The sequence below is a fragment of the Salvelinus alpinus genome, chromosome 7 (assembly GCF_045679555.1).
Source record: "Salvelinus alpinus chromosome 7, SLU_Salpinus.1, whole genome shotgun sequence".
NCBI classification, from domain to species: Eukaryota; Metazoa; Chordata; class Actinopteri; order Salmoniformes; family Salmonidae; genus Salvelinus; species Salvelinus alpinus.
In genome coordinates, this window is record NC_092092.1 from 42,794,919 (window position 1) to 42,939,097 (window position 144,179).

The 144,179-nt window shown below is 42.1% G+C and overlaps 1 protein-coding gene across 2 annotated transcripts; it reads left to right on the forward strand.

The window, feature by feature from the left end:
* The first annotated feature begins 7,076 nt into the window (after positions 1–7,076).
* Positions 7,077–73,839, forward strand: LOC139580171 (BTB/POZ domain-containing protein KCTD8-like). Of its 2 annotated transcripts, none has more exons than XM_071408728.1 (2): positions 7,077–8,276; positions 71,568–73,839. In XM_071408728.1, the coding sequence occupies exons 1-2, from the start codon at positions 7,454–7,456 to the stop codon at positions 72,065–72,067; spliced, it is 1,323 nt and encodes a 440-aa protein (XP_071264829.1). In that variant the 5' UTR covers positions 7,077–7,453; the 3' UTR covers positions 72,068–73,839. The 2 variants fall into 2 exon arrangements, with proteins under 2 accessions (XP_071264829.1, XP_071264830.1); XM_071408729.1 differs by lacking the exon at positions 71,568–73,839 and adding an exon at positions 9,364–11,335.
* The last annotated feature ends 70,340 nt before the right edge of the window (positions 73,840–144,179 follow it).

The following is a 144,179-nucleotide window of genomic DNA, read 5'->3' on the forward strand; positions in this document are numbered from 1 at the left end:
ATGGGAGGACGTATAGAATCATACGTCTTACCCGGTCGTACAATAGTATACGAATTGGATGAACTAATTTATCGTACATCTCGGAGGACGTATAGTATTTCATGATTTTATGTGAGACCAGGTTGCTTATTGCGCCATAACAACAATTAGAATCAAGGGAAGAATTTATGTTGGCGGTTAGAGGAACTAATGACAAAGGTTAGAAGTAAAACAACAAAGGCTAGGTGAATAATGTTAATGGCGCCGGAGGAGATGACTGCCATTTTACGGGCTCCTAACCAATTGTGCTATTGTGTGTTATTTTTCGCATTTTTTGTAACTTATTTTGTACATAATGTTTCTGCCACCGTCTCTTATGACCGAAAAGAGCTTCTGGATATCAGGACAACTATTACTCACCTCCTACTGGACGGAGATTCTTTAACAAATCGGACGCAAAGAATTTACTTCAGACACGGGACAAGGCCCAAATCCCTGTCATTTGCATGAAGATGAGATGGAGATATCGGGGGCGTAGGCCAGGTTTCCTTGTAAGGGTCCTAAGGGGAGTGCGTATTCCACCTCTACCATCAGTCCTATTAGCCAACGCGCAATCATTGGATAATAAAATGAATGAGCTCCGATCAAGACTATCCAACCAACGGGACATTAAAAATTGTAATATCTTGTTTCATCGAGTCGTGGCTGAACGACGACATGGATAACATACAGCTGGCTGTGTTTTCGGTGATTCAGCAAGATAGAACAACTGCCTCTGGTAAGACAAGGGGTGGAGGTCTGCGTCTATTTGTAAATAACAGTTGGTGCACAAAATCGAATATTAAGGAAGTCTCTAGGTTTTGCTCGCCTGAGGTAGAGTATCTCCTGATAAGCTGTAGACCACACTATTTACCAAGACAGTTTTCGTCTACAGTTTTCGAAGCTGTCTATTTACCACCACAAAACGATTCTGGCACTAATACCGCACTCAATGAGCTGTATAAGGCCATAAGCAAACAAAAAAATGCTCATCCAGAGGAAACGCTCCTAGTAGCTTTAATGCACGGAAACTTAAATCCATTTTACCTAATTTCTACCAGCATGTTACATGTGCAACCAGAGGAAAAAATAAATCTAGACCACCTTTACTTCACACACAGAGACGCGTACAAAGCTCTCCCTTGCCCTCCATTTGGCAAATCTGACCGTAACTCTATCCTCATAATTCCTGCTTACAGCAGGAAGTCCCAGCAACTCGCTAAATATGGAAGTGGTCAGATGACGCAGATGCTAAGCTACAGGACTGTTTTTCTAGCCCAGACTGGAATATGTTCTGGGATTATTCCGATGGCAATGAGAAGTACACCACAGTCATCACTGGCTTCATCAATAAGTGCATCCCTGACGTCTTCCCCACAATGTCGGTACGTACATACCCCAACCAGAAGCCATGGATTACAGGTAACATCCACATTGAGCTAAAGGCTAGAGATGCTGCTTTCAAGGAGCGGGACTCGAACCCGGACGCCTATAAGAAATCCCGCTATGCCCTCCGATGAACCATCAAACAGGCAAAGCGTCAATACAGGACTAAGATTGAATCGTACTACACCGACTCCGACGCTCATTGGATGTGGCAGGGCTTGCAAACTATTACGGACTACAAAGGGAAGCAAAGCCGCGAGCTTCCCAGTGACACGAGTCTACCAGACGACCCTCTCCACACATCAACAACAGTCACCCACGAAGCATCGTTACCCATCGCTCCACAAAAGCCGCGGCCCTTGCAGAGCAAGGGGAACCACTACTTCAAAGTCTCAAAGCGAGTGACGTAACCGATTGAAACGCTATTAGCGCACACCACTGCTAACTAGCTAGCCATTTCACATCCGTTACACTCACCCCCCTTTCAACCTCCTCCTTTTCCGCAGCAACCAGTGATCCGGGTCAACAGCATCAATGTAACAGTATAACTTTACAGCGTCCCCTCACCCCGGGCGCGAACCAGTGACCCTCTGCGCACATCAACAATGGTCGCCCACGAAGCATCGTTACCCATCGCTCCACAAAGCCTGCGGCCCTTGCAGAGCAAGGGGAACCACTACTTCAAGGTCTCAAAGCGAGTGACGTAACCGATTGAAACGCTATTAGCGCGCACCACCGCTAACTAGCTAGCCATTCACATCCGTTACACCAGGATAACAAGTGTCTTCACTGACATTTACTATTATCATGACACAAGGCGAGACCCAGATGCAGACACAGGAGGCAGATGGTTGGAGTCTTACAATGTTTATTAATCCAAAATGAGTAGGCAAGAGAATCGTCGTGGACAAGCAAAAGGTCAAAACCAGATCAGAGTCCAGGAGGTACAGGGTAGCAGACAGGCTCGTGGTCAAGGCAGGCAGAAAGGTCAGGCAGGCGGGTACAGAGTCCAGAAACAGGCAAGGGTCAAAACCGGGAGGACGAGAAAAAGGAGAAAATCAGGAGAACAGGAAAACCACTGGGTGACTTGGAAAAACATACAAGACGAGCTGGCACAGAGAGACAGGAAACACAGGGATAAATACACTGGGGAAAATAAGCGACACCTGGAGGGGGTGGAGACAATCAGCGTGACAGGTGAAACAGATCAGAGCGTGACAACTATAGCAGTTGTGCACAGATCAATAAGCTGTGTGCCACCAGTATTTCGAATGATAGCTACTGACCATTGCCGCGGGAAGTAGGGGTGCTGGAACACCATCTGAAAAATCAGAGTAAAAAATGTAATGATTTATAAAAACACTAATAATAATAAAAAATTCAAAAAATCACAAAAGTCGAGCACTGGGCCTTTAATAGTTCTGTATTAGTGGACGAATATAGCCATCTGTAGCGTGGGTCATTTTTTGTATTCCTGTAGCTGCAGCTCTCACTGTCTGACAGGTGATATTATTCCGCACATTGCCTACAAGGCCCTGTAGCATATATGGGCACATGTGATAAAATAATACAAATACACATGCATTAATTTAATTCCACAAAATTATGCAAATTAACTTATAGAACAATAAGCATGACTGATCAAATGTATTTTCGGCTGCTAACAAATTAACGGTTAGCATTAACATCCCTAATACAAACCTTTAAAACCACAACAAATTAAAGATACACCATGCATAAATCGCTCTGCCATTTTCTGGTTGCTAAAATTCTGATAGTTCACCTAATTCTAGTTTATGAGAGAAAACAAACAAACAAAAAGTATGTTGTAGAGAATCACTGTACCATCTCAACCGCTGTGAAATATATTTTCCATAACAAAATATACTGTATTTTCAGGTGTTTAAAGATGGTGTACAAAACTGAATGTAAAATATGCAAAAACCAGACCTATGAACTGGAAGCATAGAAATAGCTCACATAGAACATATCTACCGCTTCTTAGACTTGCTTTCAATGAGAATGACATATCTATAACACACAGTTTTTGGGTTGGGTCGCCCAAAAAGTTACATATTGCAGCTTTAAGAGACATAAATACTGTAGCATGTGGTGTCTCCCATAGACACCAATGCAATAGCAGCTGGGTCTGGTCTACATAGTTCATTGACTTTCATAACTGCATTTGGAGACCTATGTTGACCCCATGTTAAACAGCCAAAGAGAGGAGATATACAGTGGGGAGAACAAGTATTTGATACACTGCCGATTTTGCAGGTTTTCCTACTTACAAAGCATGTAGAGGTCTGTAATTTTTATCATAGGTACACTTCAACTATGAGAGACGGAATCTAAAACAAAAATCCAGAAAATCACATTGTATGATTTTTAAGTAATTAATTTGCATTTTATTGCATGACATAAGTATTTGATACATCAGAAAAGCAGAACTTAATATTTGGTACAGAAACCTTTGTTTGCAATTACAGAGATCATACGTTTCCTGTAGTTCTTGACTAGGTTTGCACACACTGCAGCAGGGATTTTGGCCCACTCCTCCCTACAGATCTTCTCCAGATCCTTCAGGTTTCGGGGCTGTCGCTGGGCAATACGGACTTTCAGCTCCCTCCAAAGATTTTCTATTGGGTTCAGGTCTGGAGACTGGCTAGGCCACTCCAGGACCTTGAGATGCTTCTTACGGAGCCACTCCTTAGTTGCCATGGCTGTGTGCTTCGTGTCGTTGTCATGCTAGAAGACCCAGCCACGACCCATCTTCAATGCTCTTACTGAGGGAAGGAGGTTGTTGGCCAAGATCTCGCGATACATGGCCCCATCCATCCTCCCCTCAATACGGTGCAGTCGTCCTGTCCCCTTTGCAGAAAAGCATCCCCAAAGAATGATGTTTCCACCTCCATGCTTCACGGTTGGGATGGTGTTCTTGGGGTTGTACTCATACTTCTTCTTCCTCCAAACACGGCGAGTGGAGTTAGACCAAAAAGCTCTATTTTTGTCTCATCAGACCACATGACCTTCTCCCATTCCTCCTCTGGATCATCCAGATGGTCATTGGCAAACTTCAGACAGGCCTGGACATGCACTGGCTTAAGCAGGGGGACCTTGCGTGCGCTGCAGGATTTTAATCCATGACGGCGTAGTGTGTTACTAATGGTTTTCTTTGAGACTGTGGTCCCAGCTCTCTTCAGGTCATTGACCAGGTCCTGCCGTGTAGTTCTGGGCTGATCCCTCACCTTCCTCATGATCATTGATGCCCCACGAGGTGAAATCTTGCATGGAGCCCCAGACCGAGGGTGATTGACCGTCATCTTGAACTTCTTCCATTTTCTAATAATTGCGCCAACAGTTGTTTCCTTCTCACCAAGCTGCTTGCCTATTGTCCTGTAGCCCATCCCAGCCTTGTGCAGGTCTACAATTTTATCCCTGATGTCCTTACACAGCTCTCTGGTCTTGGCCATTGTGGAGAGGTTGGAATCTGTTTGATTGTGTGTGGACAGGTGTCTTTTATACAGGTAACGAGTTCAAACAGGTGCAGTTAATACAGGTAATGAGTGGAGAACAGGAGGGCTTCTTAAAGAAAAACTAACAGGTCTGTGAGAGCCGGAATTCTTACTGGTTGGTAGGTGATCAAATACTTATGTCATGCAATAAAATGCAAATTAATTATTTAAAAATCATACAATGTGATTTTCTGGATTTTTGTTTTAGATTCCGTCTCTCACAGTTGAAGTGTACCTATGATAAAAATTACAGACCTCTACATGCTTTGTAAGTAGGAAAACCTGCAAAATCGGCAGTGTATCAAATACTTGTTCTCCCCACTGTAGCTCAGTAGTAGAGTATTTGACTGTAGCTCAAGAGGTCTGAAGTTTGAATCCTGGTGCCCCCTTTAAATCAATAGTTCTTAACTATAGTTTGAGATAGGGAGTGTCCTTAATGTGTGCTTTTTTGCTCCATCTAAAATGTTCTTTATTAGACCATATGTCTCTCCTTTCAATATATTTCTAAGAGGGGGCATAGCTCAGTGGTAGAGCATTTGGCTCTGGATCTTGAGAGCCCATGTTAAAGTCCCTGTGCCCCCTTTAAAACAAACAGTTTAAACTCATCATTTCTGGAAAGTGTTGAGATCTCATGAGGCCAGCTGTGTTTCTCTTATATAATATCAGCTCTCTGATATTCTTGCCTTTGTGTATGGTTTAGAGAAACACTTAAATATTATTTTTGTCCACATATTTGAAATGTATGTAGAGTTTCTTATATAAAAACAAATGACTAGTAGCGAGAGGTTAAAGTTCACAGAACTTGTCATAGGGAACTTCCTCTGACCAGGCGTTGCTAACTCATGCCAGATCTTTCAATGCCTGGAAAGGTATTTTAAGTATCAGCTAACCACATCATATGTTATTGCAATCGATCAGTCGATGACACAGTCCATTTTGCCTAACAAATAACATGTTGAAATGTTTAACAAAATGGGTCAATTCTAATTTATATTGTTGAGGGGACGATCTCAATACGAACGATTAGGCCTATGTAAAACACCTAAATCACTAGGAAATGTTTCTGCCTCTCTGTAAAGATATTCTGTAGTTATGAACATGTCTGTTCAAAGATGATCCAATTATTCCCCAAGCATATACTGATCCAACTCATTAGCTCAACCGAAAATACAATACCTTTTCTATATGATTATATCTGACACCAATGTAACAAAACGATACCACAGTTCAGCAAAGGTCATTGAACACAATGAAACGTTACAAGGCCATTAATCAAAGTCAGACTTTCCTCAATCTAATTGAACAGAGAGCATCATCGAATATGCTTACTACTTGAAAATGTCTTAATTAATCTCCTCTTATGACCCACGATGCTTTGCACCCACAGCTCTGGGTCACAGCCAACATGCTGCCTCAGCAGAAACGATGGTTGCTTTCCAATGCTCAGACGTTGCATGCATCAACCAATGATTGCATGCCACGTCCAAAAACAAGACCTCAACCATGTTCGAGTTTATTGGATATTGAACATGTTAAGATCCTGTTTAAATGTTTTGCAGCATTCCAACAGATGGCACTGTGGGCTTCTGATTTGAACCCAAATGTTGAAATATAGAAATGTCTTGGATATTTGCCACTGCTACAGTATTGTTGCATTTCCACAAAAACAAGACCTCAACCATGTTTGAGTTTATTGGATATTGAACATGTTAAGATCCTGTTTAAATGTTTTGCAGCATTCCAACAGATGGCACTGTGGGCTTCTGATTTGAACCCAAATGTTGAAATATAGAAATGTGTTGGATTTTTGCCACTGCTACAGTATTGTTGCATTTCCAATCAACCAAAAATACATATTATGTAGGAAATATGGTTGTGTAATATATTATAGCATTTGTTAAAAAGACATGTGAAATATATAAACAGATTGTGACATATGTCACATTTTTATTGTCGACATTCCCGGAAGCAACATTCAAAAATGCTGGGATTTGTTAACGTCTGAAAATATGTATCTGTTTATCATGTTGTTTATGTCATTTTTATTACCAGGTCATCTTCAGACTTTAAAAGGAGATGAAGTTGGGTAATATTGGAGCACTATTGCCTCTTTAAAAGGCTGTAACTGCAGCACCTCCCCTTTTATTCAGAGGATGATGTCATCCGGGAGTCGCTCAGAGTGTTTTTTTTCTTCTCCTGCTCTATCGCTCTCTCTTCGCATTTGCGCTCTCCATTAGTGAGGTGACAGGATACTTCTCTGTCTCTCCATATTTTCTCTCTTTCTCGCTCTCCCTCTCTCTCTTCCTCATTAGCTTCCTCTAACAGCAGGGATGTAGTCCTCTGCCTCTTTCAAACTTCAGCACCTGCTATGCTGTGAACTCCTTGGTGACCTCTATTGATTCTATTGAGACCTTTTTTGTCTCTCGCTCCTTACTGAGATATTTTGCTCCACTTGTTTGAGAGGATCTAAGAGGACCTTATTGGGTTTGGAAGGTGTTTGATTTCTCTCTATACCCTGGTGGAACTACAGGACCATGGCCATGAAGGAGACCATTCTGCCCATCAGCGAGGTGTCTGGCCCGGCCCCGTTGCCCTACCCGGAGGTAGTGGAGCTCAACGTGGGTGGCCAGGTGTATGTCACGAAGCGCTCCACCCTGGTCAGCGTGCCCGACACCACCCTGCACGCCATGTTCACCCGGTGCCCGCCACGGGAGCTGCCAAGGGACAGCCGCGGGCGCTTCTTTATCGACCGCGATGGATTCCTGTTCCGCTACGTGCTGGACTTCCTGCGAGACCGCCAGCTGGTGCTGCCCGACCACTTCCCTGAACGTGAGCGCCTGCAGAGGGAAGCCGAGCACTTCCAGCTGGGCGAACTGCTGCGCCTCCTGGGGCCCCGGGTGGGTTCCAAGCAGGGCTCCATGAATGATGAAGGCTGCCACAGCGATATTGAGGAGAGCTCACAAAGCAGTGAGTACCCCACAGGTCGTACCTTGACTTCCTCGGACAAGAGGTCAGGGTTCATCACCATCGGCTACAGGGGATCCTACACCACGGTGCGGGACAACCAAGCCGATGCCAAGTTCCGACGCGTGGCCAGGATCATGGTGTGTGGACGCATCGCTCTGGCCAAAGAGGTGTTTGGGGAAACACTGAACGAGAGCCGGGACCCAGACCGGCCACCGGAGAAGTACACGTCAAGGTTTTACCTCAAGTTTACCTACTTGGAGCAGGCATTTGACCGGCTTTCTGAGGCGGGCTTTACAATGGTGGCTTGTAATTCCACGGGAACAGCCGCTTTTGTCAACCAGTACAGGGACGACAAAATCTGGAGCAGCTATACGGAGTACATCTTCTTCAGTAAGTGCAATATGACTTCTCACGCATTCACTAGCATACATTTTGGAAAAGTGGGTCCAACATGTTTTGTCAGGTTTTAGTATTGTGTCAAATTTCGCTTCACAAGTGAAATGATTGAATGGATTATTTGCCTACCTATTTTGACTTGGATTGAATACATTTTCCTCTACGGGGTTCAAAGTAATCATTACCAGCTTCTTCACTTTCCTTTAGAACATCCTCCCTGTTCCTCTAATCAGATTTTGACATGTTTTCCAAATCACAATAGATGGGTAAAAGTGAGAATGGATTAGAGAGAAAGGTGTGTAGGACAGTAACATATAGGGCTCTATTTTGACAAAGTCTTAGCACTGGCGGTAGGCTATACGTTCGGGCGAGTATCAGAAATATTTTTGCTAATTTCACAACCAGAATTATGGGTGCAATAGCTGACGGTGGCGTGAAAGGCCTGGGTTTTGATTAATAAACAAGTTTTGGGTGTTTCAAGGCTTGACACCTCACTGGCCAATCAGAACATGCACCATGGCTAAAAATGTGGTTGCTTCAAGTCGTGTATTTACGGTCTTTTATGTATTGCATTGTCATCAACTCCAATACGAATATTAGTCTGTTAAAGCCTAGTTCGTTGAATTGCCTGCCCCATATTTGCTAAATATGTTGAACATATTTGCAGTCACATTATTGTAATTGCATTGCTCGATATGGAAATACATGAATAAACATAGGCTATAGCATTCACACTCATATAGAGGGTATGCCAGAGGAGGCTGGTGGGAGGAGCTATAGGAGGACATGCTCATTGTAAAGGCTGGATTGGAATAAATGAAATGGTATGAAACAAATCAAACATATGTAAGCCATGTTTACATTAAACATTAATTCCATTCCAGCCATTACAATGAGCCTGTCCCCCTATAGCTCCTTCCACCAGCCTCATCTGGGCTAAGCCCACTGTAAATTGCAGTTTGGACATGCCAAACATAGTCAATAAGCAATATTAAATTCACTAGAGAGGAGGTCAAGAGGAGTGGCCCTGGGAGTGTGGTGCCAGGAAAATAACCTCTCACCCAATGTCAACAAAACTAAGGAGCTGATCGTGGACTTAAGGAAACGGCAGAGGGAGCACCCCCCTATCCACATCAACGGTACAGCAGTGGAGAAGGTGGAGAGCTTCAAGTTCCTTGGCGTACACATCACTGACAAACTGAAATGGTCCACCCACACAGACAGTGTGGTGAAGAAGGTGCAGCAGTGACTCTTCAAACTCAGGAGGCTGAAGAAATTTGGTTTGGCACCTAAAACCCTCACAAAGATCATCAAGGACAACAACCACCCGAGCCACTGCCTGTTCACCTCGCTATCATCCAGAAGGCGAGGTCAGTACAGGTGCATCAAAGCTGGGACAGAGAGACTGAAAAACAGCAATCACTAGCACATTAGAGGCTGCTGCCTATATACATACACTTGAAATCACTGGCCACTTTAATAATGGAACACTAGTTACTTTAATAATGTTTACATATTTTGCATTACTCTTCTCATATGTATATACTGTATTCTATCCTATTCTACTGGTATCTTAGTCTATGCCACTGACATTGCTCATCCAAATATATATATATATATTCTTAATTCCATTCCTTTACTTCAGATTGTGTGTATTGTTAGGTATTACTTGTTAGATATTACTGCACTGTTGGAGCTAGAAACACATGTATTTCGCTACACCCGCAATAACATCTGCTAAACACGTGTATGTGACAAATAAAATTTGATTTGATTTTGAATATCGATAAGGCCTAAAAAAGACAGTGTATGATAATAAACAAATTCAGAAAAAAACTAAACAACTTGTTTTAAATAGGTTGTTTGAATACGGTTACAGATATCCTAATTGCTCCCCCGCACATAATACAGACAAGGCAACATAGACTATGGAGGGTTTTACGCACATCCAACAATTCACAGGAGCTGGACAAAGATGCAATATAAAGACAAAGGGGGAATGTCCACTCACTGTTATACTGCTCATAAATGTAATGTTTTATAAACATCATGGAACCATCCTATAGGTCATATTTGCACTTCTCCAGAAATAGCAGATGAAATTGCATTGCATTCAAGCCATGTATGTTCTCAACATAAACCCACTGACGGTGAATCTTTCTAATAAGTTTTAAGTCAAATTAAACGAAAAACAATCAATCAGTTTTTTAAAACATCAACTATATTTTTAAACAGGATCAGGTCAGAAGCATGATATCATAAATCACATCTCTCGTTCCATGAGCATAAGGTAATGTATGCACACGTAGGCCTAAGGGCTCATTGGTAGGAGGCATGAATGTTTGTCCTACACATTTACGATCAAAGTTTATTAAATAGTATACAGTAACCATAGAATAGGCCTAGTTATAACAAACTTGTAGCCTATCAAGTTTTTTGTATTGGCTTCAACATGGAAATATTAGTCCACACACGTTGCATTCGTATTTCAAAAGTGTACTGCATGTTCAAGCCATGGACAATTGGACATTGCCCAAATGTTATAATAAGATTAGTCTACCATTAGCCTGCCATCCCATTATTTGACAGGTCTAATAGGCTAGTGGAAGATGCAATTGTTTTTACCAAATTAAAAAGGAAAAGCAATAAGAAGTCTATTGTAATAACTTGATGACGCCGTTGTACGGGCTCCTAACCAACTGTGCTATTTTGTTTGTTTTTTCACATTGTTTGTAACTCATGTTGTACATAATGTTGCTGCTACCGTCTCTTATGACCGAAAAGAGCTTCTGGACATCAGAACAGCGATTACTTACCTCGAACTGGACAAAGATTGTTTCTTTAATGAGTTTGATGCAAAGGATATACTGCTTTGTCAAGACAAGGCCCAAATCCCTGTCATCAGCGTGAAGAAAAGACAGAGAAAAGGGGGAGGAGTACCTTGTAAGAAAACCACCACTACCCTCCGTATTATTGGCCAACGTGCAATCATTGGAAAACAAACTGGATGATTAAGACTATCCTACCAACAGGGCATTAAAGACTGTAATATCTTATGTTTCACCGAGACGTGGCTGAACGACGACACGGAATATATTGAGCTGGCTGGCTTCTTCGTGCATCGGCAGGACAGAGCAGCTACGTCTGGTGGTAAGACGAGAGACGGGTGTGTGTGTCTATTTGTCAACTACTGCTGGCGCGCGATATCTAATTGTAACGGTGTTCCTCCTCCTCTTCATACGAAGAGGAGGAGTAGTGATTCGACCAAGGCGCAGCGTTGTGATATGACATGATGATATTTATTTAAACAAGACAAAACGAACTATACTTGACAACTAAACAAAATAACAAACCGAATGTAGACAGACTTGGACCACGAACTTACATGAAACACGAAGAACGAACGAACAAGTACTTACTACAAACAAAACGACGAACGAACGAAACAGTCCCGTATGGTGCAACATCGACACAGACACAGGAGACAACAACCCACAAACAAACAGTGTGAAAACACCTACCTTAATATGGCTCTCAATCAGAGGAAATGAAAACCACCTGCCTCTAATTGAGAGCCATATCAGGTCACCCTTTAAACCAACATAGAAACAGAAAACATAGACTGCCCACCCAAACTCACGTCCTGACCAACTAACACATACAAAACTAACAGAAAACAGGTCAGGAACGTGACACTAATATTAAAGAAGTCTCGAGGTATTGCTCGCCTGAGAATACATCATAATAAGCTGTAGACCACACTATCTACCAAGAGAATTCTCATTTATATTATTCGTAGCCGTCTATTTACCACCACAAACCGATGCTGGCACTAAGACTGCACTCAATGAGCTGTATAAGGCCATAAGCAAACAACAAAATGCTCATCCAGAAGAGGCGCTCCTAGTTGCCGCCGACTTTAATGCAGGCAAACTAAATCCATTATAACAAATTTCTACCAGCATGTCACATGTGCAACCAGAGGAAAAAAACTCTAGACCACCTTTACTCCACACACAGGGATGCACACAAAACTCCCCCTCAACCTCCATTTGGCAAATCTGACCATAATTCTATGCTCCTGATTCCTGCTTACAAGCAAAAACTAAAGCAGGAAGTACCAGTGACTTGCTCAATACGGAAGTGGTCAGATGATGCGGATGCTACGCTACAGGACTGTTTTGCTAGCACAGACTGGAATATGTTCTGGGATTCATCCAATGGCATTGAGGAGTATACCACCTCAGTCACCGGCTTCATCGACGACGTCGTCCCCACAGTGACCATACGTACATTTCCTAACGAGAAACCATGGATTACAGGCAACATCAGCATTGAGCTAAAGGCTAGAGCTGCCGATTTCAAGGAGCGGGACATTAATCCGGACACTTAAAAGAAATCCTGTTATGCCCTCAGACGAACCATCAAACAGGCAAAGCATCAATACAGGACAAAGATTGAATCCTCAGCTCTGACGCTCGTCGGATGTGGCAGGGCTTGAAAACTAGAGCTGCCCAGTGACGCAAGCCTACTAGACTAGCTAAATGCCTTTATGCTCGCTTCGAGGCAAGCAACACTGAAGCATGCATAAGAGCACCAGCTGTTTCAGACGACTGTGTGATTACACTCTCTGTAGCCGATGTGAGTAAGACCTTTAAACAGGTCAACATGCGCAAAGCCGCATGGCCAGACAGATTATCAGGACGTGTACGCAAAGCTTGTCTACTGTACACTGACATTTTCAACCTCTCCCTGACCGAGTCTGTAATACCTACTGTACATGTTTCAAACAGACCACCATAATCCATGTGCCATGAAAGCGAAGGTAACCTGCCTAAATGATTACCGCCCCATAGCACTCACGTCGGTAGCCATGAAGTGCTTTGAAAGGATGGTCATGGCTCACATCAACACTATCATTCCGGAAACCCTAGGCCCTCTCCAATTTGCATACCGCCCCAGCAGATCCACAGATGATGCAATCTCAATCGCACTACACACTGCCCTTTCCCACCTGGACAAAAGGAACACCTACGTGAGAATGCTATTCATTGACTACAGCTCAGCGTCCAACACCATAGTGCCCACAAAACCCATCACTAAGCTAAGGACCCTGGTACTAAACCTCCCTCTGCAACTGGATCCTGGACTTCCTGACGGGCCGCCCCAGGTGGTATGGGTAAGCAACAGCACATCTGCCTCAACACTGGGGCCCCTCAGGGGTGCGTGCTTAGTCCCCTCCTGTACTCCCTGTTCACCCATGACTGTGTGGCCAAGCACGACTCCAACACCATCATTAAGTTTGCTGACGACACAACAGTGACAATGACAACGATGAGACAGCCTATAGGGAGGAGGTCAGAGACCTGGCAGTGTGGTGCCAGGACAACAACCTTTCCCTCATTGTGAGCAAGGCAACGGAGCTGATCGGGGACTATAGGAAAAGGAGGGCCCAACAGGCCCCCATTAACCTCGACGGGGCTGAAGTGGAGCGGTCGAGAGCTTCAAGATCCTTGGTGTCCACATCACCAACAAACTATTATGGTCCAAACACACCAAGACAGTTGTGAAGAGGGCACGACAACACATTTCCCCCCTCAGGAGACTGAAAAGATTTGGCATGGGTCCCCAGATCCTCAAACAGTTTACAGGTTCCCGGGTGGCGCAGTGGTCTAGGGCACTTAATCGCAGTGCTAGCTGCGCCACCAGAGTCTCTGGGTTCGCGCCCAGGCTCTGTCGCAGCCGGCCGCGTCCGGGAGGTCCGTGGGGCGACGCACAATTGGCATAGCGTCGTCTGGGTTAGGGAGGGTTTGGCCGGTAGGGATATCCTTGTCTCATTGCGCTTCAGCGACTCCTGTGGCGGGCCGGGTGCAGTGCGCGCTAACCAAGGGGGCCAGGTACACGGTGTTTCCTCTGACACATTGGTGTGGCTGGCTTCCGGGTTGGAGGCGCGCTGTGTTGAGAAGCAGTGCGGCTTGGTTGGGTTGTGCTTCGGAGGACGCATGGCTTTCGACCTTTGTCTCTCCTGAGCCTGTACGGGAGTTGTAGCGATGAGACAAGATAGTAATTACTAGCGATTGGATACTATGAAGAAAAAAAAATTGGGGAGAAAATTGGATAAAAGTAAAAAAAGAATTTAAAAAAAGTTTACAGGTGCACCATGGAGAGAATCTCGACCGGTTGCATCACCGCTTGGTATGGCAACAGCTCTGCATCATTTTCTAAACTATTTCTTGAACTGCGTTGTTGGTTAATTAAGGGCTTGTAAAGTAAGCATTTCACGGTAAGGTCTACACCTGTTGTATTCGGTGCATGTGACAAATAAAATTTGTGTCGATTTGACAAATGAGGCCCAAAATAATGATAATAATTGAAATTCAGCTTCAGGAACAGGTAATGGAATGAGTTACCGACATCTCCATGGCCAGTTGGAACATTGTTAGCTGCTGAGAGATGAGATTAAATTTGTTTGTTATAGAGGCATAGTAAAAACAATACAAGACAATCACACACAACATACAATTGTAAAACGCACGCTCATTTGCAATTTTGAACTGTTAAACCCGGTGCTTTTCTTCTATTTTGAAACCCTAGCGCCAGGATTGGTCATTTACCTGTCTTATATGAGCTCGCTTGCACTGAGATGGGAGCGGTGGCAATATCTGAGGTGTGTCCTTAAAACCATGAACCAAAGTGTCAATTTCAATATGAGATGGTGGGGATATTTAGACCAACCGAAAGCTGGTCTTAGCTGTAATGTGGTTGGTTATGGGATGGATTTTGACAATGAAAGCACAGCCTATCCGGCCGTGACGCACATTGCTCAAATGAACATGGAACAGGAAAAATGCTATGTTTGTGCCTGTGAGCCTTGTATTCGTGAACATAAAAAAACATCCAGTGTATATGCTCAATATGTTTGGAGTGTTGACAGTCAACATTGTTGTAATTGGCTTCTATGAGTATAGTCCTTTATGCATCACACTTCTCCTCAAACTAAAAATACTAGGCTCCTGTAAATTGTATGTGTGAGGCGCGTTCTCAAAAACCAAGGTATAGCCTACCGTTGATACTATATTATATAATGAAAACGAAATAGTTAGAAAAACTACAAACATTTATTTTATGGAAAAGAGATGTGTGTTTCTGGAGGATGCACGATGCTGCCTTGTTGCCAAAATGACCAAGCGGGGCGTAGATTACTATTCGATTTGAGAAGGGCGCTCCTCCCTCTCCGCTTTCGGCGATGACACGAGGGGCCTTTGCCAGGTTCAACCCAAGCCGGCATAAAATAACTCCCTCATTTAAGTATGTTTAAATGCACAGTAATAATTCGATATTAAACTGATTATGTCAGTAGGCAGATAATGCAATAGTCATTGAGCACGGTTACATGCACACAATAATGCGATTATTGTGGCTAGTCAGGTTAATATAATAGTTATTTTAAAACCTTTACATGCTTTGCAAGAAAACCAGGTGTTTTAAATTGGCATATGCTTACTTCGATTATGACCTCATGCAGATTTAAGATAAGCAAAGTAAGGTGTTTACATGACCATAATCAGTTTAATATCAAATTATTACTGTGCATGTAAACATACTAATTTAAACCCCTTACTATTAATCGACCTAAGGTCAATCGAAGTAAGCATACGCCGATTAAAACACCTGTTTTCTGAGCAATCTTCCAGCTGCGTAGTTGATCTACACATGTGCTAGCACCAGCTGAGCGTGCCTCCCTCTTTAGTGCAAGTGAAGTGAGTTCGGAACAACTGAATGTATCCCTTTTAGAAGTAGTTTTCACATACAAACGTTCTATGTCCGAATTCAGAATCACATATGCTTCCCAAAAAAAACATGGTCGCTGTGGTAGAACATTTATTTGATTGCCGATTTTCTGCATTTATCAGAGTGCCATCAGGTAGCCTGATTTCAGATGTGTCCATGTTAACAGGATTGTCAGGGAAATCTTTCTTCTTACAAAGCATGTAAACATTTTAATTGAACTATTATATTAATCTGGCTATCCACAATAATCACATAATTGGGTACATGTAACCATACTCTGTGAGTCTGGATCTGAGTACCTCCTGACCCTTCACCGAATGCAAACAAATTTGGGGCGTCTGATTGGTCCAAAAACCAATGGGTTGAGCTAGAACACATGCGGGTGAAGCGACAGTTTGAAAATGTGTCATTGGCTTTGATACTCTGATTGGTTGGAGACAATCCAATCGCTGATGACTCTGTTTTATACAATGCCTCACAAACGACTTCAATGCTGGCAGTCCTCAGGCTAAATTCGCACCCCTTCTTGCCTGCGCACTCGTTCACACAACCCTCAAAGATTTACAAGCAGTGGATTGGTGTAACTGTATTGGTAGACATTTAATCTACACCTTTACAATCCTTTTACATCTTTGAGGGGCGTGAAGGCGAGTAGCAGGGCGTAGCATGGAATGGGATGCGGCTCAAAAAGGACAAAAAATTACCTAAACTGCCACTCGCTTTCAACAAGTTTACCATAGGATATCGATTGCTTGCTACCAAAAATCAAAAAATCTGAACTGCTGAAATTACTGCAAGAGTGTTAATATAAACAATTTGGCAAAGTAATTATTAACCACCATCAAGGCACGCAAATTACATAGGCAATAAAATGTGAACCTCGTTATGAATGGACAAAACGTTAGCTCCATTACAATCGCTGATTGTAAATGACAGCTTTATAGTACTGCGTTACTAGCTAGCTAACTAATCATTTTGTGTGTAAACCAGCCTGATTTAATTGATCTGTAGAATGTTATCTTGAGTGGGCCAACAAATGGAAGTTCCATATTGCATTGGGCATGCTAGCTAGCTAACATGTAAATAAAAAAAAATAAAAAAATGGAAATGAACATCAGTATTTGCCTTCAGTAATCATATATGTTTACATTACAATAAACTAAAGGGTTTTCCAAACTTAAGGAAGATGAGTAGTGGTGGAGAGTAGACTTAAAAAAACATTTTTTAAATATAAAATATTTAACCAGGTAGGCCAGTTGAGAACAAGTTCTCATTTACAACTGCGACCTGGCCAAGATAAAGCAAAGCAGTGCGACAAAAACAACAACACAGAGTTACACATGGGATAAACAAAGGTACAGTCAATAACACAATAGAAGAATGTACAGGCAATAAATAAGCCATAGTTACTCCAGGTGTCGACTCCCATTTCTGAGTGTCAACATTTGATTTGTCTTGGAATCGACTTAGAAGATTTAGTATTTTTTTAATGGAGGAGATTAGTTGCCGTACTTCTGAGAACACAAACACTTGCATCCTTCATATCGAGCAAGGTATGGAGAGAGAGTGGGGCAGGTCGGCAGGTCGGCCTCAGGCAGACAGTCAGAACAGTGCACTACAGTGGTTCTTCATTTAAAAGTTGTGGCGCACTGCAGCACAGCTTGTGGGGTGCTGCAGAATTCTATGCCATGTTATTTAAGTGTCAGCTATTGTTGCCAGAATTACGCAATTTACCACAATCTGACACCATCTAACACAAACGGTCAGGTCATAAACTCAAAACCTTTAAAGGAAGAACCACTGTAGGCCTATCAAAAGCTGTGACTTGCAATGGAATGCTGTATCTTGCCATTTCTTGGCTTGCAATGTCTCGCAAATTCAGTAAAGCAGGGCCTGTCATCAATGAATCGGCTAGGATATTCTGCACGCAAAAGACCGAAGACTGAACACACACTAGCATCATTAGCAAAGCGGAGGCGAGCCAGATCGAGGGAGAGAGAGGAGGGGGCAGGCAGAAAACATTTCTTGGTAATCTGTATCTCGTAATTTCTTGACATGCACGCCTCACAAATGCATGCCTCTCTGGTTTTATCACATTTTACAATATTCCCCAGGCCGTTAGCCTAATATCTAGTTAGTCTATAGGCCTAACACGGAAACTAATGTTTTGTGATAACTGCACTGTGATTTTAATTTTGTGGGGGAAAAACAAAGAAAACAGTTTTCGGGTAGGGATTTTTCTTAATGTTATGGATCCCAACTTCACACCCCTAATCAAATCCCCAATTCAAATAACTTCAAATGTTATTTGTCACATACACGTGTTTGGCAGATGTTATTGCGGGTGTAGCGAAATGCTTGTGTTTCTAGCTCCGACAGTGCTGTAAGATCTAACAAGTAATATCTAACAATTGCATAACATATAGCTAATGCACACAAATGTAAGTAAAGGAATGGAATTAACAATATATAAATATATGGACGAGCAATGTCAGAGCAGCATAGACAACAATAGAATAGCATAGAATACAGTATAAACATATGAGATGAGTAATGCAAGATATGTAAACATTACTAAAGTGACTAGCGTTCCATTTATTAAAGTGGGCAGTGATTTCAAGACAACGTATAAAGAAAGCAGCCTCTAATGTGCTAGTTGTAGCTTTTTAACAGTCTGATTTCCTTGAAATAGAAGCTGTATTTCAGTCTCTCGGTCCCAGCTTTGATACACCTGTACTGACCTCGTGTTTTGGATGATAGCGGGGTGAACAGGCAGTGGCTCGGGTGGTTGTTGTCCTTGATGATCTTTTTGGCCTTCCTGTGACATTTCCAACAATGAACGGCGCCGATATCTGAATTCTTATTGTGGGCCACATCACGTTTATTAGTGCTCACATTCTAGGGCAATGGACAACATTCAATATCCTTGAAGTAGCAGAGTTTGCTTTGTCAATTTTGGTAGTCTTATGTTGGATGATTTAAAAAAAATTCAATCATAATTATACACTTAATTTTTTCAAAAAGCAATGGCTGATAATCACACCTCACAAAAAAAAAAACTTTTCTTCAATGGAGTTGCCACTGACAAGCAGAAATATATAATCTTCCACCTTCCCAGGCCCCTTGAACGTGTTCTTCAACCTGACAAAAGATAACTAGGCAGCCAGCTCCCACGGGGCAGCAACACATCACACTAAAGCCGGCCGACAGGCCCTGTCGACCCCGCTGCCCCCTGCCCCTGTGTGCCTGCTCTCCCCCCGTCAAGCCTCCCCTTTCCGTCAAAGCCTTCACGTCCAATGGGACCAAGCCAAGAGTTCTTCATTAGCAGCAGGGAAACGTGACTGGGGGAGGTGAGACAGGGGTCTGGCAACAAGTCAGGGAGCAAAATGTCTGGAACTGTAGACAGTCATAATATAGACTGGGCATTTTGTCTTCATGAACACCTTTCAGTCCCCTGAAGTCTTTGCAGGCATACAAACACACATTCAGACACACATACACAATGATACACAAGCACACGTAGCCTACATCCACACAGGCACACCACGTACGCACAAACACGCACACACACTCCCCTCTTTCTCAGTATTTATTTCTATCGATTAGAATGCTCCAATCTGTTTAGATTGGAGCAGTCCCCCCCCTCCACAAATCATTCCCTATTCCCCAGACATACCTCACCCCTAGATACACCCCACCAAAACCCCATCTATCTGCCCTCAGGCAGTTTTCGATCCTTCAATCATTCCTCTTCCAATGAAACCAGGGGCTCTATTTTCGGCTGCCGTTAAGGCGGCACTAATGTCAAACGCTCGCTCTTTGGCAAAGCCAGCTCTCTGCTATTTGGGTTGGATATCAGCTCGCTTGAACTAAGGTGGGAGGGGTGGAAATATTTGAGGTGTGTCCTTAAAAATGCCAATTTGCTCACCAAAATCTGGTCTTAGCAGTAATGTAATTAGTTATGGCATCGATTTGGCCAGCAGAAGCAGCAAAACAGTCAACAGACATTCTTTACATTGGACAGTATTATTGTCCATGAAGCTTCTGTGAAAACTTTGGACTCATTAGGCCTATGTACATTTACATTTAAGTCATTTAGCAGACGCTCTTATCCAGAGCGACTTACAAATTGGAAAGTTCATACATATTCATCCTGGTCCCCCCGTGGGGAATGAACCCACAACCCTGGCGTTGCAAGCGCCATGCTCTACCAACTGAGCCACACGGGAATGTGCGATGCCAGGGAACTGAAAGGGGGCAGCAGGTAGCCCAGTGTTTAGAGCGTTGGGCCGTAACCGGAAGGTTGCTGGATTGAATCCCTGAGCTGACAAGGTAAAATATGTCGTTCTGCCCCTGAGCAAGGCAGTTAACCCACTGTTCCCCAGGCACCGTAGATGTCGATTAAGGCAGGGGTTGGGTTAAATGCGGAAGACACATTTCAGTTGGGTACATTCAGTTGGACAACGGACTAGGTTCCCCCCTTTCCCCTAACGAATGAAAGGTGTCTGAAATCTTTTTAGGACATCAAATCACCATTTATTTGTCACATGCTCCGAATTCAATGCTCCGAATACCGTGAAATGCTTACTTACAAGCCCTTAACCAACAATGCAGCTCAAGAAAATATTTACTAAATTAACTAAAGTAAAAAATATAAAAACGTTTTTTTTTAAAGTAACACAAGAAAATTACATAACAATAACAAGGCTATATACAGGGGGTACCGGTACTGAGTCAATGTGCAGGGGTACAGGTTAGTCGAGGTAATATGTAAAGTGACAATGCATAGATAATAAACAGCGAGTAGCAGCAGTGTAAAAACAAATGGGGGGAGGGTGTCAATGTAAATAGTCCGGGTGGCCAGTTGATTAATTGTAGAGCAGTCTTATAGCTTGGGGCGACACAACAGTGTCGGAGCCTTTTGGTCCTAGATTTGGCGCTCTGGTACCGCTTGCCGTGCGGTAGCTGACACTGCCTAGTATATAGGTCCTGGATGTCATGAAGCTTGGCCCAAGTGATATACTGGGCCGTAGGCAATACCATCTGTAGCGCCTTACGGTTGGATGCCAAGCAGTTGCCATACCAGGCAGTGATGCAACCGGTCAGGATGCTCTTGATGGTGCAGCTGTATAACCTTTTGAGGATCTGGGGACCCATGCCAAATCTTTTCAGTCTCCTGAGGGGGAATTGGTGTTGTCGTGTCCTCTTCACAACTGTCTTGGTGTGTTTGGACCATGATAGTTTGTTGGTGATATGGACACCAAGGAACTTGAAACTCTCGACTGCTCCACTTCAGCCCCGTCGATGTTAATGGAGGCCTGTTTGGCCCTCTTTTTCCTGTAGTCCATGATCAGCTCCTTTGTCTTGATCACATTAAGGGAGAGGTTGTTGTCCTGGCACCACACTGCCAGATCTCTGACCTCCTCCCTTTAGGCTGTCTAATCATTGTCGGTGATCAGGCCTACCACTGTTGTGTCGCCAGCAAACTTAATGATGGTGTTGGAGTTGTGCTTGGCCACGCAGTCATGGGTGAACAGGGAGTACAGGAGGGGACTAAGCACGCGTGGCAGATGTGTTGTTGCCTACCCTTACGACCTGGGGCGGCCCGTCAGGAAGTCCAGGATCCAGTTGCAGAGGGAGGTGTTTAGTCCTAGGGTCCATCACTTAATGATGATCTATGTGGGCACTATGGTGTTAAACGCTGAGTTGTAGTCAATGAACAGCATTCTCACAAAGGCGTTCTTTTGGTCCAGGTGGGAAAATGTGGAGTGCGATTGAGATTGCGTCATCTGTGGATCTGTTGGGGCGGTATCCAAATTGGAGTGGGTCTAGGGTTTCCGGGATGATTGTGTTTATGTGAGCCATGACCAACCTTTCAAAGCACTTCATTGCTACCGACACGAGTGCTACAGGGCTGTAATCATTTAGGCAGGTTACCTCTGCTTTCTTGGTTACAGAGACTATGGTGGTCTTTTTAAAACATATACAGTTGACGTCGGAAGTTTACATACACTTAGGTTGGAGTCATTAAAACTCATTTTTCAACCACTCCACAAATTTATTGTTAACAAACTATAGTTTTGGCAAGTCGGTTAGGACATCTACTTTGTGGATGACACAAGCCATTTTTCCAACAATTGTTTACAGACAGATTATTTAACTTATAATTCACTGTATCACAATTCCAGTGAGTTAGAAGTTTACATACACTAAGTTGACTGTGCCTTTAAACAGCTTGGAAATTTCCAGAAAATAATGTCATGGCTTTAGAAGCTTCTGATAGGCTAATTGACATAATTTGAGTCAATTGGAGGTGTACCTGTGGATGTATTTCAAGGCCTACCTTCAAACTCTTAGGAAAATGGGAAAATAAAAAGAAATCAGCCAAGACCTCAGAAAAAAAATTGTGGCCATCACAAGTTTGGTTCAGCCTTGGGAGCAATTTCCAAACACCTGAAGGTACCACGTTCATCTGTACAAACAATAGTATGCAAGTATAAACACCATGGGGCCACGCAGCCGTCATACAGCTCAGGAAGGAGATGGGTTCTGTCTCTTAGAGATGAATGTACTTTAGTGCGAAAAGTGCAAATCAATCCCAGAACAACAGCAATGGACCTTGTGAAGATGCTGGAAGAAACAGGTACAAAAGTATCTATATCCACAGTAAAAATAGTCCTACATAGACATAACCTGATAGGCCGCTCAGCAAGTAGGAATACACTGTTCCAAAACCTCCATAAAAAAGCCAGACTACGGTTTGCAACTGCACATGGGGACAAAGATCATACTTTTTGGAGAAATGTCCTCTGGTCTGATGAAACAAATATAGAACTGTTTGGCCATAATGACCATCGTTATGTTTGGAGGAAAAAGGGGGAGGCTTGTAAGCCGAAGAACACCATCCCAACCGTGAAGCACGGCGGTGGCAGCCTCATGTTGTGGGGGTGCTTTGCTGCAGGAGGGACTGGTGCACTTCACAAAACAGATGGCTTCAGGAGGATGAAAATTATGTGGATATATTGAAGCAACATCTCAAGACATCAGTCAGGAAGTTAAAGCTTGGTCACAAATGGGTCTTCCAAATGGACAATGACCCCAAGCATACTTCCAAAGTTGTGGCAAAATGGCTTAAGACAACAAAGTCAAGGTATTGGAGTGGCCATCACAAAGCCCTGACTTCAATCCTATAGGAAATGTGTGGGCAGAACTGAAAAGGCGTGTGCGAGCAAGGAGGCCTACAAACCTGACTCAGTTCACCAGCTCGGTCAGGAGGAATGGGCTAAAATTCACCCAACTTATTGTGGGAAGCTTGTGGAAGGCTACCGGAAACATTTGACCCAAGTTAAACAATTTAAAGGCAATGCAACCAAATACTAATTGAGTGTATGTAAACTTCTGACCCACTGGGAATGTGATGAAAGAAATAAAAGCTGAAATAAATTATTCCCTCTGCTATTATTCTGACATTTCACATTCTTAAAATAAAGTGGTGATCCTAACTGACCTAAGACAGGGAATTCTTACTAGGATTAAATGTCAGGAATTGTGAAAAACTGAGTTTAAATGTATTTGGCTAAGGTGTATGAAACCTTCCATCTTCAACTGTATGTATTACAGACTTGGTCAGGGAGAGGTTGAAAATGTCAGTGAAGACACATGCCAGTTGGTCCACGCATGCTTTGAGTAGACGTCCTGGTGATCCATCTGGCCCCACGGCTTTGTGAAGATCTTGCTGACATCAGCTACGGAGAGCGTGATCACACAGTCATCCTGAATAGCTGAAGCTCTCATGCATGCTTCATTGTTGCTTGCCTGGAAGTGAGCATAAAAGCCTACTCGTCTGGTAGGCTCGTGTCATTGGGCAGCTCGTGGCTTGGTTTCCCTTTGTAGTCCGTAATAGTTTTCAAACCTTGCCACATCCGATGAGCGTAGAGCCAGTGTAGTAGGATTCAATCTTAGTCCTGTATTGATGCTTTGCCTGTTTGATGGTTTGTCTGAGCGCATAGCGGGATTTCTTTTAAGCGTCCAGATTAGTGAGCCTCTCCTTGAAAGTGCCAGCTCTAGTCTTTAGCTCGTTGCGGATGTTGCCTGTAATCCATGGCGTCTGTTTGGGAAATGTACGTACGGTCTGTATGGGGATGACGTTGTCGATGCACTTATTGATGAAACCGGTGACTGACGAGGTATACTCCTCAAGGCCACTGGATGACTCCCAGAACATATTCCCGTCTGTGCTAGCAAAACAGTCCTGTAGCGTAGCATCTGCGTCATCTGATCACTTCCGTATTGAGCGAGTCACTGGTACTTTCGTTTTTGCTTCTAAACAGGAATTAGGAACATAGAATTATGGTCAGATTTGCCAAATGGAGGACGAGGGAGAGCATTGTATGTGTCAATGTGTGTGGAGTAAAGGTGGTCTAGAGGTTTTTTTCCTCTGGTTGCACATGTGACATGCTGGTAGAAATGAGGTAAAACGGATTTAAGTTTGCCTGCATTAAAGTCCCCGGCCACTAGGAGCGCCTCATCTGGATGAGCATTTTCTTGTTTGTTTATGGCTTTATACAGCTCGTTGAGTGCGGTCTTCGTGCCAGCATCGGTTTGTGGTGGTAAATAGATGGCTATGAATAATATAGATAAGAACTCTTGGTAGATAGTGTGGTCTACACCTTATCATGAATTATTCTACCTCAGGCGAGCAATACCTCGAAACTTCTTTAATATTAGACATTGCGCACCAGCAGTTATTGACAAATAGACACACACCCCCGCCCGTCGTCTTACCAGACATAGCTGCTCTGTCCTGCCTTCTCTATATTATCCGTCACGTCTCGGGGAAACGTAAGATATATTACCGTTTTTAATGTCGTGTTGGTGGAAAGTCTTAATCGTAGAGTTTGTTTTCCAATGATTGCACATTGGACAATAATACAGAGGGTAGTTGTGTTTTCTTAATGATTATTTTACCAGGCAAGTCAGTTAGGAACAAATTCTTATTTACAATGACAGCCTACCGGAGAACAGTGGGTTAACTGCCTCTTTCAGGGGCAGAACAACATATTTTTACCTTATCATCTCAGGGATTCCATCCAGCAACCTTTCGGTTACTAGCCCAACAGTCTAACCACTAGGCTACCTGCCTACCTTCTTGTCGGCGAGTTCTTACAAGGCACCCCGCCCTCCTCCCCCTTTTCCTCCATAATTTCTTCACGCTGATGACGGGGATTTGGGCCTTGTCTTGACAAAGCAGTATATAATTCTCGTCATACTCATTGTGCTATCTTTCATGCCATCCAGTGTTGTGTATATATTGTGAACGTTTTTTTTTTTAAGGATTTGTTGTTTACTGTTCATTATCGCCCTGAAATGTAAATCATTTTTGCTCCAATTCAAATATATTTATATGCTATTGGTCAGTATAATAATTAGATATAGTATTGATTATTTAATGCAAACAACACAAGCAGTTGCTGTTTTAAATATAGTGACAATCTCTTTTGAAATAATCCAACTTGAGTGTTGGTGTTTTTCTTCCATGCCTCTCAATGGAATTCAAATGAAACCGAATGGAATCATGGAATGCTGTTTTCTCCCTTTTTACTTTTTGACTAAAGTAAAAGCTCATAACTTGGGTTCTGATAAAGATATCTCAGTTTGTAGTTTTCAGTAGTATAAAAAGTTTTAAAAAATGATCCAGCACGTGAGCGTTTTTTCTAGGCAGACACACAAATGGTTTCAATGTTTGTCTTCTTTCAGTAGTTCTTGTCTAAAGGATGATCTATAGCCTCAACTATTACCACTGTAACATTCTCTATCACTGTACTGAACTGTTGTCTGTTCTTCGTGAGACAAGGATTGAATAAGCACTGTAAAAGCTTTCCTTTATATCAATACACCAGCAAGATATTGGTTGGTTTCCTTTTCATCAATACATAGCACAAGATCAATGACATCCACAACATAAACCAGCATAAAATACATTTTTTTTAAACAGAGTAAAATACTTTCAATAGAACCTTGGCCAATCGGTCTCGGCTACAAGTTAAAGATAGGGCTACTTTCACAATCCTGTATCATTCCAAGGTGTGGCAGAGAGAGCTCAGAGGTGTCATTCAAAATTATTCCATGGGAGGTGTTGTATTTTGAAGGGAAAAACAAAATGCCAACATAAGATGTATGTGAGAACACTCCGTGGGAGGGGGGGGGGATCATCATATCTGACATCTATATACTGTATCTTCCCCCCCCCCCCCCCATTCAATGCACCATGATAGTAGAACACTTTTGAAAGTGAATTGTGCTAGAGGGCATAAATATGCAGGGGGGTAATGGATAGGGTGACGAAGCAAAAGTGTTGCGTGACATCTGAGGAGTTCGAGGCTACGGCTGCTGCTGACAAATGCTTGACTGGTTAAGAGGTTGAGGAGGCGGTTGGGTTATTTTCATCTAAAACTTTTCTTCCTGTCGGTGGAAAAGTTGGCATTGCTATACACACTTCTTCTCTGAAACTGAAACTGAGCCGTCTGTGTGATCCTGCTAGAGTCTTGCATAAATCATTGACCTCTCTGCAACAGGGCATTGTATTGATATTTATGAAGGAATCAAGCCTTCATTCCTGAGCAATGATAGAGCATCGCTGCACTAACAAAGCAGATGTGTCCCCTGTTGAATACAGTATAAGCATAGAGCTGCTGTTATGCTCAAAGATAGGCTAACTCCTGAACATGTGTTGTAACTGCATGCTGTTGTTCTAAATATGATTTGATACACTTTTCATATGCCATTACAAGGAAATGTCACAGGCCCATAGGTAACATAATGGTATATTACAGTCAAAGTAAAATTAAAACATAACAAATGTTTTACAGTGCAGGCAAATTGTTTGCACATTATGAATATTCAAAAAATACAAGAGAGACTATCATGTCTAAGACATAAACTGCAAATAAACTTCTCATAAACTTCTCAGCTCACTGGTCACGATAACAACACCCAGCAGGTATATCTCCTGGTCATCCCCAAAGCCAACACCTGCTTTGGCCTCCTTTCCTTCCAGTTCTCTGCTGCCAAAGACTGGAACTAATTGCAAAAAATCGCTGAAGCTGGAGACTTATATTTCCCTCACTAACTTTAAACATCAGCTATCCGAGCAGCTAACCCATCTGTAAATAGCCCATCCAATCTACCAACCGCATCCCTATATTGTTTTTATTTACTTTTCTGCTCTTTTGCACACCAGTATTTCTACTTGCACATCATCATCTGCACATCTATCACTCCAGTGTTAATTTGCTCAATTATAATTACTTGCAACTATGGCCTATTTATTGCCTTACCTCCTCACACCATTTGCACACACTGTATATAGACTTTCTTTTTTTCTATTGTGTTATTGACTGTAGGCTTGTTTATTCCATGTGTAACTCTGTGTTGTTGTTTGTGTCGCACTGCTTTGCTTTATCTTGGCCAGGTCGCAGTTGTAAATGAGAACTTGTTCTCAACTAGCCTACCTGGTTAAATAAAGGTGGCATTTTTTTAAATATATAAAAAATAGGAAGCATTGACCATGTTGTCGAAGAGGTCGCATTTAACCATGTTAAAATGTTTTGATGGTTCCACCTGTCACCAGTTTGCGGCAGAGACCATCCGAGAGACATTAGACACTCAGGTGTGTCCAATGTACTCATTATGATTATCCTGTTAAAACAGGTCTGTTTTCTGTTGTCCTTTGCAGAAGTTGGAATTGTGTGCCGTTGTCACGTTCCTGACCTGTTTTCTATTGTTTTGTATGTGTTTAGTTGGTCAGGGCGTGAGTTGGGATGGGCAGTCTGTGTTGTTTGTTCTATGTGGGAGTGTGTTGGTTAATTAGCCTTATATGGTTCTCAATCAGGGACAGGTGTTATTCATTTCCTCTGATTGAGAATCATATATAGGTTGGCTGTTCTCACTGTTTGTTTGTAGGTGATTGTCTTCCGTGTCTGTGTACCACACGGGAGTGTTTTCGGTTTGTTTGTTTTATGTAGTCTATTCCTGTTCGTGAGTTCTTTCGTGTCTTTATGTAAGTTCCATGTTCAGGTTTCGTCTACGTCGTTTTCTTATTTTGTAAGTTATTCAAGTGTTCTTCGTGTTTCGTCTTTATTTAATAAATTCATTATGTCATCATACCTCGCTGCGTATTGGTCCACCGATCCTTCTCTCCTCTCCTCGTCCGAGGAAGAGGAAGACGACAGCCGTTACAGCCGTGTATGTTTGTCTCCTGAGTGAGTTTTTGGAGACTTAGTGGTTTATTGTTTTCCCTGTGTTCCGTTCGTTACCATTTCACAGTAAAGTATTATGTTTATCCTTAACCGCTGATTCCTCATCTGGTCTCTTCTCTGCATCTGGGTCCAACCTCACCATGTTACAAGGATACTGTGAGATTCTGGCTATTAAGCTGCTAGCTTACGCTACTGTACCTGTAGACTTCCAGTCATTGTGCTAACGCTAGTTGACATTGGCTTCCGAAACTACCTCCAACTTCCTTCAGGTGGAGTTCGTTAGGAGGACAGGCCATTGTAAAGTCTGGAAAGGAATTAATGAGAGTGGTTTCATGTGGTTTCCATATGTTTGATACCTTTCCATTAGTTCCATTCCAACCATAACAATGAGCCCATCCTCCTATAGCGCCTCCCACCAGCCTATTCTGCTCACTTTACGCTGCATGCAGAGACATAAAAATCCACAACTTAATCTGACTCTGGGTAAATAGAAAAACAGCCATAATCTAAAACCATAAAGTTCAGCATTGACCACATTTAAAAGCATTCAAGAAAGCTTTTTCCAAAATGGAGTTATCCATCCCTCATCTGGCATTATACACTTTTAACCTTTTTCCCTAATCCAAACTGCAGCACCTTACCATGCATTATACATGCTGTTATGGTTCAGCAGTTTCACGCTGTTTCTCAGACCAAGTAAATTGATTGCCAATGTCTTTGGTCTGAAGGTCAATAGACAGAAACGTTGGCAATAAGCTAGAATACATATGTGAAACTTTGCAAACAAGGAGTGTGTAATATATTTAAAAAATCCATATTCCAGCGTAATGCAGACTTATTCTTGACATGTTATACTCTTAGATAAAAACCCAAAGGCTCTTGCTGAGTGTGTTTAAGGTTTTTCTCATACAGTAGCCGGTATTCCACAGAGACCGAACACGCATGCTCGCTCGACACACACACACACACACACACACCAATTACTTCTATGGAGTTAATCCTCTTTGCCAGGGACATATAGAGAGTCGACCCCTAGTCGGTCCCTATTACAGCCCATTCTTATCTAAAGCCCCACATATACTGCACACTGAGAACAGTTCTCAAATCTGTACTGTGCATTAGGCTGATCTTAAGCTATATTAATGTCTTACATTTGGTCATTGATATGTCTTCAGTCTACTGTTTGGATGGTTAAAATTCTTGTTACTTCATTTTTGATGCTATTCATAGTCCTGAAGTAACTGCTAGCCAAAGTTCCAATAAGAAGAACACATAATTCCCTGACGCATTGTCAGTTAAAGGGACATTACGCTCCAAAATCAGAGGTATTCAGACCTCAAATGTGGTCTTATGTGGAGAAGTCCACGTCCCAGGCCATCTGTTGTGTAGATTCAGCTATATGCCACATCCCCAAACGAATGGAAAAGATAAGCACAATATCATTTCCGGATCTTATTCAGCGCTTATCCCTTTCCACTCGTTTTGGGCATATAGCTGCGTCTACACAATTGATGGCGTGGGATGTGGATTCCTCATGACAACAGACTACTTTGTGGGTCTAAAAGCGTCTGACACATTTTGATTTTGGACTTTAAGACCATGGTAAGACGGAAATGTCAATATATGGCCTCATCGTCTTAAACATGCCCTGATTTGGTTATACATTTCCAGAGAGCAACCTAGAACTGTCCTGGCACAATACGATTGGCATGCAGACTTCATTTTGAAAGTTTTCTTTTCTGCCAAGCGAAGTGCCAACAAACAAGAACCGAGAGGCATGACAGAGCAAAGTTGTTCTATGCGGCGGCATTCTTCAATACTGAAATACTGCAGATCCAACACTGGGACAAGTGACAAACGTGGTGGGACTCCCAGCACATCTGGCCAAATGATGGATTTCATCTGACGTCAGGCGGAGGCTGGTTTTTGACTTTCTCGCCGTTCGCTCACTCCGTAAACTTCACTATCTCTGAGCATTTGGGGTAGGCTCAGAGATAGGTAGTTGACTCTCCATTTGAAACAAATCATCCCAATTCGCTATTTCTCATTTGATTTGCTATTGTTGTCCTTTAGAATTGTCAACCACACAAATTTCAGTGCGTAATAGATAGTGAGCACAATAGCAGGAGCATTAATAGTCTTCAACAAAAAATGCACTGTCAAATTCCCTTAACTATTAGGATATGCTTTCATTCAAATGACCTTTGTATTTTATGAACTTTGTCTCTATGCACTCTCACAGGGCCCTACACACACATACACACTGACAAGCCATCACACACAAACACTCACTTCATTTGCTCACACAGACATATGCATATACATTTATACTGACTCTACACACATCCACTCACATACAATCATCATATACGCTGCTGCTACTCTGATGCTCATATACCCTCATGCCTATGGCAATTACCCATTTACATACAGTTGAAGTCTGAAGTTTACATACACCTTTGCCAAATACATTTAAACTCAGTTTTTAACAATTCCTGACATTTATTCCTAGTAAAAATTCCCTGTCTTAGGTCAGTTAGGATCACCACTTTATTTTAAGAATGTGAAATGTCAGAATAAAAGAGAATGATTTATTTCAACTTTTATTTATTTAATCACATTCCCAATGGGTCAGAAGTTTACATACACTGAATTAGTATTTGGTAACATTGCCTTTTAAATTGTTTTAACTTGGGTCAAACATTTCAGGTAGCCTTCCACAAGCTTCCCACAATAAATTGGGTGAATTTTAGCCCATTCCTCCTGACAGAGCTGGTGTAACTGAGTCAGGTTTGTAGGCCTCCTTGCTCGCACATGCTTTTTCAGTTCTGCCCACAAATGTTTTATGTGATTGAGGTCAGAGCTTTGTGATGGCCACTCCAATACCTTGACTTTGTTGTCCTTAAGCCATTTTGCCACAACTTTGGAAGTATGCTTGGGGTCATTGTCCATTTGGAAGACCCATTTGTGAACAAGCTTTAACTTCCTGATTGATGTCTTGAGATGTTGCTTCATTATATCCACATCATTTTCCTCCCTCCTGATGCCATCTATTTTGTGAAGTGCACCAGTCCCTCCTGCAGCAAAATCACCCCCACAACATGATGCTGCCACCCCCGTGCTTCACGGTTGGGATGGTGTTCTTCGGCTTGCAAGCATCCCCCTTTTTCCTCCAAACATAATGGTGGTCATTATGGCCAAACAGTTCTATTTTTGTTTCATCAGACCAGAGGACATTTCTCCAAAAAGTACGATCTTTGTCCCCATGTGCAGTTGCAAACCGTAGTCTGGCTTTTTTATGGCGGTTTTGGAGCATTGGTTTCTTCCTTGTTGAGCGGCCTTTCAGGTTATGTCGATATAGGACTTGTTTTACTGTGGATATAGATACTTTTGTACCTGTTTCCTCCAGCATCTTCACAAGGTCCTTTTCTGTTCTGAGATTGATTTGCACTTTTCGCACTAAAGTACTTTCATCTCTAGGAGACAGAACCCATCTCCTTCCTGAGCGGTATGACAGCTGTGTGGTCCCGTGGTGTTTATACTTGCGCACTATTGTTTGTACAGATGAACGTGGTACCTTCAGGAATGAACCAGACTCTGGTTCATCCTTGGAGGTCTACAATTTCTTTTCTGATTTCTTTTGATTTGCCCATGATGTCAAGCAAAGAGGCACTGAGTTTGAAGGTAGGCCTTGAAATACATCCACAGGTACAACTCCAATTGACTCAAATGATGTCAATTAGCCTGTCAGAAGCTTCTAAAGTCATGACATAATTTCTTGGAATTTTCCAAGCTGTTTAAATCCCTAGTCAACTTAGTGTATGTAAACTTCTTACCCACTGGAATTGTGATACAGTGAAATAATCTGTCTGTAAACAATTGTCGGAAAATGTACTTGTGTCATGCACAAAGTAGATGTCCTAACCGACTTGCAAAAACTATAGTTTGTTAACAAGAAATTTGTGGAGTGGTTTTAAAACGAGTTTTAATGTCTCCAACCTAAGTGTATGGAAACTTCTGACTTCAACTTTATACAACTACTTCTCACTCCAGTATCCCTTCAGATTGTAAATATGGCATTGGAACTTACCGGGATATGGTATTTGAAAGAGACAGGATTGTGTGTTTACTTTCTCTTGTTTTCTTGTATTTTTATTTATTGTGTGCTTTTGCTCTACCTTGTGTTTTTTTTGTATTACATTGTAATTGATTAATTAGTTGATGGTTTTAGAGCTTGCGAGAAAGGCATTTCACTGTACTTTTGCACGTAACGTTGACTTAATTTGAAAGAGGGAGTGATAAAGTGTGTAAGGAAGTCTAGACAGAATTTGAGATATATTCATTTGCTGGGCTGCTACATACAGTGCATTCGGAAAGTATTCAGACCCCTTCACTTTTTCCACATCTTGTTACGTTACAGCCTTATTCTAAAATGTATTGGGAAAATAAGGTTTCCTCAATCAATCTAAACACAATACCCCATAATGACAAAGCAAAGAAACGTTTTTAATTATTCAGACCCTTTGCTATGAGACTCGAAATTGAGCTGAGGTTCATCATATTTCCAATGGTCATCCTTGAGATGTTTCTGCAACTTGGAGTCCACCTGTGATTGGACATGATTTGGACAGGCACACACCTGTCTATCAGGTCCCACAGTTGACAGTGCATGTCAGAGAAAAAACCAAGCCATGAGGTTGAAGGAATTGTCCATAGAGCTACGAGACAGGATTGTGTTGAAGCACAGATCTGGGGAAGGGTACCAAAGAAATGTCTGGAGCATTGAAGGTCCCCAAGAACACAGTCGCTCCAAGACTCTTCCTAGAGCTGGCCGCCCGGCCAAACTGATTAATTGTGGGAGAAGGGCCTTGGTCAGGGAGGTGAACAAGAACCCGATGATCACTTTGACAGTGTTCCGGAGTTGAGAAAGGTGAACGGCGCAAAGTACAGAGTTCCTTGAAGAAAACCTGCTCCAGAGCACTCAGGACCTCAGACTGGCGCAAAGGTTCACCTTCCAACAAGACAACGACCCTAGGCACACAGCCAAGACAACACAGGAGTGGCTTCGGGACAAGTCTCTGAATGTTCTTGAGTGGCACAGCCAGAACCCGGGCTTGAACCCCATCGAACATCTCTGGAGAGACCTGAAAATAGCTGTGCAGCAAAGCTCCCCATCCAACCTGACAGAGTTTGAGAGGATCTGCAGAGAAGAATGGAAGAAACTCCCCAAATACAGGTGTGCCAAGCTTGTAGCGTCATACCCAAGAATACTCAAGACTGTAGTCGCTGCCAAAGGTGCTTCAACAAAGTACTGAGTAAAGGGTCTGAATACTAACGTAAATGTGATATATTTTTTCTAAATGTTCAAAAATATCTAAACCTGTTTTTTCTTTGTCATTTTGTGGTATTGTGTGTAGTTTGATGGGGGGGGGGGCTATTTAATACATTTTAGAATAAGCCTGTAATGTAACAAAATGTGGAAAAAGTCGTGTCTGAATACTTTCCGAATGCACTGTATTTTACAATGTGTTGATCTATGCATAAACGTATTCATATTTCCCCAACATATTCAAATGTTCTACGGGTTAGGGTTAGAATGATTTCCATCCGTACCGTTACTTTTCAAAACAATCTCTACTATAGCCATACAACGAACCCTTTCTGTTTACAACTTAAGGCCATAAACGGTGCAGTCTGGTAGGCTACATAGTCATCTGCTCAATGGCCCAATCACTCAGCTGCATCCCAAAACAAGTGTCAGGGCTGCCATTTTGCTGAAAAAACAAATTCCCAGATTGTGTAACTTTTTTAGTAAGTACAATTGCGCTGGGGATTCATATCAAGCAAATGCCAGCTGACTATGGTGGTCTTTATCTGCCTAAGTCTCATTGATTAGGCAGAAAGCTGTCTGATAACATGCCTGAAAGATAGTGGCGGTAGCCACTTTGCCTGTCATTTAAATCCAGATAGACACCAGGAATGTAAGTAGTCATGACCAAGTAGTCATTGTGGACTCTACCGGACCATGAAAATGGACACAGATGGGAATGTTCCAGGCACCCGATTAGCAGATGAAAGCATGAGTGAACACAATATGTTTACACCGTTTCCATGTGCATTATTCCTAGGACATCGTTTTGGCCCCAGAGGAAAAAATGAGCTTGTCAGGCCATCTGCTCTCCCAGACTCCCACCACTACACAGGTTGTGAGCCTGAGTATGAACAGATTAGTGCTTTCATTGTAATTGGATGTTCACTAGCAGGATTTTTTAAACTTGTTTCGATAGCCGTTGTTACTACAGAGTAAATGTGCACATTGATTTACAGATTACAGGTGGCAATGGGCACAAACCTGTCTGAAAACACCCAGCTGAGAATGTACTGCAAGTGAAATTCGAATTCTCACATAGTAGGAGAAAAAAGGGTAGCCATCCTCTTCCTCAATACACCAGTCTCCACTGATATACATGTATTCAATAGAATGTCTATAGTACTGAAGCATAGAAACAACCTGTATTTTTGTGGCTTTAAGGTTTGATCATGCTGCTGCTCTCCCTCTGTATAGGCTAAAGCTATTTCCCCATGGGCATCATCGGCACATATTTTTATTTTTTATTCCACGCACTCCTTTTCTTTCCCCAACTCAGCTGCTGCGAGATAGGGAGACTTGCATTTCAATTATAGATCGGTATCACATTCAACTCGTTCTTTTCTCTAATCCCTTTTCCCTTGACAAAGGTCAAAGCCTGCTCCATCTTTTTCAGTCTCACCATCTTTATAATCATACTTTGAGGCCTCTGCTTTTCATTCTGATCCTTCACCTCTATTATATTCATTAGTAACATGGACTGAACGTACACATATATGATCATTCTGACCATCTTTAACATTATATCTCTATATTTGTGTTCTTTATTCCTGCTATGAGTCTTTGTATTTCTCATCTCTTTTTTTCAACGATTACCCTTATCAAATATTACCCTGATACATTCTCCATCCTTTTGCTTTCAAACCATGCACTTCACCTCCAAATGGAGGGAATTGCATTACAGTTATCTGCTTTTCATTTTTGAGATCAGTTTGCTTGACATAAGTTTTTTTTATCAACATCTCAGGTCAGGTGTACATCTTTTGTTCTGCGAGTATTCAGCTGAGCTTTCCAACCTTATTAAGATTCACCAAGTCTTTTCAACATAATTGCACCTTTCATCCTTAGCGCACAGCTAGATGTACTGTAATTTGCCTCCATTTCTTGGATGTGCACTCAATGAAGCGTTATCGGGAGCACTTATATAATATTTTTTTCAACACTTGATTAGATAATAGATGTCTTCCTTAGCCGTTGGTGTGCTTTCTCGCATATCTCACTTTTTTATGTGGTGTCCATTCAACGTGGTCTCGGGCAATTAATATTATTCTGTATGTAAATCTGTAACACTCCATTTAGTATGTTATGTTAGGTTACATTATGAATGGAATAGCGGTTTTACAATAGGATACGAATTAGAGGACGTATCGTACCATATGTCTTACCTGGTCATACAATAGCATACAAATGGAATGACATAATTATCATACATCCTGGAGGACGTATAGTATTGCATATCTTTATCTGAGACCAGGTTGCTTGCTGCACGTAACAACAAAGGAGAAATATGGGAAAAATGTGCGTCGTAGAGGAACTAAAGGTTAGGAGAAGTAAAATGACAAATGAAAGGTGCATTTATGTAGCAGGTTAGGTGAATTGGGTTAAGTTTAGAATAAGGGTTAGAGGAATGGTTAGCTATAATGATACAGTTGTCCCCAATGCGACTCGAACATGTACAAAGTAACTAGACCATTCGTAGGTATCATACGTCTTGGCAGTACTCAGAAATAAGTCTAGTCTAATTTGTGTATGGGTCATTCCATGTAATTTCATCAAGCCATGACACCCACCATCTCAGATTGTTCTGAAATCCTTTCTGTAGTTAGAAACAGATAAGATAAGCATTCCGGAAACACAATTTTGTTGAAATATATAATTTGGCACTCCCAAGTGGCGCAGTGGTCTAAGGCACTGCATCGCAGTTGCTAGCTGTGCCACTAGAGATTCTGGGTTCGAGTCCAGGCTCTGTTGCAGCCGGCCGCAACCAGGAGACCCATGGGGCGGTGCACAATTGGCCCAGCGTCATCCGGGTTAGGGGAGGTTTTGGCCGGCAGGGATGTCCTTGTCCCATCGTGCACTAGCGACTCCTGTGGCGGGCCGGGAGCAGTGCACGCTGACACGGTCGCCAGGTTCACAGTGTTTCCTCCGACACAATGGTTAAGAGGGCATTGTGTCAAGAAGCAGTGCGGCTTGGTTGGGTTGTGTTTCGGAGGACGCACGGCTCTCGACCTTCGCCTCTCCCGAGTCCGTACGCTGCAGCGATGAGACAAGACTGTAACTACCAAATGGATACCACGAAATTGGGGAGAAAATGGGTTAAAGTAACAAAATAAATATACACTGCTCAAAAAAATAAAGGGAACACTTAAACAACACAAATGCACATTTGTGGCCTGCTGGAGGTCATTTTGCAGGGCTCTGGCAGTGCACCTCCTTGCACAAAGGCGGAGGTAGCGGTCCTGCTGCTGGGTTGTTGCCCTCCTACGGCCTCCTCCACGTCTCCTGATGTACTGGCCTGTCTCCTGGTAGCGCCTCCATGCTCTGGACACTACGCTGACAGACACAGCAAACCTTTTTGCCACAGCTCGCATTGATGTGCCATCCTGGATGAACTGCACTACCTGAGCCACTTGTGTGGGTTGTAGACTCCGTCTCATGCTACCACTAGAGTGAGAGCACCGCCAGCATTCAAAAGTGACCAAAACATCAGCCAGGAAGCATAGGAACTGAGAAGTTGTCTGTGGTCACCACCTGCAGAACCACTCCTTTTTTGGGGGTGTCTTGCTAATTGCCTATAATTTCCACCTTTTGTCTATTCCATTTGCACAACAGCATGTGACATTTATTGTCAATCAGTGTTGCTTCCTAAGTGGACAGTTTGATTTCACAGAAGTGTGATTGACTTGGAGTTACATTGTGTTGTTTAAGTGTTCCCTTTATTTTTTTGAGCAGTGTATATATATATTTATCCACAGGTACACCTCCAATTGACTCAAATTATGTCAATTAGCCTATCAGAAGCTTCTAAAGCCATGCCATAATTTTCTGGAATTTTCCAAGCTGTTTAAAGGCACAGTCAATTTAGTGTATGTAAACTTCTTACTCACTGGAATTGTGATACTGTCACGATCGTGTGGAGAGACGGACCAAGGCGCAGCGGAATATGAATACATCTTCTTTTATTTGAACGACGAAGATGAACACGAAACGAAACACTTACACAAACTATACAAAAACAACAAACGATCGTGAAGCTAAATAACGTAAGTGCACAGACAAGCAACAAACGTTCTACATAGACAATTACCCACAAAACACATGATGCCCATGGTTGCCTAAAATATGGCTCCCAATCAGAGACAAAATGAAAAACATCTGTCTCTGATTGAGAACCAATCAGGCAACCATAGACATACCTAGACACATCACACACCATAGACTATACTAAACACCTACACTGAACACAACCCCATCTACTCTATGAAACCCCCTAAACCATACAACCACACTAGACAATACAAAAACACATACTAACCCATGTCACACCCTGACCTAACTAAAATACTAATGAAAAACAAAGATAACTAAGGCCAGGGTGTGACAGATACAGTGAAATAATCTGTCTGTAAACAATTGTTGGAAAAATGGATTGTGTCATGCACAAAGTAGAAGTCCTAACCGACTTGCCAAAACTATAGTTTGTTAACAAGATTTTTGTGGAATGTTTGAAAAACGAGTTTTAATGACTCCAACCTAAGTCTATGTAAACTTCCGACCTCAACTGTATAATTTAATCTTTGAGAAATTAAACTAATTGATTGCACACAAATTGGCCATTTTAATGTATAGGATTCATCTAATATTAAATAATGATAGTACCTAACATCCAATTTAGACAACTTTTTCTGACAATGAGTAAGACATGAGGAATCCAAATAAGCGGTCAAAATCCATCCATTGACCCCCCACATCCCACGTCAATCCCATCCCAACAACAAGTACAAAGTATCAGTTCTCTATATCTGACAAGTAGTATGGAGCTGTGGCTCGGAATATTGTTTCTTCATCCTATGTAATGTATTCTCAGTGAAATTTGTGTTATTTTTACCTCTGTTCAGAGAAAAAATATATGGGGGATTGGAAGTGATACAGACAATTACATTGATGGAAGCTACAATCTATCTGCAACATTAAAGCTGATCTACTCTCCCCACCTCGACGGTCAAAGATAAAAGTAAAAAAAAATATGTACTAATAAATCGCATGCATAAGAGATTCTCCAATTAAAATGTTCCAGGCATTTACATATAAACTCCAGTCGTAATTTATCAAAAGTTTAAGTCAGCAGGCCTGATTTCCCAGATGTGTCATAGTGTTCTATTCTTTCCAGTACTTCCAGTAAAAAAAACCTGTCTGATTAGACTGAATAATGTCCGACAATCCCTTTTTTAATTCTATGCGCTATACATTTTGCATCACAACACTGAAGTGTTAGGGGCCTCAATTTTTTTTTCATGGGCTGGATCTTTATATTTCCCACTTGTATCCTGTTTCAGTAATAAAGAAATCAGACCTTGTTGTGTATGATAATCTACCATTTGCATAGGGGTGGTTAAAACATGCTAATAACATTCCTGTAAGTATATAATCTTTTTTTGGTATACCTCCATTGGTATGCCAACCAGCCCTGGAGTTTTCCCGGACTTAAAGGCTTTAATTGCATCAAGAACATCCTCGGTAATTTCGCCTTCACATGAGTCTTTCTGTACGGCTGTTAAGTTAACATTTATTAATAGATAAAAATCCATGTATATGCTATTAGCTTTGGTTAGAGGAGATGGAGTAGACTGAAACCGAAACATATGCTTAACTAACGAGTCACAACCCCGGATCCGGGATCCCCCCCATCAAAAAAGCTGACTAGCATAGCCTAGCCTAAAGCCACAGGGATATCATATAATCAAATGTTCATGAAATCACAAGTCCAAGACACCAAATGAAAGATACAGATCTTGTGAATCCAGCCATCATTTCCGATTTTTTTAATGTTTTACAGGGAAGACACAATATGTAAATCTATTAGCTAACCACGATAGCAAAAGACACAACTTTTTTTTCTCCACCATTTTTTTCCTGCATGGGCAGCTATCACAATTTCGACTAAATAAAGATATATATAGCCACTAACCAAGAAACAACTTCATAAGATGACAGTCTGATAACATATTTATGGTATAGCATATGTTTTTTTTAGAAAAATGTGCATATTTCAGGTATAAATCACAGTTCTACATTGCAGCTGCAATCTGAAATAGCGTTGGAAGCAGCCGGAATAATTACAGAGACCGACGTCAATTACCAAAATACTCATCCTAAAACATTTCTGAAAAATACACAGCATACAGCAAATGAAAGCCCAACATCTTGTGAATCCAGCCATAATTTCTGATTTTTAAAATGTTTTACAGGGAAGACACAATATGTAAATCTATTAGCTAACCACGTTAGCAAAAGACACCACTTTTTTTACTCCACCAGTTTTTTACTCCATCAGTAGCTATCACTAATTCGACTAAATAAAGATATATATATAGCCACTAACCAAGAAACAACTTCATAAGATGACAGTCTGATAACATATTTATGGTATAGCATATGTTTTTTTAGAAAAATGTGCATTTTTCAGGTATAAATCACAGTTTACCATTGCAGCCACTATCACAAAACTCACCCAAAGCGACTAGAATAACTACAGAGAGCAACGTGTATTACCTAATTACTCATCTTAAAACATTTCTGAAAAATACACAGCGTACAGCAAATGAAAGCCCAACATCTTGTGAATCCAGACAATATTTCAGATTTTCTAAGTGTTTTACAGCGAAAACACAATATATCGTTATATTAGCATACCACATGAGCTAACATCACCCCAGCATTGATTCGAGGCAAAAAGCGCGATAACGTTATCACCACCAAAATATATTAATTTTTTCACTAACCTTCTCAGAATTCTTCAGATGACAGTCCTGTAACATCATATTACACAATGCATATAGAGTTTGTTCGAAAATGTGCATATTTAGCATCACAAATCGTGGTTATGCTATGTAATCAGTCAAAACATGGCATGCATTCTGGCCGGCGCCATCTTGGAAGGGCACCTAAGTTTACGATTATTTATCGATTAGATTGACAAAAAAAATACAGGTTGGACAGCTAATGAAAGATGCATTGGTTATTAATGCAACCGCTGATTTAGATTTTAAAAATTAACGTTACTAGACATACAGTGTGTGTTACAGCCAGACTAGTGCCGCAATATTGGCCGAAAAATGCGTTTACATTTTTCCACATAAATACGGAATAAAATCATAAATAGTTCTTACTTTTGGACGAGCTTCCATCAGAATCTTGGGCAAGGTGTCCTTTTGTCCAAAAGAATCGTTGCTTTGTTGTAAAACGTCCACTTCAACTTCGGAACTAGCAGCTAACAGTAGCTACGTGGCACACACATGTCCAAATCCTCAAACGCAATACTACGAAAATTCCGAAAATAGCAATATACTCGCATAAACTGATATAAATCGGTTTCAAATAACTTCGTTATGATGTTTCTAACACCTATGCCGAATTAAATTACAGACGGACATATCTAAGGCCGATAACTGAGCGTTTCAAAATGCTATCCTGGGGTCTTGCGTTGCGTAATGGCGGAAGTTGAAAAGGGAGCGCACCTCGTTCCTTGCCCTTTTATAAGCTCTGAGAAATACGTAGAAACACCATTCCACTTCTCATTGGTTACTGACATCCAGGGGAAGGTGGGTGCAGTTCATTTCGATCCATAGGGCACACACAGAGCTTTAAACTGATCCGAGATCAGAGCCTAGTTTTCAGACCTTCGCATGTCCTGTCATGATTTTCGCTGTAGAAAGAGTTCTGGTTCACCCACAGACATAATTCAAACGGTTTTAGAAACTAGAGATTGTTTTCTATCCAATAGTAATAATAATATGCATATTGTACGAGCAAGAATTGAGTACGAGGCAGTTTAATTTGGAGACGCAAAATGTCGAAGTTGAAACAGCACCCCCTGTAGTGACAAGAAGTTTTAAAGTACTTCACTTCCTCTTTCAAAATATAATTTGGTGAATCATGGGTGACTGTCATTTGTAACAAGTTACAGTAAATTCTTTTGGTAGCATTTCTATGTTGAAGATTCAAAAATGATTTTGTACATTTTTCCCCATATTCCATCCAGTTTGTTACACTTGATCTTTCTTGAATAAGTTCATCCATGTCTAAGTTTTTCATCTAACTTATTCTGGACCTTTTAGTCTGTCTATTTCCTTTGTTAGTATGGTCTTTGGACCTAAATTGCTTTTGTTTTAGAGATGAGTACTGAATTGCATGGCCTCTAAAGGCACATTTAAGTGTCCCATACAATAAGGGGATTTGCTGTACCTAATGTTATGTCGCAAAAATTCAGTTATAAATTCCTCTGTCCTAGTGAAAACAAGTTATCATCCAATAGGCTTTGATTACATTTCCAATATCCTCGCCCATGTGGAAATTCAGTAAGAGTAATGTATATGCCAATTATCTGATGGTCCGACCACATTCTGTCTCCTATCAACACTTTTTAAAAACTTTTGGTGCCAACGAGAATGACATAAGAAAGAAGTCGACTAGCTTGATTGTTCCTGCACCATGTATATCTCACTAGTTCAGGATATTTAAACCTCCACATATCCACTAGTTCCAATATATCCATGACATTAATGATTTCCTTAAGATCATGAGGGTGATAGCTTGTAGTGTGACTTCATTTACAGCCCATTGAGGTATTTAAAACCATATTATAATCTCCCACCATAATAATAGAGTATTATATTGCGTGCAGGGTTGATCATTTATTATATATATTTTCAAAGCGTGGATCATCATTATTTGGTCCATAAAGGTTAATGAGCTATATGTCGGGGTCCAATAACATATTTAAAATCATCCATCTATCTTGCAGATCTGTTTGGACAATTTGCACATTCGGATCAAAATTACTGTTAATTAATATCATCACCCCTTTTGAATTTTCTGTAAACAGTAGATATTATATTTCATCTCTTTGAGCCAGGTAAGTATTGTTATTCTATTATTTGCTAAGCCATTACAAATAACTGGCTAGACGTATTTCACCATTTACCATAATGAGACACAATTTCAAATCTATTTATCGTAATATACACTACCTCATGAGAGCCAGTTTCATCATAGCGCTTGATGGTTTTTGCGACTGCACTTGAAGAAACGTTCAAAGTTCTTGAAATTTTCCGCATTGACTGACCTTCATGTCTTAAAGTAATGATGGACTGTCGTTTCTCTTTGCTTATTTGAGCTGTTCTTGACATAATATGGCGCACTGGGAAAGAAAGAAATTCAACGAATGAACTTTTAACAAGGCACACCTGTTCATTGAAATGCATTCCAGGTTACTACCTCATGAAGCTGGTTGAGAGAATGTCAAGATTGTGCAAAGCTGTCATCAAGGCAAAGGGTGGCTACTTTGAAGAATCTCAAATATAAAATATATTTTTATTTGTTTAACACTTTTTTGGTTACATGATTCCATATGTGTTATTTCAGAGTGTTGATGTCTTCACTATTATTATACAATGTACAAAATAGTAAAAATAAAGAAAACACCTTGAAAGAGTAGGTGTGTCCAAACTTTTGACTGGTACTGTATGTATGTATGTATGTATATATATATAAAATATAGGAAAATCATGTTTTTTACTGCATTGGGCCTGCACTGGGTTCCAGTCTCTTGCTGTTTGACAGACAGTTGATGGACTGAAATTTGCTATCTAGGTTTGAATCTCAGTCAGACTATCCCCTGCCTTCGCTACAATACATTTGTCATGCTACAATGCTAATGTACGTAGGTGCATGTGATGAATGTGAATATAATCTTTTTCCATTTTAGATAAAGTGCACTGTACTTGGATGTGCAAGGCTGTGAGAGACACAGTGGGGAAATTAGGGACAGTTTGTCCAGAATTGTATATCAATGAAACAGGTCAAAAAGATTAAGATTACAAGAGAGCTGTTTACTTTAGAAGGTGCCCAAATCAGCTTTATGGGACACTGTATCATCTGATGTGTCTGAAGTATACAGTGGGGCAAAAAGTATTTAGTCAGCCACCAATTGTGCAAGTTCTCCCACTTAAAAAGATGAGAGAGGCCTGTAATTTTCATCATAGGTACACTTCAACTATGACAGACAAAATGAGAAAAAAAAATCCAGAAAATCACATTGTAGGATTTTTATTGAATTTATTTGCAAATGATGGTGGAAAATAAATATTTGGTCAATAACAAAAGTTTCTCAATACTTTGTTATATACCCTTTGTTGGCAATGACAGAGGTCAAACATATAATATATATATATATATATATATATATATATATATATATATATATAATAGTATAATTCTGTATATGCATGGGTTTATTAACCTAACTGCCTAAGATGAAGTAAACCCGATTTGATATTTTCTTACTTCTAGGACTGATGGAATATCCGCTACCAAGTTTTTTTACAGGTTTATCAATGATTCCGTATCTCTCCCTTTGAAAGGCTTCCCGAGGCAGTTGCCTTAGGACAGCAGTTAAAAGCACCCGGATCCAGATGTGAAGGGACCTCTCAAATGAAGCTTTCACTATGGTCCTTCACCACTTTTACTGTGAGACTGGGGTCCTCCTTTTCCTGCCGTCTACAATTATCCCCTTTGTCTTGATCACGTTGAGGGAGAGGTTGTTATCAGATCTCTGACCTCGTCCCAATATAGGCTGTCTCATCATTGTCGGTGATCAGGCTTTTACCACTGTTGTGTCGTCGGCAAACGTAATGATTTTTATCTTCTTTTATTTCACCTTTATTTAACCAGGTAGGCCAGTTGAGAACAAGTCCTCATTTACAACTGCGAGCTGGTCAAGATAAAGCAAAGCAGTGCGACAAAATTAAACAACACAGAGTTACACATAAACAAACGTACAGTCAATAACACAATATAAAAAAGCTATGTACAGTGTGTGCAAATGTAGAAGAGTAGGCAATAAATAGGCCATAGAGGAGAAATAATTACAATTTAGCATTAACACTGGAGTGATGGATGTGCAGATGATGATGTGCAAGTAGAGATACTGGGGTGCAAAAGAGCAAGAGGGTAAGTAATAATTTGGAGGTGAGGTAGTTGGGTGTGCTATTTACAGATTGGCTATGTACAGTGATCGGTAAGCTGCTCTGACAGCTGATGCTTAAAGTTAGAGTGGGAGATATAAGACTCCAGCTTAAGTGATTTTAGCAATTCATTCCAGTCATTGGCAGCACAGAACTGGAAGGAAAGGCGGCCAAAGGAAGTGTTGGCTTTGGGGATGACCAGTGAAATATACCTGCTGGAGCGTGTGCTACGGATGGGTGTTGCTATGGTGACCAGTGAGCTGAGATAAGGCGGGGTATTACCTAGCATAGACTTATAGATGACCTGGAGCCAGTGGGTTTGGCAAGAAATATGTAGTGAGGACTTAGTATATGGGGCTTTGGTAACAAAATGGATGGCACTGTGATACACTCTACTCAGCAAACTGGATGTAGTCTTGGAGGCTATTTTGTAGATGAAATCGCTGAAGTCAAGGATCGGTAGGATAGTCAGTTTTACGAGGGTATGTTTGGCAGCATGAGTGAAGGAAGCTTTGTTGCGAAATAGGAAGCCGATTCTAGATTTAATTTTGGATTGGAGATGCTTAATGTGATTCTGGAAGGAGAGGTTAGTCTAACCAGACACTTAGCTATTTGTAGTTGTCCACATATTCTAAGTTAGAACTGTTCAGAGTAGTGTTGCTAGTCGGACGGGAGGATGTGGGCAGCAATCGGTTGAAGAGTATGCACTTAGTTTTACTTGCATTTATTAGCAGTTGGAGGCCTCAGAAGGAGTGTTGTATGGCATTGAAGCTTGTTTGGAGGTTTGTTAGCACATTGTCCAACGAAGGGCTAGATATATACAGAATGGTGTCATCTGCGTAGAGGAGGATCAGAGAATCACCAGCAGCAAGAGCGACATCATTGATATACACGGAGAAAAGAGTCGGCCCGAGAATTAAACCCTGTGGCACCCCAATAGAGATTGCCAAAGGTCCGGACAACAGGCCCTTCGTTTTGACACACTGAACTCTATCTGAGAAGTAGTTGGGGAACCAGGCGAGGAAATCATTTGAGAAGCCAAGGCTATTGAGTCTGCCGATAAGACTGCGGTGATTGACAGAGTCGAAAGCCTTGGCCAGGTCGATGAAGACGGCTGCACAGTACTGTCTTTATCGATGGCGGTTATGATATAATTTAGGATCTTGAGTGTGGCTGAGGTGCAACCATGACCAGCTCGGAAACCAGATTGCATAGTGGAGAAGGTACGGTGGGATTCGAAATAGTTGGTGATCTGTTGTTAACTTGATTTTCGAAGATTTTCGAAAAGCAGGGCAGGATAGATATAGGTCTATAACAGTTTGGGTTAAGAGTGTCTCCCCCTTTGAAGAGGGGGATGACCGCGGCAGCTTTCCAATCTTTGGGGATCTCAGACGATACGAAAGTGAGATTGAACAGGCTAGTAATAGGGGTTGCAACAATTTCAGCGGATAATTTTAGAAAGAGAAGGTCCAGATTGTCTAGCCCAGCTGATTTGTAGGGATCCAGATTTTTTTTATCTCTTTCAGAACATCGGCTGTCTGGATTTGGGTGAAGGAGAAGCGGGGGGGGGGGGGGCTTGGGCAAGTTGCTACAGGGGGTGTTGAGATGTTGGCCGGGGTAGGGGTAGCCAGGTGAAAATCATGGCCAGCCGAAGAAAAGTGCTTATTGAAATGATCAATTATCATAGATTTATCGGTGGTGACAATGTTTCCTATCCTCAGTGCAGTGGGCAAGTTGGTCAGAATGATATCTAAGAGGGTGCCCATGGTTACGGATTTAGGGTTGTACCTGGTGGGTTCCTTGATAATTTGTGTAAGATTGAGGGGATCTAGCTTAGATTGTAGGACGGCCGGGGTGTTAAGCATTTCCCAGTTTTTAGGTCACCTAACAGTACGAGCTCTGAAGATAGATGGGGGCAATCAATTCACATATGGTGTCCAGGGCACAGCTGGGGGCTGAAGGTGGTTTATAACAAGCACCAAGGGTGAGAGACTTGTTTCTGCAAAGGTGGAATTTTTAAAAGTAGAAGCTCGAATTGTTTGGGCACAGACCTGGATAGTATGACAGAACTCTGCAGGCTATCTGTGCAGTAGATTGCAGTAGACTCCGCCCCCTTTGGCAGTTCTATCTTGTTGGAAAATGTTATAGTTAGGGATACACATTTCAGGATTTTTGGTGGCCTTCTTAAGCCAGGATTCCAACACGGCTAGGACATCCAGGTTGGCAGAATGTGCTAAAGCAGTGAATAAAAAAGGCTTCTAATGTTAACATGCATAAAACCAAGGCTTTTACGGTTACAGAAGTCCACTAATGAGAGCGCCTGGGGAATAGGAGTGGAGCTAGGCATTGCAGGGCCTGGGTTAACCTCTACATCACCAAAGGAACAGAGGAGGAGTAGGATAAGGTGTATGGCTAAAGGCTATAAGAACTGGTCGTCTAGTGCGTTCGGAACAGAGAGTAAAAGGAGCAGGTTTCTGGGCACGGAAGAATAGATTCAAGGCATAATGTACAGACAAGGGTATGGTAGGATGTGAATACAGTGGAGGTAAACCTAGGCATTGAGTGACGATGAGAGAGGTTTTGTCTCTAGAGATACCATTTAAGCCAGGTGAGCAGGGCTGGAGTCTCTACAGTGAAATAAGACAATAATCACTAACCAAAACAACAATGGACAAGGCATATTGACATTAGGGAGAGGCATGTGTAGCCGAGTGATCATAGGGTCCAGTGAGTAGCTAGGCGAGCTGGAGACACGACGATTCAGACAGCTAGCGGGCCGAGGCTAGCACGTTAGCAGGAGGGCCTTAGGGGGACGTCACCAATGGCAGAGTCTGTAGAAACGCCCTTGGTCGGTTACGTCGGTAGACCAGTCATGATGGATCGACGGGGCTCCGTGTAGGCAGTAAAAGGTGTCCAGGCCAATTGGCAAAATAGGTATTGTAGCCCAAGAAGTGGCTGATGGACCTCTTCAGCTAGCCGGGAGTTGGGCCTAGCACGAGGCTAGCTCCAGGCTAACTGGTGCTTGCTACTGGACAGAGACGTTAGCCAGGAGTAGCCACTCGGTTAGCAGCTAGCCAGCTGCGATGACCAGGTGTAAAAGGTTCAGAGCTTGCGGTAGGAATCCGTAGATGTGGAGATCTGGTTGAGAAAAAAACAGTCTGATATGCTCTGGGTTGAATAGTCCTGTGCAGACTGGCAGGAGTTGACCATGCTGAGGCTAGCTAATGACCGCTAGCAGTGGCTAACTGACTACTAGCTAGTTAGCTGGCTAGTTTCTGTTGGGGGTTCCGGTTCTATAAAAAATATCCATACCACATTGGGTGAGGCGGGTTGCAGAAAAGTATGTTGAAATTGAGGTTAAAAATATAAAAACTATATACGAAATATATATGAAGAAAAAAAAGATGTATACACGTGACACGACAAAGACAAAGACGTCTGACTGCTACGCCATCTTCGATAAGCAACAATGATGGTGTTGGAGTTGTGTTTGGCCATCCAGTCATGGGTGGACAGGGAGTACAGGAGGGGACTGAGCACGCACCCCTGAGGCCCCCGTGTTGAGGATCAGCGGGGCAGATGTGGTGTTACCTACCCTTAACACCTGGGGGTGCACGTTAGGAAGTCCAGGATCCAGTTGCAGAGGGAGATGTTTAGTACAAGTGTCCTTAGCTTAGGGATGAGCTTTGATGGCACTATGGTGTTGAACGCTGAGCTGTAGTCAATGAATAGCATTCTCACGTAGGTGTTCCTTTTCTCCAGGTGGGAAAGGGCAGTGTGGAGTGCAATAGAGATTGCATCATCCGTGGATCTGTTGGGGCGGTATGCAAATTAGAGTGGGTCTAGTGTTTCTGGGATAATGGTGTTGATGTGAGTCATGACCAGCCTTTCAAAGTACTTAATGGCTACAGACGTGAGTGCTATGGGTCGGTAGTCATTTAGGCAGGTTACCTTGGGGTTCTTGGGCACAACGACAATGGTGGTCTGCTTGAAACATGCTGGTATTACAGACTCGGTCACGGACAGGTTAAAAATGTCAGTGAAGACACTTGCCAGTTGGTCAGCGCATGCTCGTAGTACATGTTCTGGTAATCCTAACTGGCCCTGCGGCCTTGTAAATGTTGACCTGTTTAAAGGTCTTACTCACATCGGCTGCGGAGAGCGTGATCATACAGTCATCTGGAAAAGCTGATGCTCTCATGCATGCTTCAGTGTTGCTTGCCTCGAAGTGAGCATAGAAGCCATTTAGCTCGTCTGGTAGGCTCGTGTCACTGGGCAGCTCGCGGCTGTGCTTCCCTTTGTAGTCTGTAATAGTTTGCAAGCCCTGCAACATCCGACGAGCGTCAGATCCAGTGTAGTACGATTCAATCTTAGTCCTGTATTGATGCTTTGCCTGTTTGATGGTTCGTCGGAGGGCATAGCGGAATTTCTTATGAGTGTATGGGTTAGAGTCCCGCTCCTTGAAAGCGGCAGTTCTACCCTTTAGCTCAGTGTGGATGTTGCCTGTAATACATGGCTTCTGGATGGGGTATGTACAGTACGTACGGTCACTGTGGGAATGACATCATCGATGCAATTATTGAAGCTAGTTTTCTCATGCTGCTGGTCTACTGGTAGGGAAATGGACAGGACATAATGGACTGCAATGGACAGTGGCGGCTCAGATGAGAAACATTTTCAAGGGCTATCCATTTTGAACATGTGCCATTAGGAGGACGAACTGAAATACTATCTGAAGTTGAACATGAACAAACGCCAGAAGGATGAGTGCCGTGAAGGTGCGTGGTGGTCAACCGTGCCTGGAATTGATTTAGCTTATCCCCCAAAAAATATTATTTGGGTTATCTGGTGGATTGTGGAGGTCTGCACACTGAGAAATGTATTGCAATTTAAACGAAGTGTCACGTATGCTCCCTCTCCGGCCTCTAGATCACCAGGCTGCTTGTTATGGCGCACACCTGTCACCATCGTTACGCGCACCTGCACGTCGTCAGACTCACCTGGACTCCATCACTTCCCTGATAACCTTCCCTATATGTGTCACTCCCTTTGGTTCCTTCGCTAGGCGTCATTGTTTCTGTTTCAGTTTCATGTCTGTATGCTGTTAGTTTTTCTTGTTTTGGATTATGTTTATTTTATTAAAACACTCACTCACTGAACTTGCTTCCTGACTCTCAGCACATATTGTTCCAATAAGAAGGCATTGAGACACCATCCTGTCATTACCACTAATGGAGGCCATGATGAGAAAAGTTCATGCCTGAAAAATAAGTTCAATGTATATTCTGCCAGTGTGAGGTTCTTAAATTAAAGTGAATCAACGTGAAGCACTAAGGACTGTCATTCTAAATTTGGGATGGATAATTTATCAAATGTATCGATGATATGGAAAGGCGAGGCTTCTAAAGATAGAGCTGTGCCCTAAAATGTGAGGAGAGCCACTAGATTGTAGCTTGGGCTAACCTTTCCCCAATCTCATTCTTATCAAGGTTGGTGTGAAACTGTTGTAACATGTGTTCTCTCTCGTCCCTGTGAAATGTTATTAACATGTTATAAGGTGATCTGTGCCTCTCTGGCTGATAAGATTTCAGCAGCTATCCTGTTTTCTGCTCCTCCAGAGGATGGTGAAACTAATGGCCTGCTAACTCTGGATGAGCTCCCATTTCCCCCTGTAGATACGGATGATGAGTAATGATTGAAGGTTGCTGTCATTGAACAAGAATTGTTAAACAACAGGGTTTTACGTTTTGACTAAGTTGATGTCCCAGGGACAGTGAAAAACATGGGTTAATCCAACCCGATTGTGGTAAGATATGGAAATAATGGTTAACACAGAGATTTATTCACCTCTGAATCTACAGATCCCTTGTGTATGTATTTTTGATACTCACTCCCATTAATAGAAGTACAGTAATCCCTCGTTTATCGCGGGGGTTACGTTCCGAAAATGACCCGCGATAAGTGAAATCCGCGAAATAGAAAACTTTTTTTTTTTTTACAATTAGCAACTATTACATGTATACAAATACAGTGACTCACGTGTAGGCCGTTTCGTCGACATTATGGGTTTAGGAGATGTTCGAAATTACAAGATAATTTGGCCAACTTAATGTAAATTTGCCAAGCTGTTTTATGTACGTACACATAACTGCACGAGACGACAAAATGATAGCACAATTCGTAGCATGTTTTGATACAAGAAGCGGGAGTGAGTTTTTAGCGAATCAGAATGCAGAGCACAATGCACCAAAAAAAAAAAAAAAATGCATTATGAAAATCCGCGAAATAGCGAATCCGCGATAAGTGAACCGCGAAGTGGCGAGGGATCACTGTATAACCTTTATTATGATTATAGTATTACCATACTAATTGGATTGTACAACCGAGAATGAAGGGCTTGAAATGAAGTGTGTTCTGTGTTCTATTTATGTGCTGTTCTAATAACCAATTTCTGTGTTCATGCAAGTGACTGATTGGACAAATCCTCACTTATCAGTATCTGCAATTTGGCAGTACGCCTAGACCTTGTTTTGAAAATGAAAGATATCTCAGTTTCAAGGTCTCAGCTTAGAGATAAGAAGCCTTGTGAGGTATTGGTCTGCCACATGTTACGAACCAGTATTGGTCGGTCACGTATGTCACGGGTCACTACTTTACAGGAGAGACGTTTGAACGTAAACTTTTTTTTTCAATCAAAATGTTTTTTTGGTTGGCAGAAATGCCTTCTCGAACATGTGAACTTTCATGTACCTTAATAACAAACTTGTATGCCTTCTGTAAATATGAATAAAATTGTTAAATTAGCATAGTTGTTTAAGCCACAGAAGAAGTTAGCAACCTTCCCGCTAGCCATGATTGGCTGAGATAAGTAGTGGACTGAACATGCTGAGAGATGAGTTTGGATTGGTCTGCCATATAGCATGCTTCTGTCTATTTGAGCTGGCCAATAGGTAATCCTGTCTAACGCAGCTTTTTTTTAATGAATCGTTATAAAACTTTTAAAAAGACTTGACTATGCAAGTATCCATTTCAGTAGAACATCACTGCAACAAGCAGTTTTATGAACGCTCAACACCGGTTGAATATGGCCGGTGTCAGTAAATGTCGGCAAAAAAGCGTCATACAAGGAGAATAGTCTAATGCCTCCCATCAAAAAGAGAGCTGGCCCAAGCAAGCACAGCTTACACCTGAAGCATGAGGACTTGCAGCGAGTGGTGAACTTCATCAACAGCTACACAGAGGATAATGCAATAGTATTACCAGGACGCCACCCAGGACACAAACACTTTGGTGGAAAGCTGCTGCCATCCCATGTGACAAAAGCAGCAGTGTGGCGTCTCTACAAGGAATTGAACACTTGGTATGTAAAGCACAAACAACATGTTTTCATTATTTAACTGACCAACATGACTGGCACTACTTTTATTGATCTCACATTATTTCTGTATTTTCCAGAGGTACGTGTAGTCGGGCTGTGTGATCATTTTAACTTCCAGTTTCCAAGATGATGTTTCTGTAGGCAGTGCTGCTGCTCTGCACATTTGTAGGTAAGTGAAACCTGTAATGATGCATTACAAAATTGTATCACGTTTTACATTTTCTTTTCATTATCTTATCTTAATGTTCTTTTGTTGTTTGCAGGTGCACTATCCTTCTGACCCTATGCAGCCAGGTCCCATCTACTTTTTAACTCCTCGCAAGTGTGGCTTGTTTGGTGTCTGCTGTGAAGAAATACCACAACAAGTCAACTACTTGACTGATGAAGGTATGTCATCCAACAAAGGCAGCAGCGCAGTCATCAACTACATGCACCATTTCTTCTCCAACTACGGAGTTGGGGAAACACGTGTGGACCTGAATTGTGATAGCTGCAGTGGCCAAAACAAGAACAAGTTTTTGCTCTGGTATTGTGCCTGGCGGACCATGCACAAGCTCCACCACAGTCTGGACCTTCACTTCTTGATCACAGGCCACACCAAGTTTGCCTCCGACTGGTGCTTCAGCCTCATCAAGCAGCGCTTCAGAAAGACCAGAGTGAACACTTTGTCTGAGATTGCTGGTGTTGTGAAGGACAGCACTGTGACGGGTCAACATCTCACAGCTGGTTTTGTGACATACGACACAGACTCACTAAACACAAATGCTTTGTTTGTAAGTTATGTCTGAGTGTTGGAGTGTGCCCCTGGCTATTCGTCAATAAAAATAAATAAAAACAATATCGTCTGGTTTAAGGAATTAGAAATTATTTTTGACTTACTTTGGATTCTTACATCAGTATTTATATTTTTGGCAACTTTTACTTCACTTCATTCCGAAAGAAAATAATGTACTTTTAACTACATACATTGTGCCTGACACCCAAAAGTACTCGTCCCATTCACAAATGTATCAAGAGAACATCCCTGGTCATCCCTACTGTAACGATTGTTCTCCTCCTCGTCTGAGGAGGAGCAGGGATCGGACCAAAACGCAGCTTTTGTGGAATACATAATGAGATTTTATTGAAACAAGACGAACACGAAACACACTTGATAAATTACAAAATAACAAACGACGTAGACCGACCTGAACATGAGAACTTACATATAACGAAGAACGCACGAACAGGAACAGACTAGACAAACGAAACAGTCCTGTGTGGTACAAACACTGACACGGAAGACAATCACCCACCAACAAACAGTGTGAACAGCCTACCTTAATATGGTTCTCAATCAGAGGAAACGTAAAACACCTGCCCCTGATTGAGAACCATATCAGGCTAATTGAAAAGCACCCAACATAGAAACACATAACATAGAATGCCCACCCAGCTCACGTCCTGACCATACTAAACAAATACAAAAACAAGGGAAAACAGGTCAGGAACGTGACACCTACTGCATTTGATCTCACTAAACACATGCTTCGTTTGTAAATGTCTGAGGGTTGGAGTGTGCCCCTGGCTATCCGCCAATAGAACATTTAAAAAACAATTTGGTTCATCTGGTTTAATATAAGGAATTTGAAATGATTTATACTTTTACTTTTGATACTTAAGTATTTTTAAAACCAAATACTTTTACTCAAGTAGTATTTTACTGGGTGACACTTTTACTTCAGTCATTTTCTATTGAGGTATCTTTACATCTGGACACGTTCTGTTTACCTGGAATGTTTCATCATTGATGACTACTACCACGTTTAGTCTTAATCTTTACTACACTACTCACTGTTTAGCACATGACCTCACATGTGAATCCTTAAAGAGATGGGTGGGGCTGCCTTAAGAGGGTGTGAACAATGCTGAATGGGTGTAGACAAAGGAGAGCTCTTCACTAGATACCAAAATATTCAAAGGCCATTTTCTCAAAAGTGAGTTTATAAGTTTATCGACTTTCAAAGCAGAATTACTTTCCCATTGTTCCTCAACTGTAGTGTATGATATAACATTTTCTAGCTCTGTGTCTATTATCAAATGTAAAAAACACCATTTAACATTTTGCTACATAAGACCGAATCCATGTAAAGACTGATCTTTTTTATAATCTGCTAAGCCATTACAATTATAACTGGCTATACTTATTTCACCCCTTACCGTAACTAGATACTATTCTCAGTCTAAATTGACCATAATTAGTGCTTGTAAATTTACTGTGGTAAGAGGTATTATGACAGTAAACATTCGAGACTTCAAATGTCTGATGTTTAGAATTCAAGAAACAGGTTCTAGTAATATTTGTTTTATTCCCTTGTCTGTTTGCCTGTGAGCCAGTGCCACAGATGTTAGAAAATGTGTTCAAGATATTATGTGTGTAGTAAATCTGAGTAGGTTGATGTGTATGATATTGGATGTGATTTAGTGAGTGGACGTGATGTCTGGATAAGAGTAAGACTACAACATGTAATGTCTAAATAAATAATAACCCAGCCAATTTGCATGGTTGAGTGTCTATGTGTGTCACATGAAGTGAGTATAGCCTTAATATTCAGGATGATAATTGTAATCCACATTGTATCACCATCATATTTGCATTATAGTTTTAATTGAAAAACACATCCCAGCATTTCCATAGCAATTGAAATGTCACATGATTATGAAATTGCTATAGAGACTGCTTTACTACAGTACAAATGTATCCCTTACAATATGTTATTATTCCCCATCATCCCTGTTCTGATATCTTCCCATTGCTTGTTGTAAACATAGACAAACATGTAGACAAAGGCATACAAAAGATAGACAAACAAAATACATTAAAATGATAGAAAAGTTCTCAACAATAGAGAGAGGAGAGTAGAGAGAGGGAGATAAGTGAAGAGAAGGAGAGAGTGAGAGAAGAGAGATCAAGTGTGTGTGTGTGTGTGTGTGTGTGTGTGTGTGTGTGTGTGTGTGTGTGTGTGTGTGTGTGTGTATGCGTCCATATGTGTAAGCGAGCGTGTAATTGAGTGCGTGTGTACGCATATCAACTTCATAGTGTTCAGATATTTATTTTCAAGGACATTAAAGAACCCCCCCACACATTGTTAAAGGGATAGTTTACTGAATTTAATATGAAATTGCTATGACAGCAGCCCATGCTTTGGTTTTGTTTATCTGGCTACTGTTTCAAATTCAAACTTTCTTGCATTTTTTGTACTTTTTGAGGTGGAGCGACCCATATGGCTCTGAGGTCAGGCTGGTCCATTTGTGGAGGCTGGTCTGAAAGGTTTTTAAAGTGTCAAGTGATTATTAACCAAGGAATCATGCCTTAATTATATCCTGTTATTCATTGAGATTGATTACTCTTTCACATAAACATTTCCAATATGACAAAGTACTGGATGTACTTCTCCAACCCCACTTAGAAATGTTATGTTCTTCAATAGAAGCTTCTTTAACATCAGATATGTGCAGTGTAGTGTCCCTCAGGGCAGTTGCCTTGGGCCGTTACGCTTCTCTATTTTTACAAATGATGATAGGAAAAAATACATTAATGCTGTGCTTTTATGGTCTCCCCTCTAGCTCCCTACAGTTAGACTGGAAGTATGGTCAAGGAAAATGGGTTTTGCCAGAGATAGCTTGAGCTGACAATGACTTGGTGATAAACACCTAAAGCCGGCATTCCATAGACAAGATGTGGTGTGTGTGGCCCGAGATAGAGATAGCCTGGAAGAGCTTAGGACAATCCCAAGCTCAATGACTGTGCTAATGCTAGTTAGCATTGGCTCGCGAAATTACCTCTAACTTTCTTTATACTGGACACAGAGACATAAACATGGTTTTCACAAGTTCATATAACTCTAGGGAAGTAAATTGCCAAAATCCTGAAGTATCCCTTTAAATATAGCTAAAACTAAAAGCATTCTATTGGGTTCAAAACATTCTGTAAGACCTAAACCTCAACTGGAGTTCATAAAGGGTGTGACCATTGAGCAAGTTGAGGAAGCTAAACTCCTAGGTATAACATTAGATGGTAAATGATCATGGTCAAATCATTTATAGACAAAGTTGTTGTGAAGATGGCAAGTGGTATGTCTGTTATAAAAATATGTTTTTTGACACAAATCAACTGTACTAGTTGCTCAGGCTCTGGTCTTTTTCCATCTTGATTACTTTAATATGGTCACGTTTTGCAAAGAAAGACCTAGCGAAGCTGCAGCTGGCTCAAAACAGAGCAGCATGCCTTGCCCTTAACTGCCGATACAGAACTAAGGTAAAGAACATGCATGCCAGTCTTCCCAAGTTAAGGGGTTGATGAGAGAAATGTTTGACGAAAATTCGAGATTGTCTGCATAATCAAATAACATTCAGCTCAGACACCCATACCCCATAAGACATCCCACCAGGGGTATCTTCACAGTCCCCAAGTCCAAATTGAATTCACGGCAAAGCAGAGTTTTTTATACTGAGAGATGATCGCATGGAACTCCCTTCAATCTCCAATTACTGAAGGCAAACAGCAAAATTACCTTAAAAAACAAATTCAACTCATGTAATGGTGAGAGCTGTGAGGGTACGCACATACACACTAACACATTATGCTTTAGTTGTATTGTTTATAATTTTTGTTGTTGTATTGTTTGTATATTGTTGTATTTTACATTTGTGTGACTCCCTTGTCTATCAGTGTTTGGTTAATTGTCATGTTTTTTTTGTGGACCCCAGGAGAAGTACCTGCTGCTTCTGCAAAAGCTAATGGGGATCCAAATAACAAATAATTTACAAATAAAAGATTTCCCTGAGAACATTGTTTCTTTCCATCATCAAAAACAGGCAAAATATAGGTAGCCCAAACTGTTGTTCTGTGGTTGGAGAGAGAGAGAGGCAGAGAGCGAGGGAAAGAGAGAGACTACACACTACTATGATGACATAGTGCACATAAATAACTTTTGCGATTAAATTCCCATGTACCGAATAAAGAACACAAGTTAAATGAGTTTCCATTGCATTTTCAACTCCACTGATGGTTGTGTAAAAAACAATGTTGCGTTATAGTATATTGCAAATGTGTCCACTCTGGTCTTGGCACAGGCTCTCTAGCCAACAGCTCACAGATACAGTGCGGGTAGGATAGCCTTGATGATTAGATTATGGACAAAAGATTACAATTATTTTTATTTGACAAAAGGCAGCCAAACATCGATCATAATGTCTCCAGAAAAAGACCCGCAATATTTATTGGAAAGGAGTATCATTTACCTTGTGAAGTTCATCATCACTTTTTTAATCTGTAGCCTAATAAACTGCCTTCTTTCCCAACAAGTCATAGTGAGAGGACCACACAACATGTCATTGTTTGACTCCAAATTGACTTCAATATGATGGTTATAATATTCATATTTTTGGATAAGAGCTTTTCCATCGCCATTTCTCACAATTAATTTTACAGACGGACAAAGATCCCACCTTGTCTAGCATGTTTTGTCAACATTTGGAAAATGTGCTGTTTCATCAGGCCTGTCGTGAATTTTTTTTTATTCAACATGTAAAGTTGAAGTCGGAAGTTTACATACACCTTCACAATTCCTGACATTTATTCCTAGTAAAAATGCCCTGTCTTAGGTGAGTTAGCATCACCACTTTATTTTAAGAATGTGAAATGTCAGAATAATAGTAGAGAGAATGATTTATTTCAGCTTTTATTTCTTTCATCACATTCCCAGTGGGTCAGAAGTTTACATACACTGAATTAGTATTTGGTAGCATTGCCTTTAAATTGTTTCACTTGGGTCAAACGTTTCGGGTAGCCTTCCACAACCTTCTCACAATAAGTTGGGTGAGTTTTGGCCCATTCCTCCTGACAGAGCTCGTGTAACTGAGTCAGGTTTGTAGGCCTCCTGGCTCGCACATGATTTTTCAGTTCTGCCCACAAATTTTCTATTGGATTGAGGTCAGGGCTTTGTGATGGCCACTCCAATACCTTGACTTTATTGTCCTTAAGCCATTTTGCAAGTATGCTTGGGGTCATTGTCCATTTGGAAGACACATTTGTGACCATGCTTTAACTTCCTGACTGATGTCCTGAGATGTTGCTTCAATATATCCACATAATTTTCATCCTCATGATGCCATCTATTTTATGAAGTGCACCAGTCCCTCGTGCAGCAAAGCACCCCCACAACATGATGCTGCCACACCCGTGCTTCACGGTTGGTATGGTGTTCTTCGGCTTGCAAGCATCCCCCTTTTTCCTCCAAACATAACGATGGTCATTATGGCCAAACAGTTCTATTTTTGTTTCATCAGACCAGAGGACATTTCTCCAAAAAGTATGACCTTTGTCCCCATGTGCAGTTGCAAACCGTAGTCTGGCATTTTTATGGTGGTTTTGGAGCAGTGGCTTCTTCCTTGTTGAGCGGCCTTTCAGGTTATGTCGATATAGGACTCGTTTTACTGTGGATATAGATACTTTTGTACCTGTTTCCTCCAGCATCTTCACAAGGTCCTTTGCTGTTGTTCTGGGATTGATTTGTACTTTTTGCACCAAAGTACGTTCACCTCTAGGAGACAGAACACGTCTCCTTCCTGAGCGGTATGACAGCTGTGTGGTCCCATGGTGTTTATACTTGCGTAATATTGTTTGTACAGATGAACGTGGTAACTTCAGGCATCTGGAAATTGCTCCCAATGATGAACCAGACTTGTGAAGGTCTACAATTTATTTTCTGAGGTCTTGACTGACTTCTTTTGATTTGCCCATGATGTCAAGCAAAGAGGCACTGAGTTTGAAGGTAGGCCTCGAAATACATCCACAGGTACACCTCCAATTGACTCAAATTATGTCAATTAGCCTATCAGAAGCTTCTGAAGCCATGACATCATTTTCTGGAATTTTCCAAGCTGTTTAAAGGCACAGTCAACTTAATGTATGTAAACTTCTGACCCACTGGATTTGTGATACAGTGAATGATAAGTGAAATAATCTGTCTGAAAACAATTGTTGGAAAAAGTACTTGTGTCATGCACAAAGTAGATGTCCTAACCGACTTGCCAAAACTATAGTTTGTTAACAAGAAATTTGTGGAGTGGTTGAAAAACGAGTTTTAATGACACCAACCTAAGTGTATGAAAATATCCAACTTCTGTTGTGTATGTAAACTTCCGACTTGAACTGCACTTTACTCGCATAAAAAGGTTGGATGGAAACCTGATTATAGTCCCAATGTCACCGGAGAAGGGCGGTGGCATCAGTGGTCCTATTTCACCACTGACCGACCCCACCTGAGTAGCCTTTCCCTACTGTCCCTAGGGCTCAGTGATGATCGTGCAGCCCTGACAAAGACTCTCCCAGAGAATCGATCTGAAACATGAAGACTCAGCAGGGAATTATATGGGAGAGGGAGGGTTGACCTTTGACTCGGTTCAATAGTAGATCACCAGCTTGTCCTTGGATGTTTACAATTTAAGTTCAAATATGTAATTCGGTAATGCTTTACATTAAGTTGCCACTATTACTATGTAACTACACAATAACTGTAGTAACAACATAGTAGTTACATGTGTTAGTAGGTAACTACTTGGTAATAAGGTTTAAGCCCTATAAGTTATTACACAATTGGAACAAGGAATGTGTAATTACACATCCACTTGCTGAAGGTTATTCCACATGTGTAATTACTGATGTTATTCCACATTTTCTTTTTCCACTATACAGTATAACTGTTTTGTAATTGCACATTTTAGACACTTGTGAATTACCATGTTAATAACTCAAACCAAAATGTGACATGTAACTACAAGGTGCCACTATCGTCAAATCCACATGTAATACCAGTGTTGATAAATAGGTTAGGACCTGGTAACAACAATTTTAACAAGACACACCCTGTCATTAACTTTCACCGACAACGATGAGACGGCCTAGTGGGAGGAGGTCAGAGATCTAGCAGTGTGGTGCCAGGACAACAACCTCTCCCTCAATGTGAGCAAGACAAAGGAGATGATCGTGGACGACAGGAAAATGAGGGCCGAACAGGCCCACATTGACATCGACGGGCTGTAATGGAGCGGCTCGAGAGTTTCAAGTTCCTTGGTGTCCACATCACCAACGAACTATCATGGTCCAAACACACCAAGACAGTCGTGAAGAGGGCACAACAACACCTTTTCCCCCTCAGGAGACTGAAAAGATTTGGCATGGATCCCCAGATCCTCAAAAAGATCTAGAGGTGCATCATCGAGTACTTCCTGACTGTTGTCTGGTATGGCAACTGCTTGGGACCCGACTGTAAGGCGTGTGATAGAAAAAAATAAACTTCTGTCCTACTAATGCTGTGTTTTTATGGTCTCCACTCTAGCTTCCTACAGTTAGACTAGGCGTATGGTCAAGGAAAATGTGTTTTGCCAGAGATAGCTTGAGCTGACAATGACTTGGTGATAAACACCTAAAGCCGGCATTCCATAGACAAAATGTGGTGTGTGTGACCCGAGATAGAGATAGCCTGGAAGAGTTTCGAACAATCCCTCATTGTTCTAATCATCCTGGCATCTGGGAAACTAAGCCGGGGTCAGGTTGAAACGGCACCGGGTTTGGATGACCACAGGATGACTTATGATGCCCCAATCTGCATAGGAGGGGTGGAACCAGCAATGACTAAGCATCTTTAATGTCAGCTATATAAAAACTCTGCATTGTCTGTAAGGGTTAGGCTGCTCAGCCCAACAGTCTTATTGCAATAATTTATCAATATTAAATGAAGATGATTGTTTGAAGAAATTACAAAGTCTCTCTCAGTATGAATTTCCATGACAGGCTCTACAGAGGGTAGTACGTACGGCACTGTATATCACTTGGGGAAAGCTTCCTGCCATTCAGGACCTATATTCTAGGCGGTGTCAGAGGAAGGCCCAAAAAATTATCAAAGACTCCAGTCACCCAAATCATAGACTGTTCTCTCTGCTACCGCACGGCAAGCCGTACTGGAGTGCCAGTCTAGGTCCAAAAGGCTTCTTAACAGCTTCTACCCCCAAGCTACAAGAATGCTGAACAATTAATCAAATGTGGCCCACCTACTTACTGTTTATTATCTATGCATAGTCACTTACCCCTACCTACATGTACAAATTACCTTGACCAACCTGTACCCCCGCACATTGGTACCGGCACCCCCCTGTATATAGCCTTGTTAATATGTAATTACATTTTTTACTTTAGTTTATTTAGTAAATACTTTCTTAACTCTATTTCTTGAACTGCATTGTTGGTTAAGGGCTTGTAAGTAAGCATTTCATGGTAAGGTCTACACTTGTTGTATTCAGTGAATGTGACAAATAACATTTGATTTGATTTTTGATTTGTTTATTTCTATGTCTTGAGGTGGCTCAATGGCTATACCGAATCAATTGTCATATAAGAACAATGTAGTTACATAGGATATGCTTGTAATTATCATGTGCAGTGCCTTCAGAAAGTATTCACACCCGTTGCCTTTTCCCACATTTTGTTGTGTTACAAGGTGGGATTATAATTTATTTAATTGTTATTTTTTCTCAACGAACTACACAAAATACTCTAATGTCAATTTGAGTCTTTCTGGGTAAGTCTAAGATCTTTGCACAACTGGATTGTATAACATTTGTACATTATTCTTCTTAAAATTCTTCAAGCTCTGTCAAGTTGGTTGTTGATTCTTGCTAGACAGCCATTTTCAAGACTTGCCATAGATTTTGAAACCGATTTAAGTCAAAACTGTAACTAGGCCACTCAGGAACGATCAATGTCTTGGTAAGCAACTACTGAATTTGTCTCCCATTGTCTGTTGGAAAGCAAACTGAACCAGATATTCCTTTAGGATTTGGCCTAAGCTTAGCTCTATTCTGTTTCTTTTTATTAAAAAAAAATACCTCCCTAGTCTTTGCCGATGACAAGCATACCCATAACATGATGCAGCCACCACCATACTTGAAAATATGGAGCGTTGTACTCTGTAATGTGTTGGTTTGGATTTTCCCCGAACATAACACTTTGTATTTAGGACATAAAGTTAATTTGTTTGCCACATTTTTATCAGTTTTACTTTAGTGCCTTATTAAAAACAGGATGCATGCTTTGAAATAATTTGATTTTGTACAGGCTTTCTTCCTTACACTCTGTCATTTAGGTTAGTATTGAGTAACTACAATGTTGTTGATCCATCCTCAGTTTTCTCACAGCCATTAAACTCTCTACCTGTTTTAAAGTCACCATTGGCCTCATGGTGAAATCCCTGAGCGGTTTACTTCCTCTCCGGCAACTGACTTAGGAAGGACACCTGTATCTTTGTAGTGACTGGGTGAATTAATAGACCATCCACAGTGAAATTAATAACTTCACCATGCTCAAAGAGATATTCAATGTCTGCTTTTTTTTACCAATGCTAAAACAGGAAAGGGCCTTCCCCAAACTGTTGCCACAAAGTTGGAAGCACAAATTAATCTAGAATGTTCTATGCCTTACCGTTAAGAGTTCCCTTCATTGGAACTAAGGGGCCTAGCCCGAACCAGGAAAAACAGCCCCAGACCATTATAGTTGGCACAATCCATTCGGGCAGGTAGCGTTCTCCTGGTATCCGCCAAACCCAGATTCGTTCTTCGGACTGTCAGATGGCTTACCGCCCCAATAGGTCCACAGACGACACAATCGCAATCACACTGCACACTGCCCTAACCCATCTGGACAAGAGGAAAACCTATGTAAGAATGCTGTTCATCGACTACAGCTCAGCATTTAACACCATAGTACCCTCCAAACTCGTCATTAAGCTCGAGACCCTGGGTCTTGACCCCGCCCTGTGCAACTGAGTCCTGGACTTTGACGGGCTGCCCCCAGGTGGTGAGGGGAGGAAACAACATCTCCACCCCGCTGATCCTCAACACTGGGGCCCCACAAGGGTGCGTTCTCAGCCCTCTCCTGTACTCCCTGTTCACCCATGACTGCGTGGCCATGCACGCCTCCAACTCAATCATCAAGTTTTCAGACGACATTACAGTGGTAGGCTTGATTACCAACAACGACAAGACGGCCTACAGGGAGGAGGTGAGGGCCCTCGGAGTGTGGTGTCAGGAAAATAACCTCACACTCAACATCAACAAAACAAAGGAGATGATCGTGGACTTCAGGAAACAGCAGAGGGAGCACCCCCCTATCCACATCGACGGGACAGTAGTGGAGAAGGTGGAAAGATTTACGGACAAACAGCGCCTCTTCAACCTCAGGAGGCTGAAGAAATTTGGCTTGTCACCAAAAACACTCACAAACTTTTACAGATGCACAATCGAGAGCATCCTGTCGGGCTGTATCACCGCCTGGTACGGCAACTGCTCCGCCCACAACCTTAAGGCTCTCCAGAGGGTAGTGAGGTCTACACAACGCATCACCGGGGGCAAACTACCTGCCCTCCAGGAAAACCTACACCACCCGATGTCACAGGAAGGCCAAAAAGATCATCAAGGACAACAACCACCCGAGCCTCTGCCTGTTCACCCCACTATCACCCAGAAGGCGAGGTCAGTACAGGTGCATCAAAGCTGGGACCCAGAGACTGAAAAACAGCTTCTATCTCAAGGCCATCACTGTTAAACAACCATCACTAACATTGAGAGATGTTGAGGGTTAACACCTTTAGTTGGCACTTCCTATTTGAGTTCTAGACAAACAATCGTTTATCTGATCATCCCTGTTTATGTTTTTTTTCTTCACTTTTTATATTTCTTCCTGTTTTTTAAGTTTGGTGTGGGTTTTTCTTTTGTTTGACTCTTCTTGGGCAAATTTAGTGGGTGCTCATGGTGGGGGTCTTTTAGGTCCCGGTTGGTGTTGCTAGTCAACTTTCAATGGACACCCCTATGAGTGGGATCAGTTTGTGGAACCGTTCAACTAATCTTCAAACTATCGTATTCTACTACTCTCATCACCCCACTGAGAACCATCGATACAGCTGGCTAGCCTATCTTCAAAGAATCATCTTCCAGAGCGAGTGGAAGCAGAGTGACTTCTGTAGTTCTGTTCAGGACTACACGATGGATCGCCGGTTGCCGGGCGAAGGCAGTTGAGAGCAACAGTAGAAGAGACGGATGGGGACCCCTTTTGGACAATCAGAGTATTACAAGTGTTCCGCGGAAAGGGCCAACCCAAGCCCTTTCCAAGAAGGCTTGGTTCCGACAGAGATACCCAAGGCATTTACACGTACAGTGCCTTGCAAAAGTCTTAATCCCCTTTGGAATTTTTACTATTTTGTTGCATTACAATCTGTAATTTAAATGGATTTTTATTTGGATTTTATGTAATGGACATACACAAAATAGTAAAAATTGGTGAAGTGAAATGCAAAAACATTACTTGCTTCATAAAATTCTAAACAATTTAAAACGGAAAAGTGGTGCGTGCATACAGTGGGGAGAACAAGTATTTGATACACTGCCAATTTTGCAGGTTTTCCTACTTACAAAACATGTAGAGGTCTGTAATTTTTATCATAGGTACACTTCAACTGTGAGAGACGGAATCTAAAACAAAAATCCAGAAAATCACATTGTATGATTTTTAAGTAATTAATTTGCATTTTATTGCATGACATAAGTATTTGATCACCTACCAACCAGTAAGAATTCCGGCTCTCACAGACCTGTTAGTTTTTCTTTAAGAAGCCCTCCTGTTCTCCACTCATTACCTGTATTAACTGCACCTGTTTGAACTCGTTACCTGTAAAAAAGACACCTGTCCACACACTCAATCAAACAGACTCCAACCTCTCCACAATGGCCAAGACCAGAGAGCTGTGTAAGGACATCAGGGATAAAATTGTAGACCTGCACAAGGCTGGGATGGGCTACAGGACAATAGGCAAGCAGCTTGGTGAGAAGGCAACAACTGTTGGCGCAATTATTAGAAAATGGAAGAAGTTCAAGATGACGGTCAATCACCCTCGGTCTGGGGCTCCATGCAAGATCTCACCTCGTGGGGCATCAATGATCATGAGGAAGGTGAGGGATTAGCCCAGAACTACACGGCAGGACCTGGTCAATGACCTGAAGAGAGCTGGGACCACAGTCTCAAAGTAAACCATTAGTAACACACTACGCCGTCATGGATTAAAATCCTGCAGTGCACGCAAGATCCCCCTGCTCAAGCCAGCGCATGTCCAGGCCCGTCTGAAAATTGCCAATGACCATCTGGATGATCCAGAGGAGGAATGGGAGAAGGTCATGTGGTCTGATGAGACAAAAATAGAGCTTTTTGGTCTAAACTCCACTCGCCGTGTTTGGAGGAAGAAGAAGGATGAGTACAACCCCAAGAACACCATCCCAACCGTGAAGCCTGGACGTGGAAACATCATTCTTTGGGGATGCTTTTCTGCAAAGGGGACAGGACGACTGCACCGTATTGAGGGGAGGATGGATGGGGCCATGTATCGCGAGATCTTGGCCAACAACCTCCTTCCCTCAGTAAAAGCATTGAAGATGGGTCGTGGCTGGGTCTTCCAGCATGACAACAACCCGAAACACACAGCCAGGGCAACTAAGGAGTGGCTCCGTAAGAAGCATCTCAAGGTCCTGGAGTGGCCTAGCCAGTCTCCAGACCTGAACCCAATAGAAAATCTTTGGAGGGAGCTGAAAGTCCGTATTGCCCAGCGACAGCCCCGAAACCTGAAGGATCTGGAGAAGATCTGTATGGAGGAGTGGGCCAAAATCCCTGCTGCAGTGTGTGCAAACCTGGTCAAGAACTACAGGAAACGTATGATCTCTGTAATTGCAAACAAAGGCTTCTGTACCAAATATTAAGTTCTGCTTTTCGGATGTATCAAATACTTATGTCATGCAATAAAATGCAAATTAATTACTTAAAAATCATACAATGTGATTTTCTGGATTTTTGTTTAAGATTCCGCCTCTCACAGTTGAAGTGTACCTATGATAAAAATTACAGACCTCTACATGCTTTGTAAGTAGGAAAACCTGCAAAATTGGCAGTGTATCAAATACTTGTTCTCCCCACTGTATGTATTCACCCCCTTTGCTATGAAGCCCCTAAATAAGATCTGGTGCAACTAATTACCTTCAGAAGTCACATAATTACTTAAATAAAGTCCACCTGTGTGCAATCTAAGTTTCACATGATCTGTCATGATCTCAGTATATGTACACCTGTTCTGAAAGGCCCCAGAGTCTGCAACCCCACTAAGCAAGGGGCACCACCAAGCAAGCGGCACTATGAAGACCAGGGAGCTCTCCAAACTGGTCAGGAACAAAGTTGTGGAGAAGTACAGATCAGGGTTGGGTTCTAAAAAAAGATCTGAAACTTGGAACATCCCAAGGAGCACCATTTAATCCATTATTAAAAAATGGACAGAATATGGCACCACAACAAACCTGCCAAGAGAGGGCCGCCCACCCAAACTCATGGACCAGGCAAGGAGTGCATTAATCAGAGAGGAAAAAAAGAGACCAAAGATAACCCTGAAGGAGCTGCAAAGCTCCACGGTGGAGATTGGAGTATCTGTCCATAGGACCACTTTAAGCCGTACTCTCCACAGAGCTGGGCTTTACGGAAAAGTGGCCAGAAGAAAAGCCATTGCTTAACCTCACTAGGGTATGTGGGACGGTAGCGTCCCACCTCGTCAACAGCCAGTGAAACTGCAGGGCGCCAAATTCAAAACAACAGAAATCCCATAATTTAAATTCCTCAAACATAAAAGTATTTTACACCATTTTAAAGATACACTTGTTGTAAATCCAGCCAAAGTGTCCGATTTCAAAAAGGTTTTACGACGAAAGCACACCAAACGATTATGTTAGGTTAGAGCCAAGTCACAGAAAAAGACAGCCATTTTTCCAGCCAAAGAGAGGAGTAACAAAAAGCAGAAATAGAGATAAAATTAATCACTAACCTTTGATGATCTTCATCAGATGACACTCATAGGACTTTATGTTACACAATACATGTATGTTTGTTTTGTTCGGTAAAGTTCATATGTATATCCAAAAATCTGAGTTTAGGCGGGACGCTACTGTCTCACTTGGCAAAAAGACAGAGAAAATGCAGAGCGCCAAATTCAAATTAATTACTATGAAAATTACTATAAAAATCTAACTTTCATTAAATCACACATGAAAGATACCAAATTAAAGCTACACTGGTTGTGAATCCAGCCAACATGTCAGAATTCAAATAGGCTTTTCGGCAAAAGCAAACGATGCTATTATCTGAGGATAGCACCATTGTAAACAAAGAGAGAGAAGCATATTTCAACCCTGCAGGCGCGACACAAAACGCAGAAATAAAAATATAACTCATGCCTTACCTTTGACGAGCTTCTGTTGTTGGCACTCCAATATGTCACATAAACATCACAAATGGTCCTTTTGTTCGATTAATTCCATCGATATATATCCTAAATGTCCATTGATTTGGATCCAGAAAAACACCGGTTCCAAATTGTGAAACGTGACTACAAAATATCTCAAAGGTTACCTGTAAACTTTGCCAAAAAATTTCAAACAACTTTTGTAATACAACTTTAGGTATTTTTTAATGTAAATAATCGATCAAATTGAAGACGGGATGATCTGTGTTCGAGTGACCCTCCTTCAAGATGGCCGTACTTCTTCATTACACAAAGGAATAACCTCAACCAATTTCTAAAGACTCTTGACATCCAGTGGAAGCGGTAGGAACTGCAAGAAGGTCCCTTAGAAATCTGGTTTCCCAATGAAAACTCATTGAAAAGAGAGTGACCTAAAAAAAAATGAAAATCTGAATGGTTTGTCCTAATAATATGTACTAATAATAATATGCATATCTTATCTTCTGGGGATGAGTAGCTGGCAGTTTAATTTGGGCATGCTTTTCATCCAAAATTCCGAATGCTGCCCCCTACCCAAGAGAAGTTAAAGAAGATAATAAGCAAAAACATTTGGTTTTCGCCAAAAAGCATTTGGGAGACTCCCCAAACATATGGTAGAAGGTACTCTGGTCAGATGAGACAAAAATGTGCTTTTTGGCCATCAAGAAAACGCTATGTTTTGCGCGAACCCAACACCTCTCATTACCCCGAGAACACCATCCCCACAGTGAAGCATGGTGGTGGCAGCATTATGTTGTGGGGATGTTTTTCTTCGGTAGGGACTGGAAAACTGGTTAGAGTTGAAGGAATGACGGATGGCATTAAATACAGGGAAATTCTTGAGGGAAACCTGTTCAGTCTTCCAGAGATTCGAGACTGGGACGGAGGTTTACCTTCCAGCAGGACAATGACCCTAAGCATACTGCTAAAGCAACACTCGAGGGGTTTAAGGGGAAACAATTAAATGTCTTGGAATGGCCTAGTCAATGCTCAGACCTCAATCCAATTGAGAATCTGTGGTATGCCTTAAAGATTGCTGTACACCAGCGGAACCCATCCAACTTCAAGGAGCTGGAGCAGTTGTGCCTTGAAGAAAGGGCAAAAATCCCAGTGGCTTGATGTGCCAAGCTTATAGAGACATACCCCAAGAGACTTGCAGCTGTAATTGCTGCAGAAGGTGGCTCTACAAAGTATTGACTTTGGGGGTGAATAGTTATGCACGCTCAAGTTCAGTTTGTCTTATTTCTTGTTTGTTTCTCAATAAAAAATATTTTGCATCTTCAAAGTGGTAGGCATGTTGTGTAAATCAAATGATACAAAAATAAATCTATTTTAATTCCAGGTTGTAAGACAACAAAATAGGAAAAATGCCAAGGGGGTAAATTATTTCGCAAGCCACTGTAAATACATTCATGATTTCTTACTCCAAATGGGCGGCAGTTTGTGTGCAAAGTATATGATTACTGTGAGAGTAGTTTCTAAATGTACCAAAGTATTATGTCTCTGCACCTCTCTCTCTCTCCCTCTCCATCTCCTTTGTAACAACCCGCCATATTGTCAGTATGCTAGGGCCTGTTTTAATATATTACCTGTGTTACCATTTAGTTATTTAGTAAATAATTAATTAAACCAATTTGTGTAGTACTGAATCAAGTAAGGCTGGGGTTTTTGTAAATGCAGGAGGATACGACTGTTCAGAATGATATGATATGAGGTTATAATTAATAGGTTGACTATTTTATGGATGTGATAGGTAAAGACCTTTAGACTTTAATTCGGGAGATGGTAACTCTTTAAACAATGGCTCTCGTGCTGCCCCAAATCCTAATGAGTTAATTGTTACATGATTAATTTAATCGGGTAACAATTAAACATAGTGTCACGATCGTTTGTAGAATTAACGGGCCAAGGCACAGCGTGCGTAGAGTTCCACACGTTTAATTAAAGAAACTCACCAAAACAATACAGAACAAACGAAACGTGAAGTCAAATGCAGTGCTAGCAGGCAACTACACACAAACAAACAAGATCCCACAAAAACCCAGTGGGAAAAGGCTGCCTAAATATGATCCCCAATCAGAGACAACGAAAAATAGCTGCCTCTGATTGGGAACTATACCAGGCCAACATAGACATATAATCACCTAGATAACCCACCCTAGTCACACCCCGACCTAACCAACATAGAGAATAAAAGGCTCTCTATGGTCAGGACGTGACACATAGTTAGTTGACTAAATAAATAACAGTCATCAGATGAATGAAAGTAAAGTCACGACAGTAGCCAGTATGTAAAACAATCGCATAAAAAAAATACATGAGTGAACCCTTTCATCAAAATAGCCGCTATCCACTAACACTACAACTACTGCTCATGAACACATTATTATTCTGAAAACTGGAAAGAATCTACCTGTGTAGTCTACCTGCTATTAATTATAGTCACCCAAACCATTCTGCAATTTCATCTGACTCCGCTGATAAAGCTATGTTGACACTCTTCTTTTAATACTGCAATGTGGTTTCGATTGAGTCGCGCGTCCCTAAGACTTATTGGAATAGGGTGCCAAGAACCATCCCACACAAAAGCACATTGATGAATGCCAAGGTAGAATAGGGAGCCACATATGACATGCCTTTGTCAAACAAGATGAAAAATGGAGAAGAACTCAATGGTAGGTCATTACTCCTTATATGATATGCTATTTATCTAACGGAGTCACATTTTCTCCTCTGGTGTACTGTCTCACTAACTCTAAAGTCCCTCTATTAGCTTGACTTTAGTTGTCTAAGCATTGAGAGGAGCAAGTTATTCATGCTCTATTTTCAAATCAAATGGGAGACAGTCGGACAGAACATTCTCCGTTTTAAAGGCCCAGGGAACATTCTAAATTGGTTTGATTTCTACTGACCCTCTGCAGTCTACTGCATTATTTTTTCCCTTCGTGCCACTGAGTGTAGAGAAAGACGGAAAAACTAAACCTGGCACTGATTCGATTCAACTTTAAAAAATTGCTGTGTGGGGGGGGAGCAATAGAGATACAGCATGTGTGTGCGCACGAGCGTGTGTGTCAGAGATAACGAGATCTGTCTCTGTCACTACTGTAAATCCCAGAGGTAGAAACATCTCTGTACACACAAAGGAACTGCATTGTGGGATGAGTAATCTCGGATCTACATATGTAATTGGTTTCTGTGGTGGAGGCAGTCATTGTGAATGATGTTTGGCGTCCTTGGGGTCTTGGCTGCTGTTGCTATTAGTGAGATAGTAAACCAAAGTGGAAGCCTTGAATTACAATGCCTTTGAGGTGCATCACTGATTTACAGCCTGCATGTGTTTGCTAATACGGGAATGCAGCGGCCCACCAAAAACCCCAGGCAGGCTGACATTTGAACACAAGCCATATCAGCTATTGTGAATGTAGATAATTGCTGTGTTTTTGTTTATTCTGCAGTGGGTAGGGGGGTGTAGAAGCATTTCTTTGATGAAATTCATGTTTAATATTTCAATTAAATGTTATGGGCAAATTGTAGAATCGACATAATATAATTTATGCCTCTAGTTCTGATGCTATACAACCAGGGGTCAGATTCAACCAAACTCATTCTACAAAAAATCTGAGCTGTGGAATATCACAAAATACGAATGCTGCAAAAAGGCACCATTTCACTTGAATCAAAATGAGTTATTTGTAAACATGCACATATTGTTTGTATGCAGATTTCAGAATATTTACATGAACATCTGTAGCCAATTGGATGGAAGCCTAGCTACTGACAAGGATTTTATGCTGGGTGTTGAGATGCGTTAGCTTTCTTACTGTAACCAGAGAGAGAGAGAGCGTGAGCGTGAGCGAGAGAGAGTACTCTAGCACAACTGATTCAACTGGTCAACTAATCACCAAGATGAATTAGGTGTGCTTGTACTGTAACATAAAATAAGTGGAATGGCTGTGGCACTGAAGGAGACATTTTGGGAAAATGGCAGCATGACATACACAGGTGCTCTTTACTCCAATTGTCTCAACATGTGACTGACCTTGTCTCTCTGCTGTGTGTTTGGCAGGGCCGGCATCGAAGATCGTCTCCCCCAAGCAGGACTGTGAGGAGCGCCAGAAGGACAAACTGGGCACCGACAAGGGCAGCGAGAGCGGCACCTCCCTCAACGAACTCTCCACCTCCAGCTCCGAGACCCACTCTGAGGCCACCTCGCCCCAGGACGGTCCCAACTTGGGTGGGGGAGGCGGCGGGGGATCCTTGGCCCCCTGCGGAGCCCTCCAGTCTGTCTCTCGGCAGCCGAGCACCCTCACCCTTGGGCGGCCCTCCAAGAAGGGCTCGTCAGTGCAGTGGATGCAGCTGCCAGATAGGCGACGCAACAGCGAGCTCTTCCAGCCGCTGATGGGGCGTGAGGGCGGCCTGAGCAGGAAGAAGAACACGGAGAGACCCAGCGCAGAGGAAGAGATGAAGCAGTGCATACAGGACTTTAACAACATCAAAATCCCACAGGCTTTCCCCGAGCGCAAGCGGCAGTGGCAGTCCGAACTACTCCAAAAGTATGGTCTATAGGGACCCTTTTCTATCACCATGCCACATGCAGTAGTCATTTTAATTTGGATTCCCTCCATTTGGCTGGTTTTAAGTGCTATGATTCGATCTAAAATGTCTTCCAGTTCAAATGAAGTTAAACGGATCGTCAACAAACTGTTTTTGTGAGGGGAGGCACAAGGTTAGTAAGCACATGCATTTCTGGGGCATATGTTAAAAGAAGCACAGCAGAACTCCCCTTTACCGGTATGTTGTCTCTTCAGTTCTAGATTGCATTGCAGATTACGTTTGAAACAATATGCCTATGTGAACAGTATATGACTACTGTACATTTAGTGGCCAGTTTATTAGGTACACCACCCCGTTCACAAAAATGGTTCGCTCCTACAGACAGTAAGTCAGGTGGCTGTGGCATGCTATATAAAGCATGCAGACATGCAAAGAGGCATTCAGTTACTGTTCGACTGAATGTTAGAATGGGCAAAATACAGTTGAAGTCGGAAGTTTACATACGCCTTAGCCAAATACATTTAAACACAGTTTTTCACAATTCCTGACATTTATCCTAGTAGGAATTCCCTGTCTTAGGTCAGTTAGGATCACCACTTTATTTTAAGAATGTGAAATGTCAGAATAATAGTAGAGTGAATGATTAATTTCAGCTTTTATTTCTTTCATCACATTCCCAGTGTGTCAAAAGTTTATATACACTGAATTAGTATTTGGTAGCATTGCCTTTACATTTAAGTCATTTAGCAGACGCTCTTATCCAGAGCGACTTACAAATTGGCGTTTAAATTGTTTAACTTGGGTCAAAGGTTTTGGGTAGACTTCCACAAACTTCCCACAATAAGTTGGGTGAATTTTGGCCATTCCTCCTGACAGAGCTGGTGTAACTGAGTCAGGTTTGTAGGCCTCCTTGCTTGCACACGCTTTTTCAGTTCTGCCCACACATTTTCTATAGGATTGAGGTCAGGGCTTTGTGATGGCCACTCCAATACCTTGACTTTGTTGTCCTTAAGCCATTTTGCCACAACTTTGGAAGTATGCTTGGGATCATTGTCCATTTGGAAGACCCATTTGCGATCAAGCTTTAACTTCCTGACTGATGTCTTGAGATGTTGCTTCAATATAACCACACAATTTTTCATCCTCACGATGCCATCTATTTTGTGAAGTGCACCAGTCCCTCCTGCAGCAAAAGCACCCCCACAACATGATGCTGCCACCCCCGTGCTTCACGGTTGGGATGGTGTTCTTCGGCTTGCAAGCATCCCCCTTTTTCCTCCTAACATAACGATGGTCATTATGGCCAAACAGTTCTATATTTGTTTCATCAGACCAGAGGACATTTCTCCAAAAAGTATGATCTTTGTCCCCATGTGCAGTTGTAAACCGTAGTCTGGCTTTTTTTACCCGGTACAAGATGGGTGTACCTAATAAACTGGTAACTGAGTGTATATTTCCATTATTTGACACATTCAGTGTCAGTGGATTGAAATTGTTGTGAATGCAGATGACTGTTGTTAACAAATAAGAAAACATAGATAAACTGTATACCGCTAAAGACTTAATTTAAAGTACATTATTCTCTCTGTAGATAATTAAGTGTTCAACATGTGAATTGTTTAAGAAGTTTGTAAATCCACATAGTGGAAAGAGTGGAAGATGTCCATTCAGTACCTACCATTGACGTCCTTTGTGTTTACTGTTGTTGTCCATGGTCAATATGTGAGTAATAACATTTATTGCTACTTTTTTATTCTACAATAAAAATATATCATGTTATGACACTTTTTAGTCCAGGACCAGGCTTAATCAGTGTCTGGGAAACCAGCTTTTTATGTATAAATCTCTCAGTGCTGGGCTAAGAAAGGGGAAGACAATTTTCTTACAATGACTATAGAGGCTGGTTTTGTCATATTTTACATCAGGATTTGAACCTTGGGAAAAGTCATCCAATCAAAAACAATGGTTGGAGCAGCACAGTTTTGGAAGTGTTTGTGTTTGTAGAGAACCACAGTAAATATGGTGTGCTGAAGACCAAGCCTTTGCTGCAGTGTTAACCTCAAGTCGTCTTTCTGTTGCTCACCCAATAACTTTTATGAAAATCACAGAAAAATCGGATTATTCAGCAATGGAAGACTGTTTTTGTAAGTCCCTATTTGTTGAAAATCTTTTATCTAATAAAAGTGTCGCTTAACGAGGAAAAAGCTGCTGGCCATTTTCATGAGTTTCCTGCTTCCCCAAAGACCTGAATTGGAGATCAGGAGTTTTTCAATTATAACGGAGGTTAACATGCCTTGATGCTCTGTTTTGAGGCAATGCACATTGTCAAGGCTATCTATATTTGCTCTGCAGAGGTACACTAAGATCTGTGTATTATATCAGGTGGCCAGTATACGCCAGTTTTTTTGGTAGTGTGTACAGCACATTTTCAAGGCGAGATGTTTCGTTTTAAAGACATTTAATGCATTCAATAAAATATGTTATAAACTAGAGGAACTACAAGATTTCCATCAACACAATTTTCAGACATATTGTGTACAACCCAATTACGAATCCCTTACCATGAGCACAGTGCACAAAGCAAAAACAAACCGAAGCTTAGTAAACTGAAGAAAACCCAACGTGCCAAATTGCTTTGACAGATGGGAAAATGTGGTGGCAAATTACACGAACACTTTGACTGCTTTGCGTTTGCTCTTTGAATAAGAAGAAAATGAGTGTCAGAGTCTCTTAAAACATGCTTCACTGAGTTTAACCCTGCTCGTCTAAATTGTCTCGATCCACGGTGCTGAAATGATCATGCGGTTAGTCTCAAACGAAATTGCTGTGTATCACAACACATTTAGCAGGTGAAGTTCTCTTCTCTGCCCGGGACCAAATATGTCAGAAAATGGAAATGTGAACAATGTTTTTCGATAATTGATTATTTCACTGATAGTTGAAGCAATACTGATGCTGTCCGATACGCTCAGAAACCAGTAATGTGGTAAGAATTCCAATAAAAACAGCCTTGGTCCATCTCTTGCAATCAGGGCTCATCTACAAGAGGTCGGTAAGAGGCCCCATTTGAATATATTTGAACGGGAAATAAAAGATGAAGATTTGCTGGCATTGTTAGCATCGTTTCCATGGTAACGCAGGAAAGTGGATGGACTCTCCGAACATAATGACAGCCACCCACTCTGGGTTAGATAGTGCTGGTTGATGCATGCATAAGCAAGAATCTTACATTCTGAGGTCCATGTAAACTAACACAACAGTTATTATTTAACCACGGAGAGAAAATTGCAGAGACATTATGAGTTTCTCTTGAATCCATTATCGCTCTGTGGGACTGCCAAGGCCATGCGCAAGTCCCAGTGAAATGTATTATTCTGCTTTTTGAAAATCTCCTTCTCACTGGGAATTTACTTTAGGAATTAGATCTGTCAATAGAGGATTGACCATTAGACAAGACCGAAAAGCCCTCTGAAATGTCCGACCGGTGCTGTTGGAAAAATTTCCCACATGCCCTTTATGAAAATTCACAGATTTGCATAGTGCTGAGCAAATAACCGAAATGTTGGTTTGTGGGGGGGGGGGTTGTTAAACTAATTGACTCGTTTTTTGGGGGGAGCTCAATGTGCCGTTTCTCTAGAGAGAAATCAAATCATGCAGGAGAAAAACTCAGTCAAGAACTATGTGGGACGCTGGACTGATTGGAAGTTGCAGTTTTCATTATTCAAATATTCAACCTAGATCAGAACAGAAACATGGTAATTAACTACAATGAAAGCCAGAATATGGGTTTGCGCTCAGGCTAGAATGGAAGGTGACTGGTGCGTAGGAGAAAAATTTATGTGGAGTTCAAAAGGTACTCACACTCAAAACCATGAAAAGGAATACCCCAAGGAGGTCAAGATGCAAAAATAATGTAGTTAATTTAATAGATGCTCAAAAAAATACAGAACATGCAAGGTGCTATAAAACTTAACTGGAGCATACGTTTCGGGCTTATCAGTGCTGTGAAGGGACTGCTGGTTCCTGTAGACAACATTACAAGAAACATGCAACAATGTCCAATTCCTTATTAAGCCCTCCAATTCCTCATTAAAAGCTTAATGAGGTATTGGACCTTACATGTTTTTTGTAATGTTGTCTACATGCACCAGCAGTGCCTCCCCCAGCACTCTGAGCTTTTACATTAATTAATAAGTCCTTTTTTTATTAATATGCAGTTGCGTTTCTCTTAATTCAACTACATTATGTAAACACTTTCATTGAATACACAACTTATTATAAACACCGTTTTCTTTATTAAATCTTAGCCTGAGGGCAGAAATATCTTTCCATATTTTGAGGATGGGATTGTTTAAGTAAAGTACCAATGCAGCCGTTTTTATCTCATCATCAAATAATTTCCGGGTAAAAATGAAGTACCTTACTGTGATTGTTTTCAATAAAAATTGTCAAAAATAAGAAGGAAAAAATAGCTTCTTCGCAAAAAACAATTTCTCACGCAATAATTTTGCTAGAACTCTGTGGTTTGAGCTGGGAGGGGAAAACTGAAAATGAGCTATTATTGGCAGAGATCTCTTTCTTATTGGTCTATTAATTAATTTACCACATGGTGATGTCACCATCGAAGGCCATAACTCCCTCCCATCAAAACAGGCTGAAATTTCAGGTGGTCTTTTCAAACATCTTTTACACGATGAGGGCATTTTCAGAATTTTCACAATTGCACATTATTATTCCAACCTCAATGTGGAAATATTTATAAAACACAGGAAAATCACATTTTTGACCGCACTGGACCAGACATGCCATATCGAGTGTTCAACAGAGAACTTGAGAATGACTCATGCAGCTCCCTCCTTCACAAGCTGATGTTGGACTTTTCGCATGGATCAGTCACAAAAATCTGTTGCACGATCGGAAGTCTGTTCTTGGGGCAAAATGTCACCAATACTGTATGAACATGATGGTGACAGCAAACCATAATGTAAAACCATAACCCAAACCGACAGATCTTTCCTCATTTAGTTTGGAGTGATTCTTTTGTACCATTAGCTCAGCCAACCACTATACTGAAAAAAAAGATCAAATAGATTTGGAACAACACTGGAACTACACGGAAATTAAAATGTTCACATCTCGTTTGACTTGGCCTCCGAGTGTGGACATCAAAGAGGGTACGTGCACCTGCCAAATGAGACTGCAGTACATTAAAATGGATACATTTTGATGTTACATATATGCATATTTTAAAAAAGCACAGGAAAATGAGCTGACCTTCAGAAACCTGAAGGTTTTACCTCAGTCGTCGCTTAAAATACATGACTTCATCAACCAAGGCCATATCCCATCCTAAGAGGTCACACGTGCCAAATAAAACAGGTGTAGACCTTACAGTTAAATGCTTACTTGCAAGCCCTTAACCAACAATGCAGTTCAAGAAATACAGTTAAGAAAATATTTACTAACTAAACGAAAAAAATCAAATAAACTCAAAATAACAATACCGAGGCTACATACAGGGGGTACCGGTACCGAGTCAATGCTCGGGGGTACAGGTTAGTCGAGGTAATTTGTACATGTATGTAGGGGTAAAGTGACTATGCATAGATAATAAAAAGTGAGTAGCAGCAGTGTAAAATGAAAGGGTCGGGGGGGTGTCAATATAAATAGTCCGGGTGGCCATTTGATTAAATGTTCAACAGTCTTATGTTTTTTTGGAGCGTTTCTCTGACACCGCCTAGTATACAAATCAAATCAAATGTTATTTGTCACATACACATGGTTAGCAGATGTTAATGCGAGTGTAACGAAATCCTTGTGCTTCTAGTTCCGACAATGCAGTAATATCCAACGAGTAATCTAACCTAACAATTTCACAACAATTACCTTATACACACAAGTGTAAAGGAATGAATAAAAAAATATATGAATGAGTGATGGTATAGAACGGCATAGGCAAGATGCAGTGCATGGTATAGATTACAGTATTTACATATGAGTAATGTAGGGTATGTAAACATTATATAAAGTGGCATTGTTTAAAGTGGCTAGTGATACATTACATCAAGATGGCAAGATGCAGTAGATGGTATAGAGTACAGTATATACATATGAGATGAGTAATGTAGGGTATATAAACATTATATGAAGTGGCATTGTTTAAAGTGGCTAGTGATACATTTTTTACATACATTTTTCCAGTGGCTGGAGTTGAGTCAGTATGTTGGCAGCAGCCACTCAATGTTAGTGATGGCTGTTTAACAGTCCGATGGCCTTGAGATAAAAGCTGTTTTATGATACACCTGTACTGACCTCACCTTCTGGATGATAGCGGGGTGAACAGCCAGTGGCTTGGGTGGTTGTTGTCCTTGATGATCTTTTTGGCCTTCCTGTGACATCGGGTGGTGTAGGTGTCCTGGAGGGCAGGTAGTTTGCCCCCGGTGATGTGTTGTGCAGACCTCACTACCCTCTGGAGAGCCTTACGGTTATGGGCGGAGCAGTTGCCGTACCAGGCGGTGATACAGTCCGACAGGATGCTCTCGATTGTGCAGCTGTAGAACTTTTTGAGGATCTAGGGACCCATGACAAATCTTTTCAGTCTCCTGAGGGGTACAATGATACAGTAGCTATGTTTCCATGAACTTGTCCTATGATTTTTGTAAAAATATAGAAAGTTCGCATAGAAAATAGATGTGACAATTGCCAATTGCGTTAATAAATCGGCAACAGTCTATATGCCCTCCCACCATCTGTTTCATGTCTCAGGTAGTCCGATAAAGCCAGCATGGATAGAATGTAATAACTGACTGTTTGCCATACACTGTATACTAATAATTCTCATGTGCCAACGTATCTCCACGGTCCGTGCCATGGTGAAACTTGCACTATTGCACTACTAATTGGATGGTATAACTTGCCAGCCAACCAGAAAGGCAAAGCAATTCAGGCATCCTTGAAAGTCAGGGCGATCCTTGTCCTGCAATGAAAGATCATTTTTATAGTTGAAAAACATTATTTTGTAGGCATTTTGAATGAAATGTGGAGTGGAGCTTTATAGTTCCATGATGAGATCACGTGCCCTGCGTACCCTGCGTACCAAAATTATAAGGTAATCATCATTTGAGAAGGGTGCAATTGGGACCGTTCCTGCATGTGGGCATTAATGCATTTCCAGGAACCCTTCTTTATACTTCTATTGGTCGAAGGACACAGTGTGCTAGCCAGCTAGTCCAAGGAGTACTCCAGTACACAGTAGGCAGGGGCGAAACCTTGTGTTAACTAATAAGCTAGCTAACAGGCGGTGATGCTAACTATCAAGCTAGTTAGTACAGGGTACGACCGGTACCGCCTGTCGGCCACAGTTTTCTCTGGTACACAACAGGCGGGAGGCAGGGGCGATACCGTGCTAGTTAGCTAGGACACGGTGTTGCCCCAGCCTTCTGCCTGCTGTGCTAGTGTGAGGCGGGGGAGAACGTTAGAGTGTCGTTCACCCCCGTCTGTCAGGCATGTTTTCCCGCAGTTCTGTTAATGATGGTGAGGGCATGCGGGAGTGAAGGACACTGTCTAAACTCAAGTAATAATTTTATTTCCGTTTTGACCCACATTCAAAAGTGTCACACAAGCATGAAGATGCAGGAACCAAGGGGGTTCCCGAGGGGGGGTGTTCATGCAGGAACCAATAGGATTCTCGGGGGGGGGGGGGGGGGCTTCCTGCAAATGCAGGAATGCTCACATGCAGGGATGCCCCGAATTGTGGGCTTCAGTTGCACTTTATTGTGTAATTTATTTGAAAAACACAGTTTCCATAATCAGTTGTTAGACAAAAGAAAAATCCACCCCTGTCAAATGGATACAAATGTTACCAATCTTCAGAAAATGTCTCCTATATCTGCTGTTTCCTTTACACGTCGCAATTATTCTGTTTTTTAGGACATTGCTTTTGTCGAATAAACCTGGGTCAATGGAAACCTGTCTAGTGGTACAATTGAGCGATTGAAGGGAAAAGTGCAGCAATTACGCATATGCATATGATTAAAGGGGAATTTCACCCTGGCTCTGCCATGGCATATAGTCACTTTTTTTGTCATAAACATCAACATTATCCAAACCACAAGCTAGAACGAGCGCGTTTTCATTTCACTGGTAAAATCTAGAAATTCTGACTTCCTGTGCTTTTGTCTGCTCATAGTGAACCACAAAGTCCAGCATTCATAGCGAATTTTGATCAACCAGCAGACAGTAATCTCAGAATTTCTCTAGGCGTTTTGCCCGTGTAGTGTTCTGTCTGGCTGTGCTAATTATTATTATGGTTAAAATAATGTTTTTGTGTATATGTTTGGCCCACAATGGTAGGATGACAAAACAAAGAACCCTGCAGTAAACATTGTGAAATCATATAAATTATGTATGTGATGGTTTCCCCACTAAGCAACGAGTTGGAGTCACAGCCTGAGCCTCACACCATTAGCTCTGACAAATTGAAAACCCTTGTCATTGGCGATTCCATTATCCGCAATATTAGACTTAAAAATAATTATCCAGCGATCATACATTGTTTACCAGTGGGCAGGGCAACCGTCATAAAGGTTAATCTGAAGATGGTGCTGGCTGAGGCTAAAAATGCATAGTATAGATGGTATAGGGATATTGTTATCCACGTCGGCACCAACGATGTTAAAATGAAACAGTCAGAGGTCACCAAGCGCAAGATAACTTCAGCGTGTAACTTAGCAAGAAAGATGTGCTGGCATTGAATAATTGTCTCTTAATAATTGTCCTTTTAGGGAGAGTGATGAACTTTACAGCAGACTCGTACAACTCAATCGCTGGTTGAAAACAGTTTTCTGCCCCTCCCAAAAGATAGAATTTGTAGATAACTGCCCCTCTTACTGGGACTCTCCCACAAACAGGACCAAGCCTCTCCTGCTGAGGCGTGACGGACTCCATCCAAGCTGAAGAGGTGCTCTCGTCTTATCTATCAACATAGACAGGGCTCTAACTCATCTAGCTCCACAATGAGATAGGGTGCAGGCACGGCAGTAGGCTGTTACCAGCCTGCCATCTTAGTGGAGTCTGCCACTAGCACAGTCAGTGTAGTTAGCTCAGCTTTCCCCATTGAGGCAGTGTCTGCCTCAATCTAGGTCGGGCAAAACTAAACATGGCGCTGCTCTCCATGGCAATCTTACTGAAATAAAGACCGCCTCCATTCCTGTCATTATTGAAAGTCATTGTGATACTATTGCACATCTCAAATATGACTACGTAACGTTAAATCCCTCACTCCCAAGGCAGTCATAGTCAATTAAGTAATCACTGATCATAACCTTGATGTGACTGGCCTAACTGAAACATGGCTCAAGCCTTATGAGTTTACTGTGTTAATTAAATGAGGCCTCTCCTCCTGGTTACATTAGTGACCATTTCCCCCGCACATCCCGCAAAAGCGGAGGTGTTGCTAACATTTACGACAGCAAATGTAATTTTATATTGTAAAAAATGACTGCGTTTTTGTCTTTTGATCTTGTAGTCATGAAATCTTTGCATCCCACTCAATCACTTTTTATAGATACTGTTTACAGGCCTCCTGGGCCGTATACAGCGTTCCTCATTGCGTTCTCTGAATTCCTATCGGACCTCGTAGTCATGGCTGATAATATTCACATTTCTGGTGACAGACCCAGTACAAAAGGCTTTCAGAGCCGTCATCAACGCAATGGGTTTTGTCCAGCATGTCGCTGGACCTACGCATTATGTCCAGTGTAATAAATATTGTGGATCTAAATGTTTTTCCTCATAATCCTGGACTATCGGACCACCATTTAATTAAATTTGCAATCGCAACAAATAATCTGCTCAGACCCCAACCAAGGACTATAAATTCTCGGACAACACAAAGATTCCTAGATGCCCTTTCAGACTGTTAACCACCTAACCGAGGACCTAAACTTAACCTTGCGTAATACCTCGGATACAGTCACATCTCAAAGAACAAAAAACATTTGTCACAAGAAATTAGCTCCCTGGTATACAGAAAATACCTGAGCCCTAAAGCAAGCTTCCAGAAAATTGGAACGGAAATGCTGCTCTTCCGAAAAAGCCCTCACTGCTGCTTGATCAGACTACTTTTCCAACCTGACTGAGGAGAATAAAAATTGTCAAAAAAATACATGTTGGATTATCGCAAAGCTAACTAAAAAGCAGCATTCTCCAAGTGAGGACGGCCTTCACTTCAGCAGTCATGAAATCATGAACTTCTTCGACGAAAAGATCATGATCATTAGAAAGCAAATTATGGACTCCACTTTGAATATGCATATTTCTCTAAAGCTCAGTTGTCCTGAGTCTGCACAAATCTGCCAGGACCGAGGATCAATGGAGACACTCCAAGTTTTATAATCCTGTTTCTCTCAACACATTCACGAAAATAGTCATGGCCTCTAAACCTTCCAGCTGCCTACTAGACCCTATTCCAACTCAACTACTGAAAAAGCTACTTCCTGTGCTTGGCCCTCCTATGTTGAACATAATAAAAGTACCCCTATCCTCCAGATATGTACCAAACTCACTAAAAGTGGCAGTAATAAAGCATCTCCTGAAAAAAGCAAAAACTTGACTCGGAAATGTTTCAAAATTATCGGCCTATAATCGAATCTCCCATTCCCATAAAAAAAAAAAAAAACTGTTCAACAGCAACTCACTGCCTTCCTGAAGACAACTAATGTATAACGCTCCAGTCTGGTTTTAGACCCATCATAGTACTGAGACTGCACTTGTGAAATTGGTAAATGACCTTTTAATGAAGTCAGACCAGGCTCTGCATCTGTCCTTGTGCTCCTAGACCTTAGTGCCGCTTTTGACACCGTCGATCAACACATTTTTTGGGAGAGATTGGAAACTCTAATTGGTGGACGTGGACAAGGTCTTGCCCTACGTGGACAAGGTCTTGCCTGGTTGTCAGAAAGAAATCAGTATGTCTCTGTGGATTGTTTGCCCTCTGACAAATCAAGTTTCAGTGTCCCTCAAGGTTCTGTTTTAGGACCACTATTGTTTTCACTATATATTCTTCCTCTTGGTGATGTCATTCGGAAACACAATGTCAACTTTTACTGCAGACATAAGGAAAATCTGAAACATTTTGTCAGAAAATTATTCAGAAAAGCTAATCCATGCTTGTCACTTCTAGATTAGACTACTGCAATGCTCTACCCGGAGAGCACTAAATAAACTTCAGGTACTGCTAAATACGGCTGCTAGAATCTTGACTAGAACCAAAAATGCATATCATATTACTCCAGGGATAGCCTCTGACTTCCTGTTAAGGCTATGGCTGATTTAAAAGTTTTACCTACAAAGCATTCCATGGACTTGCTCCGACCTATCTCTCCAATTTGGTCATGCCGTACATACCTATAAGTTCACTACGGTCACAAGACGCAGGCCTCCTTATTGTCCCTAGAATTTCAAAGGAAATACCTGGAGGCAGGGCTTTCTCCTATAGAGCTCCATTTTTATGCAATTGTCTGCCTATCCACAGATGCAGACTCAGTTTTGACCTTTAAGTCTTTACTGAAGACTCATCTCTATTTTTTTTATTTAACTAGGCAAGTCAGTTAATAAGAAAACATTTTTATTTTCAATGACAGCCTAGGAACAGTGGGTTAACTGCCTTGTTCAGGGGCAGAACAACTGATTTTTACCTTGTCCGATCTAGCAACCTTTTGGTTACTGGCCTAACGCTCTAACCACTAGGCCACCTGCCGCCCCATTAGGTCCTATGATTGAGTGTAGTCTGGCCCAGGGGTGCGAATGTGAACGGCAAGGCACTGGAGTGACGAACCGCCCTTGCTGTCTCTGCACTGGGGTTCCCTGCCTCTGACCGTATTACGAGGCCTGAGTCACTGGCTTACTAGTGTTCTTCCATGCCGTCCCTAGGAGGGTTGTGTCATGTCGTGCCAGGCTTTTTCGCTATCCTCGACAGGCTGTGGGTGGGGTTATATCCTGCCTGGTTTGCCCTGTCCGGAGGTATCGTTGGATGGGGCCACATTGTCCCCTGACCCTCCCTGTACCAGCCTCCAGTATTTATGCTGCAATGTTCTATGTGCCGGGGGGCTAGTGTCAGTCTGTCCTATCTGGTGTAATTCTCCTGTCTCATCTGGTGTCCTTTGTGTACTTAGGTATGCTCCCTCTTATTCTCCCATCTCTCTCTATCTCTCGCTCTCTTTCCTCTCTCGGAGGACCTGAGCCCTATGACCATATCTCAGGACTACCTGGCCTGGTGACTCCTGGCTGTCTCCATCACACCTGGTCGTGCTGCTGATCCAGTTTCTGCTATTTTGCCTGTGGCTATGGAACCCTGACTTGTTCACTGGACGTGCTACCTTGTCCCGGACCTGCTGTTTTTGACTCTCTCTCTCCCTCTCCCTCTCTACCGCACCTGCTGTCTCAACCTCTGAATGCTCGGCTGTGAAAAGCCAACTGACATTAACTCCTGAGGTGCTGACCTGTTGCACCCTCTACAACCACTGTGATTATTATTTGACCAGCATGTCAAATAATAATCATTTACGAATGTTTGAAGATCTTGAAGAATGATCTGGCCTTAATGGCCATGTACTAATATAAGGAGACTGAAAAGGACTGGCAGAAGAGGACTGGCCACCCCTCATAGCCTGGTTCCTCTCTGGGTTTCTTCCTAGGTTCCTGCCTTTCTAGGGAGTTTTTCATAGCCACCGTGCTTCTACATCTGCATTGCTTGCTGTTTGGGGTTTTAGGCTGGGTTTATGTATAAGCACTTTGTGACATCTGCTGATGTTAAAAGGGCTTTATAAATACATTTTATCGATTGATAAATCTTTCCAAATATAATGGTAAATGCTTGATGTTTCTCAGCACTTTACGCTTGTCTGAATAGTCAGCAACAGAGCAAACAAAGTGTATATATTTGCACTTAAATAATTAAATTGGACATGTTATCCTTTATCACATGCCAGTATTCGTTTTGTATCCAATGCATTTAGTTTACGTTAGGATGAAGTCGCCGTGGCCTTCTAATCTAGTTAGATTGCATCATTAATATGAGTTATCAAATAATATAAAACCCATGTTATCTTGAACATCAGTCACCACAGGTGCGATAGTTGTATGAATTAATCCGAATGAAAGCCCACGCATTAAAAAACAGCAGCTCTAATGCAATATTAGCTTCAGAGTGAAACACCACTATTCTGGCTATTAATCATTCGTAAACAGTGAGTAAAATAGCTTATTTAGCTATCTAAAAAAATCGTAGCCTGTACGATATCATGCATGCAATCTTACCTGTCCTGTCCGCAACGATGGAGCAGCAGACCAAGCAATATGCGAGAGGAGGACCCTAAACCGTAGGATAATTATTCTGGTCGGTGTCAACTTCATTAATTACAGGTACTGAGGAAAATGTTACTTGTTATTCGTGTCAGATATTTCTGTTTTAGCATAGTTGTCCACTAAATTGCTAGCGTTTGTTGCTCACGCTGCTACAGTGGCTACAATGTGGCTACAAACACATTGAGCTTGGTGCAATGTCAATGCGTTATCACGGGATGCTGCCTTCGAAATCATCTGAAATGTCAGTAACATACTGGAAAAGTGCTTTGGAGACAGGTAGGCAGCATCCTTTGGATTGGTTAAATAATAACAATAGGCTACACCAACATTAGTTTCCATTCATACAAAGTGATTGCCCAGCACAAAGTCGTTATGGTCGGCGTCGAAGCGTGCTGGTCAGACCTCTGGGCTACAGAAGTTCAGAATGCACTAGCAAGCTGTGAGTATACTTGATCATACTTCATTGGAATGAGGTAAGTTCCCAGCTAGCAATGAGGAAGAGGCCCTCTTCCGGGGGGCCGAAACTGATTGAATCGGCTCGGAATCGGGTGTTGGACTCAGCCCGGTATCAAAATTAATGACTGCCCAGAATTGGCCCAAGTACATTGGGCTGTTTCGATCTACCAGAACTCAGCTGACTTTGCCGGCATCTTAGCAGAATCCCCCCAGGAGCGGGCCGATGCAAATTTAAATAAATTTATACAAAATTATCAGATTTTGTAATTATAAATATAACTTTTATACATTCAAATTATACCCATCCACAAACGAACATTTTGTCTCGGAGGAAATACCATACACCTGGTGACCGTGTCAGTCTGCATGCGCCTAGCCCGCCACAGGAGTCGCTACAGCATGATGGGATAAGGACATCCCAGCCGTCCAAACCCTCCGCCGAACTCGGACGACACTGGACCAATTGTGCGTCGCCTCATGGGTCTCCCAGTCACGGCTACTCTTGCAATAAATGCCAGGGGATGTATTTATTAGACCATAGAAAGTCAGAGCCTTGATTAAATAATATCACATCGAGAACTTAGAGTGAATTGTCCCTATAGCTACTACCCCAAGGTAATGTGGTCTTCATAGACCTATGGGATGAGTGCCCAACTTTGGCCCTAACACCACCTGTCTTTCCCCCAGCAGTCTCCCTTCCAAGTACTGAGCAGCAGACCCAACCTTTAGTGTTACCTTTAGTGGTATGACACTTTGAAAGGCCACTACTTATTTTTAACATAGATTAATAATCTAGAATAGATCAACACAATATGGTATTTTTCATATCCCATAGAGAGACAAAACTGTATAGCATAATTCCATTTTCATACATGTATAAACTCAAGTTGACATTCATTGGACAGCACTAGTGCTGAATCAACTTGGAGAGAAACGGACACCAGAGTAGAGTAACATTTAGAGTTTTTTAAAACAGTAAAATGTATTACAGGTGTATAAGTGGTTTTGGGATGAATTTGGAGTCCATACACAAGCAAAATGGCCTCTCTCTAAATGGAAACCAGCATAATAGACGCAACATTTTTACTTTTCAGGATAATTTACTCTTGGTTTGAATATAATGTGTTGAAGATGAGTCCTTCAAATGACTTCTAATATGGTCTCTCTTCAGACACAGCAGGTGCAAACAATTAGCTGAAGCATCCACAATTAAAACATTTTTGAAGATGCAATCGCAAAATGAGAGTATTTTGTTTTTCATCTCGAGTTTGAAAATCAAAAATTACACTTGGCATGTTTTACAGCTTGCAATAAAAGACATGTCTTGTGCATTACAGATTTGATTAAGGCTTGTCAGAGAGCGTTATCCTTCCTACTGCATTTTCTTGAAATGACGTTCCCTCATGACAAAACTTTAATCCGCATCGTATTTCATGGGCTGCACGTCATTATTCAAGATTGTGAACAGCCCTTTTCTGCATTGAGTTGTTTTTACAGATTAGTTTATGATATAACAGCAAACCAATTGAGCAAAGAGTTGGCATACATGTCTAAAATGTGAGATGTGTTGTCCACATCAAGTAAAACCAAAGGAAAAAACAGAGTATGTTGCAGCCCTGAAACAAATGTTGAAGGTATAAGCTGATCCTTTGCGTGTTTGAGTGGATTGCAAGTCAAATTATATTAGTCACATGCGTCGAATACAACAGGTGTAGTAGACCTTACAGTGAAATGCTTACTTATGAGCCCCTAACCAACAGTGCAGTTTAAAAAAATATGGATAAGAATAAGAGATAAAAGTAACAAGTAATTAAAGAGCAGCAGTAAAAAATGTAATAATATATACAGCGGGGTGCCGGTACAGAGTCAATGTGCGGGTGCACTGGTTAGTTGAGGTAGTATGTACATGTTGGTAGAGTTAATTAAAGTGACTAGGCATAGATGACAACAGAGAGTGGCAGTGGTGTGGAGAGGGGGGGGGGGGGGGGGGGCAATGTGAATAGTCTGGGTAGCCATTTGACTAGATGTTGAGGAGTCTTATGGCTTGGGGGTATAAGCCGTTTAGAAGCCTCTTGGACCTAGACTTGGCACTCCGGTACCACTTGCCGTGTGGTAGCAGAGAGAACAGTCTATGACTAGGGTGACTGGAGTCTTTGACAATTTCCAGGGCCTTCCTCTGACACCGCCTGGTACAGAGGTCCTGGATGGCAGGAAGCTTGGCCCAAGTGATGTACTGGGCCGTTCGCACTACCCTCTGTAGTGCCGCCTTGCGGTCGGAGGCCGAGCAGTTGCCATACCAGACAGTGATGCAACCAATAAGGATATTCTCGATGGTGCAGCTGTAAAACCTTTTGAGGATCTGAGGACCTTTGCCAAATCTTTTCAGTCTCCTAAGGAGGAATAGGTTTTGTTGTGCCCGCCTCACGACTGTCATGGTGTGCTTAGACCATGTTAGTTTGTTGCTAATGTGGACACCAAGAAACTTGAAGCTCTCAACCTGCTCCACCACAGCCCCGTCGATAAGAATGGGGGCGTGCTCGGTCCTCTTTTTCCTGTAGTCGACAATCATCTCCTTTGTCTTGATCAAGTTGAGGGAGAGGTTGTTGTCCTGGCACCACACGGCCAGGTCTCTGACCTCCTACCTATAGGCTGTCTCAGTGTTATCAGTGATCAGTCATTGGCAAATTTAATGGTGGTGTTGGAGTCGTGCCTGGCCGTGCAGTCATGAGTGAACAGGGAGTACAGGAGTGGGCTGAGCCTGTGTTGAGGATCAGCGTGGCGGACGTTTTGTTACCTACCCTTAGCATCTGGGGGCGGCCCGTCAGGAAGTCCAGGATCCAGTTGCAGAGGGAGGTGTTTAGTCCCAGGGTCCTTAGCTTATTGATGAGCTTTGAGGTCACTATGGTGTTGAACGCTGAGCTGTAGTCAATGAATAGCATTCTCACATAGGTGTTCCTTTTGTCCAGGTGGGAAAGGGCAGTGTGGAGTGCAATAGAGACGGCATCATCTGTGGATCTGTTGGGGCGGTATGCAAATTGGAGTGGGTCTAGGGTTTCTGGGATGATGGTGATGATGTGAGCCATGACCAGCCTTTCAAAGCACTTCAATGGCTACAGACATGAGTGCTACAGGTCGGTAGTTATTTAGGAAGGTTACCTTAGTGTTCTTGGGTTCAGGCACTATGGTGGTCTGCTTAAAACATGTTGGTATTACAGACTCGGACAGGGAAAGGTTGAAAATGTCAGTGAAGACACTTGCTAGTTGGTCAGCACATGCTCGCAGAACACGTCCTGGTAATCCGTCTGGCCCTGCGGCCTTGTGAATGTTGACCTGTCTAAAGGTCTTACTCACATCGGCTCTGGAGAGAGTGATCACTCTGTCTTCCGGTACAGCTAGTGCTCTCATGCATGTTTCAGCGTTATTTGCCTCGAAACAAGCATAGAAGTAGTTTAGCTCATCCGGTAGGCTCGTGTCGCTGGGAAGCTCTTGGCTGTGCTTCCCTTTGTGGTCTGTAATGGTTTGCAGGCCCTGCCACATCCAACGAGTTTCAGAGCCAGTGTAGTACGACTCAATCTTAGTCCTGTATTGATGCTTTGCCTGTTTGATGGTTCGTCAGAGGGCATAGCGGGATTTCTTATAAGCTTCTAGTTTAGAGTCACGCTCCTTGAAAGCGGCAGCTCTAGCCTTTAGCTCAGTGCGGGTGCTGCCAGTAATCCATGGTTTCTGGTTGGGGTATGTACGTACGGTCACTGTGGGGACGACGTCATCGATGCACATATTGATGAAGCCAATGACAGATGTGGTGTACTCCTCAATACCATTGGAGGAATCCCAGAACATATACCAGTCTGTGCTAGCAAAACAGTCTTGTAGCTTAGCATCTATTAGCATCTTAGCATCTATTTTATCTAGTCACTGGTGCTTCCTGCTTTAATTTCAGGATAGAATTATGGTTAGATTTGCAAATGGAGAGGTTTGTATGCATCTCTGTGTGTGGAGTACAGGTGGTCCAGAGTTATTTCCCCTCTGGTTGCACATAAGTTTCCCTGCATTAAAGTCCCCGGCTACTAGGAGCGCCGCCTCTGGGTGAGCGTTTTCTTGTTTGCTTATTTGCTTATACAGCTCATTCAATGCTTACTTGGTGCCAGCCTCAGACTGTGGTGGTATGTAAAACAGCTACAAAGAATATAGATGGTTACTCTCTCGGTAGGTAATGTGGTCTGCAGCTTATCATAAGAAACTCTACCTCAGGCGAGCAATGGCTAGAGACTCCCTTAGGCTCGAGACTCCCTTAGATATCGTGCACCAGCTGTTGTTTACAAAAATACATAGACCACCGCCCCTTGTCTTACCAGACACCGCTGTTCTATCCTGCCGGTACATCGTATAACTTGTTCAGATTTACATATCATTTTACATTTTGTTGAGATTGGCTTGACATGACAGGAGTTTGGCATTACAAAACTTTTAGGAAAAACTGATTAGAGCTCGTTTTCCACATCAGGAAAGTTTGTTTACAGCATAATAATAATAGCATTCCTGAAACCTCAAACCTGAACATATAGCATTGCACTGTTGTTATGTTGTGGCAACGTGATGAAATATACCGTTGGGGTCTTGGGGCTTGACTTGGGGGTAAAATATGCAGCCTATGCCCTTGAACCGTCACCACAAGAGGTGTACCATTAGCGTAGACACAGCATCCTGTTCTTGTGTGCGCCTCTAGGCCTAATTGAGCGCCATGCAGCCAAACCCACTCTCCGCTTGATTAGCACAGTGGGAGAGGGGAAGCCAGAGTAATAGAGCTGTTCCCACAAATCACCATCGCTCCAAACTGACTCACTACTATCTAGAGACGGGACGAAAGAGACACTCAGTATAAACCAACCGTCTGAGAGCTATGATTTGGCTCATGAGGATGCCTCAAGACATCCATTCTAGGGGTTTGTTTCCACTTCCCTTTGATATAGGTTTAGGTATTTTTAGAGAAGCCATCCGGATTGCACTAGATGACAGCAAACTGTGCGAAAAAAGCCTCCACAGACACTACATCTCTGCAGATGCTACATGGTCACAACTAATTTCTCAGTGTGGTTCTGTTTGGCCTGCGGGACTTCCCTTAGTGTTTCCATTGTCTGAGCTTGTTAGGCACGCCTCTTGGAGGAGGGAACGCAACACCCTGCTACACTCAACTCCCCGTGGAGTGAAAGAGGTATGTGATTGTAGGTGCGGGTAAGGATGACAGAGGCCGAGAATATTACCATTAACAGGGAATGTATTCCTTCACACGGTACTTTGGGGAAAAGGGGCTGGACGGAACCAAAGCAAAGAAAGTTAAAGTTAAAGAGCCCCCTCTCCTACCTTACCTACCTACTCACTACTTACCTAACTAGCACCACCTGGTGCACTAACCAAAATACAGGGGGTGGGCCGCCCAGGTCTTATCTAGTGTGCATAGACAGAGTACATACTACGGGTATATGTATGCCCGCAGGCCTCTTGCCTAAGCATTCCCAAGGTGCCTTCCCCTTCCCCCCTGGGAACAAAAACAGAATAATACTAACGTAACGTGAGAAATGTCAATAATCAAACACAGTCCCTGTGACAAAAACATACCTCCGGCTACAAAATACTTTACAAAACCCACAACAACACAGAAACTGGGGAACGTAAACAGATCTCCCTGTGAATTTTGTATTGTAATTTCATATAAAGTAAGTCGTTGTGCACCTAGGCACATCCCCATATTTCGGCCTACATGCTAAGGTGCTACACTAATGCACATCCACTGTGAATATGCATAACAGTGGCTGTCTGTGCCATTTATGATAAGGGAGCACGATTTCTATTACAGCGTATTGGATGACTGGCATTCATATTCCATTCACCCAGCTCAGTGTAACATCGATAGGTTTGTGCTCCTACATGATACTCAGATTTTCCCTGTACCCATCATGAGGTTGCTACAACCTAGCCTATGAAATCAAATCAAATCAAATCAAATCAAATTTTATTAGTCACATACACATGGTTAGCAGATGTTAATGCGAGTGTAGCGAAATGCTTGTGCTTCTAGTTCCGACAATGCAGTAATAACCAACAAGTAATCTAACCTAACAATTCCACAACTACTACCTTATACACACAAGTGTAAAGGGATAAAGAATATGTACATAAAGATATATGAATGAGTGGTGGTACAGAACGGCATAGGCAAGATGCAGTAGATGGTATAGAGTACGGTATATACATATGAGATGAGTACTGTAGGGTATGTAAACATAAAGTGGCATAGTTTAAAGTGGCTAGTGGTACATGTATTACATAAAGATGGCAAGATGCAGTAGATGATATAGAGTACAGTATATACATATGAGATGGGTAATGTAGGGTATGTAAACATTATATTAAGTGGCATTGTTTAAAGTGGCTAGTGGTAAATTTTTACATAATTTCCATCAATTCCCATTTTTAAAGTGGCTGGAGTTGAGTCAGTATGTTGGCAGCGGCCGCTAAATGTTAGTGGTGGCTGTTTAACAGTCTGATGGCCTTGAGATAGAAGCTGTTTTTCAGTCTCTCGGTCCCTGCTTTGATGCACCTGTACTGACCTCGCCTTCTGGATGATAGCGGGGTGAACAGGCAGTGGCTTGGGTGGTTGTTGTCCTTGATGATCTTTATGGCCTTCCTGTGACATCGGGTGGTGTAGGTTTTCCTGGAGGGCAGGTAGTTTGCCCCCGGTGATGCGTTCTGCAGACCTCACTACCCTCTGGAGAGCCTTACGGTTGTGGGCGGAGCAGTTGCCGTACCAGGCGGTGATACAGCCCGACAGGATGCTCTCGATTGTGCATCTGTAGAAGTTTGTGAGTGCTTTTGGTGACAAGCCGAATTTCTTCAGCCTCCTGAGGTTGAAGAGGCGCTGCTGCGCCTTCTTCACGACGCTGTCTGTGTGGGTGGACCAATTCAGTTTGTCCGTGATGTGTACACCGAGGAACTTAAAACTTTCCACCTTCTCCACTACTGACCCGTCGATGTGGATAGGGGGGTGCTCCCTCTGCTGTTTCCTGAAGTCCACAATCATCTCCTTTGTTTTGTTGACGTTGAGTGTGAGGTTATTTTCCTGACACCACACTCCGAGGGCCCTCACCTCCTCCCTGTAGGCCGTCTCGTCGTTGTTGGTAATCAAGCCTACCACTGTAGTGTCATCCGCAAACTTGATGATTGAGTTGGAGGCGTGCATGGCCACGCAGTCGTGGGTGAACAGGGAGTACAGGAGAGGGCTCAGAACGCACCCTTGTGGGGCCCCAGTGTTGAGGATCAGCGGGGTGGAGATGTTGTTACCTACCCTCACCACCTGGGGGCGGCCCGTCAGGAAGTCCAGGACCCAGTTGCACAGGGCGGGGTCGAGACCCAGGGTCTCGAGCTTGATGACGAGTTTGGAGGGTACTATGGTGTTAAATGCTGAGCTGTAATCGATGAACAGCATTCTCACATGGGTATTCCTCTTGTCCAGATGGGTTAGGGCAGTGTGCAGTGTGGTTGCGATTGCGTCGTCTGTGGACCTATTGGGTCGGTAAGCAAATTGGAGTGGGTCTAGGGTGTCCGGTAGGGTGGAGGTGATATGGTCCTTGACTAGTCTCTCAAAGCACTTCATGATGACGGAAGTGAGTGCTACGGGGCGGTAGTCGTTTAGCTCAGTTACCTTAGCTTTCTTGGGAACAGGAACAATGGTGGCCCTCTTGAAGCATGTGGGAACAGCAGACTGGGATAAGGATTGATTGAATATGTCCGTAAACACACCAGCCAGCTGGTCTGCGCATGCTCTGAGGACGCGGCTGGGAATGCCGTCTGGGCCTGCAGCCTTGCGAGGGTTAACACGTTTAAATGTTTTACTCACCTCGGCTGCAGTGAAGGAGAGCCCGCAGGTTTTGGTAGGGGGCCGTGTCAGTGGCACTGTATTGTCCTCAAAGCGGGCAAAAAAGTTGTTTAGCCTGTCTGGGAGCAAGACATCCTGGTCCGAAATGAAATGAAAAAATGAAAGTTTACAACGTTTGTGCACAGGTGGAGATCATTTTTTGTAATCAAGGTGACAGACATTGACACATTCAATACTGCCTTTGCAAACTCTTGCCTGCATTTAGCTGACGGAGGGTGTAATCATTAGTCCAACAGTTGCAAATGTCACGTTCCTGACCTATTTTCTGTTGTTTTGTATGTGTTAGTCGGTCAGGGCGTGAGTGTGGGTGGGCATTTCTATGTTTTGTGTTTCTGTGTTTAGGTCTTGTAATCAGCCTTATATGGTTCTCAATCAGAGACAGGTGTTGGACGTTTTCCTCTGATTGAGAACCATATATAGGTTGGCTGTTCACACTGTTTGTTTGTGGGTGGTTGTCTTCCGTGTCTGTGTATATGTTTGCACCATACGGGACTGTTTCGTTCGTTCGTTTGTTTTGTAGTAAGTACTTATTCGTTCGTTCTTCGTGTTTCATGTAAGTTCGTCGTTCTAAGTCTGTCTACTTTCGTTTTGTTATTTTGTATCATTTCAAGTATAGTTCGTTTTGTTCTTGTTGTAATAAACTTCAGTATGTCATTTCAACGCGCTGCACCTTGGTTTAATCCCTGCTCCTCCTCTTCGTATGAAGAGAGAGAGGAACGCCGTTACAGCAAATGTAAGTTTCTATTGGATAATTCAGGTACGTTTATCCCCGTTTCATTCTGTTGAGCTTCCGTTTAAGAAAAGTTTTAAAACATATTTGGCAGAACGATTACACCCCTGATCACACGTAAACACAGTTCACTTGCATACCGGACACATACAAACGGCTCGTTGTATATATCATTCCTTTCTCGCATCTATGTACACACTGTCCTCTTCTCACTTTTTCCCTTAGCTTATGGACATCAGTACACAACACATCAGCTGTCTGTGACCAGGCAAAAAAAATGGTCCAAGCCAAACCTTCATATCAAGACCAGTCATAGTCAATAAAGCTACTAGAACTAACACCATTACAATCATGCAGTACAGTGTAGCGGAAATCAGTTTAGCAGTTATACCAGCGGGCCCAGGTGGCAATAAATGTATAATACCAACAGCTTACATTGACTTAGAATAGTTCCCGTGTTGGACAGCCATAGCCAGCTTGCTAACATAGCAGCCCTTTGTCTTGAGCTGGTTGTTTGAGTAGGCTTAACTGGCTTGGCTGCATTTGACACTAGCTAAGTGAGTGAAAGTGAAAAATATACAGTAGTGGTCAAAAGTTTGGACACCTACTCATTCCAGGGTTTCTCTTTATTTTTACTATATTATAGAATAACGGTGACGACATCAAAACAATGAAATAACCAAAAAAGTGTTAAACAAATCCAAATATATTTTAAATGTGATATTCTTCAAAGTAGCCACCCTTTGCCTTGATGACAGCTTTGCACACTCTTGGCATTCTCTCAACAAGATTCATGAGGTAGTCACCTGGAATGCATTTCAATTAACAGGTGTGCCTTGTCAAAAGTTAAATTGTGGAATTTCTTTTCCTTTTTAATGCGTTTGAGCCAGTCAGTTGTGTTGTGACAAAGTAGGGGTGGTATTCAGAAGATATCCCTATTTGGTAAAAGACCAAGTCCATATTATGGCAAAAAAACAGCTCAAATAAGCAACAGGAAAGACATGAAGGCCAGTTAATCCGGAACATTTCAAGAACTTTGAAAGTTTCTTCAATTCCAGTCGCAAAAAACATCAAGCACTATGATGAAACTGGCTCTCATGAGGACTGCCACAGGAAAGGAAGACCCAGAGTTACCTCTGCTGCAGAGGATACGTTCATTAGAGTTAACTGCACCTCAGATTGCAGACCAAATAAATACTTAAGAGGGTTCAAGTAACAGACACATCTCAACATAAATTGTTCAGAGGAGACTGCGTGAATTAGGACTGCTGCAAAGAAACCACTACTAAAGGACACCAATAATAATAAGAGACTTGCTTGGGCCAAGAAACATGAGCAATGGACATTCCACCGGTGGAATTCTGTCCTTTGGTCTGATGAGTCCAAATGTGAGATTTTTGGTTCCAACCGCCATGTCTTGGTGAGACGCAGAGTAGATGAACGGAGGATCTCCACATGTGTTGTTTCCCACAGTGAAGCATGGAGGAGGAGGTGTGGGGGTGCTTAGCTGGTGACACTGTCAGTGATCTATTGAGAATTCAAGGCACACTTAACCAGCATGGTTACCAGAGCATTCTGCAGCGATAATAAAAATAAAGAAAAACCCTTGAATGAGTAGGTGTGTCCAAACTTTTGAATGGTACTGTATATACTACAAAATATAGCTAGCTCTCAATCTCTCTCTCTCTCGCTTCTCCTTCATTTTGGAAGAACTGTTCAGCTGTCTTTCTCTCTCTTTGAGTCAACTACACACACATGTTATGCCTTGCAGTGATAGCTACATGTAGCTTATCTTTTCAGTACTACTCTGAATGAAAATATAAAACGCAACGTGTAAAGTGTTGGTCCCATTTTCATGAGCGGAAAAAATGATCCCAGAAATGTTCCATACAACAAAAATATTATTTAGCTCAATTGTTGTGCACAAATGTGTTTAAATCCCTGTTAGTGAGCATTTCTGCTTTGCCAAGATAATCCATCCACCTGAAAGGTGAGGCATATTAAGAAACTGATTAAACAGCATGCTCATTACACAGGTGCACCTTGTCTTGGGGACAATAAAAGGCCACTCTAAAATCTGCACTTTTGTCACATAAAACACAATGCCACAGATGTCTCACGTTTTGAGGGAGCGTGCAATTGGCATGCTGACTGCAGGAATGTCCACCAGAGCTGTTGCCAGATAATTTAATGTTCATTTCTCTATGAGTGGAGTCACCTCCAATGTCGTTTTAGAGAATCTGGCAGTACGTCCAAACGGCCTCACAACCGCAGACCACGTGTAACCATGTCAGCCCAGGACCTCCACATCCGGCTTCTTCACCTGCAAGATCGTCTGAGACCAGCCACCTTGACAACTGATGAATCTGTGGGTTTTCACAGCCAAAGAATATCTGCACAAACTCTCAGAAACAGTCTCCGGGAAGCTCATCTGCTTGCTCGTTGTCCTCACCAAGGTCTTGACTTGACTGCAGTTCGGCGTTGTAAGCGACTTCAGTGGGAAAATGCTCATCTTCGATGGCCACAGGCACGCTGGTGAAGTGTGCCCTTCACTGATTAATCTCAGTTTCAACTGTACCAGGCAGATGGCAGAAAGCATGTATGGCATCGTGTGGGCGAGCATTTTGCTGATGTCAACGTTGTGAACAGTGTCAAGTCTTTGGCATCATTAAACTGAAGACTGTTAGTTTATCAAATCAATTATCTGTAATTATTATTACGTGATTATTCTAATCATGTAAATGTAATTAACTAGGAAGTCGGGGCACCAAGGAAAATATTCAGATTACAAAGTTATAATTTTCCTAATACAACTTTTCAGATATTTTAATATCTGATCAATTAGTCTTCTAATTAATGAATTATTCTCTACCTCGCGTTAGTCTCATTCCAAACGTCGTAAATTGTTGGTTATCTGCACGAACCCAGCCTTTACTATGAATCATCCATACATCAATTGTCTCAATCATTTATTTATTAACTAACTAAATATTCACAGAAATGCACACACAAACAAAGTACATATGGTTACAAGGAAATGATAGGAGATGTGCCCTAGTGGGCTAAACCGGAATGGCGGCTTGGTAGACAAAAAGGGAAGTGGGTGTAGACTGAGAAAGGTGGGAATTATGCAAATTAATTGCTAGACACTTGATAATTCTAACAATTGAAATGCTAATCCTTTGCACATGACCGCTCACTCATTCGGGAATGTTACGGATACAAGTATTCTGTGTGTATCCTGTGTGTATCTCTGTTCTCTCCTTCTCCCCTACTCACAGGTGACAATCATCATTCCCCAATCAGTCATCAATCAGTCGCTAATCAGAAGACACCTGCTCCTTTTCTCCTACCCAATCACATTCCCTTTCCCTTGGTTTAAAAACCCTGTCAGTTGTGTTCTCTAGAGCTCAATCTCTCTGTCAATGCCATCTGTCTATAGATCTCTTGTTTGGTTTGCAACTACATGTCACTTTGTCCCCACCTGTGAGTATTGGTTTTGTTATGGTGTTTGTTTGACGGTGGGAAAAGGGGGTACCAAGATAAGTCGCCCATGGGCATGTGTTTACTAATAAACCCTGAGTTTGACGGTAGATTCAAGTTGTCGTGGTTATTTGTTCTCACTGTTACGTTTTCACTATTATAATTTGCGTGAGTTGTGTTACGGGTCCCATTACCATCCCCCCCAGACTGTCGGGCCAAAGGGATTCGTAACATAAGAGGGGGCTCATCCGGGATCTGTCTTTACTGACACCCATGCCGCTCGTGCAAATTGTTGTAGTGGTATAGTTCAGTGTTGAGCGTCATAGCTGAAGTAGCATTAGTGTTTGCTATTTGTTGGCTCTTGTGTAGTAGTTCAAAATGGCTACATTTGATTTGAAATTCTTTTTGGATAACCCTTCGTGGGAGGTTTTTGGAAAATGTCGTAGAGTTGATTTAATGACCTTGGCTGACCATTATTCGTAATCGATTCCGCGGAGTTTAGTTAAGGCGGAGGTTAAGCAACTGGTGTTAAATGTTTTGTTGGAAGAGCAAGCGCTTGTGTTACTACCCTTGTAGGGGGTAGTAGACACCACACTCAGACACCACACCAGTGGTGTCTGAGGGCGAGGCTAAAGCTCCAGCCATATTGCCCCGTTTTGATCCACTCTCCCACTGTCAACCGGTGATGCCAGGAGGGATGTCCATACAGTTCCAACTGGAGGCGGAAGAGAGAGCCCAAATTAGGCGAGAGACTCTCCAGTTGGAGATGTGTAAAATTGAGGCAGAGAAAGAACAGCGGCATTTGGAGATGTGTAAAATTGAATCAGAAAAAAAAACGAGGACAGTTAGATTTGGAGGAAAGGCGAGAACAGCGGCAGTTAGTTGGAGATGTGTAAAATTGAGGCAGATAAAGAACAACGTCAGATGGAGTTCAAAATGCGCCAGATGGAGCTGGAGGCAGAGACAGCGAGGCTAGCCTTCGTTCCTGCTGTGCCTGTTAGTGAGGCGTCCTCACCAGCTGTAGCTTCCAACACTTTTGACATTAGTAGGCAGATTGCCTTAGTACCTTTGTTCAGAGAGTCAGAGGTTGACTCCTATTTTTGTGTATTTGAACGAATAACCGTAGCATTGAAATGGCCTGAAGAGGTATGGTGCCTATTACTTCAGTGTAAATTAACTGGTAAAGCCCAAGAGGTTTTGTGCGCGCAACCTCCGGAAGACAGTTTGAATTATGAAGTGGTCAAAGCTACTATTCTTTGCGCCTATGAGCTTGTGCCTGAGGCATACCGACAGAGATTTAGGTCTCATAAGAAGTCTTCTAGTAAGACTTATGTTGAATTTGCTAGAGACAAGGGAAATCTGTTTGATAAATGGCATGCTGTTAGTAAGGTAACTGATTTCAACTCTCTCCGGGAGTTAATCTTGTTGGAAGAGTTTAAAAATTGCTTACCCGAACGCATTGTAGTTTACATAAACGAACAGAAAGTATCCTCCCTGTCAGAAGCGTCTGTGTTGGCAGACGAGTTTGTGTTGACGCACAAGAGTGTGATTTCGGCTCATACTGAGAGTAGAGCTACTGAGTTGCCTACTTTTAGCCCTAGTCGGCCAGCAGTATATCAAGCACGCCAGAAAAATGAGCGTCCCTGTTTCTATTGTCATAAGGTGGGACATATGATTAATGATTGCTTCCTGCTAAAACGTAAACAAGGGATGCCTCTTCGTGCCAAGCCGCCAACAGGTGTTGGGCTAATTCGTACGGTTGTGAGGTCTGAAACGAAACAGGTGCCTAAGGCTAAATGTATTTTGAAATACCCAGTCCCTGACCGCAGTTATGAACCGTTCATTTGAGGGGTTTGTGTCCCTAGCAAATGACGAAGCGTCTCAGCGTCCGGTTAAAATCCTTAGAGATACTGGTGCGGCGCAGTCGTTTATATTGCCTGGTGTGTTGCCCTTATCCGACGATACATACTGTGGTTCCAGTGTGTTAGTTCAGGGTATTGAAATGGGTTTTGTCCCAGTGCCATTGCACTTTGTAAAAGTACACTGAGTTAATCAGTGGAATATTCAGAGTGGGGGTACGTCCTATGTTGCCAGTAAAAGGTGTGACCTTTATAATGGGTAACGATATTGCCGGAGGAAAGGTAGTACCCGTTTTGGAAGTAATGGATAAAAGTGACCACTCTCTCCAATGAGCTGGCACAGAGTGTTATCCACATGTGTTCCCTGCTTGTGCTGTCACTCGTGCTCAGGCACGACAAGAGGGTGACGTGATAGATTTGTCGAACACTGTTCTGTTCAAAGAGGTTGATCCAGAGGATGGGTTGTGTGCTACCTCTGGTAAGCTGATCACCTCTGACAAACAGCCCAGGAAAGAAGTGAAGAATGTTGAACTTATTGCTGATGCAATACAGTTACCAGTCACCCGTGAGCAGCTGATTGCTAACCAAAAGGTTGACAACAAGCTTGCTAAATGTTTTTCTAGTGCTGTCTCATTGGAAGATGTAAAGAAGAAGAACGTGGCTTACTTCATTGATGGTAATCTCCTCATGCGTAAATGGACATCCCATGATGACGCGGGCGGAGATTGGAATGCTGTTTACCAAATAGTGATTCCTACAGCCTTTCGACAAAATGTGTTATCCCTTGCTCATGATCACCAGTGGTCTGGTCATTTAGGAATCACAAAAACTTATGATCGGATCCTTCGCCATTTCTTTTGGCCGGGTTTAAAACAAGATAATTGCAATATATATATATATTTACGCTCAGTGTGTCGTCGTGATCTCTGTTGGAAAGGTTGTTTCTGTTGGAGAGTTTGTCAGCCCTCTCTCTCTCTCTCTCTGCCATGGTTAGAATGGATAGTTCAGAGTAACATTCAGCAATGTTATAGAATAGGTGTTTCGGCAGTTGTCGGTCCTCGCATTCACGGGTACATAATTTCTAGCTGCAGACTAGTAATTAGTATCAAAGAGTAGCTCTTATTCTGTCTGATCGATAGTCTAAGAGTTTAACCACGTGGTATGGTTAAAAGATTCAGCAATCTAATCAAACCTTAACGCCCTCTGTGATGAGGTACTGGTTTGCAGGGAATTCCTCCCGGTGGGGGATATATTTGTAACAAAGTAGAAAGGGGCTGTCCCATGACGCCAGATCAATGTCTGTGCTCATGGGGCGGGCCAATGATTTAGTTAAACTCCAAGGGGAATTGGAGTTTCCTTCATTAAACAGTTTAAAATCACATTAAATAATTTCACAAATAGTTTCATCTTTACTCATTCATTTTATACAACAATTAGATGCAAGCCTCACAACTGACACTCTTGTATAAACATAGTTATGGTAATGTGGCTGTATTGTCTCATGAGTTTCATAAAATTGTACAGAACAGACCAGTTCGTAGCTGGCTACTTCACCGACCGTTTATACATTCTCCAGAACATGAATGTTGTTCAGTTCTCAAGTTCTGTGATGTTGAAGAAGTTCCTTTGTTCTCTCTATGAAAACTCACTCTCTCTTATACTCTGGCCATGAGGAGAGAACTCCTCTGGGAATTTATGACCTGCCTAACAGAGCCTGTTGGTAGGGGGAAGAGAGAGAGAGAGGTGGTGAGAGGGGGATGGTGCAGAGAGAGGGGGATGGTGCAGAGAGAGGGGGATGGTACTCGCTATCCCCAAACAGGGCAACGTCATGACAACAGAGTGCCCCATGGTGGCGGTGGGGCTATGGTATGGGCAGGCATAAGCTACGGATATCGAACACAATTGCATTTTATCGATGGCAATTTGAATGCACGGCCACTGTGATGAGATCCTGAGGCCCATTGTGCCATTCCTACGCCACCATTACCTCGTGTTTCAGCATGATAATACACAGCCCCATGTCGCAAGGATCTATGTTTACACAATTCCTGGAAGCTGAAAATGTCTCAGATCTTCCATGGCTTGCATACTCACCAGACATGTCACCCATTGAGCATGTTTTGGATGCTCTGGATCAATGTATAAGACCGCGTGATCCGGTTCCTGCCAATATCCAGCAACTTCACACTGCCATTGAGTGGGACAACATTACACAGGCAAAAATCAACAGCCTGATCAACTCTATGCGACGGGTATGTGTCAAATGATGATCACATCAGATACTGACTGCTTTTCTAATCCACGCCCCTACCTTTTTTTAATGGTATCTCCGACCAACAGATGCATATCTGTATTTACAGTAATGTGAAATCCATAGACTAGGGCCTAATGAATTTATTTCAATTGACTGATTTCCTTATATGAGCTGTAACTCAGTCAAATCTTTAAAATTGTTGCATGTTGCTTTTATATTTTTGTTCATTGTAGATTCATTCTCTGATCCTTTGATTGGGTGGACAACTGACATGTCCACCCAATCAAAGGATCAGATAATTAATCTAGTACTGAAAGCATAAGCTACAGCTAGCTAGCACTGCAGTGCACAAAATGTGGTGAGCAGTTGACTCAAAGAAAGAGAAAGACAATAGTTGAACAGTTTAACAAATTAATTTCTTAAAAAGATTAAGGAGAAGTGAGAGAGAGATATAGATATATATTTGGTTGTATTTTTTCTCACTTACATTCATTTACACTTTTACATTCATTTTACATTCATTTACTTAGACCGCTGCACCACTCAGGATGCTGGAAAGCTTTTTTTGCCTGGTCACAGACAGCTGTTGTGTTGTGTGCTGAAGTCCACAAGTGAAGTGAAGTGAAGGGAAGGAGAAGGAATTATAAAACTAGCAGAGTAATCATGCTGTTTGTATGTGGCTGCTATGAAAGTGAACTGTGTTAGCGGGTGATCAGGGGTTTATTCCGCAGATTCTGTTGAAAAAACGTTTCTTAAACAGTAGCAAATGGAACGAAATGGGGATAAACATACCTGAATTTGTCAAATATAAACTAGTTTGCAAATGTTGAACTAATGATTACACCCTAGATCAGCTAGATGCAGGCAAGTGTATGCAAGGCGGTATTGAATGTGTCACTGACTGTCACCTTGATTACTCAAATTTTCTCTCGACCTGTGCACTTACCTTGTAAACTTTCATTCAAAGGCTAGGTTGTAGCAACCTCATGATGGGTATAGGGAACATTTGAGTATTACGTAGTAGCCTAAACATATTGATGTTACATTGAGCTGGGTGAATGGAATATGAATTGCAGTCACCCAATATGCTGTAATAGAAATAAGGTAATTCTCAAAAAATACCAAAATCGTCTAACCCATAATGATTCAAATCCTATCAGAAAAGGTCACAGGGAACTTCTTCCCTCAGTCTGAGACACGTGTTCTCACAACCTGGGGTTATGTAATATATTTGTTGTTGTCTTGCAATACTGAATGCTCATTTAGATCATATAACAAGGTTACCGGTAATAGGTATTGTTGTTTTAGCATTACAATGGCAGAATCACATGTAATTACTATGGAATGATCACCCTTAGCACGACAAGATGTGTCAAGAGCAGGGAATCAGCTGGATGTACGTATTTGATATGATCAAAGCAATCTATTTTTTCTCATATCGCCATCGTGAGCTGATTGATCCATCTATTTTTGTTAGAAATACATTTTATGTAAATGTTTACCACAGATTACCATTTGATTGATTATGACAAATGGTCTACAATGAACTCTACAAAAGAGACTGTATTAGATCTCAATTCTATCCACCAAAGCTTCCATAAAAGTCTGTCTGTTGTGCCAATGCTAAATCGCCACTGCAAATAATTCCAGGAGGCAGCTTCCCCCAGAAGACTAGGAGGAATTAAAGCAATGTCGAGTGAGGGCTGCTGTCACCCTGATTGCCAAGCCTACTCATGAAATCCAGAGCGCCTTGTGTTATCACATACATATTTTTCCCGTTACATACACTTCAGTTACAGACCGTTCTTACATATGTTTGCTCACAGACAACATACTGTAAATACAGTAGTATTACAATGGGTTCCATTTTGGGAAAACAAAAACATATTTTTCTTTAATTGAAGAACTAGCAAAGTGTACAAGACAGTTAGAACAAAAGGAAATTACATTAGAACATTCAGAACATGCAAAGAATGTGATAATGCCGTAATGTTAACGTCTTAAAATCGCTGTGTTTGTTGTCTTCACCACAAACAGCTCGTCATAGCAGCAAGGCATCTGAGCAGAGTTAGCATTTAGAGACCCAACATTTTGACAATCCAACTCCATTCCCTGTTTGGTATTCACATCCTGCCAATTTACATTGGTAGAACTTTGTTTTGAGTGAATTTGTTGGATATGTGGGTCAATTTGTCACATTGAAAGCTCTTTTTGAAATACTGTCTCTTGATTATTTTTGCGTGGTATGCAAGAAAAGCGTACCTTAAATACAATTGCTTAGTATTGCCTAGTCACATAGTATGTTTAATGTCAAACTCCAGGAATCATTTAAGAGCTCCTTGACTCCCTGATACTGTCACTCACTCCTCCTCGCTTGATCTCCTGCCCTCCAGTCAGTGTGGGACCAAAATGCCAACAAACAGGTATCAATCTGGGTGACAGGCAGAAGAGATCAGTGGTGAGAAGTATAGGAAGTTGGACTTCAGTACACGGGTGCATCCATCTGATCACAAGGCCGTGGCCCAAATTACTCAGCGGTGTTCCCGAGGTGCACTGTCGACAAATCTGCCTGATAAACTGCCAAGAGTGGTCCATTCGACCATAAAAACAGTGTTGCAGATTACAGGATATTCACTTCCATTGGGTTAGCTATTTATTTCCCCCTTAAGTAACCCAACCTACCTTGCAGTCTTTACAAAGTAGCATGCTGTTACTGTTGCTACCTAAGCAGATGTTTCCATTTTAGTCATTTACAGTAGCAGACACTCTTATCCAGAACAACTAGGGTAAAGTGCCTTGCTCCAGGGCACATTGGCAGATTTTTCACCTGAAGGATTAAAAACAGCAACTTCTCAGTTACTGGCCCAACGCTCTTAACCGCTAGGCTACCTGCCACCCAGTCTTATAACCAAGCACACTATTAACTGCTGTACCAAAACACCCCACAAATGTGATGCTCCCTCTGTACATTTTGTGTTTTTTATTTTGTATTTTCCCTCCACTTTCTGTTAAAACACTTACTTCTAAATACATTGCTATGGTGGGTTTGACATAATCTGTCCCTGAGAATCTTTCTCCTCAACTCTCCAAAACCTCAATATCCTCCTAGGATCATTAAGAGGAAGGAAACTAGAGGGAAACCGAAAACAATCAGGAAGGCTGTGTTTATCTGAGCGTATCAATGCGATGATGATGATGAATGACGGCTTGGTGGCCATAATTCACTGGGGAGACGTTGGTGTGGAAATTTTGTTATTTCTTTTGGCAGGTTGCATCTGCCGTCGTGTAACGATTGATTTACGGACCCGTCAGTCATTGATTATGCCTCTGATGGGAGTCAATGGCGATAACGCAGGTTTGGAAATTAAATTCATTTTCTGAGGAGATACAGTAAGGGATGTGTGGGAGAAGGTCTAATGGAAGAATTCCATCTGTATTAGTTTTTTCATCAGTCTTTTTACGCTTTGGGTGTTTATATTGTCTAAAGGTTAAGTGTATAACACTGTTTGCTACGAAAGCAAATGTTAAAACTTAAGCTACTACTTAACATGGTAGTGTTATTTTACTTTGATTGTGTATGCTTTTACTGTAGATTTCCTCTTATTGTCTTATTTCCTATCAAAGAAATTAGAGCCTTCGGAGTACCGTAAAACTTCGGCTCAGTGTATAGAAATCCACACCGCATGGCTTTTTCCATAGAAGACGTTTCCCCGGTACCTCGCTTTTATAGCACGACAGACTTCAAAAGGGACACACTTTAATTTGTAAGAAATCATTGTAAGAAAATTGTGTGTGATGTGCAGTATTATTCCTTTCTCCAACAAAGAATAAAGAGAAAGGCAATTATTCTGCCACTTATCACACTCCTCCTCGGTCTCGGACCGGCCTGCTTCTGCTGAATGAGGGGATTCTGAACATCTGTGACATTTACTGCAAAGCAAAACACTGCATGATCATGCTATGCGAGGCAGAACGGCAGAGCCACAATTCACTTTATGTACACAAGCGTTTTGTTCCACTTTGTTTGTAAATGCACAGTACTATTACCTAGCTATAATATTGGATTACCAGTTCAAAATGCACCACTTGGCAGCTAGTACGCACTGGGCACCAACTGGTTGAATCAATGTTGTTTCATTGTCATTTGTCATCGTATCGTGATGTCGAATCCACATGGGAAATATATTGGATTTGAAAAAAGTAATCAACGTCGTAAACTGTTTTGAGGGTGAAATTCCAACCACCGCATAGACAAACCTTGTATAAAATATGCTGAATTTGTACCTTTGAAAGAATGTCTTATCGTTATAGCCACTATCAGAAAAAACAATAGGCTAGGCAGCACTTCCTACTGGAGACCTGACCCATCAACAGCTATCCATTTAGTCTCCCATCCATGGTTTTAACCAAGCCTGTAACGGCTCTCGTCGGAATGAGTGGACTAAAGCCCAGCGTGGAAAGTGTTCATGATTTTATTTATCAAAGAAACACTCGAACAAAGTAACAAAACGAAAGCGAACAGTTCTGTCAGGCAACAAAACAGCTAAACAGAAAATAACTACCCACAAAACACAGGTGGGGAAAAGGCTGCCTAAGTATGATTCCCAATCAGAGACAACGATAGACAGCTGCCTCTGATTGGGAACCACACTCGGCCAAAAACAAAGAAATAGAAATAAAGAAACTAGAATGCCCACCCTAGTCACACCCTGGCCTAACCAAAATAGAGAATAAAAGCCTCTATGGCCAGGGTGTGACAAAGCCCTGTTTAATTTTGATAATTGTCACTGACTACTACCAATGTGCTAGCGTGAGAATATTTATTGAGACATCTCTTAATACTAAATATACTGAACAAAAATATAAAACGCAACATGCAAAAATTTCAAAGATTTTACTGCGTTACGGTTCATATAAGGAAATCAGTCAATTTAAATAAATTCAATAGGCCCTAAATCTATGGATTTCACATGACTGGGAATACAGATATACATCTGTTGGTCACAGATACCTGACAAAAAAGGTAGGGGCATGAATCAGAAAACCAGTCAGTATCTGGTGTGAGAACCATTTGCCTCATGCAGCGCGACACATCTCCTTCCAATAGAGTTGATCAGGCTGTTTATTGCGGCCTGTGGAATGTTGTCCCACTCCTCTTCAATGGCTGTGTGAAGTTGCTGGATATTGGCAGAAACTGGAACACTCTATCGTACACATCAATCCAAAGCCTCCCAAACATGCTCAATGGGTGACATGTCTGGTGAGTATGCAGGCCATGGAAGAACTGGAACATTTTCAGCGTCCAGGAATTGTATATAGATCCTTGCGACATGGGGCCGTGCATTATCATGCTGAAACTTGAGGTGATGGCGGCGGATGAATTGCATGACAATGGGCCTCAGGATCTTGTCACAGTATTTCAGTGCATTCAAATTGCTATAGATAAAATGCAACTGTGTTCATTGTCCATAGCTTATGCCATAACCCCACCACCACCATGGGGACTCTGTTCACAATGTTAACATCAGAAAACTGCTCGCCCACACAACACCATACACATGGTCTGCGGTTGTGAGGCCAAATTCTCTAAAACGACGTTGGAGGTGGCTTACAGTAGAGAAATTAACATTCAATTCTGTCAACAGTTCTGGTGGACATTCCTGTGGTCAGCATGCCAATTGCATGCTCCCTCAACTTGAGACATCTGTGGTATTGTGTTATGTGACTAAACTGCGCAGTTTAGAGTGGCCTTTTATTGTCCCCAGCACAAGGTGCACATGTGTAATGATCATGCTGTTTAATGAGCTTCTTGATATGCCATACGTGTCAGGTGGATGGATTATCTTGGCAAAGGAGAAATGCTCATTAACAGGGATGTTGTCACGTGTGCTCCCCCTCCGTCCTCTAGGTCACCAGGTTGCTCATTATGGCACACACCTGTCACCAGCATGATGCGCATCTGCGCATAATGACACTTACCTGGACTCCATCACCTCCTTGATTACCTGCACTTTATATGTCACTCCCTTTGGTTTCTTCCCCAGGCATCTTAGTTTGTGTATCTGTGTCATGTTGGTGTGCTGTTCGTGTTTTTTGTTGTGTTTGTTTATTTATTAAAATGTATTCACTCCCTGAACTTGCTTCCCGACTCTCAGTGTACATCGTTACAGATGTAAACAAATTTGTGCACGTAATTTGAGAGAAATAAGGGTAGGCTTAAAAGAGCAAATGTAATGTAATCATATTTTATAAATCATATAGCATCAATGATACTATTTAGGCCTATATAGCATTTGCGAACACAACAGCTATTGTTTTAATTCAACCCAGGGTTCAACTAAAAATAAACTATACATATAGGCATTTCAAGCTCTGGTTGATTTCAAATGGAATCTTCAAGTTCGTTTAAATGTTGGGTTCACGTCTCCATCTCAACCAAAAATGTAAGATAAAGAATAGGACTAGGTCAAATCAAACCTTATTTAAAGTGCATATAAAGTTTGATTTGATTTAGCCCTATACTTTAACTTAGATTTTTGATGTTGATGGAGACGAGCATCCGACATATCAATTATTATTATTATTATAAATTGGATATTGAATTGTGTTTGGTTGTCAACACAACCAAATATCAACATTTTAATGAAATGTATCTTATGCTTGGATAGTTCCATCTGTGCCACTGAGTTCGGCTGGCTTTAATTCCAGTTTGTCTACAAATGAATAATTAATATGCTGGATTCACATCTCCATCTCAACCAAAAGTTAAAGACTAGGATCAAATCGAACTTTAAATGCAGTTTAAATCCATTTTGATTGAAGTTTGTCCTATTCTTTTTTTTTGAGATGGAGATGTGAATCCAACATATCAATTATTCATTTGTAGACAAACTGGAATTAAAGCCAGACTAAGTCAGTGGACTAGAAGATACATCTCCTTCAAATGTTCATATTTGGTTCCATTGACAACCAAACACAATTCAATATCACTTTTGCAATAGAGTAGCTAAATATCCTATTTACTTGTTGACAAGATGACAAATGATATGTTGGATTCACGTCTCCCATTCAAACAAAAATACAAGTTAAAGAATAGGATTAAAGCCAGTGGCTCAGATGAAACTATCCAAGCATTACATACATCTTCTCTTTTAAATGTTGATATTTGGTTGGGTTGTCAACCAAACACAATTCAATATTCTTCTCTAAGACAGTAAATAGCCTAAAGTTAAGGCTATCTTATAAACAAATGTAAAATTATTTATTCAACGTTAAAATGATTAACACACATTTTGAGGTTAGTGTAACTATAAATGTCTTCTGTTATCATAGAACGTGTGCATGTTCAAGATAGCATGCACATGTTGCAGGTCTGTGTAGATCTTCACAATGCTATAATAATCTGTGCAGAATCTCGAGCATCATTGGTCACTTGCACTATGTGCTTTTAATATAATCTCAACTGCAATCCAGGTCATTTGGTTGTGCTATTAAATTAAGCATAGTGAGAACACATTTAGTTGTTGCAGAAATACACCGTATCTGATTACTATATTCCCATTTTAACTTTGTTTTCCTTTTAAACGGTTGAAAGCGTAATGATAGTACATTTTGAATTCAACAAACTTCTGGCTGCATTTTTGAGTGGGTGAATAAAGGTAGAAATCTCATTGATCAACATCTCAACCAAATATTACCCACATTTCCATGTTGAAATGATGTGGTGTGCCCAGTGGGTAGAATGTTCTAAGAATGCTACTCAGGTGTTGAACAAACACTATATCGGCTAACTCATGGTTTAATGAACTGCTCACTTGTTAGCATCAACTGTGAATACCAGATTCATGTTGAATTCACAGGAAAGAAAGAAAATAACCCAGTCCCATGGTGATAGGACCTAGTTCCACAATAACAGGGACGACAGATGTTAAAAGCATGGAGAAGAGCACATTTAGGCCTATACGTTGCACTAGACCATGAAGGAAAATATATCTAACACTGTGTACATGCATTGCATGTGTCATGACAAAGACAAGCAGGCAACCTAAAAGCAGTCTTTCCAAAATTCCCTGGATAACTTCTGTTCCGTGAAAACTGAACATTTTCTTTGTGACTTTCCTGTGCTGTGCGAGACATCAGAGTGAATAAATAAAAGCTTCCTCTGTGTGGCATGTTGGATCAGGGGCTGGGATTAAGAGCGTTTTCACGGCTAAGGAAGATTTCTAATCTTCTGACAGCAGACTAAGAAAATCTGTCTCAGACTGACAAGGAAGCTCAGGTCTCTCCTTCCAGCAAATTCAAATTCTCCTCTATCTAAGATAGCCGAGCAGCCCTCCACAAGAGTTCACGTTTGGATAATTTCTGAGTGGATAAATAAGTGCATCTGACTAAATATGCAGGCGCATTTGTCAATATCTAGGTACATTTGTCCTCCTCCCACAAATAGAACTGTTAAGTCAGAAAATGTACTGAATTCCTGTCTATGACGTTAAAAATATACTTCAAAATTCAATTCACTAGTTATATTTTTGATTAAGACATTTGCGACAGCAGCTACAATATGTCACACCTCTTTAGCGGTCGATGTCGTTGATGATTCTGATTAAGTGTCTGATAGGGCTACTATGCTAACACATGTGTTTCTATTATCACAGTCAGGGAGCCAAATTGCTTTCAAAATCAGAACATCTCAATGTCATGGGTAAGAAAGAGTAAGAAAGCCCCTGCAGCCTACTGATAACATGGATTTATCTAAACACAAAACTTTAAAAATTCTTAATGGAAAGGATACCTACATTGAAGAGCACTGATATTCCAAACTACTTTCTCAATGTTTTGCCTCTCCAAAAGTCTTGACCTACTGAAAATGGAAATACATAGATATCCTGGGATTGATTTCACAGCTTTGTGGACTAAGCATTGCAGGTTTTGTGGCTCAGATTAGGAAGTGGAAGTGTGATTGGCAGACATTCCTGTGCCCAAACCGTGGACTTGGAATTTGCAGAACATTCCGTAGCTTTATTTTCCAGTCCACAACTTTCATCCTCTCCAACAACAAAAAAATACATCTCAATGACATTGCTTAAAGGGACATGTGAATAACTTTAGCAAAGTAAGTTGACAAAATATCCATAAAATGTTTACCTTTAATAGATGTTTTGACATGTGGATCAAATTTAATTTGTCACATGCTTTGTAAAGAAAAGTTGTAGACTAACAGTGAAATGCTTACTTATGGGCCCTTCCCAACAATAGAGAAATAATAGATAAGTAAAACACATAATAATAAAAGTCATAATAAATACACAATGAGTATGTCCACACCCTGATCTGTTTCACCTGTCTTTGTGATTGTCTCCACCTTCCTCCAGGCGTCGCCCATCTTCCCCATTATCCCCTGTGTATTAATCCCTGTGTTTTCTGTCTGTTGCCAGTTCATCTTGTTTGTTTAAGCCTACCAGCGTTTTGTGTCTCATCGCCTGCTTTTTCCAGTTTCTCTTTCCTCATCCTCCCGGTTTTTGACCTTTGCCTGTCCTGAACCTGTACCCACCCACCTGACCACCTTGCCTGTCCACCCTGCCTGTCCCTGTGTCACGCCCTGACCTTAGAGATCCTTTTTATGTCTCTATTTTGGTTGGTCAGCGTGAGTTGGGGTGGGCATTCTATGTTTTTGTTCTATGTTGTCTATTTCTATGTGTTTGGCCGGGTGTGGTTCTCAATCAGAGGCAGCTGTCTATCGCTGTCTCTGAGAACCATACTTAGGTAGCCTTTTCCCACCTGTGTTTTGTGGGTAGTTGTTTTCTGTTTTGTGTCTGCACCAGACAGAACTGTTTCGCTTTTGTTCTCCTGTTTGTTGTTTTTGTTCGATTTTGTTTTTTGGGGGATTAAATCATGAACACTTTAAACGCTGCACCTTGGTCCACTCTTCCTTCAGCCCACGAGAACCGTGACACCCTGAGCCTGCCTGCCGTCCTGTACCTTGGCCTCTACTCGACCCCTGCCTTGACCTGTCGTTTACCTGCCCCTGATGTTACAATAAACATTGTTACGTCACACAGTCTGCACTTGGCCTTACCTTGTTACCTGATAGAGTCACGATAACTTGGCTATGTACACGGGGTACCAGTACTGAGTCAACGTACAGTGGAATGAGGTAATGGAGGTAGATATGTACATAACTAGGAATGAAGTAACAGATCATGAACAGTAGCAGCAGTGTATGTGATGAGTAGAAAAGTTAGTGCAAAAAGGGTCAATGCCGATAGCTATTAGGTTAACTATTTAATTGGCAGAGAGAACAGTCTATGACTTGGGTGGCTGGCGTCTTTGAAAAACTGTAGGGCCTTCCTCTGACACTGCCTGGTATAGAAGTCCTGGATGGCAGGGAGCTCAGCCAGCCAGTGATGCACTGGGCTGTACGCACAACCCTCTGTAGCGCCTTGCGGTTGGGTGCCAAGCAGTTGCCATACCAAGCGGTGATATAGCCAGTCAAGATGCTCTCAATGGTGCAGCTGTAGAACTGTTTGAGTATCTGAGGGCACATACCAAATTTTCTTTTCAGCCTCCTGAGGGGGAAGAGGTGTTGTCGTGCCCTCTTCACGACTATGTTGGTGTGTGTGGACCATGATAGATCCTATGTGATAGAACCCGCTCTACCCGTGCTCGGCCCTCAGTTTCCTGTAGTCCACGATCAGCTCCTTTGTCTTGTTGAGGGAGAGGTTGTTGGTCTGGTTCCACACTGCCAGGTCTCTGACCTCCTCCCTATGGGCTGTCTCATCGTCGTTGGTGATTAGAACTATCTCATCTTTGACGGCAAACTGAATGATGGTGTTGGAGTCATGCACGGCCACGCAGTCGTGGGTGAACGGGGAGTACAGGAGGGGACCACGTGTTGAGGTTCAGCATGATGGATGTGTTGTTGGCTACCCTCACCACCTGGGGGCGGCCCATCAGGAAGTCCACAATCCAGTTGCAGAGGAAGATGTTCAATCCCAGGGTCTTTAGTTTAGTGATGAGCTTGGACGCTGAGCTGTAGTCTATGAACAGCACTCTCACCACAGGCGGTTGGTGGCACCTTAATTGGGGAGGACGGGCTCGTGGTAAAGGCTGGAATGGTATTAAATACATCAAACACATTCCATTCGCTTCGTTCCTGGCCATTATTATGAGCCGCCCTCCCCTCAGCAGCCTCCTGTGATTCTCCCATAGGTGTTCTTCTTGTCCAGGTGGGAAAGGGAAGTGTGGAGTGCAATAGAGATTGTGTTATCTGTGAATCTGTTGGGGCAGTATGTGAACTGGGTCCAGGGTAGAGGTCTTGACGGATCCAAAAAGTTGGACCAGTTCTGAAATGGACCTGGGGCTTTCCCACCTGGACCCAATATGTATGAATAAATAATATAGAGACCCGATCCAATTGGACCCGAGGACAACTTTACCCGTTCTGTATGGACCTGGTCTGATTTAGACCCAATCCAAGTGGGGGAAGCAGCAGAAAAGTGTTTTTTTTAAGCTACTTTATTAACCGGAGCTGATAAAGCGCGAGAGGAGGGAGAGGTGCCACTCTAGCAGGCGGGTGGAGGGGTCGTACTTTGAGCGAGTAATCCCACATTCACAGGGCCAGTGGGATTACCAGGACGTGTACTTAGACCATCAGTGCATGGTCTAAGTACACGTCCTGGTAATCCCACTGGCCCTGTGAATGTTGACCTGTAAAAAGGTCTTAAAAGTGTCCCGCTCCTCTTAGTGTCCCGCTCCTTGAAAGCAGCAGCTCTAGCCTTAGCTCAGTGCGGATGTTGCCTATAATCCATGGCTTCTGGTTGGGATATGTACGTACGGTCACTGTGTGTCCAGTAGCTTAGCATCCGCTTCATCAGACCACTTCAGTATTGAACACGTCACTGGTAATTCCTGTTTGAGTTTTTGCTTGTAAGCAGGAATCAGGAGGATGGTTATGATTAGATTTGCCAAATGTAGCGCAAGGGAGAGCTTTGAAAGCATTTCAGTTTGTGGAATAAAGGTGATCTAGAGTTTTTCTTGTCTAGTGGAACAAGTGACATGCTCGTAGAAATTAGGTATAACGGTTTCAGTTTTCCTGCATTAAACTCCCCGGGCACTAGAAGCGCCGCCTCTGGATGACCGTGTTCTTGTCAATTTATGACCGTATACAGCTCGATGGCCCTATACAGCTCATTATATATTTGATGCGGTAATAATCTAGCTAAATTAATTTCGTAATTAGGTTTTCAAAGTTCTTCAGTCTAAACACGGAGTAATCTGGCATCTAATTCTAAATCAAGAACAATCTAAGAGACTGTCTCTTGAGATGAAATACTAGAAGTTCAATCAACTTACTCTCAACAATACGTGAAATGCAAATGTAACTTTAAGTGTCACAATCTTCAAGGTATCATACCAGTATTTAAACAATGGAAATTAGTCCAGTATGCTGATACTCAAGGTTAAGATTCCAGGTGCGCCGTTTCCTTCGCACTAGCTATTGGCTTAGGTCCAGCTATAGGTAGTGGGTGGCGTGTCCAAGAGGGCATCAGTGTTGCACAGCTCATCTGGCAATGCAGCAAACTTGTAATGTATCAATTCAGTAAAACATGAGAAGACCAGATCACGTTGCTCTTTTTTATTGGCTACACTGAAGCTACAAGCAGGCGTACATAATTAGTTATTGTGTTCAATGATTTTTTATTGTTTTGAATTCTTACCGAATGTATGCATTTGACCATATAATTTCCTTCTAAATACTAAATACCACCTGTTACAATAAAGAATTACAACAAAATGTTGTCATTCCTTCTCTAACCTGTGCTCAATCGTCAACAAATTGCTTGCGTTGGCTAAATGTGCATTACTTATTTATTCCGTTGCAACGATAGAAACACACCCACAAGCAATTCATCACTGGCTGTGGTTCCTCTGTGTCCTATTCAAGATACTCCAGAGCTGCGATTACTCTTTTATGTTAATGCGATCACGTTCGAGGGGGCACACAACGTGAATTAAGAAGCTGAGAAATTGATCGTTTGGCGAATACGAAGGCCAAGGTAGCTTGTACGGCACTTTAAACACTCCATAATAAACTTGGAATTTAGATCCCGCAGCAGAATTCATGGGAGGCTGAGACCGTATTTGTATCAAGAAGCGGCCACCGTGAGGTAACAAACAACCTCCTTTGACCTTAGATTTACTTCCTAAAGTGTTTCCATTCCCCTTTAAGGTCAAGGGAGGCTATTTGTTACCTCAGGGTGTCCGCTTCTTGAAAAAAGAACTTGCGAGGACTCAATGCATTTAGTTAGTTATCAGATTCAACGGCAGATTCAACCATGGGGTATTTACATGTCTTTCTCTCAGACAAGCACTCCAAGGGTGATTTGTACCATGATATTTTCATACATATACAGTCAGGTCCAAAATTATTGGCACCCTTGATAAAGATGAGCAAAAAAGACTATAAAATAAATGATTCAAATACTGAACTATATTGTATGTAACAAAATGGGTAAATTATATAATATTATACTTACACAATTGCTCAGCTTCTTCCTGCAATCTAGAGCCATAATCACTATGCTTAATTCTTTGTCCAAAATATGTCTATTTATTTTCATATCTAAGCATATGTCTTGAGCTGTCTATATTCTCCTGACTGATGTTTATTTTGTAATTTATTTTACAAAAATGCTTCTCTGCATCTCTGCTAAAATCTGGGTAAAAGATTGTTCTTTGCTTTTATAAAGTCTACCAACCATTCCAGCAGGCATGCCAGCTGAGGTAGTTAGACAAGCTAGCTACTCTAACTTGATTGATAGCCTGAAATGTCTTCTTGGTGGCTAATTATGTGGTTGGAGATTGAGAACCTGTCCGGGCTAGCTAAAGCCAACTTCATAAAAGTGCTAGGTGGCTGGCTAGTCGTATTACAGAGAAACAACTGCAACATTTGAATATCAAAAAAGTACAAAAGGACACATCTGAGGGGGCATGCGCCCCATATGGGCATGACGATGTCCATATGTCTGGAGACTGAGATGGCCATTGCAAAATGTTGTTTTTGATGTCTGCTTGGGGTTTTTGTCTTGCTGGGAGGTCCACTTGTTTTTCGTAAAAATGTCCTGGTACTGGGTAAAGTTCATGATGCCATTGACCTTAACAATGGCCACAAGACCAGTGGAAGCAAAAAACCCGTAAAAGGGGGCTAAATTCCACCCAAAATGTATCTTTTGGTATTTGTTTCATTAGTCCATTGTTGACAAAGTCCCAAAATGTTTTGCATATCAGCAATGAAGTGTTCAAGATATGTAACTTTTAAAATACAGAAAGCATCCCTGTATGATGCATTTTGCGTTTTTACATACAGTTGAAGTCGGAAGTATACATACACTTGTTGGAGTCATTAAAACTCGTTTTTCAACCACTCCACACATTTCTTGTTAATTAACAAACTATAGTTTTGGCAAGTCGGTCAGGACATCTACTTTGTGCATGACACAAAGTCATTTTTCCAACAATTGTTTACAGACAGATTATTTCACTTATAATTCACTTTATCACAATTCCAGTGGGTCAGATGTTTACATACACTAAATTTACTGTGCCTTTAAACAGCTTGGAAAATTCCAGAAAATGATGTCATGGCTTTAGAAACTTCTGATAGGCTAATTGACATAATTTGAGTCAATTGGAGGTGTACCTGTATTTCAAGGCCTACCTTCAAACTCAGTGCCTCTTTGCTTGACACCATGGGAAAATCAAAAGAAATCAGTCAAGACCTCAGAAAATAAGTTTGGTTCATCCTTGGGAGAAATTTCCAAACACCTGAAGGTACCACGTTCATCTGTACAAACAATAATACGCAAGTATAAACACCATGGGACCACGCAGCCGTAATAACGCTCAGGAATGAGACGCGTTCTGTCTCCTAGAGATGAACGTACTTTGGTGCGAAAAGTCCAAATCAATCCCAGAACAACAGCAAAGGACCTTGTGAAGATGCTGGAGGAAATGGGTACAAAAGTATCTATATCCACAGTAAAACGAGTCCTATATCGACATAACCTGAAAAGCCGCTCAGCCAGGGAGAAGCCGCTCCAAAACCACCATAAAAATGCCAGACTACGGTTTGCAACTGTACATGGGGACAGAGATCATACTTTTTGGTGAAATGTCCTCTGGTCTGATGAAACAAAAATGAAACTGTTTGGCCATAATGACCATCATTATTTTTGGAAGAAAAAGTGGGAGGCTTGCAAGCCGAAGAACACCATCCCAACCATGAGGCACAGGGGTGGCAGAATCATGTTGTGGGGGTGCTTTGCTGCAGGAGGGACTGGTGCACTTCACAAAATAGATGGCATCATGAGGTAGGAAAAGTATGTGGATATATTGAAGCAACATCTCAAGACATCATGCAGGAAGTTGAAGCTTGGTCACAAATGGGTCTTCCAAATGGACAATGACCCCAAGCATACTTCCAAAGTTGTGGCAAAATGGCATAAGGACAACAAAGTCAAGGTATTGGAGTGGCCATCACAAAGCACTGACCTCAATCTAATAGAAATTGTGTGGGCAGAACTGAAAAAGCGTGTGCGAGCAAGGAGGCCTACAAACCTGACTCAGTTACACCAGCTCTGTCAGGAGGAATGGGCCAAAATTCACACAACTTATTGTGGGAAACATGTGGAAGGCTACCCGAAACGTTTGACTCAAATTAAACAATTTAAAGGCAATGCTACCAAACACTAACTGAGTGTATGTAAACTTCTGACCCACTGGGAATATGATGAAATAAATAAAAGCTGAAATAAATCATTCTCTCTACAGTTATTCTGACATTTCACATTCTTAAAATAAAGTGGTGATCCTAACTGACCTAAGACAGGGAATTCTTACTGGGATTAAATGTAAGGAATTGTGAAAAACTGACTTTAAATGTATTTGGCTGAGGTGTATGTAAACTTCCGACTTCAACTGTATATATACTCACACACTACCGGTCAAATTTTTTAGAACACCTACTCATTCAAGGGTTTTCTTTATTTGTACTATTTTCTACATTGTAGAATAATAGTGAAGATGTCAAACTATGAAATAACACATGTGATGTAGTCGGCAAAAAAGTGTTATACAAATTGTATATTTGATATTCTTCAAATAGCCACCCTTTGCCTTGATGACAGCTTTGCACACTCTTGGCATTCTCTCAACCAGCTTCATGAGGTAGTCACCTGGAATGCATTTCAATTAACAAGTGTGCCTTCTTAAAAGCTAATTTGTGGAATTTCTTTACTTTTTAATGTGTTTGAGCCAATCAGTTGTGTTGTGACAAGGTAGGGGTGGTGTACAGAAGATAGCCCTCTTTGGTAAAAGACCAAGTGTATATTATGGCAAGAACAGCTCAAATAAGCAAAGAGAAACGACAGTCCATCATTACTTTAAGACATGAAGGTCAGTCAATACGGAACATTTCAAGAGCTTTGAACGTTTCTTCAAGTGCAGTCACAAAAACCATGAAGCGCTTTGATGAAACTGGCTCTGATGAGGACTGCCACAGGAATTGAAGACCCAGAGTTACCTCTGCTGCAGAGGATACGTTCATTAGAGTTACCAGCCTCAGAAATTGCAGCCCAAATAAATGCTTCACAGAGTTCAAGTAACGGACACATCTCAACATCAACTGTTCAAAGGAGACTGTGTGAATCAGGACTTCATGGTCAAAGTAACATCTATTAAAGGACACAAACAAGAAGAAGAGACTTGCTTGGGCCAAGAAACATGAGCAATGGACATTAGACCAGTGGAAATGTGTCCTTTGGTCTGGAGTCCAAATTTGAGATTTTTGGTTCCAACCGCCGTGTCTTTGTGAGACACATCTCCGCATTTGTATTTCCCACCGTAAAGCATGGAGGAGGAGGTGTTATGGTGTGGGCTAGACGGAAGCCTCTCCTCAGTAAAAGGCATATGACAGCCTGCTTGGTGTTCGCCAAAAGGCACCTAAAGGACTGTCGGACCATGAGAAACAAGATTCTCTGGTCTGATGAAACCAAGATTGAACTCTTTGGCCTGAATGCCAAGCATCACATCTGGAGGAAACCTGGCACCATCCCTACGGTGAAGCATGATGTTGGCAGCATCATGCTATGGGGATGTTTTGCAGCGGCAGGGACTGGGAGAGTAGTCAGGATTGAAGGAAAGATAAACGGAGCAAAGTACATAGATCCTTGATGAAAACCTGCTCCAGAGCTCTCAAGACCTCAGACTGGGGCGAAGGTTCACCTTCCAACAGGACAACAACCCTAAGTACACATCCAAGACAAAGCAGGAGTGGCTTTGGGACAAGTCTCTGAATATCCTTTAGTGGTCAGTCAGAGCCCAGACTTGAACCCGATCGAACACCTCTGGAGAGACCTGAAAATAGCTGTGCAGCAACGCTCCCCATGCAACCTGACAGAACTTGAGAGGATCTGCAGAGAAGAAGGGGGAGAAACTCCCCAAATTAAGGGGTGCCAAGCTTGTAGCTTCATACCCAAGAAGACTGGAGGCTGTAATCTCTGCCAAAGGAGCTTCAACAAAGTACTGAGTAAAGGTTCTGAATACTTATGTAAATGTGATTTCTCAGTTTTGTATTTTTATAAATGCAAAAAAAAATAGAAACCTGTTTTGCTTTGTCATTATGGGGTATTGTGTGTAGATTGATGATGGGGGAATTTTTTTTAATCCATTCTAGAACGTATCAAAATGTGGAAAAAGTCAAGAGCTCTGAATGCTTTCCAAATGCACTGCACGTGAATATATTTTTCCTTCACTCTGCGGTCCAACTCATCCCAAACCATCTCAATTGGGTCTGAATACTTTCCAAATGCACTGCACGTGAATATATATACAGTGGGGAGAACAAGTATTTGATACACTGCCGATTTTGCAGGTTTTCCTACTTACAAAGCATGTAGAGGTCTGTAATATTTATCATAGGTACACTTCAACTGTGAGACACGGAATCTAAAACAAAAATCCAGAAAATCACATTGTATGATTTTTAAGTAATTAATTTGCATTTTATTGCATGACATAAGTATTTGATACATCAGAAAAGCAGAACTTAATATTTGGTACAGAAACCTTTGTTTGCAATTACAGAGATCATACGTTTCCTGGAGTTCTTGACCAGGTTTGCACACACTGCAGCAGGGATTTTGTCCCACTCCTCCATACAGACCTTCTCCAGATCCTTCAGGTTTCGGGGCTGTCGCTGGGCAATACGGACTTTCAGCGCCCTCCAAAGATTTTCTATTGGGTTCAGGTCTGGAGACTGGCTAGGCCACTCCAGGACCTTGAGATGCTTCTTACGGAGCCACTCCTTAGTTTCCCTGGCTGTGTGTTTCGGGTCGTTGTCATGCTGGAAGACCCAGGTACGACCCATCTTCAATGCTCTTACTGAGGGAAGGAGGTTGTTGGCCAAGATCTCGCGATACATGGCCCCATCCATCCTCCCCTCAATACGGTGCAGTGGTCCTGTCCCCTTTGCAGAAAAGCATCCCCAAAGAATGATGTTTCCACCTCCATGCTTCACGGTTGGGATGGTGTTCTTGGGGTTGTACTCATCCTTCTTCTTCCTCCAAACACGTCGAGTGGAGTTTAGACCAAAAAGCTCAATTTTTGTCTCATCAGACCACATGACCTTCTCCCATTCTTCCTCTGGATCATCCAGATGGTCATTGGCAAACTTCAGACGGGCCTGGACATGCCCTGGCTTGAGCAGGGGGACCTTGCGTGCGCTGCAGTATTTTAATCCATGACGGCATAGTGTGTTACTAATGGTTTTCTTTGAGACTGTGGTCCCAGCTCTCTTCAGGTCATTGACCAGGTCCTGCCGTGTAGTTCTGGGCTGATCCCTCACCTTCCTCATGATCATTGATGCCCCACGAGGTGAGATCTTGCATGGAGCCCCAGACCGAGGATGATTGACCGTCATCTTGAACTTCTTCCATTTTCTAATAATTGCGCCAACAGTTGTTGCCTTCTCACCAAGCTGCTTGCCTATTGTCCTGTAGCCCATCCCAGCCTTGTGCAGGTCTACAATTTTATCCCTGATGTCCTTACACAGCTCTCTGGTCTTGGCCATTGTGGAGAGGTTGGAGTCTGTTTGATTGAGTGTGTGGACAGGTGTCTTTTATACAGGTAACGAGTTCAAACAGGTGCAGTTAATACAGGTAATGAGTGGAGAACAGGAGGGCTTCTTAAAGAAAAACTAACAGGTCTGTGAGAGCCGGAATTCTTACTGGTTGGAAGGTGATCAAATACTTATGTCTTGCAATAAAATGCAAATTAATTACTTAAAAATCATACAATGTGATTTTCTGGATTTTTGTTTTAGATTCCGTGTCTCACAGTTGAAGTGTACCTATGATAAAAATTACAGACCTCTACATGCTTTGTAAGTAGGAAAACCTGCAAAATCGGCAGTGTATCAAATACTTGTTCTCCCCACTGTATATATATATATATATATATACAGTGGGGAGAACAAGTATTTGATACACTGCCGATTTTGCAGGTTTTCCTACTTACAAAGCATGTAGAGGTCTGTAATTTTTATCATAGGTACACTTCAACTGTGAGAGACGGAATCTAAAACAAAAATCCAGAAAATCACATTGTATGATTTTTAAATAATTAATTTGCATTTTATTGCATGACATAAGTATTTGATCACCTACCAACCAGTAAGAATTCCGGCTCTCACAGACCTGTTAGTTTTTCTTTAAGAAGCCCTCCTGTTCTCCACTCATTACCTGTATTAACTGCACCTGTTTGAACTCGTTACCTGTATAAAAGACACCTGTCCACACACTCAATCAAACAGATTCCAACCTCTCCACAATGGCCAAGACCAGAGAGCTGTGTAAGGACATCAGGGATAAAATTGTAGACCTGCACAAGGCTGGGATGGGCTACAGGACAATAGGCAAGCAGCTTGGTGAGAAGGAAACAACTGTTGGCACAATTATTAGAAAATGGAAGAAGTTCAAGATGACGGTCAATCACCCTCGGTCTGGGGCTCCATGCAAGATTTCACCTCGTGGGGCATCAATGATCATGAGGAAGGTGAGGGATCAGCCCAGAACTACACGGCAGGACCTGGTCAATCACCTGAAGAGAGCTGGGACCACAGTCTCAAAGAAAACCATTAGTAACACACTACGCCGTCATGGATTAAAATCCTGCAGCGCACGCAAGGTCCCCCTGCTCAAGCCAGTGCATGTCCAGGCCTGTCTGAAGTTTGCCAATGACCATCTGGATGATCCAGAGGAGGAATGGGAGAAGGTCATGTGGTCTGATGAGACAAAAATAGAGCTTTTTGGTCTAACTCCACTCGCCATGTTTGGAGGAAGAAGAAGTATGAGTACAACCCCAAGAACACCATCCCAACCGTGAAGCATGGAGGTGGAAACATCATTCTTTGGGGATGCTTTTCTGCAAAGGGGACAGGACGACTGCACCGTATTGAGGGGGGGATGGATGGGGCCATGTATCGCGAGATCTTGGCCAACAACCTCCTTCCCTCAGTAAGAGCATTGAAGATGGGTCGTGGCTGGGTCTTCCAGCATGACAACGACACGAAGCACACAGCCATGGCAACTAAGGAGTGGCTCCGTAAGAAGCATCTCAAGGTCCTGGAGTGGCCTAGCCAGTCTCCAGACCTGAACCCAATAGAAAATCTTTGGAGGGAGCTGAAAGTCCGTATTGCCCAGCGACAGCCCCGAAACCTGAAGGATCTGGAGAAGATCTGTAGGGAGGAGTGGGCCAAAATCCCTGCTGCAGTGTGTGCAAACCTAGTCAAGAACTACAGGAAACGTATGATCTCTGTAATTGCAAACAAAGGTTTCTGTACCAAATATTAAGTTCTGCTTTTCTGATGTATCAAATACTTATGTCATGCAATAAAATGCAAATTAATTATTTAAAAATCATACAATGTGATTTTCTGGATTTTTGTTTTAGATTCCGTCTCTCACAGTTGAAGTGTACCTATGATAAAAATTACAGACCTCTACATGCTTTGTAAGTAGGAAAACCTGCAAAATCGGCAGTGTATCAAATACTTGTTCTCCCCACTGTATATATATATATATATTGCGATTGGAAAGTATTCAGACCCCTTGACTTTTTCCACAATATATATATATATACAGTGGGGAGAACAAGTATTTGATACACTGCCGATTTTGCAGGTTTTCCTACTTACAAAGCATGTAGAGGTCTGTAATTTTTATCATAGGTACACTTCAACTATGAGAGACGGAATCTAAAACAAAAATCCAGAAAATCACATTGTATGATTTTTAAGTAATTAATTTGCATTTTATTGCATGACATAAGTATTTGATACATCAGAAAAGCAGAACTTAATATTTGGTACAGAAACCTTTGTTTGCAATTACAGAGATCATACGTTTCCTGTAGTTCTTGACTAGGTTTGCACACACTGCAGCAGGGATTTTGGCCCACTCCTCCCTACAGATCTTCTCCAGATCCTTCAGGTTTCGGGGCTGTCGCTGGGCAATACGGACTTTCAGCTCCCTCCAAAGATTTTCTATTGGGTTCAGGTCTGGAGACTGGCTAGGCCACTCCAGGACCTTGAGATGCTTCTTACGGAGCCACTCCTTAGTTGCCATGGCTGTGTGCTTCGTGTCGTTGTCATGCTGGAAGACCCAGCCACGACCCATCTTCAATGCTCTTACTGAGGGAAGGAGGTTGTTGGCCAAGATCTCGCGATACATGGCCCCATCCATCCTCCCCTCAATACGGTGCAGTCGTCCTGTCCCCTTTGCAGAAAAGCATCCCCAAAGAATGATGTTTCCACCTCCATGCTTCACGGTTGGGATGGTGTTCTTGGGGTTGTACTCATACTTCTTCTTCCTCCAAACACGGCGAGTGGAGTTAGACCAAAAAGCTCTATTTTTGTCTCATCAGACCACATGACCTTCTCCCATTCCTCCTCTGGATCATCCAGATGGTCATTGGCAAACTTCAGACAGGCCTGGACATGCACTGGCTTAAGCAGGGGGACCTTGCGTCCGCTGCAGGATTTTAATCCATGACGGCGTAGTGTGTTACTAATGGTTTTCTTTGAGACTGTGGTCCCAGCTCTCTTCAGGTCATTAACCAGGTCCTGCCGTGTAGTTCTGGGCTGATCCCTCACCTTCCTCATGATCATTGATGCCCCACGAGGTGAAATCTTGCATGGAGCCCCAGACCGAGGGTGATTGACCGTCATCTTGAACTTCTTCCATTTTCTAATAATTGCGCCAACAGTTGTTTCCTTCTCACCAAGCTGCTTGCCTATTGTCCTGTAGCCCATCCCAGCCTTGTGCAGGTCTACAATTTTATCCCTGATGTCCTTACACAGCTCTCTGGTCTTGGCCATTGTGGAGAGGTTGGAATCTGTTTGATTGTGTGTGGACAGGTGTCTTTTATACAGGTAACGAGTTCAAACAGGTGCAGTTAATACAGGTAATGAGTGGAGAACAGGAGGGCTTCTTAAAGAAAAACTAACAGGTCTGTGAGAGCCGGAATTCTTACTGGTTGGTAGGTGATCAAATACTTATGTCATGCAATAAAATGCAAATTAATTATTTAAAAATCATACAATGTGATTTTCTGGATTTTTGTTTTAGATTCCGTCTCTCACAGTTGAAGTGTACCTATGATAAAAATTACAGACCTCTACATGCTTTGTAAGTAGGAAAACCTGCAAAATCGGCAGTGTATCAAATACTTGTTCTCCCCACTGTATTAGTACCAGTATTATTTTCTACATTGTGGAACAATAGTGAAGACATCAAAACTATGAAATAACACATATGGAATCATGTACATTTAGTACCCAAAAAAGTGTTAAACAAATCAAAACATATATATTTTTTGAGATTCTTCAAAGTAGCCACCCTTTGTCTTGATGACAGCTTTGCCATTCTCTCAACTAGCTTCACCTGGAATGCTTTTCCAACAGTCTTAAAAGAGTTCCCACATATGCTGAGCACTTGTTGGCTATTTTTCCTTCACTCTGACGTCCAACTCATCCCAAACCATCTCAATTGGGTTGAGGTCAGGTGATTGTGGCCAGGACATCTGATGCAGCACTCCATCACTCTCTTTGGTCAAATGACGGTTGCAACCAAACATTTCAAATTTGGACTCACCAGACCAAAGGACAGATTTCCACTGGTCTAATGTCCATTGCTCGTGTTTCTTGACCCAAGCAAGTTTCTTATTGGTGTCCTTAAGTACAAGCATTTCACTACACCCGCAATAACATCTGCTGAACACATGTATATGACCAATAAAATTTGAGTTGATTTGGTTTCTTTGAAGCAATTCGACCATGAAGGCCTGCGTCACACAGTCTCCTCTGAACAGTTGAGATATGTCTGTTACTCTGTGAAGCATTTATTTGGGCAGCAATCTGAGGTACAGTTAACTCTAATGATCTTATCCTCTGCAGCAAAGGTAACTCTGGGTCTTCCTTTCCTGTGCCGGTCCTCATGAGAGCCAGTTTCATCATCGTGCGTGATGGTTTTTGCGACTGCACTTGAAGAAACGTTCAAAGTTCTTGAAATTTTCCGCATTGACTGACCTTCATGTCTTAAAGTAATGATGGACTGTCATTTCTCTTTGCTTATTTTTGCTGTTCTTGCCATAATATGGACTTGGTCTTTTACCAAAGAGGGCTATCTTCTGTATACCACCCCTACCTTGTCACAACACAACTGATTGGTTCAAACACATTAAGGAAATAATTTCCACAAATATACTTTTAACAAGGAACACCTGTTAAATGAAATGCATTCTAGGTGACTACCTCATGAAGCTGGTTGAGAGAATGCCAAGAGTGTGCAAAGCTGTCATCAAGGCAAAGGGTGGCTACTTTGAAGAATCTCAAATTTAAATATATATTTTTTTGTTACTACATGATTCCATATGTGTTAGTTCATCGTTTTGATGTCTTCACTATTATTCTACAGTGTAGAAAATAGCAAAAATAAAGAAAAACCCTTGAAGGACTAGGTGTGTCCCAACTTTTGACTGGTACTGTATATACACAATGAATGTACAAAACATTTTTCATGACATAGATTGACCAGGTGAATCCAGGTGCAGCTATGATCCCTTATTGATGTCACTTGTTAAATGAAGGGGAGGAGACAGGTTAAAGAAGGATTTTTAAGCCTTGAGATAACTGAGACGTGTATGTGTGTCATACACATGTCTCTGGGGCTGTTCTGAGTGCAAAAGGGGTGCAACTCGATATTAGGAAGGTGTTCTTAATCTTTTGTACACTAAGTATATATGCGTTTAAATATGGTGATGGACTGGAAGATGGTGCTTTTAACATTCAAAGCATTCTGAGTATTCGTTTTTTATTCATCTGTGAACTAAACTATATTTTGTACATAATTCAGAATTTCCATAAACTCTGTGAATACGAAGCGTGGAGGATGCCCTGATTCCCTCACTCTCTTATCTTTGAACATGTTGGTGCTCCTCTGTGCTGATTGCACCCCTGATTATGTGTGAAGTGTCTGAGTTATTTTTGTTGATTTGAAGACCATTTTGGGGATCTTTAGGGGAGATCTGTTCATTAGCAGTATAAGCCTGTGCTTGTCAGAGGGACTGGAAATAACTGTGGGGGTTCGTCCACCTCTCTCCACCAGCCATACACATTCAGTTGTGTTTTTTTTCTTCAAATTAATTCAGAATTGCAGCATGCGGCCGATAATAATTTTGAACAAATGCTCTGAGGTCCAACACACACAGCCACACGTTTGGCCTGGGCCAACTTGTCAATTAGATTTCTTAAAGAATGACTTGCAGTGCCACCATGCAATTACCTTAGCAGAGCCCAAACCTTATTATTTAAATATTTATTCTCCAATGACCATGGTCGTTGATGTGCCTTGGTGGGTCAGTTGAAGTCAGACGTTTACATACACTTAGGTTGGAGACATTTAAACTTGTTAAACAACCACTCCACAAAATTATTGTTAACAAACTATAGTTTTGGCAAGTTGGTTAGGACTTCTACTTTGTGCATGACACAATCCATTTTCCCAACAATTGTTTACAGACAGATTATTTCACTTATTATTCACTGTATCACAATTCCAGTGGGTCAGAAGTTTACATACACTAAGTTGACTGTGCCTTTAAGGACAACAAAGTCAAGGTATTGGAGTGGCCATCACAAAGCCCTGACCTCAATCCTACAGAAAATGTGTGGGCAGAACTGAATAAGCGTGTGCGAGCAAGGAGGCCTACAAACCTGACTCAGTTACACCAGCTCTGTCAGGAGGAACGGGCCAAAATTCACCCAACTTTATGTGGGAAGCTTGTGGAAGGCTACCCGAAACGTTTGACCCAAGTTAAACAATTTAAAGGCAATGCTACCAAATACTAATTGAGTGTATGTAAACTTCTAACGCACTGGGAATGTGATGAATGAAAGAAATAATTCTCTCTAATATTATTCTGACATTTCACATTCTTAAAATAAAGTGGTGATCCTAACTGACCTAAGACAGGGAATTTTTACTCAGACTAAATGTCAGAAATTAAGAAAAACTGAGTTGAAATGTATTTGGCTAAAGTGTACGTAAACTTCCGACTTCAACTGTACTGTAACGGAATTCTTCGTCCTCCTCTGACGAGGAGTAAGAAATGTCGGACCAAGATGCAGCGTGGTGGTACTTGAAACAAACAAAATAACGAATATACGAACGAAAACGAAACAGTCCCGTAAAGTGACAACACAAACACAGGATACAGTAACAGGAACAATCACCCACAACCCACAATGACAAAACAGGCTACCTAAATATGGCTCCCAATCAGAGACAACGAAAACCACCTGCCTCTGATTGAGAACCATATCAGGCCAAACACATAGAAACAGACAAACTAGACATACAACATAGAATGCCCACTCCTATCACACCCTGACCAAACAAAACATAGAAACATACAACGCAAACTATGGTCAGGGCGTGACATGTACGTTCTGTAGTAACGCCACTGTCTTTATCACTGCTCTTCAGGCATTTCCTAAAAACAGTCCACAACTAATTTATTCAGATTCAAAAAATACATTTCAGGCTGATTCATGTTCATTTAAACATTCCTGAGTTGAAATTAATTATTTAAAATGAACCGTTGAAGGGAAGATATGATCATTGACTTGTCAGCAGAGTCTTTACATTATGGATGTCACTTTATGAAAAATGAAACTAGTTAATGTAGGAGAACATGGTTTGATAGAAAATGGCCTCTAGATTACATTAATCCACTGGCTCAAATGTGGCTGAAAATATGGGGGATAGGAATTTTGGTCTGACACTCAGTTCCAAGAGACTGAAATGTGATATAAAGTAAAAAAGGGTGCATGGTGTACATGTCTCAAATTCCTCTTGTCTAAGTACAATGGGTATTGTATATTAAAAGCTACGATTTTGAGTCAGTCAGACTGAACTCAGAAGTCGTTAATGGTGACATAACATTCGTTGTCTCCAGAATGATGATGCCAAACACGGAATTTAAACCAAATATGAGCGGCAGTTAAGAGTATAAGTGGGGGATTGAGTGAAGACGGTATCCATCACTCCCTGGATTTCTCTGTTATCTCTCTCCAAGCAGATATTTTAAAGCCAGGCCCAGAAACCTCCCATGTCTCATAGCTCACCGTGTCTTTCTTCATGACTGAAATGCCAGCCATCCTAAGGGATTTTCACCTCTTGCCATAGCTGAAATGTGCTGATTATGAACTTTAATGGCACTGCTGGTTGTTATTTTGTCAACTTTGTGAGTATTTTATTTTTAATTGGGAATTTTGGTCGGTTGGCTTGTTGGTTGCCTTCATACATAATTTTTAAGATGATATACTGTATATATAAAAAAAAGATATATATATATATATATAAACCAAAGATCAATTCCACTTAAATTTCACTTGCAATCCAACCACTGTCTTCAATATATTTTTATCCTTTGTTCATTTTAGTTTTTAGTTCTCTAAATGCTAAGTTCACACAATTAATATTTACCCATGACTTTGTGACCTGTGAGTGTTAGCCTTTCATGAAGGTGGCAAACCAATTTTGTCACTTGCTAATGTTATCTTCCCTCTGCATCCTTGTCATTTCATTTAACATTTAATCCGTCATCCATCCTTTCATTTCCCTTTTCTCCTGTCAGTGCCTCCCCAAAAACAAATGGAATGGTATTCGGTGCATATATGCATGCTGATCTCTCTGTCTCTTTTCGATTAGCCATGTTTCCTAGCAGCCAGCCACAGGTTGGCAAATCTCTGTTGTGTTTCAAATGAGGGCATTGCAGAATAATTGATTTTGCCATCTGTGATATTTGTTATTTGTTTGGATAATGGGCACCAGCCATTGTTTATTCGCAACTTCCGATAATAATAACCCTCCCTTGATCAAATTAAAAGTTATTTTGGGTGGCTGTGGATGTGTTGTAGGAAAGGCAGTAGGCGAACAACTATACTGAACAAAAATATATAAAAGTGTTGGTCCCATGTTTCATGAGCTGAAGTAAAAGATCCCAGAAATGTTCCATAAGTTCAAAAAAGCTTATTTCTTGTGAATGTTGTGCACAAATTTCTTTACATCCCTGTTAGTGAGCATTTCTCCTTTGCCAAGACAATCCATCCACCTGACAGGTTTGGCAAATCAAGAAGCTGATTAAAAAGCACAATCATTACACAGGTGCACCTCGTGCTGGGGGGCAATGAAAGGTCACTCTAAAATGTGCAGTTCTGTCACAATACAATGCCACAGGTGTCTCAAGTTGAGGGAGCGTGCAAATGGTATGCGACTGACGGAATGTCCACCAGAGCTTTTTCCAGAGAATTTAATGTTAATTTCTTTACTATAAGCCGCCAACAACGTCGTTTTAGAGAATTTAGCAGTACGTCCAACCGGCCTCACAACCACAGATCATGTGTAACCACGACATCCAAGGACCTCAACATCCGGCTTCTTCACCTGCGTGATGGTCTGAGACCAACCACCCAGACACCCAAACTGTGGGTTTGCACAGCCAAAAATTTCTGCACAAACTGTCAGAAACCTTCGCAGGGAAGCTCATCTGCATGCTCGTTATCCTCACCAGGGTCTTGACCTGACTGCAGTTCAGCATCGTAACCGACTTCAGTGGGCAAATGCTCACCTTCGATGCCCACTGGCAGCAGCTACTCTTCCTGGGGTCCGGCAAAATTAAGGCAGTTCTACAATTTAAAAAAACATTACAATACATTCAAAACAAAATTCACAACACACGAAGTGTGTGCCCTCAGGTCCATACTCCACTACCACATATCTACAACACAAAATCCATGTGTACATGTGTGTATAGTGCATATGTTATCATGCGTGTGTGTGTGTGCATGTGTCTGTGCCTATGTTTGTGTTGCTTCACAGTCCCTGCTGTTCCATAACGTGTATTTGTATCGTTTTTTTTTTTATTTGATTCTACTGTTTGCATCAGTTACCTTATGTGGAATATAGTTCCATGTAGTCATGGCTCTATGTGGTACTCTGCACCTCCCATATTCTGTTCTGGACTTTGGGACTGTGAAGAGACCTCTGGTGGCATGTCTTGTGGGGTATGCATGGGTGTCTGAGCTGTCTGCTTGTCGTTTAAACAGACAGCTCGGTACTTTCAACATGTCAATACCTCTCACAAATAGAAGTAGTGATGAAGTCAATCTCTCCTCTACTTTGAGCCAAGAGAGATTGACATGCATATTATTAATGTTTGCTCTCTGTGTACAATTAGGGCCAGCCCTGCTACCCTGTTCAGAGCCAATTGTAATTTTCCTAAGTCCCTCTTTGTGGCACCTGACCACACGACTGAACAGTAGTCCAGGTGCGACAAAACTAGGGCCTGTAGGACCTGCCTTGTTGATAGGGTTGTTTAGAAGGCAGAGCGGCACTTTATTATGGACAGACTTCTCCCCATCTTAGATAGTGCTGTATCAATATGTTTTTACCATGACAGTTTACAATCCAGGGTTACTCCAAGCAGTTTAGTCACCCCAACTTGCTCAATTTCCACATTATTTATTACAAGATTTAGTTGAGGTTTAAGGTTTAGTGAATGCTTTGTCCCAAAAGTCTGTTGTCAATTTGTTTACTGTAAAATAGCATTGTATCTGGTCAAACACAATTGTTTCTAAAACTTTACTAAGGGTTGGTGTCAAGCTGATTGCTTGGCTATTTGAGCCAGTAAAGGGGGCTTTACTATTCTTAGGTAGCGGAATGACTTTTGCTTCCCTCCAGGCCTGAGGGCACACACTTTCTAGTAGGCTTAAATTGAAGATATGGCAAATAGGAGTAGCAATATCGCCGCTATTATCCTCAGTAATTTTCCATCCAAGTTGTCAGACCCCGGTGGCTTGACATTGTTGATAGACAACAATCATTTTTTCACCTCTTACAAACTCACTTTACGGAATTTATAATTTGGTCAGATATATTTGGGTGTGTAGTGTCAGCATTTCTTGCTGGCATGTCATGTCTAAGTTGGTTTATCTTGCCAATGAAAAAATCATTAAAGTAGTTGGCAATATCAGCCAGTTTTGTAATTAACGAACAATCTGATTTAAAGAATGATGGAGCTGAGTATACCCTTTTTCTCAAAATTTGATTGAAGGTGCTCCAAAGCTTGTTACTATTATTCTTTATGTAATTTATCTTTGTTTTATAGTGTAGTTTCTTCTTCTTTTTATTCAGTTTAGTCACATGATTTCTCCATTTGCAGTACGTTTGCCAATCTGTTGTGCAGCCAGAATTATTTGCCATCCTGTTTGCCTCACTCCTAGTGTACGCAAATCAACCAGTGAGAACTCCAAAAGCATATGATCTATTTGCTGTTCTCATCCAACTGCCAAGCAGAAAGAGATATGGCTAGCCAAGTGGTGGCACTATCAACACAACTTCACAAAAACAAATGTGCACCAACAATATAAATATAAGATTTAGCACAAGCTGACTTACATAAAAGGATACTAATACCTAAGCAGTACAATTTCTGCCCATCCTCACCACATCCAAGAAGGAAAAATGTCTGCATGTGTTGAACGCAGTGAACCAGCGTGAAGGTCTGACGTCAGCAGGTGTTGCTTTCATGGACGTCACCCCGAGGCGGCAGGGATCTCGAGTCACTCGGATCACGTCAACGCTACCCTGCTGCAGGCAAATATCAGGAGATGAGCGTGAGCACTTGTTTACATCTTTATGCGGTCACACTCACATTGAAGAACAGGTCAACCCTCACTCCGATAAGGTTATATGCGGCTTTGTACAGTTCAGGAAGCAGCTCCTGGTAGAAGGGATACAACGGTAGGAGAGGGGTCAGAGGGTGAGTACACCGATCCCACTTAAGTGCTACACTCAAACAGTAACACTTAGAAGAAATATTGTCAATTTTACTTCCTGTCCCTGTACAGTATGTTTTCTTTACTCTCAGATGACATCCTTTTTATCCCCAGCCAGCAGCTCTGGTGTGGGACTTCAGAACGACAGTCCCCTAATATGGCCAATTATCCATTCTGATAGGGGCCGGCCAGTTGATTCAACACTAATCTCATTAACTGATATGATGTATTTAGGTGGGCGGACACCTGGGGCGGTTGATTTGTGATTTGCCCTTGGTGCCCGCTCCCATACCCTATAATTCTGTATTTCTTTTTGTAATTTGTATACAGGTAGACATCCTAATTGGCAGATGAGTGGCAAACCCTGATTAGAAGCACCTGCTGCTCATCGGATGTTCTTTACAAATGCTGTTTTGCATTAAAAGAGAATTGTTTCCTAATAACTGGAGAAGGCTGTAAAGCCCAAACATCTGTGTATGTAAACACCTGATGCAGTGAAAATAATTTTGAAAAATTGAATAATTAAGTAAGCTTTATGCAATCTTTTTAAGAGTGAACACATTACACCTTTTTGTTCAGTTGATTCAACACCCATTGATTTAGTGTTAGGCTTCCCTGTCACTGATGGTGCTTGACATTTCTAAGTAACACATTGAAGTGAGTGAGTCATTTCATATAACTAAATAATGGCAGCCTCAGTAATTTTGCTTCAGTACTTACCTTCCTTGCTCGTGCTCCAAATGCTGATCTGGCATTCAACTCGATGTGTGAACTTCAAGTTTTCCCACATCTCCATTCATCATAACTCATTATGGGGCCGAACAGCTGGCGATATGGGGATGCAGCATCATCGTGACCGATCTATAAGTCCACTTCCATCTGTTACAGCCCATTAACTCAGGAGATGGGCCTGTGTCTGGCGTAAATGCCTTCCCAAAACCCTCTAATCCCACTCATTTATCTCCTCGTCTGTCATCGGTCCCCACATCCCACAAATCGTTGTGTTCTTTCCATCGCCATGCCAACCATATGCACCCGAGCTAGTCCCAACCCAAATGGGATGTGAGCCACAGACTGGGGAAACCTGTAGATATGGAACTGAATGTCTGGAAACTCATGACAGAAAAAGCAAAAAAATATCCTGTTTGCCAGGATTTAGAAAATAACATAGTGATGAGATCGCTAGGTATTGTAGTAAGGTTAATACGTTACTCATTCCTTCAGAAAGCACATCCCTGTGCTTCACTACTAGTTCCTGGCGCTGGGAACCATTGACATGTGCTTTTGATGGCCGAACCAGGGTGACAGTTTTGATCCAATCAGAAGGCTCAGATTAAAATATTATAAATCAAAGCATTTCTTGGAAAACACCAATTCTTTAAAACACAGCTACTCAAAAACTATCAAGGGCTGCAGGCTTATATCTGTGACATTAACTTGTTTTGGCATTTTCAAAGGGCGGTATAATTTAATGATAGCATTAACTAATCATGTCTGGATGTTTCTTCAATAATTTATTCATTAGCACACCTGGGCTGTGTCTTTTGAAATATGCCAGTGACCTTTAGATTGGCCCTCCTCGGTGGAATGCTCCAGGGTGATATTTCAACTAGGTATAGATCTAGGATCAGCTTCACCTCCCACAAGCCTAACCTTAATCATTAGTGGGGAAAATGCTAAACTAACCCCAAATCAGCCTCTAGGGGCAACTTCACCCTACCACCGGTGGAATACGGAAAGGAAACCCTCTCTGTATGATGTGTGTACTGGAATATATATATATATGGCATGCTGAGCACATCCATGCTTTGGCCAATATATATATATTGGCCAAAGCATGGATGTGCTCAGCAGGTATATGATGTGCTCAGCATGTATATGTACATATATGTATATATATATATATATATATATATATATATATATATACACATTGAGAAATTCCAACAGTCCGTGACTTCAGGGCAACATTGTACTGCATGTACCGGATACAGCGGCTTGCAAAAGTTTTCACCCCCCATGGCATTTTTCCTAGTACTGTATATGGCATGCTGAGCACATCCATGCTTTGGCCAATGAGTCATGTATGAATTTATCCATTGTATTGTATTAATTGAATGCCCCCTCTAGAATACCATCCACTGTATAGTTGGAGAGGTCGCACACATTGACAGAAATGCTGTCTAAACCCATTTACAAAATAAGAGTTGTCATCTTGGACATAGGCTGTCCCTCAAGGTCATGTATTCAAGCAATGATCACATGCACTGTCAGTGCAAATACAACCATGGGTGAGAAGCCATGTGGCATGTTTAAACGTGCCTCCTGTCACATTACATTTAGAGTAAGAGTGACTTATAATGCAAGTGGCTATTTTAGGAACGGCTTTACATGATGTGTAAGATCCAACAGCTAAAGTGATCAAATAAAAGACAGAAAGGATCAGGAAACAGGAAAGGAAAAAGGAAGGAACACCCATAAAAATAAACCCTCATAATGGATTATAAGAAAATGATATCAGTCTCATTTTATATTTCCCTAAGCTACCTCACGTCACGTGAGCCAGACAATTGCAAAGCTCATTTTCCATACACATTTGGGGAAAAACAAGCGAGGTTTATTCCTAAATCTGTGTTTGCTTGTTTTATGGCATTTATCATGGGTACTGGCATGATTGAATCTGTGCCTGGCTCTGGCATAACTAAGGTTGGTATATGCAGTCCTACCAAAACGCCTGTGTGTGTTCTGAAGCCAAGTGCCTCGCTTGCAGCCCTTTACTCAAACGGCTGTCTGGATGCAGAGACAAATTATCCTCACTCTCTTCATCAGATGCTAATGAGCAATTACTCAGCCAAGAGTGGTCTTTGCATATCAAAATGGCAGCACATGGAAATGTGACTCCAGGACTGACTACAGTAATTTCAATTTCACCACCATACCCCCAGTAAGTAAAACTGACTTAGGCAACTCATGCATGTCCTCTGTTTATTAGATTTCCATTCAAATTGCCCCTTAATTCAGATAGCTGGGCTGAAATTGTTTGTCACAAGACAGTGAGCAAAAAGTAGTACAGTACATAAATCAGTATTCTCTCATGGTTGCTAAGACCCTGTGTGAAAACATTGTACAATACATCTCAGACTTTTAGTTAATTCTCCAACGTTCCTCTCGTTATTTACATTTACTTTATCAATGTAATCACGTGGCATAAACATAACTGTTGGTAATTCTTTAACCAAAAAGTCCTCAACATACATTTTTTTATCACAATGTAACCTAGATTTCAACCACAACATTTTCAACATTTATGTTTCTTCACAAATGAATCAAATATGAACTCAAATTGTGTGTTGATCTGATCTGGCCTTGAGGGTTATTGGCATTGCAAGACAAGCACAACAATTTTGTCAAGCAAGATTGTAATGAAAACATGTAATTCCATCCAGCAACAGTGATGGGAGTCCTATCTGTTATTCCCTCAATATGTAGCCCTATGCAGCACTTGGGAAATATGAAAAAGGTCAGTAAGTCCTGAAAGGCTGGAATTACTGTACCTTGGCACCACATGATGGCTAATACAAAACTCATCCTGCCAAGACTGAAAGTCTTTAAATAATGAACACTTATACCCAGAAACCAACACCAGTGGTATAAAGTTGATCCTGATGGTTTCCTCACCTTACACAATACAAGCACAAACTGAGCTGGGCAAAGAAACATCAAAATGGTATAGTTGATATTACTGTAAATACCCCCAAAACTTTTATTTTGAACTGGTGTCACATGTACACTATATAGTGTTTTCACAAGAAATATAAATGTTTCATTTCCTGTACTTACCTGTTTTCAAGGTGAAGTAGAAGTCCTCCTGTACTTTTTAGATGGTATAGTCCTAAGGATGGGAAGGCAATCTGAAAGATGATTGGGCACTCTGGTCTAGACCATTGGGTTGGGTATGGGGGTCATGATGCTATGGGGAAGCTCTATCCTAGCAATCCAGCTTTTGTGAGTCCAAGTTATTGTATGCTGTTTAAACTCAGTGAGACAATTTACAGTAAGACTTGTTAAAGTCCATTTCTTTTCATATTCATCCCACATAAATTGAGATTTCTACACTCTAATAGGCCTCAACATGCAGCATTCAAATATCCATATCTGCTATGACTGCTTATTAATACAAATGTATAATCCATTAATGTATAATGCGGTAATAACCAGAGCTGGGCAAATTGTCTTGTCAAAGCATGTTGAATGGCATGATTTTCTTTTGAGTAGCGAGTGACAATAGTCACTCACCACAGCCATGTGTCTTAGAAGCCTGGGAGCATGGTAATGGCACATTAATAATATGCATTAGTCCAATGTAAGAAATTAGTTTTGGGCTGGAACTGAGAAATCCGTTTGAACTGAATGTTCTAACATCGACAATAACATGTTTTGTTACCATGGTATTACGACGAGCTGAGATTCAGGGTCTTCTCAGAGTGCTACAATCAAACGGTTTGTACAGCTCTTACCACCTCGTTCTATTACAGTATTCATCCCACTTGGCATTTTTCCTATTTTGTTGCATTACAACGTGTAACTTAAATTGATTTTTATTTGGATTTCATTTAATGGACATACACAAAATAGTCAAAATTGTTGAAGTGAAATGAAAAAAACTACTTATTTAAAAAAAATCCCCCTCCCAAAAAACGGAAAGTGGTGCATAAATATGTATTCACCCCTTTTGCTATGAAGCCCCTAAATAATATCTGGTGCAACCAATTACCTTCAGAAGTCACATAATTAGTTAAATAAAGTCCACCTGTGTGCAATCTCAGTGTCACATGATCTCAGTAATACTGAGTCATGATATCATTAATACTGAGTCAGTATATACCTTTTCTGAAAGGCCCCAGAGTCTGCAACACCAATAAGCAAGGGGCTCCACCATGAAGACCAAGGAGCTCTCCAAACTGGTCAGGGACAAAGTTGTGGAGAAGTACAGATCAGGGTTGGGTTATAAAATTTTTTTAATCCATTATTAAAACATGGAAAGGATATGGCACCACAACAAACCTGCCAAGACAGGGCCACCCACCAAAACTCACAGACCAGGCAAGGAGGGCATTAATCAGAGAGGCAACAAAGAGACCAAAGATAACCCTGAAGGAGCTGCCAAGCTCCACAGCGGAGATTGGAGTATCTGTCCATAGTGTTACGAATCCCGCCGAGGATGGTGCCTCTTCCCGTTCGGGCGGCGCTCGGCGGTCGTCGTCTCCGGCCTACTAGCTGCCACCGATCCCCTTTTCTGTTTTCATTTAGGTTTGTCTAATTGGTTACACCTGTTTTGTGTTTAGGGTTAGGGTGATATTTAAACCCAGTTGGCCCGCCGACTTTTGTGCGGGCTTGTTATTCTGTTTTTTGTGGTGGTGATTTGTATAGTGGATTCAGTCCTATTTTATGTTGGACTGTATTTTTTGACGCGCCCTTTGTTGTGTGGCGTAGCCGTCTCATAGATTATTTCTGGTTGAAATAATAAATTCCACTTGCTCGGAACTACCCTGCTCTCTGCACCTGACTCCTTCATTTCACCATTGGAATTGTGACACATAGAACCACTTTAAGCCGTACACTCCACAGAGCTGGGTTTTACGGAAGAGTGGCCAGAAAAAAGACATTGCTTAAAGAAAAAAATAAGCAAACAAATTTGGTGTTTGCCAAAAGGCATGTGGGAGACTCCCCAAACATATGGAAGAAGGTACTCTGGTCAGATGAGACTAAAACGTAGCTTTTTTGTCCATCAAGGAAAACGCTATATCTGGCGCAAACCCAACACCTCTCATTACCCCGATAACACCATCTCCACAGTGAAGCATGGTGGTGGCAGCATCATGCTGTGGGGATGTTTTACATCGCCAGGGACTGGGAAACTGGTCAGAATTTAAGGAATGATGGATGGCGCTAAATACTGGGAAATTCTTGAGGGAAACCTATTTCAGTCTTCCAGAGATTTGAGACTGGGACGGAGGTTCACCTTCCAGCAGGACAATGACCCTAAGCATACTGCTAAAGCAACACTCGAGTGGTTTAAGGGGAAACATTTAAATGTCTAGTCAAAAGCCTAGTCAAAGCCCAGACCTCAATCCAATTGAGAATCTGTAGTATGACTTAAAGATTGCAGTGGAACCCATCCAACTTGAAGGAGCTGGAGCAATTTTGCATTGAAGAATGGGCAAAAATCCCAGTGGCTAGATGTGCCAAGCTTACAGAGACCTACCCCAAGAGACTTGCAGCTATAATAGCTGCAAAAGGTGGCTCTACAAAGTATTGCCTTTGGGGGGGGGGGGGGGGGGGCGAATAGTTATGCACGGTCAAGTTTTCAGTTTTGTCTTATTTCATGTTTGTTTCACAATGAAAAAACATTTTGCATCTTCAAAGTGGTAGGCATGTTGTGTAAATCAAATGATACAACCCCCCCAAAAAATCTATTTTAAATCCAGGATGTAAGGCAACAAAATAGGAAAAATGCCAAGGGGGTGAATACTTTTGCAAGCCACATCTGTGACTCACCACCTGGATTATGTCTTATGTAGCAACATTTGAATATCTGTTTTTTACATTGGATAAAAGTAGAGACTCAGAGATACAAAATGGTATATAATACACTGCATTTGAGGAAACAATGGGAAAGTAATTCTGCTTTGAAAGTTGATCAACTTGTAAATTCACATTTTTGAGAAAACCGTCTTTCAATGTTTTGGTTCTACTATTGGAGAGCCATTCTTTTCTACACCCATGCAGCATTGTTCACACCCATCTCTTTAAGGGTTGAGCCATGCGTTCTGTACTAACTTGACAGCTACTTCCAGACATCTAAGAGAGAGAGAACAGCTCACTGAACATTACTTGCCCTAGCAGAGCTGGTTCGGCTGTTACAGTATGTTATCCAGAGCGTTGGTGACTGCAACTGTGCTGTCAGATTGTCCGTTAGTAAATTCAGTGCGTTTCACGTTCAGCGCGCACAGTGGACACTCTGGCCAATAAGTAGGGTAGTTCCAAAAGCTCTGACCTTACAACGACAGTCAAGCACCCAAGCTAACTGGCTAATATTGGCTAGCTACTTCCAGACACATAAATGAGAGAACACCCCACTCTAACCATTTTATTCCCCCTAGCAGAGCTGGTTAGGCAGTTTTCATGTTATCCAGAGCGTTGGTGACTAACAGTGCTGCTGGCAACAATTGAATTATGCTTTGTTCAATGGGTGTTGAGCGTTTAAAAATGTATCAGTTATTCCGCGCTCTGGCACACTAAGACAAGAGTCTTTTGTTAAGAAATGTAGCTAGATAGCTAGCTAGGTAAACAATGAATCCCAACGCATGACGTAATGTTAGTTAGCGAGCTAGCTAGCTAACAGTACACTAACTTGAAATGAAAATACTTTGTCAAAATTAGAGTATTTTGTTATGGCATCTAGCTAGCTAAACAATGGACCATAATCACAACTCATGACGTTACTACCTTGCATGAATCTGCAGGTAGCTAACCAACCAGGTTTATAGCCATACTATAACTAGTCAAGCAAATGTGTCTGAGATATGAAGAATAAGATCATACACATAATGTTAATGGTTCACTTGAAATTAAACCACTTTAGGTCAAAATTAGAAACCTGGACGGCTCTGGCGCTGGACGTGGACCCCACTCCACCATTGTCTTTGGCCGCTTCATAGCGTCCTTTGAGCGGCGATCCTCACCGCCGACCTTGGCCTGGGAACCCTAATAAAGGGCCCCACTGGACTGAGGGGCGCCTCTGGACTGAGGGGCGCCTCTGGACTGAGGGGCGCCTCTGGACTGAGGGGCGCCTCTGGACTGAGGAAACTCCTCCGGACTGAGGGGCAGCTCCGGACTGAGGGGCAGCTCCGGACTGAGGGGCAGCTCCGGACTGAGGGGCAGCTCCGGACTGAGGGGCAGCTCATGACTGAGGGGCAGCTCATGACTGAGGGGCAGCTCATGACTGAGGGGCAGCTAATGACTGAGGGGCAGCACATGACTGAGGGGCAGCTCATGACTGAGGGGCAGCTCATGACTGAGGGGCAGCTCATGACTGAGGGGTAGCTCATGACTGAGGGGTAGCTCATGACTGAGGGGTAGCTCATGATTGAGAGGTAGCTCATGACTGAGAGGTAGCTCATGACTGAGAGGTAGCTCATGACTGAGCGGTAGCTCCGGACTGAAGGGCAGCCCCGGACTGAAGGGCAGCTCCGGACTGAAGGGCAGCCCCGGACTGAAGGGCAGCTCCGGACTGAAGGGCAGCTCCGGACTGAAGGGCAGCTCCGGACTGAAGGGCGGCTCTGGCGGCTCCTGACTGAAGGGCGGCTCTGGCGGCTCCTGACTGAAGGGCGGCTCTGGCGGTTCTGGCGGCTCCTGACTGAAGGGCGGCTCTGGCGGCTCCTGACTGAAGGGCGGCTCTGGCGGCTCCTGACTGAAGGGCGGCTCTGGCGGCTCCAGACTGGCGGGCGGCTCTGGCGGCTCCTGACTGGCGGGCGGCTCTGGCGGCTCCTGACTGGCGGGCGGCTCTGGCGGCTCCTGACTGGCGGGCGGCTCTGGCGGCTCCTGACTGGCGGGCGGTTCTGGAGGCTCCTGACTGACGGGCGGCTCTGGCGGCTCAGGACAGACGGGGGGGCTCAGAAGGCGCTGGGCAGACGGGCGGCTCAGGCGGCGCTGGGCAGACGGGCGGCTCAGGCGGTGCTGGGCAGACGGGCGGCTCAGGCGGCGCTGGGCAGACGAAAGACTCTGGCCTGCTGAGGCGCACAGTAGGCCTGGTGCGTGGTGCCGGAACTGGTGGTACCGGGCTGGAAACACGCACCACTGGGCGAGTGCGGGGAGCAGGAACAGGGCGTACAGGGCTCTGGAGACGCACAGGAGGCTTGGTGCGTGGTTCCGGAACTGGTGGTACCGGGCTGGGGACACGCACCACTGGGCGAGTGCGGGGAGCAGGAACAGGGCATACTGGGCTCTGGAGACGCACAGGAAGCCTGGTGCGTGGTGTTGGCACTGGTGATACTGGGCTGGTGCGAGGAGTGGGCACCGGATAGACCGGACCGTGAAGGCGCACTGGAGCTCTTGAGCACCGAGCCTGCCCAACCTTACCTGGTTGAATACTCCCCGTAGCCCGGCCAGTGCGGCGAGGTGGAATAGCCCGCACTGGGCTGTGCTGGCGAACCAGGGACACCATGCGTAAGGCTGGTGCCATGTACGCCGGCCCGAGGAGACGCACTGGAGACCAGATGCGTTGAGCTGGCTTCATGGCACCTGGCTCGATGCCCACTCTAGCCCGGCCAATACGAGGAGCTGGAATGTACCGCACCGGGCTAAGCACGCGTACTGGGGACACCGTGCGCTCCACCGCATAACACGGTGCCTGACCAGTACGATGCCCTCTCTCTCCACAGTAAGCACACAGGTCTCCTACCTGGAGTCGCCACACACCCCGTGTTCCCCCCCAATAAATCTTTGGGGCTGCCTCTCTGGCTTCCAGCCGCGCTTCCGTGCTGCCTCCTCATACCACCGCCTCTCGGCTTTAGCTGCCTCCAGCTCTTCACGAGGGCGGCGATATTCTCCAGCTTGAACCCAGGGTCCCTTACCGTCCAGAATTTCCTCCCATGTCCAGGAGTCCTGTGTACTTTGTCGCTGCTGCTGCTGTCCTTTACCACGCTGCTTGGTCCGGTTTTGGTGGGTGGTTCTGTAACGGCTTTCGTCTTCCTCCTCGTCTGAGGAGGAGAAATTAGAAGGATCGGAGGACCAATGTGCAGCGTGGTAATTGTTCATCTTGATTTAATAAAAGTGAACACTCAAAATACAAAAAAACTACAAATTTGAAAAACCGAAACAGTTCTGTCTGGTGCAGACACACGAAGAATGAAGACAACCACCCACAAAACCCAACACAAAACATGCTACCTGATATATGGTTCCCAATCAGAGACAACACAAAACACCTGCCTCTGATTGAGAACCATATCATGCCAATCACAGAAATAGGAAAACATAGAAATACAAACATAGACTGCCCACCCCAACTCACGCCCTGACCATACTAAATAAAGACAAAACAAAGGAAATAAATGTCAGAACGTGACAGTGTGATAGTGAGGAGGAGAGATCACGTGTGGGAAAACTGCTTTTTTTCACTCGATCTGTCCAATGTATCACCTTATCGCCTCTAAAATGTAAATAAACCACTATAAAGAGTTTATATACCTATTTGAAGGTTTGTGTCGAATTTGAGTCGGGTTTTTAGGGCGGTGCTAAAGTGATCTTCAGAGGTAAACATTGTCTTTTGAGAGTCATGATCGCTTACAGTGACGACGCAAAAAATTACTAGGTATCCCCCTTACCCCCGTCACTGTCCATTTCTTGTTTTTAAACGACGAGAGAAGTGCTACACCTGGTGGAGAGAGATTGTAAGACAGAAATAGTTGCTATACGCGTGCTGTACGTTACGGTATGACACGTCACGATGTAACGGAGGGTCAGTTTTTTAAACTTTTCTCCAATACTATAGAGCCATTACCAGTTCACACCCCCAATTTTGTAGTCAACACAGTCGCTACAGTCCCATTAGTTTTCTTTGCAGCCTCGTTTGAATGTCGCGGTTGCGCACATTTGTACGGAATGGGGTGAGTTTACGTTATACATAATGGTTGGAAGTGTCTCCTGTCTGATGCCAGGCACGATGTAATCCAGACTGGTGTTTTCTCCATCTCCTTAGCTATCATACTCGAATTCCACTGATTTCAAAACTCGGTCATCCAGAAAGTGGAGAGTGTTCAGCTAACGTTAGCTAGCTAACAGTACACACACTTGACATTCGGTTAGGACATCAGCTGATGTAAGAAGGGCTTTATAAATACATTTGATTGATTGATGTCCAGCCTACTCATTATCTCAGCCAATCACGGCTAGTGAGAAGGTTGCGTGCTTTTTCTGTGGCTAAACCAATAATAATTTAACAATTTTATTTTTATTTACAGTTGGCAAACACGTTTGATATTAAGGCAAATTCAAGTTCACATGTTCGAGAAGGCATTTCTGCCAAAAAAAAACGAATTTTAAGAAAAATAATATTTTTTACCTTCAAACAGCTCTACTGTGAAGTCGTGACTTGCGACATATGCCTAGTTTCCTGAATCGGGTCACATTTTTGGATAATAAAACGGATAAAGGAGTTCATACTTTTTTCAAACGTTGTTTTAAAACTATGGCTGGCCCCATCAACACTTCAAACCTTATTCCCTTTTTTTACTGTCTTGTTTGCCATTTACAGTATGTTATATTTTTCTATGGGCTATAGTAGTAAAGGCCACATTCAATATATATATATTTTTTATTAAATATTTTTTATTCCTAAACTGATTCTAAAATTCTAAATCAAATAGCTAAATGATCCATGGTACGACCACCTTAAACATTTCCATATGTTAGCGTAGTAGAACACTCTCCTCCCAGAGGTGACCACAACTATCATTTCCCACCGGTTTTACCGATTTTCACAGGTCATTATTTAAGATATTGTACCGCTGCCAAACACAGTACAGTG

What these genes read in the sequence shown, in the direction of transcription:
- LOC139580171 (XM_071408728.1), top strand. Translation starts at nt 7,454, where the DNA reads ATGGCCATGAAGGAGACCATTCTGCCCATCAGCGAGGTGTCTGGCCCG. An exon ending in TACGGAGTACATCTTCTTCA is followed by an intron (nt 8,277 to 71,567) that starts GTAAGTGCAATA and finishes TGTGTTTGGCAG; the next exon opens with GGCCGGCATCGAAGATCGTC.